We start from the raw sequence: 131,884 nt of genomic DNA, 5'->3' as shown, positions 1-131,884 counted from the left end.
GCCCCGCAGGCGGGGGGCTCTGCGGTGTAAGGTGGCTCTGTCCTCGGGGTGGGCAGAGCCACGGAACTCTTTCTACTTCCATCTCCTGCAAAAAAAAACCAAACAAACAACCAAGAACCTAAAAACCACAAAGCCGTTTTTCCGCCTCGCGCGGAGGACTGCCGGAGCCCGGCGCTGAGCCGTGCCCCCCGGGCAGAGCCAGCGGCCGCCTCCCCCGTGAGGATGCTCGACCGCCGGGGAGGTGCTGGCAGCAGCTGACCTCGCCGAAATCTGGGTGCCCCGCGGCCCCAGGGTGGGACCCCGCCGTTGGAAGGAGCGCGCCCCGAGCCCCGTGCCTTTGCTGCGCTGTTTTTGTTTTTCTTTTGTTGTTGTTTTTTTGGGGGGTTTTGGGGAGGGAGGCAGCCGAAACCTGACTCTCGAGCAGCACGGGCAGTTGTGGTTGCACGCACGTCGGCGTGGGGATTACGAGGAAAAAAGGAGGAGAAAGAAGAAGAAGAAAAAAGCTTGTTTTACTAGTTCAGAGTCTTCTGTAGCCGTATCTATGTGCAAACATGAGCAGCACCCGCGATGCTGCGGGTGCTCGGGGCCAGCCGTGCCCTTCTCTGTACAGCTGGGGGATGTGAGCGGAGACTGGAACGACAAGCGGCTGTAACTGGGTGAACTGGGCGGCCCAAAGGAGGGAACGGCAGCGATGGGGGGGCTGCGCTCCTGCCTGCGCCCCCCGGGGCTCGCCGGCTTCCCAGGTGACGGGACGTCCCTGCGGACGTCAGACAGTTGGAGCGGTGACACGGTTGTGTAAATTTTATTAGAAAAGGCAATAAACTCTACTTTTTTACAGAAATGCCTCCCCCACCTCTGTGTACGTAGCTGGGGAGGGGGGCGCTGGGTGGGATGGGGCTGGAGTTCCCTGGGTGCTGCCAACCTGCTGGGCTTTGTGGTGCTGCTGCTTGCTGGCTCCCCAGCAGAGAACCAGGTCTTGTTCCCTTCATTTGGGGTCTTGTTCCCTTCATTTGGGGTCTTGTTCCCTTCATTTGGGGATCAGCCTCCCTGGCTGGGCTGAAATGGGATTTTGGAGAGGAGAGCATCCTATGGAAAGGGAAAGGCCTGATCCTGCGGGTCTTGCCAGGGCTGTGTGCAGGGTGGGGGCAGGCAGAGCGCTGTGCTCTCCCTCCCCAGCTCTTCCCATGGCTTCTTGCAGCCCCGATGCAATTTTTTAGCCATCCCGAAGCACCCTGTGAGGGTCGGAGCAGGGCTGGGTGCGTGCGGTGATCCTGGATTCGGGCTTTTGGCTGGGGCCAGACGCAGCTCCCTGATGGGTTTTGCACCCCGGGCCAGCAAAGGGACTGCAGCGGTGCCCCTGGGGAGCCCACATCCTGCAGCCTCCCCTGCTGAGGGTGGCGTGAGGCAGGGCAGGGCAGTGCCGGGGCGCTGGGTGCCCTGGAAACGCCGCGCAAACACCAAAACAGCAGCCCACGCAGCCGCCGGGGTGCCCGGCCCCATAGCCCGGGGCTGGGACTCCCCCCCCGCCGCAACCCTTTCGGGCACCCCCGGGGACATCGTGCAGCTTGCACACGCGTGTGCAAACGCGCTCCCCCCTCCGGGTGCGCGCACGGTTGCACACGCGCTGCAGCGAGCTTGGAAAGGGCCGGGGGGGGTGCGCGCGTATGGGGCGATCCCTTAACACACACACACCCCAAAACCGCTTTCTCCAGCTACTCCTTCCCCCCCCCCCGGGGGTGGGCAGAGCCCTCTGCAGCGTGGTGTGACACGGGGACAGCCAATGGCACCGCCAGCGCGGCCGCAAACCCCTCCCTGCGGCTGGCACCGGCCCCCCCGCGCCCCCTCCCTGCGCCCCCCCCCCCAGCTCCTTAGGGCTGCGGTGTCCCCTCTATGGGATGGGGGCTGTGTGTCCCGCACCCCACACCCCCAGTGGGGTCAGGCGTGGCTGTGGCAGCCCGGGCAGCAGAGGGTTAACGCGCCGCCTCAGGGAGTTTCCAAGAAACGGGCGATTTGTTAAAAATGTTTAAAATAACCAGAAGCGGCCGCCCCGGGCCGAGCGGGGCTTTCCCGGCGGGATGGGATGCGGGGTGCATGGCTCCGGGTCCCCCTGCTCCTGAGGATGCTCTAGCCCCAAATGGGGAGCGGGACCCCCGCCTGGGTGTGGGGTGGGATGGGGATGGGGATGGGATGAGGTAGGGAATGGGCCAGAAACTTCCCTAGGAGATAGAGATTGGGGTGGGATGGGATGGGATGGGACGGGATGGGATGGGATGGGATGGGATGGGATGGGATTCTGGCTCAATATGAGGGGGCGCTTCTTTACTGGGAGGGTGCCAGAGCACTACAAGAGGTTGCCCAGCGAGGATGTGCAGTCTCCTTCTCCGGAGATATTCATGACCCCGTCTGGACGCCGCCCGATGATCTCCAGAGGTCCTCATTCTGTGACTCTGTGGGATGTGATGGGGGAAAAGGGGCTCGCAGCCTCGACAGCAGCTGCTCCAGCCACCTCCACCTCCCAGAGGCTGCTGCCTGCCTCGTGAAGTATTTTCCTGCATTTAAACAAAAAAATCTCCCCGTTTCCTCAGGTGCCCCCCCCCGCTTCCAGCAGCACGGCCCCATGCAGGCGGAGGAAGCGGAGCCTTGCCACGGAAAGCCAGCCCGGGGAAGCCCAGCAGTGGGGAAATGAAGCCAAACGAGGGCAGGGGATCCAGCGGGAGCTAAGGGAGGTGCGGAGGGGCCCGAGGGCGACCTGAGTGCCCGAGCAACCCGAGCTTCTTCTGCCTGGCTGTGCCAGAGCCAGCGTGACTGCTCCGCGGGGTTAATGGGCCCTATTAGAGGAGATAAGGAGTCTGCCCAGCAGTAAAACCTTCTGAGGAACGCCAGCTTCCTCATTCCTCACCAGAAAGGGAGATGTGTTTAGAGGAAAACAGCAGCAGAACAAATCAATTGGTGACAAACAGGGCCGGGCAAGCACCTCGAGGGACCCGCAGGGCTTCGGTGTGGGCTGGGAGCAAACGCTTCCACCCCGGGGAGCGCAGTGTAATGAATGAGCGACGCGAGTGCCAGGGATTAGCCGGGATTTAGGGGCCTGGGGGACCTGGCCAATTTGGTTTAATTGATCATTAGAAGCAGCATTAATCCCCAGGAAAATCAGTGTGGGAAAGCCGGGCACCGGGGAGGACTTTGCTGGGGCTCGCAGGCAGGCAGAAGGCAGCTCCTGCCCTGGTTCCCCCCGCCACCCCCACAAACATTTTGCTGACACAGCTGGCGGCCTGGTGCCACCCCCTCCGCCGCCACCCAAAATCAGGAGACACCCCCGGCTCCCTGCCCGTGAGGAGCTGAAATCTGATTGCAGCTCCGGGGCTCGCCGGCACCCGGTTATTCATTCTCCCGGAGGGAGACCTTTGGACCATGCAAAGCACGGGGAGAGTCCGGGCTGGCATCCTGCCCTCCGGCAGCCCGCTTGGGGCTTTTTGGGATGGCAGGACGCGAGCCAAGGGTTCTGCCCCAGGAGGATCCACGCTGCGGTGCCTTCTGCTTGTGCCGTGGTCCCTAGTGTCCTCCAGCAGCTAGCTGAGACCTCGCCATGCGTGTCCCCGGAGCATCTCCACATCTATCCCCACGCTGACCCCACACCGGTGCCGCCGGAGCAGCGTGGAGGAGCGGCCGGCGCGCCGGCTCCCAGCTTCCTCCCAATTAAACTGATTTCTCGGACGGCTCCAGCCATGCAGCAGCTTTGTAGCTGCCACCGCCGGGGTCTCCCTGCCCTCCCCGTCCACCTGCTCGCTTGTGTAATGCGTGGCCCCCAGCCCCGCCGCGGGGACATGGCCCGGCAGGGGACCGTCCCGCCCGGCCGGCCGAGAACAAGGCAGCGCCGTGCTGGGCTGCGAGCAGCGGGCGCCTCTGAAGCTGCCGCCTCGGGGCCGGCCGGTGCCAGCCCGCTGTGCCCAGGAGCCGTGGCGGCGAGCGAAGTGGCACATCAAAGCCCTCTGAGCTCAGCTCCCTGCGGCCCCCAGCCAGGCGCACGGAGAGGATTTGGCCGGGGAGGGCGGCGGGTCTGGGGACGGGGCTCGGGGGCCGTGCCAGCATCCTCCTGCTCCAAGCGTCCTGGCTGCAGGCTGGGTGCCCCCCTCGCACCTCCGAGCCGTGTGGCATCGGCAGGTGACAGGGCGAGGCTCGCTGATGCAGGGGCACGAGGAGCAGCACCCCAGGGCACGGGAGCTGTGCTCTGCTACGCCCTGGATGCACAGGCAGCGTGGCTGCACGGACCCGTGCTAACAGGAGGAGGTGCCGAGATCCCAGAGCAGCAAAACCCCCTCCTCAGCACCCCCAGGCAGTCCCGTGCCAAAGGCTTCAGAGGTGCGAGAGATGTGAAGCAAGGGTGCAGATCAGGCAGCGTTTGGGGGTTTTGGAGCGGCAGCGCTGGGCACGGGCTAGAAAGTTGTCTCTGATGCTGCTATCGCAGGATGGAGGAAGGAGGGGTCAGGACGCACGAACAGCCTGGATGGCAAAACACCAAGCCACCAGCTCTGGGAGATGAGGTAATTATTGTTATTGTTGTTCGTGCAGTCACAATAACAGCCGCTGCTTGTTGCAACTGCATCGCGGCTGGCATCGCCACCAGCAAGCAGCGCCAGCGCCGCGGAGCCGTGTCGGTGACACCTTGCTTCTGTGTCCCCAGCACCCTCCTGATGGTGGTCTCCTCCGGGGAAGTGTCCCGAGATGCGTGCCCAGCCCTTCATCCTATCTGGATATTTGGCTGGGAGGCGTTTGGGATGAGGGGAAAGTGATGCTGGGGCAGCAGAGGCTGGGTGAAGCACCAGCCGTGCTCAGCTGCCCACCCCCGGGCTCTCAGTCGGACCCCGAGGCCCTGGGGGTGTCCTTAGACCCCAGCCCCTGCTGTCGGGCAGCTCCACGGGGTGGCACGGCGCATCTCCCCGAGCCTGGCAGCCCACGCGGCCCCACAGCCGTGCCCTCAGCGTCTCCACAGCTTCCCCTCCCCACGCCGTGCCACCTCCCCGCACAGGGGCTTTCCAGCCCAAACCACGTCCAAGGGGAAGCAGCTCCCAGGCACATCCAAAACCAGAACGCTTTCTTCCTGCTTCTGCCTTTTCATTTATTTATTTATTTATTTATTTATGTACTTGTTCATTTGTTTATTTATTTAAAGAAGCCATCAGCCTGGAGAGCTGAAGTCCACACGTCTGGCTCAGGTGGCCTCGTGGCACCCGACAAAGCGCCGCCACGCCGCTGCTGCGCAAAGCCACGCCGGAACGACATTTGTTTTTGTTTTTGCTTTAAGCTAGGGCTGGTCTCGTCGGGTCTTGCAGATAACGCTCCCCACGTGCCATGCGCCCTGTCCTGGAGGAGGAGCGTTTCTGGAAGCTGCCGCTCGCCTCGCCAGGAGGGGCTGGTGCCTCCCCCCTGCCGCAAAGCCCCAGCTGCGCACCGAGCCCTGGCTGCAGCCGCTCCCAGCCCCGCCGGAGCTGCCGCTTGCCCCGCTACCATCTTTGGGTGTTTTTGGAGCCAGATGATGACTCAGGCAGCCGTTCCTGGGCAGTGTTTACACAGCCGTGACGGGAGCAGGGCTGGAAGCCGTGCCATGCCCATCCTGGCCGGTTGTGCCCGGCTCCTGCGCTCGTGCCGGTGACAGCTCCAAAGTGGGTCATTTGGGACCGCTTCACCCCCTCCCGGCAGGATCTGCCCGGCAACTTTGCTTCCTTACCCAATGCCCGTGCTATGCAGGCCCTCACCCTGTGCTGTGCCCGTAGCAGGGCTACGTCCCCGTCATGCTGCAGGCATCCGCGGCCCCTGCTGGAGCTCATGCCATCGGGGTTTCTCGGAAACTTCTTGGCCAGCACAGTCAGCAGAAAAAGCATCCCAGTCCCACGGGGAGCCAAGGGCAGCGTGACCCACCTGGGGCTCTTCGCAGCCACAGGCATAGATAGATTTGGAGGTTTGGGGTGAAAGCAGCTGGGATGGAGCCCCTGGGAGTGAAAATCCTCCAAGCAGGCTTTCCACCTCTTTCTTTGCTTCCTGTGCGATGGGAAGCCTGGCCCTCGTGATCCCCATCCCGCATCCAGCCCTGCTGCGACAGCAGAACCGAAGCCCTTCCCTGCCCTGCCCACAGAGCCTCATAGCCACTGCCCAAAATAGCTGGAAAAGCCCTAAAATAACCCACCTCTGCCCACTCACTCCACTCCATGCCCCGAGGAAGGCGGAGGAGTGCGTGTAAAGCCCGGGGGAGCACCGGCCCCGAAATACACTCCTGTGGGTGCTGCTGCCATGGCTCCCAAACCGCAGGGTGCAGCAGCCGCCGGTGGGTGCCGGGGGGCCCCTTGCCACGCTCTGTGTGGCCGCACAACCCTCCGTCTGCTGACGCACGGCCTCCCTGTGGCGTGCTCGGGCTGTTTGTGTGCCCGCTGCCCCGGCTACCAGCCGCTGAGTCACCGCGCATCCTCCCCGCGTGGGAAGCACCCGGCCTCGTCTTTGCCACAGGCGCCCCACGCCTTTCGGGGTGGGGGGAGATGTCGGCGTGGGGCAGGCAGGGGGACAGCCTGGGGACCAGGGCTGCCTGGCAGTGCGGGGAGCATCCGAGGGTGTTGGGGAGCAGGGATGCTGGGGTGGGGGCTGCTGATGGCGTGCGCACGAGGGTGGCTGCGGGTTTGCTCCATCAGCTGCCACCTCACTCCTGCGCCACCCCGTGCCCCACGCGGGGGTCCCGCCAGCCCCGTCACTTCCCGGAGCGCAGCCTTTTGGGGAAGTGAGCGTGGATGCCGGCGAGATGAGGCAGAGCTTGGGCAACGGGGGTGGGGGGGGCAGAGCCCGTCCCTTCGTCACTTCGCGCCTCCAGCCTTACGCCAGCCCTGCTGCGGGGAAGGTAGGAGGGGTGAGGTGCCCGGCAGCGTGCCCACCCTGCTCCCCAAACCCCAGCAGGGGCAGAGCAGGAGCTGCGGTGCCAGCCCGAGCCCAGGGCCTCTCCATCCCCGGGGTGATTTGGGGGTGCAAAATGAAGCCAGAGCCCCAGCCCCGCGGCCGTGAGCCACCCCGAGGTGCCGCCAGCACGCCCAGGGGACCAGCCCAGGGGACCCCGCTCCCCTGGGGTGGGATGTGGGGACAGCCCCCCCTGCACCGGGGCAGGGGGGTGAGCGGGTTGGGCACCAGCAGACTTCCTGCAGGCGTCACCATCACCGCCAGCCCTTCCTCTCCCCCAGACGGACGGACGGACGGACGGATGGACGTGGGACAGGCAGCATCCCCCACGCAAGCAGGTGCCGGTGCTGTGACAGCTCCCCGGCACCCCCAGCCCCACCGCCCAGCCCTGCCCCACGGCCCCCCAGCGCGGTGCAGGCTCCAGCATCTGGAAGGGATCAGCGGGGAAAGGGGAGGGCTATAAATAGCAGCCAGTTCCCAAATCAGAGATTAAAAACAACAACAACAAATCAAGACCAGAGCACGAAGTGCTGGTGCTGCTGCCCGCCGTGTTTATATATATATAGTTTTTTCTTTTTTTTTTCCCAGTTCCTCGCTTGTTTTCCATCTTCCCTCCTCGCTGTGATGTTCCGGGGCTGTCCTCTCGCCCACTGGGCAGGCTCCCAGGGACGCATTTCTTGGAAGGTTGCAACCTCCTCCATAGCCTGAAAACAAAGTGCGGGCAGGAACATCCCTGGACCCTTTTTCTGCTGGTTTAAGCCCAAGCATGGAGCCACGGAGCCAGGCTGAGGGATGGGGAGGTGGCTCCACATCCCACTGAGGTCACGGAGGGGAGGTGGAAACACGGGCGAGAGGAGAAACAACCCTGTGGCCCCGGAGCCGGTTCGGCGGTGTTTATCCTTGTTTTATTGCCCTTTGAAGCCGTTTCAGTGGAAGGGCTGAGGTTTGGCAACACCACGATACAGCCTGGGCCAGGCCGGCGTGACACACGCCGCCTTCGTTGGAGAAATAACCTCGTAAATCTGCTTAATGCGGGCACTGAATCATTCCCGCTCCTCTCCCATTGAGCTGAGCCTTCCCTGCTTTAAAAAAAATAAAAACAAGGATGGTAAAAACAAGGAGCAGGGAGGATCCCTGGAGAAACAGCCTGGCTGGGGGCAGGGTCCCTCCCCGTGGCAGGAGGTGGCACTGGGGGACCATCGAGGTCCCTTCCAACCCAAACCATCCCGTGGCTCTAACGCCTGGCCCTGGAGGCACCGAGCAGCGTGGGACTCGTGCTGCCCCGTGGTTTCTGGTTCAACATCACGTCTCCAAGAGCGGCCAGCAGCGGGGTGGCACATCCCTCTCCGTCCTGGTGGCCCCCAGGGACTCCCCCCGTCGATGCCCTTCTGCAGGGCTGCGAAGTGCCCCCAGCTCCACGGGCAGCGCAAGTCCTCCGGAGAACGATCTCACCCAGCATGGACCATGGGCCTTCAGGGCTTTCTTCAAGGCTTCAGGACCACACGGCCGCCCCAGTTTTCCTTTTAGAGGCAGCGACGCAGAAACTGCGAGTTTCCTGCGTTCCCAAGCGGGGTGGGGAAAAAAAAAAAAAAAGAAAAAAGAAAACAAAACAACAAAACTTGGAAACTTTTCTAAATATACACTACGAACGTCCGCAAAGGAAGCGTCGCTAGAAAATACGTGACTTAAAAGGACAAAAAGGAAAAAAAAAACCATGACGTCCTCGGGATTACGCACGGTGCCTGCGTGGTGCATCTCAGCCCCTCTACGTGCCCGGCTCGCAGCATCCCGAGGCTCTCGCAGCCGAGGCAAGGAAAGCCCGGGCTGAGCCCTGGCTCTGCTGACACAGCACGAAGCGGGGAGAGCTGCGCTGGGCTGAGTTCAAGGTCGAGGGCTGTAAATTCCTGGTTATTTTTAGCTGCGGGATAGCAGCTGGCGGAAAACAAGAGGAAGAACAGCTGGGATGCAGGGAGGGAGAGGGGGGTGCGAGGAAGGTGGCTGGTTTGTCGCCTGAGATGAGGGTGAGACCTTCGGGGATGGAGGGGAGAGATGCTGGGGGCGGTGGCCGGGGGCTCCCACCTACCGTGCAGACGCAGGTGTGAGGGCACCGTGGTGGGGCAGGAGGACCAGGGAGCATCCTCGGTCAGCATCCCACGGCAGCGGTGTCCCCTGCGCCCAGCCAAGGCTGGCTGCGGAGCTGGGAGGCACCCGGGCTGCCCAGAGCACGACCGTGCCACGGGACGTGTCCCCGAGCACCACGGCCCCGTCACGGGCTGGGGACACGGGTGTCCCTCCCCGCCTAGCGGTGCCAGCCCTGGCAGCAGGATGGAGGCACGTGAGCAGCTCCTCCGTGCCCTGGCTGCCTCCAGCACGAAAAATGCAGCGCGAGACCCCGTGTCGGGAGCCAGCCACCGCCGGCGGCGCACAAAGAGCCCCTTCACCGGCCAAGGAATGAGAAAACTGGGACGAAAACTGGGACGGGGGACAGCCGGGGTGCCGCAGACAGAAAGGCCTTTGTGCGACGGCCACCACCCAGCAGCATCGCCACGGCCCCCACGGCCACGCCACCTCAGCTCCCCCTCCGCGATGAGGTCTGCAGCTGCCGCGGCACCCTTGGGGGTGAGGCTGCGGGGTGCTGGGGTGCCTGGCACCCGCTGAGAGCTGGGATGCTGGAGGAGAAAACCTCCAGAGGCTCGCCCTCACCACCGCGGGAAGGCGTTGCCTGACCTTCCCTGAAGAAGACTGGAAACCACGTTGGCATCTGCGAGGTCTCCGCTAGTGAGACGCTCCCAAAGGGCCTCGTGGCACCCCCAAAGGGTTTGGAAGCTGCTCCATGCCCCGAGGGCACTGCAGGGTGGACGTGCTCTCCTGCCAGCAGCCAGCGCTGTTGTTGCAAACCCCTTGTTTTCGATTTTATGTAAGCAGGGAACCCAACCCTGCTCCGGGACATGGTGAAATTGCAGCCGTACGGAAACAATTAGAAAGGGGAGGGATAAGGAAGAAGCTCGGCTTTATTGGCACACAGAAGAAAACAGAGCCCGTCAGCCAGCCCAGATCCGTCTGTGCTGGGAGAAAGTAGCCCATGAGTGCGAGAAGGACGCGGGGATGGGACTCACACCCAGGGGGGCTGGGGCTGAGGGCTTTGCTTGGGGCAGGTCCTGCTGCACTGGCAAGAGAAGGCTCTCGAGGAGATGCTGCCTCACTGAGGACGCCTCTCTCGCCAAGCTGGGGACCTTAAGAAAGGCCAAGGCAATGGCACGCCAACCCCAAAAGACCTGCTGGAATCTCCTCCACCGAGCACACCTATGGGTCCCCGCTCTGTCCCATCATCTGCCCTGGGGAGCGTGTCCTCTCCGTGGGATGGAGGACAGGGCCAGCGCCTTGTGCCTGGGGTCATCACCCCTCCAGCAGCTCTGGGTACCAGCAAACACCCCTCCAGGCACGGTCCTGGCTCGGGACCAGCCTCGCAGCTCAGCCTGGCACCCAGCAGAGCAGCCTCGCCAAGCTGCAGGGCTCGTTGACAGGGGAAGCTCGCCACCAAAACTGCTGGAGAAAGGCACCCCGTGGGCATGGCGCGCTCTGAAGGCAAAGTGATTTTATCCCCTGTCCCCGTGGTGAGTCAGCTTTTACAACACCGCATCAGGAGAGCTTCACCCTCTCCTTTTAGGACAGGGGGGACGCAGGAGACAGCTGGGAGCTTTGCAGCAGGGTGCTGGCCGTGCTGCTCAGCCGGGGAAAGTCTGATGCAAGCACGCAGGGAACTTGCTCCGCTGGCAACTTCCACCACGTCTTTCATCAGCAGCCCTCTGGGGCGGGAGTCCCACGGAGTAAATACCTGGGATGTGCTGGGGAACAGCTAATCCTGGGTTTGCCCTGCCCGGCAGGGGAGGAGGAGCAGGGCAGGTGAGATGGGGCTTGGGGCGCTGGCTGCTTCCCTGCGCGCCTGCTTGGGCTGAAACCCCTGCCAGATTAAAAAAAAAGCCAGCTCTTGAGGCCAGGAAACTGCAGGGCTTGGAAAAATCCAACGCCAGGGTGGCCAGAGCCCACTCGAAGCTCCAGCACGAAGCATCGCCTCCTGCCCCAAGGTGTGCTCGTGCCAGACCCAGCTCACATCCCCATGGCCAGCACCATGCTGGAGACGCAGCCCGACACCTCCTACACCCACTGCTGCCGACCCTGTGCCCAGGTCTTCAACAGCTCTGGCCTGGCTGCTTGCTCCAGAGTGCCCTAAAATACCCCAAAACATCCCCCTGGGGTCAGCAGACCGGCCCGTGGGCCTCATGGGGTGACCAGACCGACCTCCCGGCCCAACCACCCCTTTGGCTTATCCAGGTGGCTGTTTCCATTCCCTGTCCCCTCCCCTGTCCTTGGGTTTAGGGTCGGAAATGATGGACGCTTTCCTTAGTTCCAAATCTGAACATTGTTTTCTTCTGCGCCTCTTTTGGTTTTGTTTCCTTTTTTGTGGAAAATTCCCAGCGCTCGCCTGTCTTGGGGGCCAGGCAGGGAAGTGAAAGCAAACACTGCGCTCAGCTGAGCCCGGGGAGGCTGGAGGAGCTGGAAATTCGAAGCACAGGCTGACCCCGAGCGCTTTCCACATCCTACAGCCAACCCCTGGCTGAGCCTTTTGCAGCAGCCAGGTGTCTTTGTACCATCTCCCAGTTCCTCCTTCCCAGCTCGCTGTTTCCTACGAGCTGCAGGAGTCCTGGCCCGTACTAGAGTGACCTGACCCGGCACAACTGGGTGCCCCAGGGAACCCCTTTGTCCTTTGAAACACCCAACACCCTGGGCCCCCTCAGTGCGATGGGGAGAGCATCCCGCAAGAAAGTCCAGGAGGAGCTGGGGTGGGCACAGCTGGTGGCACGAAGCCACGGGTTGGGTTGTTTGGGGCGTCAGGGCACCCTGTCCCCCACGGTGTCCCCCACACCGGCCCCTCTGTGGCCAGCCAGAAGTGACCTCCTGCTTTCGCTCTGGCTGCCCGAGGGGCTCGTGCTCTTGCCCCCAAGGTCTGGAGAGGAATCACTCCCACCCCGGCTCGTGAGGGGGCACGGGGACGTTTGGTGCTCCCCACCCTTGGGGGCCATCTTCCGCGTGCCCTCTCCGGGCTCCCCGCAGCCCCGTTACTGCTGTTGCGGAGGCAGCGGGCTGGGGCCATGCCCAGGAGCTCGGGCTGGCTGCTCCCCAGATAATTATAGCTCGGCTGTTTATATACCCCGTCCCGCGGCCGCAGGAAGGAAGGCTGCAGGGCTACGTAACCGGGCTCCCCACCCCTTTCCCACTTCCCCCTCCCACCCGCACCCCCGCGTGTGAACCCGGCACTTGTGACGCCGCGGCACAGCCCGGTGCTTCCGAGCCCCGTTTCCCCTTTCTCGTAGGGCCGCCCATGGCACCGTGCACCGGGATGTCTCCAGGCTGTCCCGGTCGCAGTGGGGCACGGGCAGGTGCAGCCCCACCAGGCTCCTGCATCCCCCAAGCTGGGAGCTCCTCAGCTCATTTGGGGACGCCAAACCTTGTCCCGGTCCCCGCGGCTCAGCCTCGTGGGTGCTCCCAGGGCTGCAGGCGCTGTGCTGGTTCTCCACAATGATGCCAGTCCTTGGCGAGCCCAAACAGGAGGGCTCGAGGCCACGCTCAGCCCACCAGCACCCCAGGGGCTGTGTCCCACCACCACCACAGGGTGCTGCAGGCTGCCCACAGCATCTCCATGCAGGTCCCTCCACCCTCCATCCCCAAATATAGGATCAGCTCGGCCATCCCAGATTGTTTTGAGCAGGACCAAGTGGAGCACGGTGCTCCTGCACAGCCTGCTTGGCTGCAGGAACGGGAACGGGAGCGGGGATGGGAACGGGAACGGGGATGGGGACGGGGACGGGGATGAGGACGGGGACGGGGACAGGAACAGAACGGGCTGTGCCTGCACCACACCACAAGCCAGCTGTGACCAAGCCAGCGCTTTCTGTGTTTGTTTGGGCTGTTAGATAACTTCGAAAGCAGAAGCTGGAAGGGCTGGCGGCTGAACAGTTTGTTCTTTCTGACTTCTGCGTGCCGGTTTCTTCAAACCACAACGCCTCAGCGATGAGATGCTGAAGCCGCAGCCCAGCTGTGCCCGCTCAGGGAGCCACAGGGTGCAGAGCCCCTCCGTGTCCCCCGTGTCCTGCGGAACCTGCCCTTGCTCCGTGCCCAGCCCCTCGCTGCCCGGGCACTGCACCTTTTTGGCACCGCGGTGAGGGGCTCTCGCCCCTTCTGGCCACACTCCCAGCCCCAGGGCAAGCTTGTGCAGGCTCCGTGCCCTCTCCACCTGGTGTCCACCGATGTTGGAAAGCACCCTCCAGCTCCAGGGCTGGCACAAGACCTGCTCTTGGTGCTCAGGGCACCACCATGGTCCAGCAACACACCGTCCCCATGGGGGCAAAGCAAGGAAGCCCCACGGCTTGCTTGAGCGCTGGAGGGAGGGGTGAAAACTCTTCCCAGCAGGGCTTTAAAGCTCCCAGCAAGCGCAGGAAGACAAGGGCTCGCCGTCACCGAGGCCAGGGCATCCTGGGGAGCTGCGCAACCTCAACGGCTCGCCACCAAGAGTGCTGGGGAAGAGGCAGGATCAGAGGCAGGAGGAAAGCTACAGGCTCGTGCGCTTTCCTGTGGTGTCGGGGCAGGCTTGTTTTTGAGCTGCCGAAGAGGAAGCTCAAGCTCAGGCTCCAGCTCTGCTTTTGCACCCTCCCATGCCAGGAGCGTGCCCTCCGTCCCCGCTGCTGGCCCAGCCTCTGGCGATGCTCTCTGCTCGCTCCTGGCTTCCACCTCGGGAGCCCCAGGCAGGGAGACGAGAGGAGCGGACCCAATGTGGAATTGGCAAAAGCCAGGGGTGAAAACCCAGCCCATCGGACTTAAAAGCAGGGAGATCTCCCCGGGGAGGTTCTTCAGCCTCCAGTCCCCTCTTGCTCCCAGCCGTGAGGTCCAAAGGACGCGGCCATCCTTGCGCAGGGGACAAGGAGCACAGCCCAGGCTGTTTATTCACCACTTTGCTCCTCGCAGGGAGGAGCGAGGCGATGGCACGCCGGGCGAGATAAGGCATGGCTGCTGCAGCTGCGCTCGCCGGGAGCCTCGTCCTCCGCTCCGGGCCCACAGGTGCATTTGAGGTCAGGCAGAGGAGAGGCTGCCAACTGCAGCACAGCCCGGACTCGCCGCTCTCTGCAGCAGGGAGGGCACGCCGAAGCTCCCAGCCACCTCCAGCAGGCTGCTGGTGGCCCAGAAGTCCACCTTTGCACGGCAGCAGGGGGTCGGGACGTGCCAGGGGGGCCACCCTCTGTCAATGGGAGCACTGGGACGCTGGGATGGGCGTCCTCGTCCCCGCGCTGCCCCGGATGGGTGCGCAGCGGGACGCGCGGCTCCGGCACAGCACGGGACCACGGTTCTCACGAGTGCAGCCAGCCGCATGAGCAGGCAGCTGGGAACTCGGTGGCCGGGGCTGGCTCCCTGCAAGCAACGTTATTTATAACTCTCAGTTCCTCTCTTCTTTCTGCCGGGTGGCAACTGGTTCTGCTGTTGGCCGAGCAATATATATTATATATATATATATATTTTTTACCTCCACTATTTCTAGGCTATTTTTGGCCTCCTTGCTGCGGGTGCTTTCAAAGGGCTGGAGCAGGTAGCTTGCTTCGTGTGCCCAGAGGAAGAGGAGGGATGTATGGGGAAGGCTTCCCAGACCGGGTGGGGGAAGCACGCACCTGTAGCATCAGCTGCATGCCAAGGAGCTGGGGCGCAGGAGGGGCAGCCTTTTCCTGAGGGTGCCACGATGGCCACGTCCTCCCAAGCATGCCAGCAGCACCAGACCCTGTGCATGCTGCAAGAGCACATCTGCACCCTCATCATGAGGAAGTGCAGTGTGGGGAGGAGGAGAGAGAAGCAGCCCAGGGGTACTGTGGCTGTGACCCCTAAAAAAGCCACCTCGTCCCAACGGGCCTGAGTCAGAGCTCCGTAACGGGGCAGGGAGGCCGGGCCCTGAGCCACACAGAAAGCCTTGAGAAGCTCAGAAAGAGCCAGAAGCTGCTGCAGGACAGACGCCCACCTCGGATCTCGGCCAGCTCAAACCTTCCAGGCTGTTCTGCCGAGCTGGAGCCCTGTCCCTGGAGCTCTGCAAGGACTTGGCTTGCACAAGCACGAACCTTTTCCCTTCCCGGGGTCACGAGACCCAAACAGCCCCGACCAGGAGCTGTTTTTCTTTTACTTGTTTTTTTTTTTTTTTTTTTTTTTTTTTTTTTTTTTTTGCTTTATCAGGATCTTGCTGAGACAGGCGGTGTTCCCAGCGAGCGGGTCATGTTTGCGCAGCGGTTTGTAAACGCAAACCCTTATGTAAGAGCGCGGGGTGGCCGCGGGGGCTCGGCCGCGCGCATGTGCAGGGCGCCTCGCCTGCGCCGCTGCCGCTGCTGCCACCGGCTCCCCGGCTCTCGAGGTGCACGGCGTGCGCACGAGGTGTCCCCTGCGGCAGCCTCTGCTCGGGGTGTGAAGGGCTGCACGCCCGCCGCACGCTCCCCCGGGCGCTTCCAGCAGCAGCGCTCCCCCTCCGCCGCCCGGCCCCGCTGCCAAGAACGCCTGTGCTTGCTCCAGTAACCCAGCTCCTGAAGGTCGCTGGCTCGAGGCCGGGCTCGCGTCCCGGCTGCCTGTTTTTATTATTGATTGTCCTTATCGTCGCTCGGCGAGTACACCCTGTCCCCTGCACGCCTGCTGCCTCTCCTGCTGCTTTTTGCCCGGGCTCTGTCTCTCCCCGCTGGGCAACCTGCGAGGACCGCGCTGCCTGCCCCGGGTGGTGCCAGCGGTCAGCGCGGTGTCACCAGTGTCACCGCTGGGAGAAACCTGTGAATCAGCACTTGCTGATCCAGTGGGAAAACCTGCCTTTGGGGGACCATCAGGCTTTTTTTCTCCTCCATCCTCCTGCCTCCTCTCTGGGAGAAGGGCTTCTCCAGCCTCGGCAGACACCCCTGCCACAAGCCAGGTCTGGCTGTCCATGCCATCCCCCTGCCACCGTGTGTGGCACACCACCAGTGCCACCAAACCGTGCCCGCTCCCTGCCCGTCGTGCCCACGCCTGATGCTGTCAGGGCATCTCCAGAGCGGTCCCACCGCCTGCGAGCAGGGGATGATGCAAGGATGTCCACAGCACCTGATGGCAGGGGAGGGCACAGGGACGACAGGGTGGCAATGTCCCTCTGCCAGGCAGGGGCAAGCCCAGGAAGCAGCAAAAGAGAGGAAGAAAGAGAGGAAAGGGAGAAACAGAAACAGAAAGAGAAACAGAAACAGAAAGGGAAACAGAAAGAACTGAAAAAGAAGGAGAGAGAGAGCAAGAGGGAGAGCAGATGGAAGGGAGGGAGGGAGAAAAGGAGGAAGGTAGGGAGGAGGATGGAGGAAAGATGGGAGGGAGGCTGGAAGGTTGTCACTCCCTGCACCACATCCGCAGCAAGCCACGTGCTGATGGAGCCCACCAGCAAACCCAGCGGCTGGACACCGAGCTCTGAAACGCCTTCCCAAGGGAACGGCCAGGATCTCTGCCACTCAGGTCCCCTTAAACCAAGCTGGAAAACGCATTGCAGGAACATCCCAAAAGCGGTGTGGGGGACATGGGGGGGAGAACCCCATGCTACGCCGGGGCTGGCTGTCATCGGGAGCATGGGGCACCCCAGCCGTCCCCGTGTGCGTCCTGGTGCCAGCTGCTTTCCCCACACTGCTGAGCACCTCATGCCAGGGCTCAGCAGCTGCCGACTTACAAATGCTGCCCCAGATAATCCCATTTCCTTGCTGCCCAGCAGCTGTGGGTGCCCCGCTTGCCCCTGACTCTCTGCAGGGGCCAGCAGGCTTCCCAAACGTCCCGTGCGCTCCTCCTTGACGAGCCCAGCCAGCCTCCCTGCAGCAGAGCCTCGCTGTTAGGAGCACGTTTGGGCTGCACGGCAGACGACGTGACCTGCAGCTCCAGGACGTGAGCCGGTCAAATTAAATTGGGTTTTAGCACGCTAATTGCCATGTAGCAGCCAGCACGTGATGCAGCACACCCTTTTCATCCCGCAAACCCGCTGCTCTTTGAGAGGTTTCCAACGTGCCAGAAGACACAGCAGAAGGAGAAGGCAGAGCTGACCCAGGCAGCACCCGGCACCCCTGGGGCACAGCAACAAAGCAAATCCTTGGGGGACACATCCTTGGAAAGGGGAAGCGAAGGACACCAGGGCCCCAACGGGATGCTTGGGTCACCTTGGGCACGGTGGCATCCCAACCCAGCCCTCTGGGGGTGCCACCGTGCCCAAGGCAATGCAGCCACCCCTTGCCTTGCCCCGTGCGTGGGGCCGCATGGCAGGGCTTATAGGGCCAGACAGGGACACCAGTAAACAGGTCTGCACCTTGCTGGGGACAATCCCCAGCGGGGTGAGATGCACTTTCTGGAGAAGAGTGGAAAATTCCTCTCGCTGTGCCGGGCACTCCCTCAGCCCAGCACATCAGCTGTTGTCTCGCAGGACTTGGCATGCCCCGCAGTGTTTATCAACACCGTTGCGCAAGGGCCGTGGCACACAGCTTGGCAGGGCCGCGTGGGCCGCTTGGGCAACCGGCTCTGCCGAAAGCCAGAGCACTTGGGAAAGAGTCCTGCAGCCTGCACGGGCGGCGAGACACGCCTGGCAGTCCGGCACGGTGTCGTCAACATGACGGCCATCGGCAGCGGATGGCTGTCAGCATTGTCTGCACTCAGGCACTGGCCCCTGGGGTTCGCTCCATCTCATGTGACTCTTCCAGCACGCCCTCAGCACGTCCACAAGCACGAGGTGGTGCCATTCTCTTTGGCTCTGGGGCCCACAGAGCAGACACCAGCTCCAGAACCCATCCATCCCCAAGCCACATCGGTGTCCAGAGGGCTCCGTATGCCTCCAAACACCTCTCCGTGGGGCTGGTTTCATCTGGCAGGGCTGTGAAGGATCTCAGTGTGTTGGTGCCCCCTTACCCAAGGTGTGTGGCTCCCTTCTCACCGAGGGAAACCCCTCTGAGGGGCTGGGGGCACCAGGAGGAGCATGGACACCACAGCGGCACATCTGGATGAGGGCTGCTGCGTGGGTGCAGCTGAGCACCAGCACTTTTTCACTTCAGGTGTGCAGAGCTGGCACGGTCCCCTGGGGCAGAGGAGGAGGATGGTGGCTGGGGGGCAGAGGGGACATGAGGCTGAGATAGGGGGGCAGCAAGCGGGCAGCCCCAGGACACAGTGGCAGTGGCAGGCAGGGCGGTGGGAGCTGGAGGTGTTGGCCAGGAGGCTGCTGAGAAGGAGCAGCACCACGAGCAGCGTTCCGCACTGCCAGAGACACCCTGGAGCCCAGGAAATTCCTCAGCTGTTTCTCAAATCCCAAGGTGCGCCCCAAAGCCCGGCTGGAGCCAGAAAGGGCTGGCAGGTTCGTGGGGGGTGGGTGCCAACCCCCACGGGGCAAGGAAGCAAAGCGTGGTCCCTCTGCAGCCCCTCCAAGGGGCCGGCAGCTCCTCCAGGCACTAAAGGCACAGGGACCGAGGAGGGGGCTGCCCGGAGAGGGGTCACATCAGGAGGAAGGGCAGCAGCCCCCTAAATTCAGCACCACGCAGACCCTTCCCCAAGCCTCCGGGCAGCTGGAGCCGCGGCGGAGAAGCAGGCTTCGTGCAAAGCCAGCCAAGAAGTTAGTCGGAGCAGAGGCATGCGTAAACATTTGGTTTCACCGAGGGCTCCGGGCGAACACAGTGTACCCTGGCTCCACGCAGCGGGAACAGCTGTGGCCCTGCGGGGCCCGGAGGCACCAAACCACAGTGGCAGAGCGACCTCCTGCGGCACGGCCACGGCCGGGGGCACCCCAAAACATCCTCGGTCCCTGGGAGCACCCCAAAACATCCTCGGTCCCCGGGGACAGGGCGCGACGCCGGTGCCAGGCGGATCCGCGCCCCTGCGGAGCCCCAGCCAAACTCTGGCGAAGGGGGCTGGCAGCTGGGGTGCCTCTGCCCGAGAGCTGTTAGCAGCGGTTAAGCAAACGATGCGGCAAACAACCCAAAAATTGCCTCGCCTCGCTTGTGGCCGGCTGCAGTTTGGATTTCCAAGAACGGAAGCAGCCCGGGGCATGCTGCCGCGCCGGCGAGCACAGCCCCTCCTGGGGGAGAGGGAGCTGAAATCCAGTCCTTGCTCCCTCAGGTGGGGAATCTGGCAAAATAAAAATAAAAATTAAAAAAAAAAAAAAAGCCTCTCGCTGCACCTCCAGATGCTCCAGAGCACAGCACCAGCCGAGCCCTGGGCTTCCCTCTCTGCACCAACAGCGGGACCACCGCCAGCTGGGGATGCACAACCCCACAGAGACACCAAAACGCGACAGCCACAGCCCAAAACCACTCCCAGCATGGCCACAGAGCATGAGGTGCTGACAGGAAAACTCCTCCAGCTTGGGCGAACTGTGGGGCTCGTGCCCATGCTGCCAGCAAAGGGGGTTCCCAGACCATTCCAGGGACTGCATGGACCAAGGGATGTCCCCGAGGTTTACCCGTGCTCCTTGCCCAATCACTCCTAGCAGCACTAGAGGCACAACATCATCACCAAACACAGCCCTGGGTGGCAGCGCTTGGGAGGGGAGCCCCAGCGATGGCACAGTCTGTGCCAGGGGCACCCCAGAGCTCACAGAGCTGGTGGAGAAGCCAAGCGCCCTGCCTGGACTGGAGATTTTAGACCTCAGGCCAGTCCCAGTCTTCCCCAGCAGCTGTTCAATGGAGAGATTTGAGCTTGGGCACAAGGAACAGGTCCATAGTGTTTCCAGAGGCTTTGTCCCCATGGTGGGTGCAGGCAAAATAATTCAGCTTCCCTCCACGCTGCCAGCCCGACCAGGCAGGGGCTCACAGCAAGGTCTCGCCCCAAAACGTTGGGGCCCTGAGGCTGCTGGAAGGAGCCACGTCTTCACCCTGCCTTCCCAAGGGAAGCCGGGGCCGTTTGGAGGCAGCGGGTGCTCCCATCGCACGGAACAACAAATGCCCAAACGCAGGAGGAGGCAGAAGAGAAGAAATGAAACAACCCACCCCAAAACCCAGGGGTGGAGGGGACAGGGGCTGGTGGGGGGCACCCCACAGCCCCCAGCTGTCTCCGCTGAAGCTAAGGACAGCCTGCACTGCAGGTCAGCTGCGGGACGGTGACTTTGGACAGGTACCCGCGTGCTCTCCAGCTGGTATTTTGGAAAGCTTTCCCGGGTTCCTGCACCCGTTTCTCAGCAGGCCCTCCCCCCTGACACCAGGCAGAAGTTCCTGCGAAGCCTGCTCAGCTTGGGTGCGAGGTTCCTGGAGCAATTTCGGAGAATTTCTCTCAAACCCCTGCGTGCTGCACCGTGGTTATTCAACAGCCACACAGCACAGCAGGCGGGCTGGCTCCTGGCAAGCTCTCAAGAAGACAGATAATGGAAACGCAGAGCACAGCATCGCTCAGCGGTGGATCTGATTAATGGCAGGCTCAGAGGAACCTCAAACTTGGTGGGTTGGGTTTTTGTATTATTATTACTATTTGGTTTTGTTTTCTGGGAAATAAAGTGTCTGAGGTGTTGTGTTTCAGGCTGAGCATTTAAATGTCCCTCCTCTCTTCCCCCACCCCAGCAACGTTCTGCGCAAACCAGTTTTCTCCTGAAGCTTTACATATATGTTTTGAATGACTCATTTTCCCAAGGAAAGAATCATACTCCCAGGATTATTTTTTTTTTCTTATTTTAATTTCCTGCAAGCCTTTTCTTTTTCTGCACTGGAGAAAAGACCCGGAGCGGCTCGGTGAGCTCGGTGAAGGTCACCAGAACACAGCACCATCCATCAGCACACGCCTCCCTGCTCCCCACCAGCCTCGAGCTCTGCTGCTGAGCTTACTGCATGGTTTCTTGGCCAATTAGTGTTACAACATATATACATGCAACAAGCAGAACCACGCCAGCTTTCCACATGTTCTTGCCAATCGCTCTTGTCTTTTTAAGCCTTTGTTAATACTGAAATGTCTGGTGATAATGACAGGCCTAAGTCCCAGGGATGCAAGACCCTGAATCATGCTTTTCTTCTCCCTAGCTGGGGGACAGCTTTGGATGTGTGAGCTTCACTGCTTATTTCCAACCTCCTTGCTCTCGGCTGCTTGTTTTTTAATCAGCTTGGAATTAACTGGCTTATGGGGTGTTGCTTGCTTGTTGGGTTGATTATGGCCATTGAAAAGCAGTCTTAATTTTGATCGTAGGCGTCCTGGTACTTTATTTCTACAGCACCTTCTATCTCATCTTTCCATTTTTCATGGAAATGAAGTTCCTCTGGGATACCATGAATTATGGTAGCTGTTCTTTTGGCTTTGCTCCCAGAAAGCTCGTCCTAGTGAGAAGCAGCACTAGCTGCGATCTGGGGCAGCACTGGCACACAGCGTGATTAGCGGGGATGCGGGGCACCGGTGCCAAGTGACCGGGTATGAATTTCAAAGCTGTTCTTGAAGATGACGAAGATGAAGGGAGACACTTTGCACAGCAAACAACACGAAAGCTGGGCTGCCTAAGGAAGAGCAGCAGAGGGAGCGGAGACCTTAGGCAGAAGAGATTTTGCTCATACCCCTCTCTGCCAACATTTGGCTAGGACTTGAGGGGGAACGGCAAATTTGCCAGAAAAATGACAAGAGCAGCACTGGGAAGGTGATTAGGAGGGGCATTCTCTCCGTCTCCTTCCTGGGGATGGATGCACGTCAGTGCTCTCGCTCTGGCAGAAGCCTGTGGGGCTGACCCAGGCTCCCCCAAGCTCCGAAGTTGCTTTCTCATTGCTAGCTCCACATCAGCAGCACGAAGGTGCCAGATTTCACGGGCCAAGTGTTAACAAGTCCTGGCTTACTGTTTCTTCTAAGCAGGTGACTTTGGGGCTTTGCTAAACCACGATTACACAGAGACGCAGACACGAGGAAACCTTTCTAATCCACCCCTGTCGTAATCTGAGGGCGTGTAGGTGCTTAGATATTGCAGGGGAAAGTGCAAAGACTACATGAGGACCTAGATAAGGCCACCTGTGCGGGTGTTTCAGCAATGTCAGGGCACACGGAGTGGTTCCCTGCTGCTGCGCTGCCGGAGGCACACATGGGGACACGGAGCGCGGCGGGGGACCCGTGCCAGCGCGCGGTCAGGGCAGACCTGCCAGGGGAAAAAACATAAAGAGATTGGGTTATTAAAATCACCGGGGGACAAAAAAATGTCCCATCTCCATGCGGGACAAAGAGACTCCCCCGCCTTTTACAGGGAAAGCAATCTCTTTGATAACAGCTGTATATATATATTAAAAAAAAAAAAAACTCTATCGAGATGACTTGGCTTTGGTGCTAGGCTTGTTTTCACAGGGCAGAGGTTGCTCCGGCATCCTCACGGGGCGTGCACGCCCCGAGTGACTCCCACAAACAGCCTGGCTTCGCAGGCACAAAAAACCTTCAAAACAGACAAAAAGCCGGGATTTTGGGTCAGCATTTTTGTCCGGGGGGCGGCGGGGGTCTCCAAAACCCTTTCGTCTCAACTTATTTACTCCTTCCCCGCACCACCAGCTCCCGCAGCGCCCTCCCTGGAGGCGATGACCCCGAGGGAGCCCTCAGAGCGCTGCCTCTTTCCCCGGGACCGCCCCGCTCCCCGGCGGCCATTTTGCCGCGGCGCTGCGAGCCCGGCGCCCTACGCCGGCTGCGCACCCTACGCCGTTACCACGGCAACCGCGCCCTCCTCCGGGCGGCGGCGCCGTTGCTTACGTCGCTTCCCCGCCCGCCCCCAGCCGCACTATGCGCACTAGGGGCACTAGGGGCACTAGGAGCACTAGGAGCACTAGGGGCACTAGGAGCACTAGGGGCACTAGGAGCACTAGGGGCACTAGGGGCACTAGGGGCGCTGGGAGCGGCCATGGCGCTGTCTCGCGCCGAGCGCTGCCTGGCGCTGCTGCTGCGGCTGCTGTCCCGAGCCTGCCTGGCGCTGCTGGGGCTGGCCGCCCCCTCGCCGCCCCGCGCCGTGCCCCCCCCGCGCCGCTCGCTGCTGCTGCTGCCAGCCCGGCAGCTGGCCAAGAGGCTCCGGCAGAGGGAGGTGGGCACCCCGGGGTGCTGGGTTCGGGGATTTTTTATTTTTTTTATTTTTTTTGGGGGGGTGTAGGGTGAGTTTTGGGGCAGCCCCGTCGCTCAGCGCCTTCCTCCCCCTTCCCCAAGGTGACGTGCGTGGAGGTGGTGGAAGCCTACATCGAGAGGATCAAGGAGGTGAACCCGCTGATCAACGCCGTCGTCAAGGACAGGTAGCGCGGGGGCTACCTTATCCCCTTTATCTCATCCCTTATCCCTTATCCCTTATCCCCAGCACCTGAGCTGCCTCTCCCCTGGGTGCCGTGCAGGTTCGAGGAGGCTCTGCAGGAAGCCCGGCAGGTGGACAAGCTGCTGGCAGAAGGCCCCGGTGATGACTACCTGGAGGAGAAGTTCCCCTTCCTGGGGGTGCCCATCACCGTCAAGGAGGCCTTCTCGTTGCACGGTGGGTTCCCCCCTTCCCCTGCCTCTTGCACGCAGTGCCTTGGGTGTTGGGTGGCTGCTGCAGGGAGCTCAGGGGGAAGCAGTGTCCTGCTCCCCATCTGCCTCCCCTTTGCCCTTTGCTGACCCTTCCCTTGCAGGGATGCCCAACACCTCTGGCCTGGTGAACCGCCGCGATGTCATCGCCACCTGCGATGCCACCGTGGTGTCACGGCTGAAGCAAGCCGGCGCCATCCCGCTGGGGGTGACCAACTGCAGCGAGCTGTGCATGTGGTACGAGTCCAGCAACAGGGTCTACGGACGGACCAACAACCCCTACGACCTGCAGAGGATTGTGGGGGGCAGCTCAGGTGAGCACGCTGCTCCTGGGGGGGAAGGGGTCAAAATGCACAAAGGAAATTGCTCCCGCTGAACGCTGCTTTCACTCGCTGCTGGGTTCCTGCAGAGCTTGCAGGCATTGTCCGGGGCGGTACAGGAGGTGATTTGTAGGCCCAGCGTCTTCACACCTCCTAGGTGTTACACTTGGCACTGCTTCATCTTGTTATGGGTACGAAGAACAATGCAGATGTGGCATTTAAGCAAGCAAAAATCCGCTTGGCCTGTTTTCCCAGACATTGCAAAAGTGGCTCCCACTTTGCGTGCACACAAAGGGAAGTGCCTACCGCGGGATGCTTCTGCTTGTTCTGTACTATCGACCACCGTTTTTGCTTTATTTTCTCCTGTGCAGGCGGGGAGGGTGGCGTCCTCGCAGCCGCCTGCTCGGTGATAGGTGTGGGCTCCGACATCGGCGGCAGCATCCGGATGCCGGCTTTCTTCAACGGTGTCTTTGGCCATAAACCCACCACAGGTGAAGCTCTGCAGGTGAAATGCACGGAGGAGGAGGGCGGTGGGAGGGAGCTCCGCTGGTTGCCTCCAGTGGGTTTTGCCACCGTGGGGCTGCCGCGCAGCGACAAGCAGATTCTTGCACGGGGCAAGCCCACGGCGTGAGCGCCGCAATGAGAAACCATCTGATGGCAGGACGTCAAGTGCATGGGAGGCAGGAGGTGTCTTGTGACAGGTATTGCATCCCCAGCGTGGGATGTTTTCCCAGCACCGGTATATGCTGCTTGGGTGTTTCCCTGACAGCAAGAACACAGGGTGCTTTCAGGTGGCGTCAGGGGTGGTTTTCAGCCTGGAAGGGTGCTTGGCTGTGCCAGCCGGCTGCTTTTGCCCCTTGTGCACATTGCCCCGGGGCTGCAAACGCTCTGAGGAACACCACTGGAAATTCCTGGAGCACCGGTGCAATCCCCACGGTACCTCTGCAAATGCCTGGAGCAGGAACACAATCTCCAGGGCACCGTCACAAATTCCTGGAGCAGAAATGCGGTGCCCAGGGCACTGCTGCGGGTTCCCAGGGCAGCAATGCAAACCCGTGACCTGCAACCCCTGAGCTGCAGTGGGAGACCGTGGTGCTGCAGGGCTCGTCCCATCTTGCACTGGTGGTGCTGGGGACGTGGCTCGTGGCGTGTGACACCTCTCCTTGCTTGCAGGAGTGGTCCCCAACGACGGGCAGTTCCCCATCGCACAGGGGGCACGCACCAGCTTCCTCTGCACCGGGCCCATGTGTCGCTACGCCGAGGACCTGGAGCCGATGCTGCGGGTCATGGCTGGCCCCGGAGTCCACAAGTAGGTTGCTCTTGGTGCTTCCCTGGTGGAGCTGGCCTTTTCTGTGTTCCGCCTGCTTTTTCCTGCCGCTGCAGAACTGGTTTTCCATCCCTACTGCCACCGGGTTGCTGCTCTCGCACCCGAGCAGCGTTTAGTATGCACGCACCAGCACGGTGCAGGCAGGGCAGGTCCTGCTGCTTGCTGCAGCCCCTGCAGGCTCATGGTGCTTCCTGTGACCACGCGCTCCATTACTGCTTTCATTTCTGCTTTGGCCCTCGCAGTGCAAAGCTGCAGTCCTGACCTCAGCCTCAGGCAGGATCTGTCCCTACAGGGTGCACCTCGAGGGACAGAGTGCACCTCGAGGGACAAAGTTTCTTCCGACTGCTAGAGCAGCAATAAACATGCAAAGCTAGCAGAGCACGGGGACAGTGGGATGAGCAAGCGGATGGGGAATGGGCAGTTTCGGGGTGTCTGTGTGTCTTGAGGGACCTTCCTCCCCCCACTGGCCAAGAGCAGGGTGTCCTGAGGATGTTTCCAAGCCTGTGAGCAGCTCCGGAGCAGGGAGGGAGCCAGGCACGGATTTGCGAGCAGCCTCGTTCCCTTTGCAGGCTGAAGCTGAACGAAAAGGTGTCTCTGGAGAAAATCAGGTTTCTCTGCATGGATCATGACGGCGGGTCCGTTTTTGTGTCGCCTGTGGACAAGGAGATCCTGCAGGCCCAGAAGAAGGTAGGAGGGAAGGGGGAGAAGATACTTCTCTTGTTCCTCTTTACAGCGGAAACGGTGGAAATGTGAGTGGCTGCAGGCAGCCTTGCGCTGGTGTTTGACTGTCCCGGGGTATCCAGGGCTTTTGGTGTTTTGGGTTTACGGCAGTATATTGTGTCCTGGCGGAATCAAACCCTTCCCCCTGTCCCCACCAGGTGGTGGAGTACCTCGAACGCGATCTGGGGGTGCAGGTGCAGCGCGTGTCCGTCCACAAGATGAAGTACTCCTTCCAGATCTGGTCGGCTATGATGTCTTCCAAGGACAGCGATGGGCAGGTGGGTGAGATGGCACAGGCAAAGGCATGCGTTCTGTGGGAGGAGAGGAGGATCAGCCCTCTGGGGCCAACTGTGGAGAGTTACAGAGCTCTCAGACCTGCCCAGAAGTTTTCTGTGCTCCTTTGCATGAACAGGAATGGGAATCGCGTGCCTCGTGGCGTGCTGTTGCTGCAGTAGGGGTGTGTGTGTGTGTGTGTGTGCTTGCAGGATGCGCAGCTCTTCACGGACCTGCTCGGGGATCACGGGAAGCCGGTGTGGCCGCTGTGGGAGCTGATGAAGTGGCTGGTGGGGATGTCTTCTCACACCCTCCCGGCCATCGGTAAGCGCAAGCCCCGTGCTGTGCGGAGGTGCTGCTGGCTTGGCAGCAGGTAACGGGGGGGATAATGGGGAGCCCTCGTTAGCAGTGCTAGCATCGCCTCCTGATGAGTGCTGAGGTTGCTCTGCTCAACCCTTGGAGCAGTGGGCGTGCTGAAAGACGTTCCCCCACCAAATCTGGGGAGCGTCTCCTCCACCTCTACGCGGTGGACAGCGCTGCGTGTGGCTTCACAACGTGCCTCCGAGCCTGCGGTAACCCACGGTCCTGTTGGCCCCGCTGTAACGCCGTGCTCCTCTTTGTGTCCTTGCCCTGCAGCCCTGGGGCTGACGGAGAAGCTGGTGAAGCTCAACCGTGGCGCTAACGCCAAGCTGGTGAGCATGGGGAAGAGCCTGCAGGCTGAGATGGAGACCTTGCTGGGGCCAGACGGAGTGCTCCTCTACCCTTCCCACCCCACCGTAGCTCCCCGGCACCACTCCCCGCTCTGCATGCCCTTCAACTTCGCCTACACAGGTGAGCAGCCGCAGCTCCCCCGCTGGGACCTCCAGCGCTAACAGCAGGCTTACCAGAGGGTTCAGAACACCACATCATCGCTTGGCCTTCGTGCAGCCTGCCCCAGAGGGCTGTGCTCGAGGTGGTACAGCTGGCAGCGTGCTTCAGCAGCCGCCCCAGAGCTGCTGCACGTCTTGGGGTGCAGCTTGGAGCTCCCCACGTGGCTTGCCTGCATCTTGAGCTCCTTGTTACCAGCTCCACGGTGCGATGCTGCCTGGCTTCGGAGCAGTGTAGGGATGGTGCCTGGAGCAGATCTTGGCACCTCACAGCAAGGGTGGCATCGCTTGTGGGTCATCCCTGTGATGCTGGCAGCCTCTGGCCGGTGCTGTCCCTTTGTGCTCTGCCTGGTGGTCACCTAGCTTGGCAGACCTGATCCGTGCGAGATAATCGGCCTCTGAGTCAGCTGGGGGAGAGCTCTGATGTGATCTTCTCTCTTCCAGCCATCTTCAACGTCCTGGGCTTGCCCGTCACGCAGTGCCCGCTGGGCTTGAGCAGCGAGGGCTTGCCGCTGGGCATCCAGCTGGTGGCTGCATCCTACAACGACCACCTGACGCTGGCGGTGGCCCGCTACCTGGAGGAGGCCTTTGGAGGATGGGTGCTGCCTGGCAAAGCTTAGCCCGGCCTCCAGGAGGCAGGGACAGAGGTGGCCACGCTGGGAAAGGCGGCGGCAGGCGCTGATGTCCTGCCACTGCCTTCTGCCTCCGTGCTTGGAGCATCCTGCCCGCGTCCAGCCCGTGTCCTCCTGGGTGTGGGGGTGCCCGTCCCTCCGTAGCGCCTGCTGCTTTGAAGACGCTGCGTGAAGGCGAGGGAGAGGAGGCTGGATAGGGCACGGGTGCTGCAGAACTGTCTTCATTCTCCTTGGCCTCTCCCTACCCATGGCTTGGGCCGCTCGTGGGCTCCCCAGAGGCGTCCTGGTCCCCGCAGCCTCCGTGATGTGCTGCAGGGCGTCCCCCCCCAGAGCCGACAAGCAACACTGGAGGTGATGCTGGAGGTGATGCTGGCGGTGGCTGCGCACAGAAGGGACGAGCGTTTGCTCTCGTGAGCCTTTGACAGCACTGAAGAGCTTTTTGGCTGCAGCTCTCTGCGTGCTGGGATGGCTGACGCGTCTCCTGCCCGCAGCTTCTTGGCATCACCCAGCCTGATCGGCGTCCCGTGCTCCTGCCCTCCGAGGTGCCCGCTGCCTTGCCGTCCCCCATGAGTGACACGGGCAGAAATTTGGGCCGGGGGGGGCTATGGGGCAATAAGTGCGACGTGTTCTCAGTGAGGATAACATTAAAGAGTTTGTCTGCCCGGTGCCTGCGTGTCCTTGTCCCTGCAGCCCTGCTGGTGTGGTGTCGGTGACAGCCTCGTCCCCAAGGAGCCCACCTCAGGCTGCAGCTGCTGCTTGCTTTGCAGGGGTTGCACAGTGTGGTCCTCGGGCAGAGCATCAGCCTGGTGCTCGTCCTCCTGCTCCCCGGGGTCCTGCTGTTTGGAGGGTGTCCTGTGGGTGCCAACCAGCAGCATCTGCACTGGGTGATGCCCGAAGGCTTAAAACCCAGGGAGGCGCCGATTTGGGGAACAGCTTGCAGAGGGCACTGCTGAGCCAGCTGAGAGCCTGGTGGGGCCTGCAGCAAGGTAACCGAGTCAAGGAGGAAGGAAGAGAGAAGAAACCTGACCCAGGGGTAAAAAAAAACACCCACGAACCACCAAAGCAACATCACGTGTTGTGCCCTGGAACGTCTCTGTCGGCTTCCAAGTGCAGCTGGGTCGGGCACGGAGGACGCAACCGGTGGCTTGTCCCCTGCGAGCAGGTGGCCAAAACGGTGGGCAAACGTCTGGAGATCCTTCCAGTGGGAGCTCAGAGCATCTCAAAGGCTAACGGGGGGTTTTGGAGCCGGACTAGACCTGGGCTTGGACTCCAAAGCTGTTTGCTGCCAGGCATTCCCACCACAGCAGGGCGCAAATGGGCAGCTGCACGGCTGAAGGTAGGGAGAACCCGTATGGCGATGGGGGAAGCTGGGGGAAGAGGGCTGCGGGGAGCTACCTCCACGTGGGACGGCTGAAAAAAACAGGAGCAAGCGCTGCTGGGCATAAATGCTGCTCTGCTGGGTGGGTTTTGGAGCTTTCTGATGGCTGGGGGCGCCTTGTTTTGCCCAGCCAGGGTGCAGGCATGCATGGCATCCTCCTCGTCCCGTCCCCGGGGTCACAGCACCGGTGCCACCGGTCGTGCCGGTCTGAGTGCTGTCCCAAACACACCCAGATCCTGGCAGCGCCAGTGCTTGCCTTCTGTGGGCTTCCCCCGAGTGCCCGGGCGTGCTGCGTGAGCAGACCAAGGCAGCTGCAGCAGGAGGTGGCCGCAGCACGGTGGGGCAAGAGGTGGCAAGCTGTCCCCGTGCACCCCCTGGCCGCCACAGCCCCCAGCATGGGGGGACAGTGGGGACAGTGCAGGGTCCCCAGCAGGCTGCAGAGGTGGCACCCTGTGCCACGATGCATGCAGCCTCTGTGGGCGAGGTGTGCTTGCAGCAGCTTTGTGGGGGGAAAAAAACAACTCCTGTTTTTTATAATCCCAGGTCCTGGCTGCCCGGCGTGGCCACGGGTGGCCAAAGTGCTCGAGCACACGGCGGGATGCGGCACGGCGATGTAGAGCAGATGGCCGAGGGATGAGCCCGGCGCTGAGCCTGCTGCTGTCCCTGGCTGGCTGCACCCTGCTCCAGGGTGAGTCCTGCACCGAGCAGTGGCACCACAAAGTGGCCTCAGGGCTGGGAAAAACCACGGGGACAGCTCTTTGAGCAACAAAACACACCCGCGGGGAGGTTGGGTGCAGGGGGCGCTCGGTCAAAGCGGGGGGACCCCCGCGACGTGGCCAAGGAGGACGGGATATGCTGGGATATGCAAAGCAGGGTGCAGAGCCTCACGCCCCCCCCGCTCCCTCCAGGCGTGCCGTTCCCACCCCAGGACGTGAGGCTGGAGGCCCAAAACTTCCACGTGCAGCTGCGGTGGGAGCAGGACCCGCGCACCCCTGGCGAGGCCGCGTACCAGGTGGAGTGGAAGCGGCGGTAGGTGGTCTGCACGGGCTCGGCACCCCAGCAGTTAGAAACAGTTCCTTGGCTTGGGGTTGTTTGCTGGTCGTTATTTCCCCGTGCTCAAACAATGAGTTTTGTATTTCAATCCCTGCCCCTTGCCTCCTGTCCTTTCGCTGGGCAGCACCAAGAGGCTCCCAGCTCCACCAGCGTCGCTCCACCGGGTGCCTGCCCGCGTTGGTAAGGTCTCCTTGCCCCAAAGACCTTATCTCCTTGCTCCTTTTGAGGCTGAGCCTTCCCAGGTCGTCTTTTCGGACCTCTGCTGGGCTCGCTCCTGCGTGTCAGCCCCCTGCCTCGACCTGCTGGTGATGCCCTTAGCGCAGCCCGCGCCTGGATCTCGCTCTCCAGCCCCTCTCGCTTGGACGTTTGCTGGCCAGGGGAGGGTTTTTCCTTCTGGCACCTTCTCCCTGCATTTTCTCCGTGGGCAGAACCTCCAAGTGGACCAGGGCAGATGCCTCCTGGGGGAACCACACGGGCTCGTCCTGGGTGTGCCAGCTGTATTTCGGCGAGATCTACGATATCTACTGGGCGAGAGTGAGAGCTGCCGAGGGCGGCCAGCTGTCCCCGTGGGTTTATTCCAACGAGCTGCAGCCATACAGAGACAGTAAGGACCAGGGAGCCCCTTCAACCACATCCCTGCTCCTCCTGGGGGGGCTGACGGGCAGAGAGGTCCTTGGAGAGGTGGGAAAAGTGCCCGGGCAGAGGAACGGGGAGGGGGGAGCAAGGAGAAGGGCTCGGTGTAGAGAGAGGGGATGGAGGAGGAGACGCAGTTGAGATGAAGACCCTCGGTGGGACACCCCAGGCCATCAGGAATGTGGGTTTTTGGAGAAGGCTTTGAGATGGGGAAGCAAAAGGGGATGGGATGTCCCTTCACATCTAAAAGCATCCCTTGTTCATCCCAGCCGGGGGTGCAGGAGGCGCTGGCTGGGGGCAGTTTTGTCGCAGCAGGCTGGTGAGGGCAGGAGGATCAGAACAGCACAATTTCTAGAGAGACGTTTCTAGAGAAACGAGATGTTTTGAAGGCTTGTTCTGCTTCCTCCTTATTATTTTTTTTTCTCTCCCTACAGCCATTGTGGGCCCCCCCACGTTGTCCTGGCTGTTCCAGGGCCACAGCCTCAGCGTCAACGTCAGCGTGCCGCTCACTCCGTTCCGGAGCAAGAAGGGCTCCTACAAACCGGTCAACAAAGTGCTGCTCAAGCTGTGGTACTGGCTGCACCTCTACGACGGGGAGGTGCTCACCCAGCAAGTGCGTGGCAGGGGGGGGACACGGGGTGGGGACAAGGGCAAGAAGGACACGGGGCATGCAGAAGCTTCCCTGGTGCAACGGGGATGCTCTGGAGCCCGCACCCCATTGCGCAGGGGTGGTGGCAGATACGAGGGGGCTGATGGTTTGCACGCCCCCCCAAAATCAGGGCTCGCAGCCTGATGCTGGAAGGGGACCCCCTTTCCTCTTCTGGCTCGCAGGCGTACTGAAAAACTAACAATTTGGGGATGGGAACACGGGGAGGGGGGGGTCTGTTGCACAGGCAACGACGCTCGGTGCCTCGGCCACGCGTCCCCTCTGCTTGCAGGTGCCCTGCAGGCGGAGCGGGAGGGGAGCACCCTGCACCTTCAGGCACCTGAAGCAGAGCACGCAGTACTGCGTCCGCACGGTGGCCGTGGGCACGACCCCCGAACACAGCCGGGAGGCTGAGCAATGCCTGGTGACCCCGGCAGCTCCTGCAGGTGAGAGCCTGCGTCGAGGGCACGCGGGTCGCACACCCTGGGCTGATCTGCTCGGGGCCGGACCCGTTTTGGGGGGATGCTGCCTGGCGTGGGAGCTCCCTCCACCCCTCAACCCGTGGGGACCGTCCCAGCAGGCTTCCCCTGGGTCCTCCTCGCCGCGCTGAACGCCACCTTCCTGCTGCTGAGCGTGGCCGGGCTCTGCCTGCTCCACCTGTACGTCTTCCCCAAGCCCTCGGAGATGCGCCTCCCGAAAACGCTGGTGAGTGAGGGCCACGGGGATCCCAGCACCTCCTTCCCTCCACCCCTCCGGGCGTCCCAGTGCTCCCAAGCCTTGCTGCATGGGAGGAGATGCTGGCGGGTCACGCTGCAGCGGGGTCCTGAGCAGGCTGGGAGCAGGAGCCCTCCGGCCCTTGGGGTCCCTGGGGGTGGGTGCCCGGCTGCACCAGCTCGAAGAGGGGAAGAGAAGAGCCAGGGTGCTGTCCTCAGGATGTCTTTGCAATTTCTGCAATTTTCTGCAAATTTCTGAAAATTTTCTGCAGCCCCAGAATTTTTTCTGGGGCTGCAGTGCTGCTGGGCTCACCCGGGTATTCTCAGCCAGCAGAATGGAGCCATAAATCTCCATTTCCTACAGGAAAAGCCCTATGGAAACACTCACCAGGACAGCCCATCTCCCTAGATCCTATTTCCCCTCTTTAATCCCATTTCCCAGGACTGTGGGTGGCACCTCCGGGCACACAAGTGACCTGCCAGGCTACGAAGCCCCCCGTACCTCGTGCAGAGGCGGTGGCCAGCTGCTCCCCCTGGATTTCAGCAGCTGGCTTCTGCTCGGGGGTCGGGATTTTGGCAAGCCGGGACTGACTTCTTTTGCTGCTTGCTTGCCCCCAGGCCCCTCTGGACAGGAACAGCGGGGTGCCCACCCTCGTGCCGCGGGAGGACGCGCTCGCCCTGCTGCTGCCGGCCGGCGAGGAGCCGCCAGCGCCTGGAGCCCCACCGCAGCCCAGGGCGAGGCGTCCCCAGGAGCCGAGTGGTTACTGCCCCAATGGGTTTGGGATGTCCCGTCCCGAGGGCTGGGACACGTCCTGCACCCACAGCCAGCCCGGGCAGGCGCTGGGCACCTGGGCATCGCTGAGGCTGGAGGAGGAGGAGGAAGAGGAGGAGGAAGAGGAGGAGGAGTGTGATGGGGATGCTGCGATGCCTTCCACTGACAGCAGCACGAGAGATGGGGACTATGGGACATCCGAGACGTGGCTCCCCCCATGCCTCCAGCTTTATTCCAAGTGCCCGTGGCCAGCTCCAGCAGTGGCTGTCAGCCTTCGTCCCTCCCTGCAAACCATCAGCTTCAGCCCCGGGGAGCCGCAGGAGAGCGGGGCAGGGTGCTGGGTGCCGCTCAGCTCCGTCAAGCTGCCGGCCAGCAAAGAGGAGGACGAGGAGCAGCTCCCCTGTGCTGCCCACCCCCCGAGGACCGAGCTGCAGCCGGGGGACAGTGGCACGCAGCAGGGTGACACGGGGCGGGCAGCACCAGGCTGCCCCTGCCCGGTGCTCCTCAGCACGTCCCACATGGGCACACTCCATGGACAGGCGGCAGCAACGTCCTCAGAGCATCCCTCCGTGGTTTTGGGGGCTTCTGGGGCAAAATGTGAGGAATAGGTGCCCCAGCTGAGCCCCCCCACACCTTTATTTATCCACCTACAGAAGTGTGTGTGCACTGCTGCCTCTCTCTGTATCCACACGCACAAACGTCTCTTTCATTAGAGGAGATTAATTTTATTATTATTTTTTTTAATCTTGTCTGGATAGACTGTTATTTCTAAATAACACTAATTTATGATGGGAGCTCGCTTATTGCCTCTGTGCCACAGGACGAGTGCTGCCCGGCCTGGGGAAGCTGCTGGGAAATTTGGGCTTCCCTGGGGGAAATTACAGCACGCCAAAAAGGCCGGTTCCTCAGCAGGATGGATTTATTATCCCTCCTCTCCAGGCTCCTGGACCCGTGATGCTCAGTCTGGATTTGGGAAAGGTCCCAGCGGTGGCACAAGGGGCTGCCCCTCTCTGGGGTTGCCCCCAGAGGGGTGTCCTGGGGTTTTCGTCTGTCCCTGGGGCAGGTGTGTTGGGTGGTGCCTCGCCAGGGCTCATCTCGGGCTCAGCTGGAACAAGAGAGTCTGATTTTCCTTCACTGGTTTCACTTTCTTTTTTCACTACCACAAAAAAAAAAAAATTGGGGGGGTGGGAGAAGCACCTGCTGTCACGCCGGGCCATGTGAAATGGCCTTTTTCATTTTCAGGTGTTTAGAAAGCAAACCCAAAAGCCAAGTCAGAAGAATTTCCCCCATCTTCACATCAGGCAGACTTCAGAGGGGGTTGAGGTTTTGAGGCAAACGCGGGAGGCAAAAGCGGCGTAATCTGTAAATCCTCGGCAAAACGTTCCACGCTGACCTTCCCTCCCACGCAGCACCCTCTTTTTTTCCTTTCTTTCTTTTTTTTTTTTTTTTTTAACAAAATCTTTCTTTGGAGCTTTTTGATGCCTTTGATCTGCCCAAGCTCCCCGTACCCAAGCCCCAGGGCTGCTTTTGCTGCCCTGCAGCTCCACGGTGCTCATCTCCTCGGGGAGCTCCGCAGATGCACAACCTGCTTCTGCTTGGAAACCTCCAGGAGTGGAGACCCTGCCCTGCTTGCAGCTGCCCAGCATCAAAAAAATCCAGCCCAAAAACCCAGGTCACATCCGCGCGCCGGTGACCCGGAGGTGGCACTCGGCGCCGAGCACCGTGCCAGCCGGGCTCCTCTGCTGGGAGGTGCTGGGACCACGCTGGGCTGGCGGGTGCTGGGCTCGCTCTGGGATGCAGCGGGTGCTTTTCGAGCAGCCTGCCAGCTCTCAGGGCGCGGAAGACAGGCGGCCCTTTTCCGAGCCCGCGGGTGACTCAGGCGAGGCGCTCGCCGCAGCAGCAGCCACCCAAGCCCAGGGGGTTGGAGCAGCAGCGGAGTCTCTCTGCGAAACAGAAACGGCGAGAGTGGAAAAAGGCAGAGCGCCGGTGACATTTCGCTCTGGCATTTCAGCAGCACGAGTTTCTGATTGTTTGGGGGGGGGGGGGGGGGGTAGATCGCACCGCCTGGCGGGCGCGGGGCTGCGCAGAGCCACCGTGAGAAAGCGCGGGGCCGCGCGCCCACGTGCACCGCTGGAGACCTGGTGCCACCGCGCACGGCTTGGTCTGCCCGCCCAGAGCCTCTGCTCCGTCTCTGCAGGCGTTAAAGTGTTTCGTGGGATGGGGCCGTGCAGGGGCAGCCCCCCACCCGAGCGGCATCGCGTCCCCTCCATCCTCGCTGCGGGCACCAGCTGAGCCTGGCTCCTGCCCCACGCTGCAGCCCAGAACCCGGAGAGGTGGGGATGGGTCCTGAGACACCCAGGGCGCCCCTCAGCATCGTGCCTGCGGGTATTTGCCGCTGAAGTCTCCGAAATTCTCTGACTCACCCCCTCTTCAGGCCTGCTCCCCGTGCCGTTGGTGTTGTGAGCGCCTGCTGGTGCCAGATCAAAGCGGCGAGGGGGGTGCAGCCGGGAACGGCTCTTTATGAGAAGCAGCCCATCAGGGACCATCAAGAGGGTATTTCTCATTACTAATTCTCGGAGAGCTGAGCTGCCAGCCACCGAAATATTGGAGAGGGGAATTTTTCAGTGCGGGGGCTCGCGGGGCTTTTGCAGCTGCCGCATGGGAAATCCGGCACTTAACTAACCCGAGGGAGACGGCAGCTCCTGAAATGACAGAGAAAAACTCAGCTCTAGCATTTTGCCAGCAGCCAGAGCCCTGCTTGGCGTTGGACGAGGCAGGAGGCAGAGATGCAAGGGGCTGAGGCTGGAGACAATGTGGTGTGGGCTGCCCGAGGTGGGTTTTGGGGCACTCCTCGTCCCGGCCCGTGCAGCTTCTCCATGGGCAGCTCCGCGGCAGGACCCGAGGGAGGGTGCCCAAACCACGCTGGGGCCAAGCCCTGGGCTGGGAGGTGGCCCCAGGGGTGGCTTCGCTGCAGAGCATTTCCCAGCGCGTGCCCTGGGCTGGGAGTGCCCTCGTCTGGGGACGCGTGGCAAGTGTCTGCAGGGTGCTGGGCTGGTGTCCTGGGCGTGCTGTCACCCCTCCGCCTCTGCTCCCCACGGCTCCCCGTGCCCCCCATCCTCAGGGGCAGGCTGAGGAGTGCTCCAAGCAGCCAGCTTGGTGCCTTGGTGCCTTCTCACCCCGCTCCAGAGACCCGTGAAACTCTCCCTGGCTGCTCACGGGAAGGGCACCACCAGGACCGCGCTGTCCCAGCGGAGGCGGCCGGTCTGAGGCCACCCAAGGGACCTCTGCCAGCTGGATTTCTCTGAGCTGAGCCTCCCAGGCGAAGCGGTTTAAAGGGAAGCCATCCCAGCTGGCTGATGCTGTGGTAGCTGTTTTCCCAGGAAAACCCCTTTTCGTGACCCTGCCGCTGGAGTGCTGGCTGCCGGTCCTCCATCCGCCGGTTTTCCAGAGAAAAAAGGTGGGTGTTGGAGCCAAAAAACATCCGGGCCCCAGCACTGGCCATGCCTCGCGTGATGTTCAACCAGAATCCCTTTGGCTTGCAGGGATCTAACAGCCGGGACGTGTGGATCTGTGTGCTTTGTCCAGGCGCTGGCCCCGTGTTCCCTTCTCCCAACCCGCCACGGGCACGGGGTCACCTCTCCGCCTTCCCTCCCTCTCCCTTCCCCAGCACAGCCCCGGCACGCAGCAGAGCCCCTGGAAACCCAGCCGTGCGTCCATCAGGTGTCCTCACAGAGGAGGGACACGGCTGTGGAGGGCGCAGTGACAGTCCCCTCCTGTCACCGGGACGGGTGGCCGAGGCAGGAGAAGCACCGACGCACCTGATGCACGCGTCCAGCTTGCAGGGCACTGGGGGAGGCTGGGGGCCATAAAAAAGGACCTCTGCCTGCCCCAAAACTCACAGGCTCCTGGCGACCTGCTCAAGGCTTGCAGCAGGAGGTGAGACGACCTCCAGAGGTCCCTTCCAACCTCTGCCAAAAAGCCTCCCAGGGTCGGGCCACCACCTCGCTGCCTGGCACTGCTGGGAAGGGAGCGGGCGCGCGGCTCCTCTTTGCCCCTCGGCTGACTCACGGGGACTTCCAGAGCTTTAGCAACTCCCCCACGTGCCCGAGGCCAGGAAAATACCTCCACAGCCTAGTGCTGGGGCTGGCTGAGCTCCTGGCACCCTGCCCCTGGGGTTGTGCAAGGACACAGGGGCTGGGGGCCATCCCCGTCGCCACCTCCCCACTGAACCCAGACGTTTGTGCTGACGGCTGGGCTGCTGCGGGGTCACAGGCAGAGGGAGCTGAAGGGGATGCCCTTGTCCAGGCAGAGCAGGGCCCCAAAAAAGAGGGGTGAGTGCCTGGCAGGTCCTGGGACCCTCTGGGACCTGCCAAGGGGACAGGGACACCAAGGGGTTGGCCTTGGGGTGGGGGTGATCATGGCGCTGACAGGGGGCGAGCGAGGCGTATTAAAATAGAGTTTATTGCTGTTCTTAGTTACAAAATAGAAAAAAAAAAAAAATAACACCCAACAAACAACCCGAAACCCATCAGTTACAAAAGCAGTCCCCAAACCCGGTGCTGTGGGAGCAGGCTGGCGAGGACACACCTTTTAGTGCAAAGAGGGAGGTGGCAGTGAGAGCTGGCGGGTGGCTCTGCCGGGGGGGGGTCCCCGCGGGGCCCTGGCGCTCACTGTACAGTATTTTTTTGGTGGCCACGGGGGGCTCGAGGGGGCTGGTGGAATCGGCAGGCGTGGGCAGGAGCCCTTGGAGGAGGTGGAGGTGTGGGGTGGGGAGGCTAGGGGGCTTTGGCACCGGGTGGGAAGGCAGAGAAACGGAGCCGGGCTGGCACCAAAGCTGCCCGGGTGTCCCCCTGGGTGCTTTGCCCGTGCCTCTCCCAGACCAGGTGGGAGCAGGGAAGGGGCCTCAGGGTCTCGTATCTGGCAGGGGCCAGGTGGGAGCTCACAGCCGGCACCTCCTGGCCCCTGCAGGGTGCCCCCGATGGGCTGCAGGTCTGCGAGGAGCCCCCCGCAGCCAAACGGCAGGGGAAGAGCTTTTCGGGGTCTCCAGCTGGAGCCCGGGTGCCTCGTGGGACGGGCGGTGGGGGGACCTTCGGGAAGGTCTCGTCTCCACCACGGCAGTCCGGCGCTTGGCTTTTCCCGTGCCGTGTCACGAGAGCAGGGCGTTGGGTTTGTGTTTTTGTTTTTTGGGGGGAGGGCAAGGAGGGGAGGCACGGTGACACGGTCGCCACTGCGGCCACGCAGCCACCGGTCCGTAGGTGGTGGCACGCACGGGAGGGGGTGCAAAGCAAGGGGCTGTTTCCACAGCTCGGGGTCTCGGGGTGCCAAACCCCCCCTCCAGCCCCTCTCTCGGCCAGGCTGTGGTGGGAGGCGGAGGGCCCGGCGGGCCTGCAGCGGGGCTAGGTCATCTTCCTGGCCACGCTGGCGTAGGTGTGGATGATCTCCTCGTCCGCCGGGCACGTGTGGCTGAACTCATCGCAGGCGTAGGCGTTGTTGAGGTAGCGCCAGACGCCCGTCATGTCGGCCGGGATCTCGAAGTCGCGGTACTTTTTGGCCGCGATCTGGAGAGAAAAAGGAGGAGGAGGAAGAGGAGGAGGAAGAGGAGGAGGAGGAGGAGGCTGAGACCCTGCTCGCGGGGTGCCCCCCAGCCCGGCCCTGGCTGCCCTTACCTTGATGATGTGCAGCTTGGGCAGGAGGTTGCAGTCGGCCAGCGTCAGGTGGTCCCCGTCCAGGAATTTCCTCTTGGAGACGGCGATGTCCTCCACGCTGTCCTGGTCGATCTCCTCGGGCAGCGGGTTGTTGAGGTACTGATCCAGCCGGTGGAACTCCCGCAGCAGCGCCTTCTCCAGGTCTGGGAGGGCAGGGGGGGGTGGACACGCGCTGCCTTCAGCCAGACACCCTCTCCACACCACCTCCCTCACCCTCAGCAGGCTTTGCCCTCCCCGTCCGCCCCCTCCCCGTTTTTCTTACTGCTGTTTGCTTCCTTGCGCGGGTTCTTGATGTAAGCCGAGAACTTGGCGAAGATGTCGCTGCCCACGTCGAAGGACTCCTTGTACTTGGGGCTCAGGTGCGGGTACCTTCAGAGAGAGCAGCCATCAGTCACCGCTGCCGGCTGCAAAAGCCCCAAAAATCCACAGGGAAACCTGCACCGCCTGCCCACCCCCTCCCTAGCTCCATCCCCAGCCCCGCTGCCTTTCCTCCCATTGTTTTCTGTCACCGTCCCCCCCGCCCCGGCCGCTCTCCTGCCTCGGTTTCCCCACCCGCCCGGCCCGAGGCGGGTCTGTAATTACGTGGGGGGGCCCAGGGTCTGCTCCAGGAACTCCTCGATCTTGATGAAGTCAGTTTTCAGCTCCCTGTTGAACAGCAGGAAGGGTGGGTTGGTGCCCGGCGCTAAATCCTTCAGCTCTTCGGGTTTCCTGGAGCAGAGAAAATAAAAGGGCCAAGCTGGGGAGGGCACCCAGGGCCGGGTGCAGCCCCATTAGTATTCTAGACCGGGTTTGGGGGAGGCTCTGAGGTGCCCCCCAACTTTTGGCTCTGCCCTCGGACCTGGGTGCCGAGGATGCCCGCACATGGTTGCGCGGGGCTGGAGCGCGGGGCGCTGCACGGCGGTGGCACCTCACCTGGTCATGTCCACCGTGGTGACGTTGAACTTCACCCCCTTGAGCCACAGCACCATGAAGAGGCGCTGGCAGAAGGGGCAGTTCCCGATGTTCTCTCCATCCAGACCAGCCTGCGGGGAGAGCAGGGAGCACCCTCAGGATGGCCGGGGGTCGGACCCTTCCCGGAGATCCAAGATAAAGCCGGGAGGAGGAGGAAGAGGAGGAGGAAGAGGAGGAGGAGGAGGAGGAGGGAGGATTGATAGTGGATGGGACAGGAAGGGAGGGTCAGCTTGGCCGGGAGGCCAGGCCGGAGAGGGGAAATGTTCTCATGTTTGCCAGGAAAAGCGCAGCTTGTTTTCGTCTGCTGCCTCCTGCGCTCTGCACGCTTCCAGAGGCCGAGCACGGCTCCCCCAGCAGGAGGCACAACCATCGTCCACGTCCCTGGGGCTGGGGGAGCACCACCGGGGGGCTTCCAGCCCCATCCCTGCCCACGCCGACGTGGATGTAAGCAGGGAGGAAGAGGATGCTTCAGGAGCTGAAGACGCAGGGACCCCTCTGCCTGGTTCCCCTGGGCTGGAGGCGATGCTCTGCCTTTCCACCACGCCACCACCTTCCAGTCTTTCCAGAACGAAACTAAGCTGTAACCAGTTTCCTATCCCCAGCTGTCACGAAGGGATGCCCCTAAGAAGAGCGGGATTGGTTTCTCAGGCGCTGTTTCTCGTGGGAATCTCTGCTTCCTTCTTCCCGTGGGTGCTCCCGAGCAGTGGAAGCTCAGGAGCCACCTGTCAGCCCCTAGAGGACTGCTTGGGAATGGGTAAAATTTGGGTCTAGGTGTCCTGAGAGGGGCTGGAGGGTTAGGAGACAGCTTTCCAGGGCTGCCCTGCTCTTGTGCCGTTGAGCATCTCCACTCCCTTCCCGACTCCATCCCAAGCCAACACCGATGTCGGCCCTTGGGGCGCCTCCAGCACCGGCGGCTCGGTGCGGCCACCCTGAAAGGAAAACGGGGACGGCCTCTGCAGGAAAAAACAGAAAGCAAACCTAAGCCAGAGCCCGTCCTCGGATGCTCAGAGACAAATCTTTGTCAAGAGGAAGCTCCCCTGGTGCTCGTGGGCAGCAGGGAGCGCGGGGGAAGGTTTGGGGAGGCCACGTGCCCTCCCTCCGCAGCGAAAGCCGAGCAGCAAGGAGGGGAAGTCATCGCTCTCCGCTTCCTTCTCCAGCAACAGCCTCTTCCTCTGCTCAGCGCAGGCTTCAGCAGCCCCCGGCCCCACCCTGGCTGACTCTGCTCCCCGTTTCCCCATCCAGAGGATGCAGGAACCCATCAGGATGAGGGATGAAGCCCTGCAGGTGACGGCTGAACTCTTCCCGATGATGGATGAGCCCCTCCAGATGCCAGAGAAACCCCTCCAGATGATGGAGAAACCCCTCCAGATGATGGAGAAACCCTTCCAGATGACGGATAAAGCTCTCCAGATGACGAATAAATGAATAAACCCCTCCAGATGATGAATAAACCCCCTCCAAGACGATGGGCAAGGCCAGCCCGGGAGGCGCAGCCTCTCAGCCCCAACCCCGAGGCCCCACGGTTGCACGAGGCATCGAAACCCCAACGTTGCTCAGAAGTTCCTGTGGTTTTGCTCTTGGTGAAGCAGCGCGAGGAGGAAGGAGCGCCCCGACCTGCATCACCTCAACGTCCCCCAGGCCTGCCCAAAATTCCTCCCCCCAAAATAAAGCTCAGGAGCACCTTGGGGTGAGCTACAGGCAGGCGCCGTTTCCTGAGGGCTCCGGGGGTGATGCGCAGCATCGGGTTGCTGACAGACACCCGAGAAGGGTTTTTTGGTGCTAAATTAAGATTTAGGGGAAGTCCTACAGCCGCTGCTTTGTTTTCTGTTTCCCTTCCCTCCAAAAACCCCCCTCAAACGTGGTGCCGCCATCGCAGCCGCCTCACTAGGCGCCATCCTCCTCTCCCCACCCATCCTGGGGTGAAAAGCGGTGCGGGAGGGGGAATTGGAGACCTACTGAAGGTCTCAAATCCTAAATTGAAGGGTTTTCTCCCAGCAAATACCCCGCACGGGGCTCAGCCCAAGCTCGGCGCCCAGCAAGCAGCGCCTTGGCAAGGGGACGGGGCAAAGCCCCGGGTGACGCTTCCCGGCACTGATTTCCAAGGAGGGGAGCGGAGACCGCGCGGCTGCAGCTGTTTGGAGCGGGAGTGTTTCGAAACGTTCCCGAGGAAAGCGCTTGAAAAATTGCTCAATGGAAGGGAAAAAAAAAAAAGAGAGAGAGAGAGAGAGAGAGGGAGGGAGAAAGAGCAAAACCCATTTCCAGTGAATAATCCTCGGGGCTGACCTAAGAAGCCGCCCCATCCCGCCCACGCGTGGGCACCCGCTCCGTTTCCCAACGCCAGCTCCTAGCAGCCGCTCGAGGAGCTGCCCTGCTGCGTTCCCACCCTCCTGGTGCTTTTCCCACCTGTGGCTCGTCTTATTGGGGTCCCCGAGCAGGCTCGCCCCTCTCCCTGGCTGCCTTTGTGGCTCTCAGGGCTGCAGGGCCACCGCTGGACCGCAGCATCCCCCGGGGCCGCCTGCTCCCCGCGCCACCCCGCCGGCTCTCCCGAAGCGCAACGAGGGCCAGCGGCACCTCCTGCCCCCCACCCACAGCACCCGTTGGCCTCGCCGAGCCCACCTTGACAAAGAGCTCGATCTCGGGCTCCTTCGAGGGCCGGCTCTCCATCCCGACGGCGTGGTGAGCTGCTGGGGAGGGGAGGCTGAGCCGCTCAGCGCTGCGCTGAGTTTCGCCCGTCCTCTGCGGCGCGCAGCTGCAGCACCTCGCGCCGGGCTGGGGCCGGGGCTGGGGCTCGCCCTTTCCTTCCCTTTTTGAAGCGGGGAGGAGCGATGGGGTGCAGGCGAGGAGGGGGAAGCTGCGGGGCCTCCCAGCTGTGACTCAGCACGGGTCTATCTGGATGCGCTGTCGGGTCCCCAGCCGGGCTATCGCACCCGCCCAGGCGCCTCCAAGCAGCCCGCTGGCCGCTGCCGGCAGCTCCCCGATGGGAGACGGGGTTTGGTGGGGTTTTGTTTTGGTTGGGTTTTGTGTTTTTTGGTTGTTTTTTTTTTGTGTTTTTTGTTTTTTGTTTTTTTTTTTTATTGCACAGGAAGTGTCTGCATCTACCCCTTCGCCACCCTCCCAGCCCCTTTCCCTGTTGCTCCCCTCTGCCCTCTGAGCATCTCGCGCCGCTGCCCCGCGGGACCCCACGGGTTCGGGATGCGGGCAGGGTGCCCACCCCGCTGCGAGGACAAGGAGAGGCTCTGGGGGAGCCCGGAGGGCGAGCGGCACAGCCTGGCTGCTTGCCACCGCCTCCTCGCAGCCAGCCCCTGGCAGGAAGGCATTGCAAAACGCCCGAGGAGGGAAAGCGAAAAGGGGACGGAGCGCATCGGGGCGCGGTGATGGGAAGGAGGGGAAGGGGGGGGGGTTGTCTGGCGTCCAGGGCCCCGTTCCTGGAATTTGGGCTGTTTCACAGGAAAGATGACTGCCCTGCTTTCCTCCCCAGGATGGGAGGGAAGCGCTCGCTGTCGGATGGGGCTGGCGGCTGGCCCGGAGCAGGCAGGCTTCCCGGCACCCCCGGGCTCCCCTCCTCTCCCAGCCTGGGCGAGCCCCGGCTTGTGCAGCGGTACCACAGCGTCAGTGCCGAGCGTCGAGTTAAAAAGTCGTATTTTTTCTTCATTTTGGTCACTTTGCGTAAAATGATTGGCGGTTTGTTTGTGTTTTTGTTTTTTTTTTTTTTTTAATTACTTTTTTTTTTAGTTTTATTTTTTATTGCACCCCGATTGCTTGAACCAGCCCTGCTCCAGCTCGGGTAGGCTCAGACCTCGCTGCAATTCATCTGAGGCTGGCGAACGAGGCGAGGGCTCTGCTGCCACAGGGCTCGGTGCCCATGGGTACGGGCAGACACGGGAGGCAGCGCCGCCAGCCCTTCCCTTCCTCCCCCGGCGCTGAATGACCGGACGCGTGCCGAGATGGAGATTAGGGCACACGTGCATCCGGGTGGTCGCCCGCATCCCCCCCCCTGGGGACAGGTTTGGGACCCGGCTGAGCCCCCTCGATCTGCTCAGCTGCCGAGCACCTGCTCGGCCCTACAGAGCCTTCAAAACCCCGTCCCCCTCCTCCCGGTCCCCATGCAGCCACAGCTGTCCGAAGCGGCCCCAATGTCCCTCCGCGGGGCACAGAAGGAGCCATTGTCACCGCCGTGCCAGCCCCCGCCCCGGCGCCAGCTGCCGCGGGGACCAGTGGGCAGCGGCGCAGCGGGGCGGTGGCACCATGGTGGCCACGGTCGTGGTGGCTCTGGTCCTCCTCTGCTTGCCCGCAGGGACGGAGGCCAGCCCGGAGCTCGGCGGTGAGTGGCACACGGGGGACCACGAGGGCTGGGGCACAAGCGAGGTTTGGGGGTGAGTGGGAGTTGTGGGGTGCACGGTTTTGGGGCACGCCAAGGGCAAGATCCCCTGGGAGATGTGCTGGGAACGGCCCCGCGCCCACCCAGCCTGCCCCAGCACCCTGAAAGGTGCCCCAGAGCGCGGCGGGGAGGATGTGATTTCATCTGGGCAGAGCCAACTGCACGACCGCAGCGACGGGGACTGAGTCAGCGGCAGGCGAGGATAATCACTCGCAAAATCTGACGGCAGCCTCCTCGCTGCTATTTTTTTTTTGCCCCCCAAAACAGCGCCTGAGCAATCGTGTGGCAGCGCTGGGTGGAGGCAGCGCAGTGCCTCCGTCACCGGGGCTTTGAAGCACAAAGCCCGGCCACATCCCCACTGTCCCCCTTGGCCAGGGGTGGCTCCGTGGACCTGCGGCCACAGGGGAGGTGAAAGGGGCTCTTTGTGCCAAGCCCGGCCCTGGTTTGCAGACAGACGGGCAGAGGGACAAGTGCAGGGCTGGGAGCTGAGGCTCGCAGCTGTTTGTGTGGGTTTGGGGGCTGCCAGGCTGCTGGCTGCGCCCTGTGAACCCAGCATCTTGTGTCCTGAATCCCTCAGCATCCTGCATCCTCCCTGGCATGTGGCGTCCCGCCCCGTCCCCACTTCCAAACCTCCAAATAACAGAGGGAAAAGAACAGGGTAAGAGGTTTGGGACACTGAGTAGGAAGGATTAAGACAGAGAAAAACCCCGTGCTGGGAATCTGGGGAGAGAAGGACTCCGAAAGGATGAGGGCAAGGAAAGGCCCTCTGTTAGTGATCATCTCCTCCTGGTGGTCACCTCTGGGTGCTCGTTTCTGGGCATCACCTCTGGGTGGTCACCTCTGGTGATCGCTTCTGGTGATCATCTCCAGGTGATCATCTCCAGGTGATCAGCTCTTGGTGGTCACCTCTTGGTGGTCACCTCTTGGTGGTCACCTCTTGGTGGCCACCCCTGCTCACCGTCTCTGGGTGACCATCTCCGGGTGACCTCCTCGCTCCCCACACCCAGGGTACCTACGCAAGGTGCTGAGGAACCACACCACCCACACGTGTGACGGGGAGCAGCTCCTCATCCTCTGCCCTCGCAAGACCACCATCAGCATCCTGGGCGCCTTCTATGGGCGCCGCGTGCCCAGCCCCAACCTCTGCCCCAGCCCGGGCGATGCGTCCCAGGAGAACACCGAGTGCACGTCCCCCACGGCCCACCTGGTAAGGGCAGCGTCCCGCTGCTGGTGGCAGCGCGGGGAACCCTTGGGGACCTTTTCCTGGGGGCATTTTGGGGAGATCGGGGCGGGGGGGTGGCACCTCCCGCGCTGGATCCCGGTGAGAGCAGCCTGGGGGGAGGCTCTGCTGCAGCGCAGCCAGCAGCAAAAGCTGATGGATGTCCCCAGGATGTCCTCGGGATGTCCCCAGGATGTCCCCTTCCTCCGGACCAGAGGGGACCCCAGCGGGACAGGGTGCTGCGTGCAGCCTCGTCCCCACCTCGTGGCCGTGAGCGCGCATTGCATGGGGCCACCAAAGCCACCCACGAGGCCGAGTGACCGTGGCGGGGGTGCCAGCAGCCACGGGACACCTCCCGTGGGGTGAGGGCTTGGCCCCGAGCCCAGCGACAGCGCCGAGGTGAGATCAGCCTTGGGGGCTCCCTGCTGCTGCTGCTCACCTCTGCCCCGCTGTGCCCTGCAGAAGCTGCTGGCCGAGTGTCAGGACCAGCAGTGGTGCCAGTTCTCGGTGCACAGCCAAGTCTTTGGGCCAGACCCGTGCCCCGGGACACACAAGTACCTCATCGCGTCCTACAAGTGCCGGCCAGGTGGGCAAGCGCCACGGGGGCACCTCTGGAACCCTGTGGCTGGGTAGGAGGAGGGGGGTTTGGGGTGACTGGGGCTGTGTCGGGACACCCTGCGGCGTCACCCCACCCCCAGACAACCATCGGGTGAAGACGGTGTGCGAGAACAATGTGCTGAGGCTGCAGTGCCGGCCGAAATCCGTCCTGGCCATTTACTCCGCGCATTACGGACGATTCCTGCGGGGAAAGCCTGAGTGTGACGCCCCAAACGCCGGGGGACCCCATATCGGTACGGGGTGGGGGACACAATTCAAGCCCAAATTACATCTGGGAAGAGCGCAGGAGCACCGTGCTGATGGCCAGAGGTCCCCACCGTGTGTCTCTGCAGAGTGCCTGGCTCCGGATGCCTTGAGGAGGGTCTCCAAGAAGTGTCACCGCAAGGGGAACTGCACCGTGGCCGCCGACTGGGCCACCTTCGGGGACCCGTGCCTGCCGGGCACGAAGAAGCAGCTGCGGGTCTCCTACACCTGCGGTGAGAGCAGGACCAGGAGCTGGCCATGGGGACGAGCGGGGTGGTGATGCTCAGAGCGGTGTGTGTGTGTGTGTGTGTGTGTGTCTTGTTGCAGTGCCCAAGCAGCTGCTGGAGGAGGCAGGTCCCGACACCTCGGATCCCTTCGTGCTCTCGGACTACATGCACGGTAATTCGGGTTGGGGGGGTAGGGGGAGAGACCAGCTCACGCTCCCCCATGGGTGAAGGACCCCACAGGTCCCCGTCTCCAAGCAGAGAGGCTGGGGAGATGCTTTCGGATGGGGGGAGGAGGAGGTCTCAGAGAGGAGCACCCCGAGGGCAGAGAGGAGGAGGCCGGGGGCTGGCCCCTCACATCCCCCTTGTTCACTGCAGGTGGCTGGTACAAAGGGCCCAGGTTCTCCAGGCTCCGGGAAGACAGGATGATTTTTACTAGCTCCCTGACAGCTTTTGCCCAGCTTTGGGGTACGTGGCCCCCACGTGCCAGGGTTGGGGGGGTGCGGGGGGTGAGAGGGGGGTCTCCAGGCCCAGGTACCCCTCGTGCCGCGGCGGGGGTTTGCAGCGCGGTGCCTCTCTTTGCTCTTCTCTCCCTCCAGACGTCCCTGAAAAAGTCGGCCTCTATTTCCTCTGCGGGGTGTCGGCGGGGCTGGCGCTGCTGCTCTGCATCATCAGCCCCAAAGCAGCCTTCCTGCGGGAGGCCAGGGAGGCTCTGCAGGGCCCCGGCAGCGGCTCGGAGCCCAGCCGCAGCAAGCTGAGGGACGAGCAGGACGAGGACCTGCCCGACGACAGCTCCTCCGACTCCTCCTTCCGCCGCCTCACCCGCACCTACCGCGCCACCGACAGCATCTTCGGCCCCGAGCTGACGGCGGCCATGGAGGGGGCGGCCGAGCAGCAGGGCTGCGGCGGGGAGGAGATCTGGATGCCCAAGGAGTCCAGCCCCTACGCCATCCAGAAGATCAAATCGGCCACCAAGTGAGGAGGAGCGAGGGGCCGCCGCCGTTTGGAGAAGCCGCCGCTCCTCGGCTTCCTCTCACGCCTCCCTTCGTGCTTCGCGTGCCAGCGGGCGAGCTGTGCTTTCCAGGGAATGAATGGGCTTGCTCTTTCCAGGGAATAAAAGCCAAAGCTCGTGGTTCAGGGAATGAAGCTGCCAGCCCTGGCTCCTGCCAGCCCCATCCCCAAGGGACTCCAGCCCACAGGCTGGTTCCCACATCCCCCAAAGGGACTGCACGGGGATCCAGGCGTGGTGGTGCCTCCGAGCACCTGCGTTGTGTCACCACCGACTTCCAGCCCCCTTTAGCCACAGTTGTCCCTCCCCTGCAATTAACGGTGAAAAGAGAGGAGAAATTAAATGCCGAAACTCAGCCCTGCCTCTGCGCTGCTCAGCTCCCTGCCTCCCGCCGCTGCTTCTGGCGCTGGGCCACGAGGAGCAACGAGTCGGGTCTGGGATAAGGAAAGCTTTAACCTGGGAAGGGGGAAAAGCCATCCGTGTAGCTCCCACAAACGCTTCCCTGCCCTCACTCCTTCTCTCAAGACTTGTCTCTTCCCGGGAAGCCATCCCGGAGCAAACTTCCTGCATTGCACCTCACAGGGGATCTTTGTCCCCCTATCCTTCCCCCATCCCTCGCTCTCAGCGCACCCACGAGCCTCCCGACGGCGGCGGCACCGCGGGGACTGGAAGAGCCGGCTGTGCCACGCCGAGCCCGGGCAGACACCGACCCGTCCCGGCACGGGCAGCTCGCCCCCGCGCCGCCGCGGGCGCACCGTCAGGGGGATTTTTGGCCGGGGATCACACCCCCTCCGGGGCCGCTGCTCCGCCAAGTTTCCAGCAGCGGCGGGACGCGTCCCAGATTCCCAGGCGGTGGGTGTGGGGCTGCCCTGGAGGGTTTCCGAAGGATAAACAGAGTGATGTGGGGTTTCCGAGGGATAAACTGGGAGCTGGGACTTCCACATGATAAACCAGGATCTGGGATTTCCTCTTGATAAACTAGGATCTGGAGTTTCCGAGGGATAAACTGGGATCTGAGATTTCCATGTGATAAACCAGGATCTGGGGTTTCTGAAGGATAAACTGGGATCTGGGATTTCCACACGATAAACTGGGAGCTGGGATTTCCAAGGGTTAAACTGGGATCTATGATTTCCACACGATAAACTAGGATCTGGGGTTTCTGAAGGATAAACAGGGATCTGGGATTTCCACATGATAAATTAGGAGCAGGGATTTTCCAATGATAAATTAGGATCTGAGGTTTCTGAACAACAAACAGGGATCTGGGATTTCCAAAGGATAAACTGGGATCTGGGGTTTCCGAGGGATAAACTGGGATCTGAGATTTCCATGTGATAAACCAGGATCTGGGGTTTCTGAAGGATAAACTGGGATCTGGGATTTCCAAGTGATAAATTGGGATCTTGGATTTCCAAAGGATAAACTGGGATCTGGGATTTCCACATGATAAATTAGGAACAGGGATTTTCCAATGATAAATTAGGGTCTAGGATTTCTGAAGGATAAACTGGGATCTGGGATTTCCAAGTGATAAATTGGGATCTTGGATTTCCAAAGGATAAACTGGGATCTAGGATTTCCACAAGATAAACCGGGATTTGGTTTTTCTGAAGCATAAACCGGGATCTGGGATTTCCACATGAAAACTGGGATCTGGTGTTTCTGAAGGACAAATTGGGATCTGGGATTTCCACATGATAAATTGGGATCTGGGATTTCCAAAGGATAAACTGGTACTCAGGATTTCCACAGGATAAACTGGGAATTTGGGGCTTCTGAAGGACAAACTGGGATCTGGGATTTCCCCACAATAAACTGGGATCCGGGATTTCCACATGATAAACTGGGATCGGGAGGCTCAGCAGGGAAGCTGTGCTCCCGTAGCCTGCGGCAGGGCTCAGGGGGCGACAGCGAGAAAGCCGGCTGCTGTTCAGCCGACAAAAACACGCCGTAACGACCCCAAAAGAGCACAGAGGGCGGCGCCGCCATAACACCTCGCGGCCGCCATGACACCGCCCCCGGCCGCCATGACACCGCCCCCCCGGCCGCCATGACACCGCCCCCGGCCGCCATGACACCGCCCCCCGCGGCCCGCCATTGGGCGGCGCGGCCGAATTTTAAACTTCTGCCCCCTCCCCCTAGCAACCGCATCCCGGCCGGCGCTCCCATTGGCCGCCGCCCCGCGCACGCCGCCCGCTGATTGGTCGAGAGGCTCGGCCAGTGCCGGCCGCCGCCGCCGCGCTGCTACTTTCAAAAGAGCCGGGGCCGGCGGCGGCGGCGGCGGCTGCGCAGGTGAGGGGGGGACGGGGCCCTATAGGGCCATATGGGGCCCCCCAGCCCCACGGGAACCCCCATTTCCTCACGGGGACACCCTCTGGGGTCCCCCCTACCCGTGCCAGGGGGTCTCTGGGCCCTGCGGTCCCTTCCCATGTGGGTAGAGGGGGTGTTGGGGGGGGGTTATGGGGCGGCTGGGGCCTTGGTTCCCTTCCCTGGGGGGGGTGTTGGGGTTTGGGGTCCCCCCAGATGTGTGTTCCCCCTGTGTGTGGGGTCGCTGAGCCATGCATCCCTTTCCCTGGGTGGTGGTGGGGTTTGGGGCACGTCCGTACATGTGCCTGCCCCTCCCCATATATAGGGGATATGGGGTCACCGAGCCCTGTGTCCCCTTCCCTAGGGGGGGTGTTGGGATTTGGGGTCACCCCAGACGTGTGCCCTCCCCATACATGGGGGCTATGGGGTCGTTGAGCCCTGCATCCTCTTCCCTGGGTGTATGTGTTGAGATTTTGGGTCACCTCATACATGTGCCCCCCCCGCCGCTATAATTGGGGTCTGTGGGGTCACTGAGCCCTGCATCCTCTTCCCTGAGGGGGTGTGCTGGGCTCTGGGGCACGTCCATACATATACCCCCCCATACATGGGACTGTGGGGTCACCGAGCCCTTTGTCTCCTTCCCTGTGGGGTGCGTTGGGATTTGGGGTCCCCCCAGACGTGTGCCCCCCTTCCAATACTTGGGGTCTGTGAGGCCATTGAGCTCTGCATCCTCTTTGCTGGGGGGCGTGCATTGGGATTTTCAGCCCCCCCATACACATGTCCTCCCCGTACATAGGGGCTATGGGATTACTGAGCCCTGCATCCCCTTCCCGGAGGGGGGGATACATTGGGATTTGGGCCTCCCCACATTCTTGGGGTCTATGGGTTCACCCTCAGCAGGGGGGTGCATTGGGATTTGGGTTCCCTAACATACTCTTAACCCCCTGTTTTGCTCGCAGAGGCCGAGAAAGAGGATGCCGGTGGCACGCAACACCAAGACGCTGAGCACGAAGCAGCCCCGAGCAGGCAAGGGGGCCCCCATCACCGAGAATGTTGCCCCCGAGAAGGTGAGGCCGGGCTGGGAGGATGGGGGGGGAGACCCCTCACAATGGGGTGCCCCCTGCGTCCCCTCACCCTACTGTGTTGCAGGAGGAGAGCTGCCAGGCCAAGCGGTCCCCGTCCTCGCCCCAGGGGGGGCCCAAGAAGCGCTCGGCGTTCGGGGACCTCACCAACGTGAGTGCTGCTTTGTGGGGTTATTCTGCCCTCCTGAGAGCACCCCGAGGCTCACCTCCCCCCTTTTTTTTTTTCCCCCCTGCCTTCCTCGCTCTCCCACCCCAAAAGCAGGCTCACAAGAACCAGGCGGTGGCGGGGAAGAAGGATGGGGTGAAATCCGCCTCCCGCAAGGCGCCCAGGGCCCCCGCTGCCAAGAACAACGAAGCCAACCTGAAAAAGTGAGTACCCAGGTGAGATGGGGCTGGGGTGGGAGGCTGCTGCAGCCATGGCGGGGGGATTCCTTGGGGTGACGGGGGCAGGCAGTGGCTGGATGGGGTTTCTCAGCCAGATGTGCCCCCTACTTATGTCCTTGTCCCCACCAGGTCCCTGAGAAAAACGCCCCCGACAGAAGAATCTGAGGAGTCTGAGAAAGATCCCATGCCTGAGGAGCCTGTGCAGGTACCGAGCTGCTGGGGGGGTTAAACCCCATCCCTCCTCCTCCAAACACCTCCAGTGGGGGCTGTGGGGCAGGTGGGGAGGAGCTGCCACCCCGCAGAGCTCTGCCAGCCCCCCCCAGCCTCCCCCTCACCGCAGCCTCCTCCACCCCACAGGCCCCCGTGTTGGAGGACATCGACAAGGAGCAGCTGGGCGACCCCTATGCCAACGCCCAATACGCCAAGGACATCTTTGACTACATGCGGGAGAGGGAGGTGGGTGAGGCCCGTGTGGGGTGCTCGGGGGGGCTTTTTTTTTTTTTTAGTTTTTGGGGTGTTGGGGGTGTCGGTGAGTCGCTGACGCCTGCTGCTTTGGCAGGAGAAGTTCCTGCTCCCTGACTACATGGAGAAGCAGGTGGACATCAGCAGGGACATGCGTGCCATCCTGGTGGACTGGATGGTGGAGGTGCAGGTAAGGTGGGCGCGGGGAGGGGGCTCGGGGCTCTGCGGGGCAGCTCCCACCCCACCGAGTGTACGGGACCCACGAGCAGCCCCAGGGTGCTTCGGGATTTGGGGGAGGAGAGGACTTGGCTTGTTCCTAACCCCTCCTGCAACTTTCCCAATCCCCTGTCTTTGCAGGAGAACTTCGAGCTGAACCACGAGACGCTGTACCTGGCGGTGAAGCTGGTGGACCACTACCTGGTGGAGGTGGTGAGCATGAAGGACAAGCTGCAGCTCATCGGCTCCACCGCCGTCCTCATCGCCTCCAAATTCGAGGTGACTCCCGGGCTGGGTGCGGTGTTGAGGTGAAGGGGGTTGTTTGGGAGAATTTTGGGACCCCGAGGAACTGATTGAAGGTGGCGCGTCCACCCTGGTGCTCCTCCTCCCTATCCCAGGGGCTGCAGATCTGCTTTTTTTTTCCCCGCTGTGCAGAAGCAACGGGGACACCGGGGTTCATCCCAAGTGGACGTTGGGGTGGTCCCAGTAGGAAAAGTGCCCCTAGAGGGCCTGCAAACCCTGTGGGGGACCTCTGTGGGGTCAGGGTGGGGGCGCTGAGCGGTTCCCCCCTTTACAGGAGCAGTGCCCGCCGTGCGTGGACGACTTCCTCTACATCTGCGACGATGCCTACAAGCGGGAGGAGCTGGTTGCCATGGAGAAGAGCATCCTCCGCACCCTCAACTTCGACATCAACATCCCCATCCCCTACCGCTTCCTGCGGCGCTTCGCCAAGGTGGGGGCACCTCTCCCCTCCTACCACCCCCCCCCCGGGGGGCCACCAGCAGCACTTGGAGGGGGTGAGGGGTGGCAAAATCCCGCAGTAGGGTTCTAAGAGTGTGGGGTTGGCATCCCGGGCCCCAAAAAAATAAAAGGGGGAAGGGAGGGGGGTCTGGGGTGGTGCCACAGAAAAAAAATACGATATTTCTGGCCGCAGTGTGCCCGTGTCAACATGGAGACGCTGACGCTGGCGCGCTTCCTCTGCGAGATGACCCTGCAGGAGTACGACTACGCCCGGGAGCGCCCCTCCAAGCTGGCCGCCAGCTGCCTGCTGCTGGCCCTCACCATGAAGAACCTGGGTGGCTGGGTGAGCCCCGGGGAGGGTGAGGAGGGGGGGGGATGCTGCCCTTCGAGGAGCCCCCCCCCCCAGCTCACCCCGCGTCGTTTTGGCAGACCCCCACGTTGGAGTACTACAGCGGGTACCGCGCGCAGGACCTGCACCCCCTGGTGAAGAGGCTGAACTTCCTGCTCACCTACCAGCCCTGCGACAAGCTGAAGGCCGTGCGCACCAAATACTCGCACAGGTGAGCCTCCCCCCACCCCCCTTTGAGCTGGGGGGGGCTCTGCCGAGCTTTAAAGCCCTGCTTTTCCTTCCAGGCTCTTCTTTGAGGTGGCCAAAATGCCCCCCCTGGACATGCTGAAGTTGGAGGAGAAGCTGAAGAGCTAACCCTGCCCTCTGTACATAGCCTGTAAATAGTTGGGTGTCCTGCTCTGGGAGCACGGTGTACATAGGAAAAAAAAAAAATAATAAGATAACGGGGTTGTTTTTACTTGAAGGGGGAGGTGGGGGGGAAAAAAGAAGCGATGTAGAAATGTCAATAAAATATTGTGTATTTCTTATAAAACGGTGTGTGTGGCTCCTGGGGGCGCGGCGGGGGCTGCTGGAAGGGTCCCGCTCCCCCCCCCCCCCTCCTTCCCTGAAGCAATGACACCACGCCAGCAGCAGCAATAAATATCTCTTCTCCAAATATTTACACAGCTTAAATACCCACTGGGGGAAAGGGAATTTTTTTTTCTGGGGAGGCTGGGGGGGGAAATCTTTGCAGCCCAGCTCCCTGGCTCCTGTAGTGACCCCGCCACCCCGGTTGCTGGCAGGGACCAAATCTCTGCTCCGGTGCCTCCAGCCCCGAGGGCTCGGCGAGAAGCAGCGGCTCCAGGGGCGCTGGGGGACGAACAGACAAAGCAAGGCAAGCGGGGGGGCTCCACACACACACACACAGGAGGCAGCGGGGTCCCAGGCGGCCCCCCCGGTGCTGCCGCCAGCCTAGGGCGGGTTGCTGAGCTCCTTGATGGCCTGCAGGATCCTCTTCATGTGGCCGACTTTGGTGATGCCCAGGTCCTGGGGGGGGGGGGGGGGGGGGAAAAGGGAGCTGAGGGGCTCGAGGGATGCTCCCCGGAGCTGTGTGGGGGGAGAGGAGCGGTACCTTCAGGTCTCTCCTCTCCAGCAGGATCAGCTCGGAGCCCTGGATGTCGTGCCGGATGAAAATGTCTCTGTACTCCCCCAAACCCAGCGCTTCCAGCCACGCAGCCACCTCCTCAGCGCCCCACTTGTCCGCTGGTGGGGAGGAAACGCAGAGAGGTAGAACGGGGGGCAGGCAGCACCCCCCCGCCCCCATCCCCAGGTTGGAGGGGGTTTGGCACACCCAAACATCTCCCCTTCGCCAAACCCCCCCAGGGGCTGAGCCTCGCCACAGAGCAGGGTGGCTCTGCAGGGCTACCAGGAGAAAAATCGCCCCCAAAGGGTGCGTTGGTGATGAAGGTACAGAAGGGATGCGCCCCAACCCCTTGTGGGGCTGCTGGGGGGGGTCAGCAGGTAGCCACGGCCCCTCCTCACCCGGCAGCGCGCTGTTGGCCTTCTGCTTCTGCGCCTTGTCCTTCCTGGGCTTGGGGATGTTGAGGCGAAGCTTGAAGCTGCCCTTGTTGGCGCTGCCGCCGCTCTCCTGCAAGAGCTGGGGCTGAGCGCGCTCCTGCAGCCCCCCCGTTATCGCCCACCGCCCCCCCAGCCCCAATTTCTCAAACCTCCTCCGCAGGGTGGGCGATGGGCACCAGCCAGTGCACGTCCAGCAGCCGCTGCAGCTCCTGGCCCAGCGCGCTCAGGGGGCCCTGCAGCGCCTCCTCCTCCTGGGGCGAGTCCAGCTGCGGGGGACAGGGACCGTCCCCAGCCCCGCTGCCACCAGCCGGGGGGCTCGGGGGGGTCCCCGGCCCCTCACTCACCGCCTTCCCTTCCAGGAACGCCCTGGTCTCGGCGTAGAGCGCCTTGATGCTCAGCACCACCTCCACGGCCGCGTTCCTGCTGAGAAACTGGGGCGGAGAGAGGGGCAGCGCGGAGAGAAGGTTACAGGGGTGGTGGGCATCGAGTTGGGGGGCGTGACAACCCCCCCAGACCCCTCCTGCTCACCTCAGCGGCGCCGGCAGCCTTGTTGGAGAGTGCCTCGCTCAGCGCCAGGGCGCTGGTGTTGACGGCGTGGGCCAGCTCCTGCTCCACCGCCTTGTGCGCCTTGGCCGCCTCGTGGATCCTGCGGGGAGGGGTCGGGATGGAGCAGGGCTGCCCCCCCCCCAAAACCACCACCACCACCACCACCCCCTCGGCCCCCAGGCTGACCTGGCGATGAGGCTCTCGGCCGCCCGCGAGAGCTGCTGCAGGAGGCTGCTCTCCTCCTCCGTCAGGTACTCCATGGACTGCTGCGAGCTGAGCCGCGGCCGCGCCGCCGCGCGGTAGCTCTCCCCCTTCTGCTTGTCCTCCCAGGACTTGAGGGTGCTCTCAAACGCCTGAAAGTGGGGGCCAGGAGGTTGCCACCATCCCCACGGAGCCACGGAGCCCCCCCCATCAGTATCCCAGCACGTGAGGCTCACCCGGTCCCTGGTCAGCATCTGGGCTCGGTTCTTGTGCTGGATTTTGATGACGCCGGGGGGCTGGATCCAGGCTTCCCCATCCACCTGCACGGGGACGCCCTCGTCCCCTCGGATGGTGATCTTCACCATGCGGCACTGCGGGGGCGCACGGTGGGGGCTGGCACGGCGGCAGCGCCGGGCTCGGCGCCCCCAAAAAACCATCATCACCCCTCCAACAGCCCCCCCCCCCGGCCCTACCTGGGCGATGCGGTGGTGCTGCAGGTTGATGACCCGCGACACGGCCATCTGGATGCTGCCAAAAACAGCCACCACCTCCAGCTTCTTGTCATCGAACGAGGGGGCTCCGAAGTTCTGCGGGGGGGTGGCGCGACCAGGTTGGGCTCAGCTTTCCCCCCCCCCCAGGGCTGACGGAAAGGCACGGCGCACCCCCCCCCCCCCTTCCCCTCGCCTCGCACTCACGTTGTCCTCCTTGGTGCCTCCCCAAAAATTGATGCCCCCGGCGTAGCTGGGGATGTTGAGCACGGCGATGCCCTGCAGGCTGGGCAGCGAGATGGGCACCCCGTCGCACTGCAAAAGAGGGTTGAGCCTATGGGGAGGGGGGCACCACGACACCCCCCGTGCCCTCCCCACACCCCCACGCCACCCCTGGCCCCCCTACCTCCAGCTGCACCCGCTGCTCCAAGTTCTTGTAGGTGCGCTGCAGCAGCTCCTTGGTGCCCAGCACCCCGTACCACATCATGTTCTTGGTGCGGCTGCTGCGGGGCGCAGCGGGGGGGCTGAGCGGGGCCGCCAGGCTCCCCCTGCTGCCAACAGCCCCCCCCTTGACCCACCACCAGCCCCTCCTGGCATCCCCGTGGCCCCTTCCAGCATCCTGGTGCTCCCCCTCTGGCATCCCAGCGGTGCCCTCCAGCATCCCAGTATCCCAGTGGTCCCTCCCAGTGGTTTTTTCCCCGGGGGGTGGGGGGGGGGGTCGCAGCCAACCTGCACTTCTTGGGGTGCTCGTCCCGCTTGTTGTTGAACTCCAGGGAGATCTTGGCATCCAGCCCGATGCCGAAGTAGTTGTTCATGACGCATTTCTCCGAGAAGTGGCTGAAAGCAGCAGGCACAGCGGGGCTGGCACCGGGACCCGGGGCACAAAACCCGTGGGGAGTCGGCGGGGAGGGGGCCGGCGGGACCCCCCCCCAGACTCACAGCACGCTGGGCTCCTCGGGGAACTGCAGGCTGCCGAAGGTGTCCGGGCGCTCCAGGAGGATGGACGAGGTGGCGGAGGTCACCGTCTCCCGCCGGGAGCCTGGCCGTGGGGGGGTTGCTGCTGAATGAGCCCATCCCACGGCTCTCCCCGTTGCCCCCCCCAAAAAAAAAAGGCGTGTTGTGTGCCACACAATGCCTTACAGAGCCTCTCCTCCTTGTTGAGCTCCTCCGAGCTGTCCTTCTTGCTGGGGACTGCGCTGGCACGGTAGGCTTGGGTCTGCTTGTTCTGCTCGTCCACAGCTGGGTGCAAACACGGAGCCTGGCAGCGAGCCCAGGGCACCCGCCCCACATCCCAAAAGCTGCTCCCCCATCCCACTGCGTTTGGGACCTTCCCCAGCACCGGAGAAACGACCCGGAGAAGGATTGATGCTCCTCCGGGACCCCGCAGTGCTGCTGCCAGGCTGAGGATGCGGTCGGGGAAACTGAGGCACGGACCCCTCGCCGCCCCCGCGCCGCCCCCTCACCTTTCTCCGCCTGCTCGATGATTTGCCGCAGGGCTTTCTTCAGGCTGTTGGCCCGCAGCATCAGCTGCTCCTTGGATTTGAAGATGCGGGGCACGGGGCTGGGGTTGAAGCCGCTTTTCTCCAGCTCCTTGGCGTCGGCCGGGCCGGCCTGCGGCATCCCCTCGGGGACCACGGCGGCCTGAGCCTCCTCGCTCAGCTCCCGCACCAGCGAGTCCAGCTTCTCGTTCAGCATGGCGCACTGCGGGGCGCCCACAGGCTCACCCCAAATGCTCGGGCACCCCAAATGCCCCCGGGGCACCGTACGCTGGTTGGGGCACCCCAAGTGTCCGTGCACCCCGAGAGCTCGGGCACCCCAAGTGTCCGTGCACCCCCGTGGCACGCACGTCTCCGCCAGGTCCCCAGCCCTCCTGGGGCTGTACCCCCGGACACGCACCCCAAATTCCCCAAATTCCCCCTTCCCTCACCTTCCTCGCCATCAGCTCGGCCTCCTGCTTGTTCTCGGTCGCTCTCTTGTACGCCCGGCCGACCTCGGCCACGAAATCATTGACGGTGCCGCAGAGGAACCTGCCCAGGGAAGCAGCATTGGGGGGGCAACGGGACCGGCCAGGGCAGGCCTGGTCCTCAGGGGGTACTCAGCAGCGCTGGGGGGCTCGGCTCCCCCGGCCCCGTCACCCCCGTCACCCCCAGCTCCCCCTTACTTGGCCGAGGAGATCACCACCGAGTGCTTGTCCGACTCCAGGATCTTGGCCAGGTGGAAGGCGACGGAGTCAGCGTAGTGGGAGATCTGGGCCTGGCAGGGGACAGCGCGGGCTGGGACACCTGGGGGGGTGTCCCCGAGCCAGGACATGGCCTCGTCTGACCACCGTGCCCCCCCCTTTTGGCACCGGGACGAGGACACGTTGCCAGGCTGAGCCCCGCCACGCTCACCTCGTGCCACTGCCTCATTCCCCACATCCTCCCAAGAGCCCCCCGTCCCCAAAGGTGCCCACCTGGATGTTGGAGTCCCCGTCCTCCTCCTCCTTCAGGGCCGCTGGGGACTGCTTGGGGGCCTCGTAGGTCATCACGCTCCACCTGCCGAGCAGAGAGACCGCGGATGCCTGCGTCACCCCGGGGCGAAACCCCATCCCGGGGGGGCGAGCCGAGACCTCCCCCATCCCGCACCCCGTCCCTCACCGGTCCAGCATCTTGGTGGTGGCCCTCTCCAGCTTCTCCAGGATCTGCAGCAGCTGGGTGTCGTCGTCGCAGAGGCTGCCCCAGCCCAGCACCCGCGCCAGGTCGTTGCCGGTGCCCAGGGGCAGGACGCCCAGCTGGCACTGCGGGACGGGGACGGGGACGGGGGGCTCAGCCCCTGCGCCCACCCCGAGCACCCTTGGGTGCTGCGGGTGGCGGTCCCCCTGGGGGAAATGAGGACGGGAGCGGTGGTGGTGGGAGGGTGGGAGGGTGAGAGGGTGGGGGGGGGCTCACTTGCTTGTGCAGCCCCAGGGCGTCGATTTCGGAGAGCACCCAGCCCACGCTGCCGTCGCCGCCGCACACCAGGATGCGGAAGGTGGAGAACTTCTGGAAGAGGCGCAGCCTGCGGGGAGCAGGAGGGCAGGAGGAGGAGGAGGGAGGGCGCTGGGGGGGGGGGTCCCGCCGGGCTCCCCGCGGTGCCACCCCCGCGCCGGCGCTCACCCCAGGTGCGGGCCCCCGTTCATGAGGTCGAAGACCTGGGCCGGGTTGAGGAACTGCTTGAACTTGCGCAGGAATTTGACGCCCTGGTTGTCGCCGCTCTTGGAGTTGACGAAGGCCAGGAGAGGGCTGGAGCAGGTGGAGGGGCAGGTGGCCTTCCAGAAACCTGCAGGGAGCCCGCGGGAGTGAGTCCCGGCCCCGGCCCCAAGGAAGGAGGCACTTCTGGAGCCCCCGACCCCGTGCCTGGCCTGGAGGGTGGCTGGGGGTGGCAGGGGATGGAGGGGAAGAGATGGGGATGGGGGCAAGGATGTGGGAGGGGTAAGGAAGGAAAAGTGGAAGGGGAGGGGGTGGAGATGGGGAAGGGCATGGAGGTGGGAGGAAAACGGGATGGGATGGGGATGGAGAGGGGATGGAGATGGGGAAAGGAATGGGGTGGGAGACGGATGGGGAAGGGATGGAGATAGAAACGGGGATGGAGATGGGGAACGGGAAGGAATGAGGTTGTGGATGGGAATGGAGACACTGAAGGGGAAGAGGATGTGACAGGGACAGGGACAGGGACAGGCAAGGCTGTGCCAGGCCAGCACAAAGGGCAGAGCCGAGCCTGGTTCCCTCCCCATCGCTGCCCCCGCGGGCACCCAGCGAGCCACGGAGCCGGCTCCTGTGCCCAGCCCGCCCCTCCGCGGGGGGCAGCAGGGGTGGCACGCGGGGGGCTGCTTTTGGGGGACCACGGGGGGATCCCCATTCCGCCCCGGTGGCACCCGGAGCCCCCCAGGGACCCGCCGCCCCCGGAGGCTGCAGGATCTCGCCCAGCTCTGCCAACCTGGCGGGCGGGTGGGTGCAGATGACGCAGCCGCCTGGGGAGGCTTGGCAGGCGGCGGAGTGCTTTTAGAGGAATGAGACAGGGAATGAAATGTGCCCGAGGCGAGAGGATCGATAAAAGCTGGCCCGCAGCCGGCTCGGGGACACCTCGGCCACCCCGGTCCCCGGGCTGGATGGAGGGAACGGGCACGGCTCTGGAGAGGGAGGAGAAGCCGCGTGATGGTTGCCCTGACAGCATCCCGATGAGTAACGAGCAGCAGATGAGCCACCGGCTGAGCGGAGCGGTGGAAATCATTAAAGAACAAGAGAAGAAATATCCGGAGGAGAGGAACAGATTTCGCTCGGCGGAGGCCAGCTGGGCCCCTCCGGAGAAGGGTGCGGGGAGCGGGGAGGGAACGTCTGCGGGTGACGTTCACTCTGGAACCTACTGATGCCCCCTCAGCGCGCCGGGAGGCGGCGGGCGCGGTGCCACCACACAGAGCCCCCGCAGCCCCGTCCCCTGCCCCGCTCACCATCCGAATCGATGCTGTTCAGGGCGGTCGGCGGGATGATGGACACCTTGTACTGGCCCAGGGGGCACCTCTTGCCGAAGAGCTCCTTGCAGGCGCTGTGGACCTGGGGGGCACGGGGACGCTCGTGCGAGCCGGGGGACGCGGCGCCAACGCCGCCAGCCTCAGCTGAGCCCCAGGGGAAGGTTTTTTTTGGGGGGGAGGGACACGGATCCTTACGATGGCTTTGCACCAGAGGCACCGCCAGTCCTGCAGCCTCCGGACGCTGCCGCAGGCGCGGTCGCAGACGGCGCAGCGCGCGCTGACCGGCAGGTTGCCCTCCAGCCACTGGTGGGGCATGGCCACCTGCGGAGAGGGTGCGGGTGTCACCCGCGTGCCACCACGGCGCAGGGGTGGCCCCCCACCTCGGGACAGCCGGCGTCACCTCCCGGCACCCTCACCACCCAGGGAAGGTGGCCGTGCCGCCAGGGCCCCCCCGCGGGCTCACCCCGTCCTCGTCCTCGATGATTTCCGTGCCAATGGAGGCCAGCGTGGTCCACTTGCAGTTGTTGGTGGCCCGGACGGCGCAGCGCTTGTGGGCCTTGAACTTGCACACTTGGGAGGAAGAGGAGGAAGAGTGAGGACGGTCCCCAGCCCCACGGCCGCGGCCATCGCCCCACATCAACCCCCCCCCCCGGGTGCTGACCTTCGCAGGAGAGGCCGTGGGAGGTGACCCCCGAGAGGGCTTCACGGCAGACGTTGCAGAAGGTGGGCCTGGCGTGGGAGCAGGCGTACCAGTTGTGCATGCCCGAGAAGTGCTCCATGTTGAACTGCGTGGCCTGCGGGGCACAGCCGGCTCCGTCAGCACCCTCAGGACCCCCCCCTTTGAGCCCCCGGCCTGCCCCCGAGGGACCCCAGCCTCAGGGCTCTCCACCCCACGTGCCCACGGCTGTCCCACCTCGTGGATCTCCCACTTCTGGACGGATTTCAGGGCACCGATCCAGTCCTCCATCTCCTTGCGGTTCTCGGCGCACAGGATGAGCTTCCGGAAAGGCGTGATCACCTGCAGCGAGCCACGGACCCCACACACCCCACCACACCTTGTAGGGCCACCCCACAGCGAGCCAGCCCCTAGGAACCCCCCCCCCAGCACACAGCACATCGGTGCCACCTCCAGCACCAGCAGCGCGGGGAGGGGGGCCCCGCGGAGAGCCCCCGGCCCTCACCGTGAAGCTGTTGTTGATGTTCTTGGTGCTGCTCTCGGCCACGCTGGCGTCGGACAGGTCCACCTCGTCGAAAATCAGGGACTGCAGGGGCAAAGCGCCGCTCGCTGCTGAGCTTGCAGGCTCCAGCCCCCCCGGGGGGAGCTCGGCGGGGGGCTCGGGAGGCCCCCCCACCGCCTACCTTAGCATCCTTGGCGTAATAAAGCGTCCTGCCCCGCAGCTTGAAGTACCTCCTCTTCCACCTCTGGAAGGAGCTCGTCTGTTTCAGCAGCAGCCCCTCCTTCACGCTCTTCTGCAGGGACCGCAGGGACATCAGCACCCAGGGCCCCCCTTAGGGCTGCAGGGTGGCCACCGTGGCGATGCCCACGGGGATGGGGGGGGCATGAGGATGAGCTGGGGGAGCTGGGGGGGCTCCCGATGGCGAGGAGCAGGAGCTCCCGGTGCCAAGGAGCCAGGGGACACCGGGTGGGTGCCAGCGGCTCGGTGCTGGCGCAGCGGGGTCGGCAGCCAGCGCCGCAGCCCGGCTCTGCCTGGCTGGGGGCCAGGCGGGCGGCACGATCCAAACAGGCAGGTGCCAGCGCCGCAGCCTGGAGGCCCCCTGGCCCCCTCCCTGGGCACCAAAAATTCTGGCGACGCAAGGGTTGTGCAGGACGCAAGCAAGCAAGCGCTTTCTCCCCAAAAAAAACTCCCCGCTCGGAGCAAGAAGCGCCAAGAGGAGGAGGAGGAGGAGGAGGTGGAGAGGGGGGGCTGGGACCCACCAACCTGCATCTCGCGGGCATCGTCCCCGCTCGGGCCCATGGGGCAGGCACCGGCCTCGTTCCCCCCAGAGGCAGCGGGGTCGGGGTGTGAGCCGCAGGCTGCGGTCGGCTGCAAGCCGTTATCGGGCTCTGCAGCGTGCTGGGGCTCTTCCGGGCTCGGCTGCAGCCGCGTGCCCCCCAGGATGGGTCCTGCTGCAAGGGCAGGAGCTTGGTCCCCCCCCAAACCCCGTGCTGCGGGGACCTTTGCAAGGTCGTGGCCCCAACGCTGGCACGCAGGAACACGAGGTGGGGGTGGAGGGGCTGCAGGATTGCCGGGGGGTCGGGGCCGCAGCGCGTGCACAACGGAAAGTGTGAGCGAGGCGAGGGCAGCGCGGCTGAGAAACCTCACAAACATCCGGCCGGTGCCACCGGGGCTATCTCCGCCGCCCAGGCGCTGCGCCCTCCCCGCCCGTGCCACCAGGCAGGGCCCGGTCCCCTCGCCACGGCCCCGCTTTGGGGTTTTGGTGGCACCGCGCGGGGCTCTGGGGTGACGGCCGTGCCGGGTGGCCGGCGGGCACGTGGGCTTGGGAGACCCCATGGGGGGCCCCAAAGCACGCAGGGGCCTCAGGGTATGCAGGGATCTCGGGGCGTGCAGGGGGACCCCAAAGCGTGCATGGGGATCCCGAAGCGCACAAGGGGACCCTGAGTGATGAAGGAGACCTCGCAGCCTGGGAGAGGACCCCGAAGCACAGCGGGGGACCCCAAAGTGTGCCGGGGACAGCTGAGCACGCAGCGGGGACCCCAAAGCACGCAGCAGGGACCTCAGAGCATGAAGGAGGACCCCAAGGCCTGCAGGAGACCCCAAGGCATACAGGGGATCCCCAAACCATACAGGGGACCCCAAAGCGCACAGGGGACCTAAGAGCACTCAAGGGGTCCCCAACGCGTGCAGTGGACCCCAAAAAGTACAGGGGACCTCAGAGCACGCAGGCTGGGCTGGCCCCACGGGTCCTTCCTCACCGCCCTCTTCCAGCGGCCGGGATCCCACCCTCCCCATCGCCCGACACCAGCACCCGACCCCCACGGGCACGGCTGGGTCCCTCCCGGGCACACTCGGGTCCTGCAGGACGCCTCCGGCCAGGAACGGGACCGCTCGCTGTCGGGGTGCCCCACTGGGGGATGCTGCACACAGGGGGACCCCCACGGCCCCACCGAGCACCTGCGGCGCACCCCAGCAGCAGGAATTTGGGGCTGCGGGAACGCAACCCCCAAAACCACGGGGGTGCTCACCCCACAGGGACGCTCCCACCCCATGGTCCCCACCGATGCCCGCAGCCCCCTTTCAGCTCCGGCGCTTGGAACCAGCAGTCCCCGGCCACAGCGAGGAGGAGGAGGAAGAGGAGGAAGAGGAGGAAGAGGGGGCGGCAGCGAGGCCCCCCACCCGTCCTGGGGCCATTCAGCCCGGCAGGGGCACCTGCGCCTGGCAGCTGTCATTGTCACCGAGCACAATGGCCTCGCCGCCTCCGCACCGGGGCCGGCACAAAGCGCCCCGCGGGGCGCCCCGGCAATTACAGCCCGCAGAACGGTGAGCGGGAGGTGTGGGGGTACGGGGGGGGCGTGACGGATGGAGAGGGACGGGGGCGCTCGGGGGTGGGGGGCAGGATGGCTTTTGGGGCGCACGCTGAGAGAGGAGGACGCAGCGGAGGTGGGGACGGGGTGCGCGCCCTGCCCTGTCCCTGCACTGTGATATGGGGGGGGTTGGGGAGGGGGGCATGCTCGCCCCCCCAGACAGTGGGGTGGGGGCCCCAAAACTCAGCAGGTGGCTGCAGACCCCAATTGCCAGCAGCATCCAGGAGTAGAGCTGAGGACGCCCCAAAAATAGGTCCCCCCTCTTCGTGACCGAGCCGGACATCTCTCGGGAACCCTACCACCAGGCTCCCCCTCCTTCATTAACCTCCTGCTTAATTAAGCACCAGCCCCGTGTCTGCGGGGTGCTGCCCCCCCCCCCATACGGGTGCAGAGAGGCCGCCTCGGCCGGCACACGTGCATCCCGCCCGCTGTCTGCCCCCAGCATCGCCTCCTGCACAGCTCATCGCCGCGCCGGGCAGGATGTGGCCGAGAGGACAGGCGCAGACACCCGGCCTGGGGGACGCGGGGACATTGCCCGGCCCCTCTGGCTTTGGGGTGAGCCCCCCCCTGGCACCCCCAGGCACGGCACAGCGAGGGGCCGGCGGTCCCCGAATGGCACCGAGGGCTCCGAGCCCCCCCCCCCAAAGCCTGAACCCACGGGTTTGGGCATCCCAAATGTCCCCGCGCCCACGGCAGCGCCCCGTATTTTTGTAGGGCCCTCCCCACACGCACGCGCCGCCAACCCCGAGCAAACGGCTGGGAGGGGAAGGAATAAAAAAAAATACAAAAATATATATATAAAAAAAAGCAAAACCACGAAGGCTGGGGGGTTGTGGCGAGGAAGGGGCAGCGGCTGGGGGGGGGGTCCCCGCGCCCCTCACCTTGCTGCGCATCTGCCCGGAGGTGGACACCTTGCGGATCAGTTTGTGGGTGCTGCCCTCCTGCTCGCCCTCGCTGTCCGACGACTCCTCGCCGCCCGCCTCGGGGGACACGGGGGACAGCTTGTCCGAGTCCAGGGACGACACCGATTCCCGCGCCTGCCGCAGGAACAGGTCCCCGGCCACCACCTTCTCGGCCATCTTCTCTCGCCCCGGGGGGGTTTCAGCCCTGCCGGGACAAGGAGAACCCAGAAATTGGGGGCGCGGAGCCTCCCCCCCCCCCACCCCGCCGCGCACACGCCGTGAGCTTTGCCTTTTATTTTTCTTGCTGTCCCAACTCTTTCTCGCCCTACCTGGCTCCCCCACCGCCCCCCCGCTTACCATGGGCCACGGCCACCCCCTGCCCGCCCCGCAGCCCGCGCTGCCCCCACCCATGGGTGCCCTGCCCCAGGGTGCTGCTGGGGAACAGGGGGGGGGCTCTGGGAAGGGATGGGAGCATCCCCAGGGCGCTGTAGGGTGGGACAGGGCGGGGGGCCCCGCATGCAGGGGGTGGGGGGGGCGCCTACCTGGCAGCGCTGCGGGCCGAGGGGAGCGCAGCAGGGCCGGGGAGGGGAGGGGGGCACCCATTTGGGAGCCCCCCCACCTTTCCCCAACCCCCAGCACCGGCGCTGCCTTCTCCCCATGCAGCAACAAGCGTGGGTTGCTCATTTTTTTATTGGGGGGGGGGGGGGGGGGGGCTGGGGGCGAGCAACCCGGCGGCACCGCATTGCCGTCTCCCCCCCCACACACCCCATGCACAACCCCCCCACGCCACCACCACCCCTTCCCCGAGCGTGTGGCCGCGCATCCCGCCCCCTCCACACCCCCCCAAAAAAAAAAAACCAAAATAATTAAAAATACCCCTGGGCACGCACCTTTGCAGCCCCGCGCCGCCGCCGCCGCTGCCGGTGCAAGGTCGCTGCGCGCCCCCCCCCCCAGCCCCTTGCGCCCCCCCCCACCCCCTCCCGCCCCCCCCCCCCGGCCTCTGCAAAGCAGCCCCGGCCCTGCCCCTGCGCCGCAAGCCCCAGCCTGCTCCGGCTGCTGCTGCTGCTGCTGCGGCACGGGCGGCCCACGCACGGCCCCGAGCACGCGTGCACGGGGCCGGGTGGTGGTGGTGGAGGTGGTGGTGATGTGTGGGGGGGGGGGGGCGGCGAGAAGGGGGGGGGGGGAGAGGCGAGCACACGCGCCGCCGCCGTGCACATGCGTGTGCGCGCCGCCCACGTGCGCGCGGGAGCCCCCGCGCGTGTCCGCGGGCGCGCAACCCACGCGTGCGCGGGCACGCCGGGCGCTCCCCCGGCACAGGTGAGCGCACGCACCGCCCCCCTCCCCTCTTTCCCCCTCCCTCCCCACCCACCCACCCAGCCCCTTTTTTTTTTTTTTTTTTTTTTTTTGCATCCGCCCACGCGTGCACGGGCGTGCACGGGCACGGGGCGAGCGCGCGCGGCGGCGCCGAGGGCGCGGGCGCGTGCACGCGCGGGGCTGTGCCCACGGACGCGCCGCGCGGCGTGGTGGTGGGGGGGGTGCGCAAGGAAAGGGGCTTGGCGTGGGGAGCTGCGGGTGGCGAGGTCCCCGCGGTGGGGACGGACGGACAGACAGACGGACAGGCAGCAAACCCCCCCCCCACGCCTCCCGGGTCCCCGTGACACGCGTGTGCCCCCTCCCCGTGGGAATGCTCGCCGCCACGCGTGTGCGCGCACCCACGCGGGTCCCCCCGTGCGCATCCACGCGTCTCCGCGCTCCCACGCGTGTACACGGACCCACGCCGGGGGCTCCCCCGCGCACCCCCACGCGTGCACACCCCCTCCCCGTGTCCCCCCCCCCCACGCCCCCACCCGCGGGTGCCACCCAGCGGCCGGCCCTGCCCTCACAGCGCAGATCCCAGCCCCCTGTGGCTGTGCTGGTGGCACCGGGACCCCCCCCCCCCGTCGTGGGGACATTTGGGGACAGCAAGTGACAAAGCAGGCGGACACGGCCGGGCCAGTTGTGCAGCTGCTGCTGCTCCTTTAGTGTGTGAAAGGCACGAGGTCACCGTGTGTGTGTGTCCCCCCCGGTGCCCCCCCCTTCCCTGGAGGGCACCCACTCTTTGGTCCTAGCGGTGGCCCCGTGCTCGGGTCCCCAAAATGTCCTTGTCATCGTCTTCCCACCCCCCAAAAAAAAACAAAAACAAAATACAAAAAAAAAGGCACCTGCTGCTGCCAGACCCCTGTGCAAAATCAGCGTGGAGGCAGCCGTCTGTCCGGCCGGCAGGGACAGAGGGACGGACGGCGGCGGGGCGGGGGGGGCTAAGTGCTACTTTGGGGACACTGCAGCACCGACGGATTTGGGGACAGGCGCCCCGGTTTGGCCTTGGGGTGGTTTTGTCCCCCCCTCCCCGGCGCGGGGAGCCGAGGGCTGGGTGCCCCCGGTGCCACCCCCGGTGTCCCCACGGGCCACGGGGACGCGGCGGCGGGGAGCGGGGTCAAGGACGGAGGGAGCGGGGCCATTGTTCCCGACACAATGGGGAGGAAGAGGAGGCTGGGGGCCTGCACATTCCTCTGCCTCTGGACAGACGGACAGGGACACGGACAGACGGATGGGGCGTTGGGGAGGGGGGGGGAGGGCGTGCGGAGGGTTTAACCCTTTAGGCACCGCGGCATCCATTGGGTTCTAAGGCACGTGGTGGCACGGGCAGAGAGGGGCGACACCCGCGGGCACCCCCCTGCTTCGATAGACCTGCAAAATAAATTAAAAAAAAAAAAAGAAAAAAGAAAAAGAAAAAAAAAACACAAAAGGCAGCCTGGGAGGGCCGGGCTAGTGCCCCGTGGGTGCCTGGCCAAGGCTCTCGCGCAGGCAGCGCAGCTGCTCCTGGCCCAGCTTGATCTTCTCCTCCAGCTCGCGCTGCTCGGCCGTGAGCGCCGACTTCATCTTGACGAAGTGCCGGTAGTCCTGCAGCTGCTCGGGGGGCAGGTAGCGCGCCACCATGGCGCCCACCGCCTCCTCGCGCCGCCCCACGTGCTCCCGCAGCTCCTTGGCGTCCTCCAGCTGCGCCGCCAGCAGCCGCTGCTTCTCCCGCAGGGCCAGCTGCGAGCAGACAGGGGTTTGCCGAGCCCCGCCGTGCGCCCGTCTCCCCCTCCCCAAAATTTTTTCTCCCCCCCTCCGGCTGCCCACCTCGTCCTCGGCGGCGGCGTGGGGCCCCAGCCCGCTCAGCGCGTTCTCCACCCGAGCCAGGCGGCCGGAGAGGGACAGCAGCAGGTTGACCACCTTGTCCAGGTCGCCCACGAAGAGCCGGTACTTGTCGAACTCGCCCGGCGTGCAGAGGGCCTGCAGCTGGGCGGCCACCTCCTCGCCCAGCGCCCCGTTGGCGCTGATGTCCTCCTGCAGCCCCCGCTGCGCCTCCCGCAGCACCGCCAGCTTGCGGCTCAGGCTCTCCACCAGCTGCAGCTGCGGGAGGGACGGGGGAGATGCTTTTGGGGGGGGGGACCTGGGGTGCAGTCGCAGCCACCACCCTGGCACGGATGAGCAGCGCAGCCGCCGTCCCCGCGCAGACAGCCCGCGCTCTCCGCTTGGCACCCCCATCCCCTTCTTCTTACCTTCTTCTCCACCAGCTCGCGATCCACCTCCTCCTCCTCCTCCTCCTCCGAGCTCCCCTCCGCCACCTCCGGCAGCTCCTTCCTCTTGCCGAGCAGCTCGGCTTTGCCGTAATACGCCGCGTAGGAGGGGGGGCTGCCGGTGGCCCCGGGGGGCGGCGAGATGGGCTCGAAGCCCTGCCTGCGGGGAGCAAGGTGCTGGGGACACCACGGTCCCCACGCGATGACCCTCCCCGGGGGGAAGGGGACACGGTGCCACGGTGCCAGCCCTACCTGTCCTGCGGCTCCGGGTGCCAATCCTGCTGGACCCGCTCCCTCCACGCCTGCCGGTCCCCCGCCGCCAGCAGCTCGCCCATGACGGTGGCGGTGGTGACCGGGGGGGCCACCAAGATGCCGGCCAAGGAGCGGTCCCTGCCCACCACGTCCCACAGCAGCTCCTCCGAATTCATGCGGCGGGGCTGGGGGCGCCCCCCCCGGGTGCTCGGCCCCTCGGGGCTGCGGGGACAGGGCCCCCCCTGGGTGGCCACGGGGCTGGGGACGCGCAGGGGGCACTCGCTGGACCAGCCCCGCTCCCGGCTGCGGGCGAGCCTTTGGGGGGGCTCCTCCTGCTCCCAGGGGTCCTTCGCCATCGGGTGCTCTTCCCTGCTCCTGTGAACACCCGCAGCATTGGGTGGGGGGTGTCACCTCCACGGGACACGCAGGGAGGGGACAGAAAGAGCTTGGGGACCCCCTTTCCTCCCAGAGACCCGCCGCGTCCCACCCCAGCCAAGCGACAGAGGTGCCAGCCCCCAAAGGAGACGAGACCAAAGCCACCCAAGCCACCCGAGGTCACCAACCTGCAAACCTCGGCCTCTGGCTCCGGGGTCCCGCGGGGGCGGCCGGGGGGCTCGGCGGCGAGGCTGCGGGAGCGCTGCCGCACGGCTTCGGCGATGCTGCGGGACGGCGCCGTGGCCGCGCTGGGTCCTGACCCCTCCTTGGGGTGCTGCGACGCCCGGCGCAAGCGGTACTGCTCCCAGTTGGGGGGGGGCGGGCGGGGAGGCGGGGGCCCCTTTTTTTTGGGCAAACCCGGCGGCTCCGCTTTGGCCCGCAGGAGGTCCCTGCGGCCCCGGGGGCTGGCGGGCTCCAGGTTGAGGTGGCTCTCGGAGAAGGCTCGGCCCCGCAGCGGGCGGTGCAGGGGCTCCGGGGGGAGCTCGGGGGAGCGAGGCGGCCGCTCGGCGTCCCACGAGAGGTCGTGCGTGGACGCGGTGCGGTAGCAGGGCGGCCACTCGGGCTCGGCGCTCTCGAAGCACGGGCGGAAGGGGCCGAGCCTCGGGAAGCCCGGCTTGTAGTGGGAGAGCTCGCTGGGGAGAAAAGGGGGCACCCGGCCCCCCCCGGGAAGTCACCCCCCGATCGCGCCCACCCCTCAGCACCCAGCCCGCTTTGCAGGGCGGCAGACAGGGACGCTTGGCACGTCCCCACAACCACAGCAGCCCACCCTCCCTCCCTCCTGCTGCTACGGGGCAGGGGTCCCCATGGGCAGCACGCACCCCCCGGCCCCAATGCGGGCTCACCCCATGGGCTGGCTGGCCTTCCTGCTGATCGCCGGCGGCTCCCACTCCTCCGGAGCGAATTCCTGCGTGGGGATGCAGAGGCAGCGTGAAGGCAGGATCCAGGCCCCCTGGCCCGGGGCGCGAGTGAGCCGTGACCCCCGAGCGCTCCCCCGAAATCCCAAAAGCGCGGCTCGCTCACCGGCACGAAGGCTTTTCGGGGCGCCCAGCTGTCGCTCTCCTCCCGCGGGGGCCGCGGGGCCGGGCAGCAGCAGTCGGGGCAGCGCGCCCAGGGGTGGCAGCGGTAGGCATGGCCGCGGGGCAGCAGCGCCGGGCACATTTCTCCAGCGCAGTAGTGGCAAGGTTCGTGCAAGCCGGGGCCGCCGTAGGGATAGGTGCAGCCCCGCAAGTATTCCAGCTCGCCGTGCCTCGGTAGCACCTTGTAGTAGGGCGGCTGCTCCCGGCAGCACTCGCCGTAGGGTCCCGAGACGCGGCGAGCGTCGCGGTGCTCGGCAGCTTGGAAAGCGTCGGGCTCGGGCGGTTTTTGGGGCTTGCCGTGCCGGGTGGGCGCAGGGCGGCTGCTTTCCTCGAAGAAACGGCGCCGGTCGGCGAAGGGCAGGAGGACGGCTTCCTCGCCGCCCTTGTGCTCGCGGGGACTGGGCGAGCGCTGCGGCTGCAGCTTGCGTTCCGGGGACCAGCGCCAGCGGCCTCGGCTCGGCGCCACCCGCTCGGCTTCGGGGACCGGCAGCGATTCCCCCGAGCAGCTCCTGCCGTCCTCGCTGGGCGCGGGGCTCGGCGAGCCCTCGGCCGGCTCCTCCGCCTCCTCCACCGGCTCCTCGCCCCGGGCTTGGGCGCCGGGGCCCCGGCTCTTCTGCAGCTGCGCCTTGCGCCGCTGGATCTCGTTGCGCAGGTTGGTGGCGAAGCGCTCGCTGCGGCGCCGAAAGTGAGACGAGCGATTCGGGGGGCCCCCGGCGCGCCGGCCCCCCGCCCGGCTCTCCTCCGCCAGCCCCTCCGTGCTGGGCGCCGGGCTCAGCCCGCCCTGCCCGCGGTGCTCGGCGTGCAGCGGGGACGTGGTCCAGCGGTGCCCCTCGGGCGCGGGGGACGCCGGGGACGCTCGCCCGCTGCCGGCGCTCACTTGGAGAGCCCGGAGCTGGGAGGCCAGGAGCTGCTCGGGCGCGCTGTGCCGGTGGCCTTGGAGGGGGGACAGCAGCGCGGTGTCACCCGCCACCTCCATCCCCGCGTCCGCTCCCCGCTGCATCGCGTTTTCCGGGTAGGGCCGGTCCCCGCCGTCCCCCAGGCAGCGGTCGGGGTGGGAGCTCAGCATGTAATACTGGTCGGCAGAGAGGTGCTCCTTGGGGGGGCACGCCGCCGGCATCCTCCCGCTCGTCGCCTCAGCGTCCTTGTCCCGCTGGCACAGGAAGGTGTCGGAGATCCACCTCCCCTGGGCGTGCAAGGAGGAGGTGGGCACCGATGCGCGGCGCCGATCCACCCCGCTGCCGGCCGGGGATGCCCGCAGGCTGTCCCTGCGCACGGGGGGCTGGGGGGGCACGGGGTGGCGCGCGGGGTGGCGAAGCTCCGTCCCCTCGGCGCCCGTCTGCAGGTAGCGCCCCTCGGGGGGCTTGCAGGACCCCTCAGGGCCGGCGTTTTCCTCGGGGCGGAGGGAGAGGGCGCAGTCGGAGGTGTTGGAGCTGGCGGAGAAGGAGCTGTAGGCCGAGTCCCGCTTGCTGTGGTGCTCGACGGGCGAGGGGGTGCCTTCGTAGTACGCCTGCCCAGGCTGATCCAGGCTTTCCATGCTCCCGATGGAGCTGCTGCGGTCCGTGCTGCAGTGCCGGGACAGCGGGTTCCACTGCAGGGACAGCTCGCTGCTGGCAGCGCCACGGTGCCATCAGTGTCCCCGAGGGGGAGCGAGCACCCCCCGACACCCCCCCCCCCCCCTCGGGTTCAGGGCAGCTGAAGGGCTGCCCGGGGGACATAGGGACGCGGGGAATGCGTGGCACCGGGACTCGTCACCTCCTGGCTGGCTCCAGCGGAGCCACCACCCCTTCCTGCCGGCAGCGAGCAGGGCAGCGGCGAACCCGTGGGCGGCTCGGGGCGGACAGGGGACCCCCCTCACCCCCTAACCCCCAACCACCACCACCCCCCAGCCCTGATTTTCTCACCTGACATCACAGCCCGAGGGCCAGGAGAGGCTGAAGGTGTCGGGGGGGCAGTGCATGGCCGGGGCGTCGGGGCGGATTTCGGCGAGCTTGGCCACGTGCCAGGAATGGGGCCGGAGAACGGGCACGCTCCTCCTTGCCAAGAGCAACAGCGGGAGAGGACAAGAATGGGGAGGAAGCTGGGCCGAGGAACCGGGGCTGAAGTCACTTCCTACGGGGCTTCCTGGCCCCCCCACCCCAGGCCAGAGCCCGCCCGAGGGGGACAGCAATGAAGTCGGGAGGGGTCGGGGGGGGGGGCTGCAGGGGGTCCCGGGTGCAGCATATGGGGTCCCCGTCCCAGGGCACGGCCACCGCCTACTCCCCAGGGGCCCAGCTCAAGTTCAGCCCCCCAGGAGCTTCAGCCACTGGACCCTTCGAAGGGACCCTGGGGACACCTCTGTGCCCCCCTCCCCATGCCCCCAGCCCCTCACAGTGACACTGCGCAGAGCCATGGGGCGATGCCACCCCCGGGTGCCCCCAAAATGCCACCCGCCGCCCCCAGCATCCCTGGGGCAGGCAGAGCGCGCCCACTCCCCGCTGCTCCCCGGGGCTTGGCGTGAGAGCCGAGGCGCTGGGGAGGGGGGCACGAGGGTCCTTTCCCCCCCAGCACCCCCAAACTCACCATGGATGAGGCTGCGCCCGGGCAGCGGCGCGGCCCGGGACCCCCCCTTGCCCCCGGGCGCGGCGGGAGCTGGAGCCCGGCCGCGAGGCAGCCGCCGGAGTGGCTGCAAGGGGGGGGCTCAGGGGGGGCTGGCGCTGCCTCCCCTTCCTTCCCCAGGCGGGCAGGAAGACAGAGCTCGGCAATACCGCCCAGGGAGGGGGGTGGCGAGCCGGCGGCACCGGGATGGGGACCTCCCCACCCCACCGCGGGGACCAGGAGGGATGCCGGGGGGCGTCCCCACACTACCCGTCAGCCATCCCTGGGGCTGCGGGGGGCAGTTTCCGACCCCCCCCCCCTACACACCCGTCTCCCCCCCAGCTCCCCCGGCAGTGCCAACCTGCGGACGATCATCTTGAGGGTGCGATAGGAGCCCTTGATGAGGATGAGGGCTTCCTGGCGGGACCCGTACAGGGGGGTCCCGCTGATGTTCACCAGCTCGTCGCCCGGCTGCAGCCTCCGGGACAGGGCGGCCTTCCCGCCGTCCTCCACCTGGCAGCGAGACGGGCGTCAGGGGGGCAGCACCCCAAAAGTGTCCCCCAACCCCCCCCCCAACCCTTCTCCATACCCCAACGGGGCACCGGGGTGCCTTCACCCCGGGCACCCCGCTGCGGACGCGAGGGATCTGCAGTGTCCGCCCCAGTCACATGAGTTTCTGAGCAAAGAAAGGGCACGGGGAGAGGAGGGGAGAGGAGGGGGGGGGGGAAGAAAAATGTCCCGTCCCAGCAGATTCCCCCGCGGGCGCGGGCAGCACAAGGGCTCTTTGTGCCCGGCACCCATGGGGGCTTCCCTGCCAGCCCCGTAAGGATGCTGCCCCAGCTCCCACCCCGGGGTCTGGGGGCAAAACACCCGGCGCAGGGCTTTGCCCCCCCCAGCTCCGGGAGCTTTCAGCGCGGACCCCAAAGCCACCCGCGGGGTGACACGCCGCCGAGAGGCGCCCACCCTGCCCGTGGGCTCCCCGCCCTGCCCGGCGGAGGAACGAGCTCTGCCCGCAGCACCCGCCTGGGCGGCAGCCAGCCCCACAGCCGGGGGGGCCCCCGCCGCTCCCCGACACCCCCGAGGGCAGGGCTCGGGGCCCCACGGGCGACGCAGCCACCAGGCTGTGGGGTGGGGGTGCCGGCTGTTGGCCGAACCCCGGCGTTCACTCTGGGCCCTAATGGTGGCACCGCAGCCGTACCTGCCCGCAGAGGGTCCGGGACCCTCCGCCAAGCCCACGGCAGGATGGGACCCCAGGCGGAGGCTCGCAGCGGGACCCCCCCTCCCCATCCTTTTTCCGGCATGGGGCCGGGGGCCCCCCTGCGCCGCCAGCACGCACGCACCTCGGCCGGCCGCGGGCGCCCCGGGGGACCCTCGGTGAATGCACAGAGCGCTGGAACAAGCCCCCTTTGTCTGCACAGCACACGAGGCGGCGGCGGCGGGGGCCGGCACCGCAAGGACCCCCCCCCCTCTCTTTATTCCCAGCAGCGGCAGGACGCATCCCCAGGGCCCCCCCCGGCTCCCCAAGCTCGGGGCCGAGCCGGGCGCGGTGGCAGCTCGCAGCCCCGCGGTGACACCCCCGGGGCGCAGGGCAGGGACCGGAGCCACTTTTCCAGCTCCCCCGGCCAGACCACGCTGCCCGCGTCCCGGAGCAGGGCGGGGAGGGCCCCGGGCGCGCGCTCGGTGCGGGGGGGGGGGGGACACGCGACAAAGTTTTGGGGGGGGGACACTGGGGGCTCGCCCCACGGCTCCCACCGGGGAGATGCTGGTGGCGGGGGGGGACATCGCAGCGCCCCGCGCCGTGATGCGAAAGGGACGCGGGGAGAGGGGGGGGACAAGCCCCGTGTGTCCCCCCAACGGGACGCATCGGGGATGGGGAGGGGGAGGTCCCGGAGCGGGTCGGGGCCCCCCCAGTTCCCAACCCGAGGATGAGATGGGGGCGGCACCGCGGGGACACGGGGGTCGCCCCCCTCCCGGCATCGCCATTCCCGGGGCCGGGCCGGGGGAGGGGGGGGGACGGGGGTGGCCGCCCCCCCGCCAGCCCAACGGATGTGCCGGAGGAATTTCCTCCCGCTCCCGGCGCTCCGCCCCGGGACCCCCCCGCCGCCGCCCCCGGCCCCTTCCTTGCTCCAGGGAAAGGGGGGGGGAAGGGACACGACGCGGACCCCCCCCCCCCCCATAAACACACCGCCCCCTCCTCGCTCGCCCCTTACCTTGGAGACGATGAGGGGCTCACCGTGCTCCAGCCCCCCCCGCAGCGTGAAGCCCCAGGGCGCGCCGCCCTGCAGCTGCACATGCACCAACTGCACGGCCCCGGGCCGGCCCTCGGCCCGCTCCATGGCCGCTACCGCCCCATCCCGGCACGGCTCGGCACGGCTCGGCACGGCGGAGGAAATGACACCCCCCCAACCTCCCCCCGGACCCCCCTTCCCACCGCCCGCCCGCCCGCCCGGCCGGGGCGGAGCGCAGCGCAGCGCAGCCCCGCCCGGCTCGGCTCGGCTCGGCTCGGCACGGCTCGGACCCGCCCGCAGCCGCTTGGCTCGGCTCGGCACAGCACAGCACGGCTCGGTCCAGCTCAGCCCTGCCCGGTGGCGCAAGGAGCGCTGGCACGGCTCGGCACAGTTTGGCACAGCTTGCGGGGACGCTTGGCACAGCTCGGGGGTCGGCCCGGCGCGGCTTGGCTTGGCGCGCCGCGAGGGGCGCAGGCTTTTTGGCACGGTTCGGCTCGGCGCGGCGTGGGCTGGCACGGCTCGGCTCGGAGCCCGCGAGGGGCCCACTCGTGGGCCAGCCGTCACCACGCCCGGGAGGGGAGCGGGTGACGCGAGGCCGCCGTCTGGTCCCCACCCTGTCCCTCAGGACGTCCCCCCGCGTCCCCCCGGCAGCCCTGACTCATCGCCTCCTGCCCAAAACAGCGGCGCCGGGAGCTCTGCGCTGTCCCCACGCCACCAGGACGTGGGAGTCCCCACAGCACAGACCCCCCTGCCACCCTCCCAGCTGTCCCCGGTGTCCCTGTGCCACCGCTGGTGGTCCCCATGCAGTGTCCCCCCCGCCCAAACCCAAGATCTCTCCGTCCCGCCACCGGCACGGTGACAGGCACAGCACAGGTGCCACCAGCCTGCGTTGTCCTGCTGGGATCTGGGTCACCGTGTCCGTGTGTGCCACCACCCCTGAACTTGGTGCCACCACCCCCAGGCTCAGTGCCACCACCCCCCAGGCTCGGTGTCCCCCATCCCACGTCCCGGCAGGGGAAACGTGATGGGCACGATGCTCCCTCCCCCCCAGCGTGACCCCCAGCCAGCAGCCGGCCCTGGGAGGCTCCTGCCCCTTTAAACCCTAATTGGGACCATGCCTTTAAAATGCCCCATGGGCCCCCAGCCCTCTCACCCTGCTGGACCAGGCTGGTGAGGAGCAGGTGGGCTGAGCAAGCTGGTCCTCCCCACCCACCCCGCCTCACCCCTCTCCCTTTTGCCCCCTCCCCGGCACTTTTAAACCCCCTCCTTCTTTAGCCAGGCTCCTGTCCAGCTGGCTTTGCCCCCCCTGTTTTGGGGGACTGGGTTTTAGTCCTGATCTTGCACTCCTTTTTGCAGAGCCCCCCCTTTCTTTTTTCTCTTTGTGCCCAGCCGAAGCAGTCGGCATGGGCGCCGCGGTGTGACAGCACCCTGGGACCTCCTTCTGCTGGTGCCCGTGCCCAGCTTTGCCCTTTTTTCTTTCTTTTTTTTTTTTTCTGGGGGGACACACAAAGCATGACCGCAGGCCTCCCTTAATCCTGCTGCCGCCTCACCCCCTGTTGCCCACCATGGCTTCGCTCCGTCCCTTCACCACCACCCTCCTCCTCCTCCTCCTCCTCCTCGCCGTGCCGCTCTCCCAGGCTGCCAGCCAGCCCCCTCCGTTGCCCCTCTTGCAAGCGCTGCGGGCGCAAGCACCGGGCAGCTGGAGCTGGCGGGGGGGTCCTGCGAATGGGCCCCCCCTGCGGTACATGCTGGAGCTGTACCGGCGTGCCGCCAACCGCGAGGGCCGGCCACGGCGCGGCCGCAGCCCAGGCACCAACACCGTCCGCTTGGTGCGGGCAGCTTCCCACGGGGGACAGCCCTGGGCAGGTAAGGTGACATCCCCGGGGAGGTTCTGGGGTGGTTTTGAGCCTGGGGGGCTCTGCTTGGGGTCCTCAGCGTGCCAGCGTCTGGCCATGGGGTCCCCATGGGTTTGGGGGCGCTGCGTTTTGTTGGGGTCCTCGTTGTGTGCTGGGGAGCGCTCAGCTGTGGGGTTGGTGTGGGGCTGAGGGCAATATGGGGTTGGTGTTGGTCTGGGAGGGGCGTTGTGAGATTGGCGTTGGTTTGGGGAAGTTTTGGGCAAGAGCATTGCTTGGAACTCAACCTGTGGGTGCTCCCCATCCTCCTGTCACCACGCCAGGGCGGTGACGCTGGTACCAGGGGTGGGATCCATCCAGGTGGGACCCATCCCCGATGACCTCTTCTGAGGGTCCCGATGTGAACACAGACCCCACCCCGGGTGCGGTGGGGTGGGTGGTGGCAATGCCACGAGCGCAGCCACCCCGTCCAGGCGGTCCCTGATGGCTTCATCCTGCAGGTCGCTGGTACGTGCAGCCCCTCACCTACCGCCTGGGCGGCCAACCCCAAGCCGAGCACCTTCTCCGTGCCACCGTGGTCTACCCGCAGAGCCTGCCGCTGCCCCGTGGCCGGCTCCTGTGCGCCCTGGAGCTGGTGGCCACCGCTGAAGCCCCCCCGGTGCTGCTCAGCCCCACCACCGCCCCACCGCGTCGCGGCTGGACCGAAGCGGACGTCACCCCCTACTTGTCCCCGGGGAACGGCAGCGCCGAGGGGACGCTGACCCTGCGGCACATCTGCGTGCGAGCCGGCCGCGCCGCCGCCCCGCCAGCCCCACCGTCCCCCGCGGACCCCTTCCTCCTCCTCTTCCTCAACGACACTCGCAGCGGGACGCTGCCGGAGCCGCGGCGGAGCCGGCGCGAGGCGGGGATGTTGCTCCACGACCTGCCCGGCTACCTGCGGGAAGCCGGAGGAGAGAAAAATGACTGCTCCCTGCGCTCCTTCCCCGTCAGCTTCGCCCAGCTGGGTTGGGACCACTGGATCATCGCGCCCCACCGCTACAACCCGCGCTACTGCAAGGGCGCCTGCCCGCGGCTCCTCCGCGACGGCTACCACGCGCCCAACCACGCCGTGGTGCAGAACTTGGTCCACCAGCTGGTGGATGCCACCGTCCCCCGGCCCTCCTGCGTCCCCTACCGCTACAGCCCCATCAGCGTCCTGATGATCCAGCACGACGGGGGCATCCTCTACAAGGAGTACGAGAACATGATCGCAGAGTCCTGCACCTGCCGGTAACCCACACGCCCGGAGCTGGATTTTTTTTGGTGGTGTTTTTCTTTTTTTTTTCTTTATTTTCCTTGGGAGGGGTTCGTCTCCGCCCTGGCGCGATGCTTTGCGGGAAAAGTTTTACAAGTTTTATGGAAGAGAGAGAGAAAAAAAAAAAGGAAACACAAAATGTAGGTTTTTAAAGGCGGGAACCTGCCCCACAGCATCCCTCCGTCCCGCAGCCGCTGCCTGTTTTGGGGACTGGAGCACGAAGCTGGTGGAGAGGGGTGTCCCCGTGCTGCCACCCCACGCCGGCAGCACCCACGGGACTCCGTCCTGCGCACCCCAAGCCGTCTTGTCCCAGCTCTGGGAATTTTGGGGGGCTCCCCCCCTTGCAGCCCCCCTGGCTTTGCTCGGGGTGGCTATGGAAACTGGTGGGACACAGACACGGCGGTGCCACCTCTGTTGCGGTCTCCCTTTGCTGTCCCGCGTGGGCTGGGCTCTGCTCCGGGTCTGTCCCTGTCTCTGGAGGTGCCGGTGCCCCCACCCCCCAGGCCCACTCAGCCTGGCTTTCCTCTATTTATTGCTGACTGTAATTAAATAAACTGCTGGATTTTGCTAAAGACCATCTTGGTGCCTTCTTTGCTCCGTGCCTGGTGTGCTGCTGCTCTCTGGGGGGGGTGCTCCAAGCCCCCCTGACCCCCTGATGTGGGTGGTGTGTCCCTTGTCCCCGTGTCTGGGTGGCAGCAGGGGGGTTGGGGGGAAACATCCCTGAGCCTGTGGTCCCTCAAGGGACATCTGGGGCTCCTGGGGGGGTCTCTGGGGGAACATTCCTGATCCTGGGGCACCTCAAGGGACATCTGGGGCTCTTGGGGGAACATCCCTGGTCCTGGGGGGATATCAGTGGCTCCTGGGGGGGGTCTTAAGTGGGACATCCCTGATCCTGGGTGACTCCAGGGGGACATTCCTGATTCTGGGGGACCTCAGGTGACATTTGGGGTCCCGTGGGGACATCCCGGGGGTGGGACGGATCAAGAGGGACCCCGGTTTCTGGGGGCTCCCTGCGGGCGCTACTTCGGGTGCCCGTGTGCCCCTTCTGCCCTCGGGGAGGGGTCAAAGGGACAGCGCCGCCCCCTCCCCGATGTCCCCGCGTGCCCCCCCCGTGTCCCCGCTCTCCCCCCAGCAGAGGGCGCCCCCTCCCCCTCCCGCGATGCCTTCGGAAGGGGAGGGGGGGGCAGGTCCTGCCCGCTCCATAGCGAGCTCCCCTCTGCGACCCCCCCCCGCACCCCCCAATTTTCCCGGAGGCCCTGCAGACACCGCAACCCCCCCGGGACCCCCCCCCCACCCCCAGGAACCCCGAATTGCGCCGGGGCTCGCTGCGGCGCGGAGCCTCGGGGCTCGGCGGCGGCGCTGCCAGGACCCCGGTGCCGCTGCCCTGGGCCCCCCCCCGCGGTGGTTTTTTTTTTTTTTTCCCCGTCCCCCCCCCCCCCCCCCACGGTGCTCCCGGTGTCGCCATGCGGGGCCGCAGCAACTCGGGCGTGCGCCTGGACGGCTACGGCCGGCTGGTGCAGCAAACCATCCTCCGGCACCAGGTGCGCACCGGCTTTAAAGGGTTTTACAATTTGGGGAGGGGGGTTAAAAAAGGGTGAGGGGCTCGCTGCGTGTTACCGAGGGGTTTTTCTGGGTGTGTGACCCCCCCCCAGGACGCAGTGACCGGGTTGCTGCCCGCCAGCGCCGACCACCGCGACGCGTGGGTGCGCGACAATGTGTACAGCGTGCTGGCCGTCTGGGGGCTCGGGCTCGCCTACCGCAAAAACGCCGACCGAGACGAGGATAAGGCCAAGGCGTACGAGCTGGAGCAGGTAGGGACGGGGACAACAACGGGGACAACGAGTTGGGACCCCCCCCTGCGCCGTGCGGGGCTGCGCGCCCCCGGGGTTGGAGCTGGAGCCCGCCCGGAGCAGCCCCCGGGGCGCTGTGGGGACGCACACTGGGATTTTCGGGGATCTTGAGGTCTCTCCAAGCTGTGATTCGGTGATATGGGGCCGTGAGGGTGTGGGGACGCAGCCCCTTGTCCCGTCTAGGGGCTGCCGTGTCCCCCCCCAAACCCCGGCACGGCCCCGCTGCCAGCCGTGGGGTTCTCCTTCTGCCTCCCCCCCGTGGCGTGGGGGCCGGGGGGGGCTCTGGTTACGGGCAGCGGGTGGCCGAGTGCCGCAGAGGTCAGGCACCAGCTGCTCCTGAGTCAGGGCTTTCTCCTCGCCGGCCCCGCGGGCATGACGGGGTTGTTTTCCCTTCGCCCTGCAGAGCGTGGTGAAGCTGATGCGGGGGCTGCTGCAGTGCATGATGAGACAGGTAAGGGGGCTCTTTAGGGCCGTCAGCCCCGGCTGTGCTCCCCTCCACGAGGGCAGGGGTGGCCTCCTGGCAGAAAGGCTTAAAAGAAGCCCTCATGGGGTGCCTGCCCCCCCAGAGAGTGGTCCCAGCGCTGCGGGAGCTCTGTGCTCTCCAAGCTGCTCTCTGCCTCGTGGCGCTGTGGTTCTTCTCCCCAAGAACGTTTTGGGGTGACCCTCTCCTTTCCCTGTGGTGCAAACGTGGCCGTGTTGTCCAGCGGGGTGGCCCAGGAGCCCGGCCCCGTGGGCAGAACGGAGCTGCCCTGGGGACACTTCTCCTCTCCAGGTGGACAAGGTGGAGGCCTTCAAGTACAGCCAGAGCACCCGGGACTGCCTCCACGCCAAGTACAACACCCACACCTGTGCCACCGTGGTGGGGGACCACGAGTGGGGGCACCTGCAGCTGGACGCCACCTCCCTCTACCTGCTGATGCTGGCGCAGATGACGGCCTCAGGTGATGCTGCTGGGGCACCAGCTGGAGCCCTGCGTCTCGGGGGAGCGCAAAAAATGACGTGGAGAGGGCCTGAGGGCTCTGGGGTTTTGGGGGCAGATCTGTGGTGCTGCTTCTGGGTGTCCCCCGGTGCAAGGACACAGCCTGCGGGGTGGATTTGGGTCCCTCGGTGCTTGGAGAGCTGCTGTGTGGGGTGGGAGAGGGGATGGGGACACCACGGGGCAGCTGGCTTCTGCGGCCCCTTCCTGGTGATGCCTGAGGAATAATTTGAATTCTGCCCCCCGTGGTTCAGGCCTCCACATAATTCACAGCCTGGATGAGGTCAACTTCATCCAGAACCTTGTCTTCTACATCGAAGCAGCCTACAAGACGGCGGTGGGTAGCCCGTGGGGACTTTGTATGGGAAGGGGATGGTGCCCGGGGGGGAAAAGGTGGTGAGCAGAACCCCGCAGGAGCCTGCTGGGGGCACTGCCACTGGGTGGGATTCACAGGCTTTTGGGGCACACCACGAACCCGCTGCCTCCCTGCAGGACTTTGGGATATGGGAGCGCGGGGACAAGACCAACCAGGGCATCACCGAGCTGAACGCCAGCTCCGTCGGCATGGCCAAGGTGAGCCGGGGAGAAGGGAGATAGGATTTGGTCCCTCTTGCCAGCGGTGCCCTGCAGAGCCTCGGCAGATGCAGGGGGGTATTTGCATCTCGTCCTTGCTCCAAATTGGGCAGCGGGGCTGGCGCGGGGCGGGAGCTCTTACAGACGGGCAGCATGGTGGAGCGCACGCTGCTCCGGGTGTCGCCCTGCTTGCAGGCTGCCCTGGAGGCTCTGGACGAGCTGGATCTCTTCGGAGCAAAGGGAGGCCCGCAGTCGGTGATACGGGTGCTGTCGGATGAGGTGCAGCACTGCCAGGTGAGGTCCCTGCCCGTGTCCCACCGTCGCGGGGCTCACGGCGATCCGCGGGGTTTGTGGCACAAGTGGCGGCGACTTAATCCCTCTCCTTCCCCTTCGCCCAGTCCATCCTCCACTCCATGCTGCCAAGGGCCTCCACGTCCAAGGAGGTGGACGCCAGCGTGCTCTCCGTCATCTCCTACCCGGCCTTCGCCGTGGAGGACAGCGAGCTGGTGGAAATCACCAAGCAGGAGATCATCACCAAGCTGCAGGTGAGCGGCTCAGCCCTCCTCACCCTGCCTTTCCTTCCCCAAAATGTTCTTGGGGATGGGGTGCCAGGATCTGTCCTCTCCCAATCTCTGTCACCTGTGGTGGGGGCGTGCAAAAAAAAAAAACAGTTCTGTGTGCTGTGGCCCCGGGCTGTGATCATGGGGCACCGGGTGACCGAGGGATTGGGGTTTGGCCAGAGGAGCGAAGGCAGAAGGTGTCTCCCGCTGTGCCTCCTGCTCACCACCTCTCTCCCTCTCCTCCCAGGGGCGCTACGGCTGCTGCCGCTTCCTCCGTGACGGATACAGGACCCCCAAAGAGGTGAGGGTCCCCGTGCCGAGGAGAGGCCGCCCTGGCTTGCGTTTTTGGCACTCTGGCTTTCCCCAGCGCTCGTGAACTTTGCCAGCGTGTTGGCAGCCAGCATGCACACAGCGGGGGCATTTGGGGCTGGGGGCTCGGCGGGGAGGGGCTGGAACCCCACGATTTTGCAGGGAGCCTGTAACCCTTTGCCTTGTGGTCGTGGGATGCTCTGCAGGATCCCAACCGGCCCTACTACGAACCCGCGGAGCTGAAGCTCTTCGAGAACATCGAGTGCGAGTGGCCCCTGTTTTGGACCTACCTGATCATCGATGGGCTTTTCAGCGGAAACATGGAGCAGGTAAAGGGGGGCAGGAGCCGGCGGGGCAGGGAAAGGATTCCCTGGCGAGGGAGCCGTGCCCTTGGCTCATCCCCTCCGCTCTCCCCAGGTGCAGGAGTACCGGGAGGCCCTGGAGGGGGTCCTCATCAAGGGGAAGAACGGGGTGCGCCTGCTGCCGGAGCTCTACAGCGTGCCGCCAGACAAGGTGGGGGCCTGCAAAAAAAACCAACCAAACAAAAAAACAACAAAATGATGACTTATTGGATAAATAAAGTACTTTTTTTTTGCCAAAGTGTATCTTGGCCCCATCCACAAGGGCGCTTTGCTGACCCTGCGGGTGGGTTGGCAGGCTCTGAAACGCGACGGTGATGTTTCCTTCGGCATCCCTTGTTTGGGGGTCCCCTGTTCACCTCCTGGCTTCTCTTGCAGGTGGATGAGGAGTACAGGAACCCCCACACCGTGGACAGGATACCCATGGGCAAGCTGCCGCTCATGTGGGGCCAGTCCCTCTACATCCTGGGCTGCCTGATGGCCGAGGTATGGTCACCGAGGACAAATGCTGCCACCCTGCGCCACCGGCTGCGGGGAAGCTGTCACCTCCATCCCTGCACATCCCACGAAATGTTTGTTCATCCCCTCACGCCTCTTTTTTTTTTTTATTTTTTTTTATTTTTATTTTTCCCCCCCCCCAGGGGTTTCTGGCTCCGGGTGAAATCGATCCCCTCAACCGCCGCTTTGCGACCGTCCCCAAGCCTGACGTGGTGGTGCAAGGTGAGCGGAAGGGACCGGTCCCAAACCCCTGCACGGGGACTCTGCTCGTGTGGCATTTGGGGGGCTGGCTGTGGGGTGGTGGCTCTGGTCGCTGGTGGAGCCAGATCTTGGCTCTGGTAGCGGGCTGTCTTCTGCTGGCCCCTGTGGCACCCCGGTGGCCCTGAGCGTGAGCTCTGAGCCTGCTCTCCTCCCTCTGCAGTGTGCATCCTGGCGGAGACCGAGGGCATCAAAGCTGTGCTGAGGAAGGAAGGCATCGACGTGGAGACCGTGGCCGACGTCTACCCCATCAGGGTGCAGCCTGCTCGCATCCTCAGCCACATCTACGCGCGCCTGGGTGAGCCGCAGGCTTCGGCAGGAGAGGGGGTGCAGAGGGGTCGTTCCCACCCCTCTCACAGATGCTGATGTCCTGCCCGTCTCTTTAGGACGTTGCCATCCTTTCCAGGGCCTGGTAACGCTGCTTCTCTGCCTGAGAAGACTGTTTGGGGAGGTTTTGGAAGGGGTAAAGCTGTGGGGTTACGGTTCCACAGCAGCCCAGGGGACAGGCACAGGCTCTGATCAGTGCCACTGAGGTGGACCTGGTGTGGGCAGGAGCTGGTTTTTTGTTCCCGTAGCCAAATTTTGGTGAGGGAAGCCAGGCAGACCCCAGGGAAGGGTCTCCCCGCTGAGTCAGGACGGCTGTTGCTGGAGGGAAGGCAGGCGGTGAGGGGAGGGAGCGTTGAAATCCGCGCGCTCCTTCCCTGATGCCGCAGCTCCTCGGGCGCAGGGCTTGTTGTGCAGGAGCTGGAGATCCAGCCCGGGGCCAAAGGAGAAACCTGACCTGCCCCAGGCTGCGAGCGCTGGCTAATTTAAGCCACCGAAAGGCCAAGTGTGACATGGGCAAAAGGGGCAGGGGAGCAGCCTGGCAGCTGCTGGGGTGCCTCTGCGTGGGGCTGACGTGCCCGAGGGTGATGTGGCTGCTGTGTCACCCAGCACAAATCGCCCTTTTCCTCCTGGCTGCTAGCACAGGAGCCCATCTCTACTTGCCACAGCATCCCCTTTAGTCAGAGGGCTCGGGGAAGATGCCATAAAACCTCCTTTTCCCCCAGGTCGCAACAAGCAGATGTGCCTGACGGGGCGGCCCTACCGGCACATGGGCGTCCTGGGCACCTCCAAGCTCTACAACATCAGGAAGAACATCTTTACCTTCACCCCCCAGGTGGGTGGCATTGCAGGGGCATCTGCCACACCATATAACTGGTCGGGAAGCTTCCCTGCTGGCCGAGTGCCTCGGTTGCTCTCGGGGGTGGCCGGTGGCAGGGCACGGGTGGCACCAGAGGGACCCGGTGGCCGCGGGGAGGGCGGCTCTCAGCTCCTGCTCGCCCCGCAGTTCATCGACCAGCAGCAGTTCTACCTGGCTCTCGACAACAAGATGATCGTGGAGATGCTGAGGACGGACCTCTCGTACCTCTGCAGCCGCTGGAGAATGACCGGGCGGCCCACCATCACCTTCCCCATCTCGCAAACCATGCTCGGTACGGAGCCTCCAGCCTCCTCGGCCGGGGGGGGGGGTGGTGGATGGGGACAGGCTGGGTAATGGGGACACGGCAGGGCCGGACCAGCCAGGGGCGTCTCGTGGAGAGCTCAAAGGAGTCACGCTGGGTTGGCAGCTGGCCTGGTTGCCAGCAGGGCTACCTGCCAAGCAGCAGCGCCTGGAGCTCGAGGCAGGTTTGCTGGCATGGGAGCATTTCGTCTCCAGGCAGCCAGGCCTGTTTGGGAAGCCTTTCGGGAGCAAGACCAAGAAAATAATTCCCCTGTAAAAGCGTTCTTGGGGCTCTTCCTGCATCTTAACCCTTCATCACGGCTAACTGCCCCTTAAAGGCTTTCCTAAACGGCAAGGAGGGGAAAACAGAAAACCAGAAGGAGCAGAAAGCTGCGCAGTGGCTCAGAGCCAGGGTGGCTTCTCTGGAGCAGCTCTCGCTTCTTCCCCATGAGCCGGCACCGGGAAGTGACTCCACGGTGCCTCCAGGCCTTTTAATTTACCCGAAATCCCCTCAGGTGTTCAGTGGTGTCTCCCTTTGCTGTGGTGCCCCACCAGCAGTACCCCGACACCTCGACAGCTCCCTGACGGCAGCAGGGGGCTGTTTGCATTTGCTGCCGCCCGGTGCTGACGATTTCAGCCCAAGGTGAAATCCCAGGGGCCTGGAGTGCATCCTGGCCTGGCTTTGCTGGTTCGCCAGCCCAGCCAGTCCTGAATTTCTCTTCTTGGGTGGTGCCATTGGTGCCGCGCGCCCCAGAGCAAGGGTCTGGCTGCTGCCGCGGTGCTTTGCATGTCTGAATGCCCACCCGGCCCCGCGTTACCGGGTGCCTGTTGGGGCAGGAGAGCCTGACTGCCTGTCTCTCTTGTCCCCACCAGACGAAACGGGCAGCAGTGTGCACCCGGCGGTGCTGGCGACGCTGCGGAAGCTGCAGGATGGGTATTTCGGGGGCGCAAGGTGAGCGCAGCTGCTCGGGGCGCAGCAGGGAACTGGGGCAGCCCCGGCCTTGGCAAACGGCTCAAGCAGGCTGTGGGATTCGTGCACACCCCATTGTCTGTCCCTGCTGAAGGCCAGGAGGCGAGCCGAGGGCACCGCCTCGCTTTTCCTCTGTGTGACCTCCCCTCCTCTTGCCCAGGATCCAGACGGGTAAGCTGTCGGAGTTCCTGACAACGTCGTGCCGAACGCACCTCAGCTTCATGGACCCTGGGCCGGAGGGTAAGGTCTTTGCCAACGGTTACGAGCTCGGCATTGGCAGCTTTGAGGAGCTAGACCCTGAGGAGTGGCTGCATGGCTTGCAGTTGGCAGAGGATGGTAAGGGGGAACAGGCCAGACGCTGCTGTGGCACGGAAAACGCCCAACTCTCCCGTGAAACCCATAGCTCCCGACCTCCCTGACAGCGCCTGCCACCAAATTCTTCACCCTTTTGGGTTCCCACCGTCGGTTAGCCCCTTCTGGGTGATGCTCGCGGGGTGCTGGGGCTGGGTGAGCGGAGGTGGCTGCCGCAGCCCCTCGCCGCAGGGGTGTCCCGGCCGAATGGGGGCTGAGGATGGGGAATGGGGCTGAAACGAGAAGGGGGGCTGCTCCTGAGCGAGCCACCCCAAAACCTTCGTAGGCTGTTGTGTGGGGAAGAGACGAAGGCTCGGCCACCTGCCTCTGCCCGGGAGATTTGGCTGAAGATCTCGGGTGCGCTCAGCACGAGTGGCGGTGCAGAAGGTGATGGTGCAGTGCCCGAGGTGGTGGGGAAGAGCCACCACGACCCCCAGCAGCCTCTGGGTGGTGTTGTCACAAGGCCTTTGGGTGTCCCCGGACAGGGCAGCTCCAGTCTGAGCCTCGCTGCCGCGGACGGGGTGCCCATAGGGGCCGTGGCCCCGTCGCAGCGCGCAGGACCCCCGTGTCCTGAGAGCGCAGCAGGGCGCAGGTTTTGCTGCTCCCCTTGCAAGCAGCCCTGGGCACCTCCTCCTGCGTGCCCCGGTGTCGGTCAGGTCATCTTCCCGGCCTTCCCATCGATCTGCTCTGCCTCTGCTGCTCCTGGAGCCAACGTCTGCACCGCTGCGACTCTGAGTGCTTGTTTCTCTCGCATGACTGCCGTTCTCTCGCTTCATCCACGCTCCACGGTTGGCCTGCCTGGGGCTGCAGCTTTGCGGGCTGTGGCCGAGCTCCTCTGGGGTGTCTTTTTTTTTTTTTTCCCTTTACCCCAGCAGAAGATGGGGCCTGCCTGGCCAGTGTGTCCACCCTAAAAGACGCTCGGTTTAAAGTTTTTTTTTCTGTGGCTGGATGGACAGGACGATGCTCTCCGATGCGCTGTCTGTCTTGGGGGACTTCTCTAACGGAGCCTCCAGGTGCTGGTTCGGGGCATCCCCGCCAGATGTGGGAAGGAGATATCGTGCTGCCAGCCTCGGATGCCATCCCTAACTCTCCTCCTGGAGCAGAAAAGCTTCTGGACAGCAGCAAGGCTGGAAATTCACCAACAGCTCCGTGTTGCGTGGCATCACCTGGCGTGGGGCAGCTCCCACCTGGGGCATCACCCGCGTTGCTCCGCGGCGCCCTTACCTCCTGGGCAGCAGAGACGTGGTCTCTGAGCCCCTTCTCCGTGCTGTGGGTAGCGAGCAGCTGCCCTGGTGCCTCTGAAGTGGAGCTGCGAGCTGCTGGAGGCAGGGCAAAGAGCCACGCAGGAGGTGGCCGTTTATAAAGGAGAGCCAGCTGCCCTCCTGCAACTCCTCGTTAGAAATAACATGATTTCCAATCACAAATACCAGTCGCAAAACCCTCCCTGTCTTGCTCTCGTGCTGGAGCCCTGCCGGGACGAGGCTTTTGCCGTGCTGGGGCACCCTCAGCGCTCTGTGCTGGGACAGACGGTGCCTCCCCTGGCAGTGCCACCGCCGTCTGTCCGTCTGTCTGTCCGCCCTGCCGGCTGTCGCTTGGTGCAGCCAGCCAAGCTCTGTCCCCGCCGGGGGCACGGCTGGGGAGCTCTGCCCTCGGGGCGCTAGGTGGGCGGCGGGTGGCTGAAGCTTTCTCCTCTTCCTCCCGTTGCAGCGGACACGTTCGACGAGGTGGCGCAGTACCTGGACCACCTGCTGCAGCGCACGGTTCCCCAGGCCAACCTCCCTCCCACCGCCCAGCGCGGGGGGCTGAGCCGCTTCCGCGCCGCCGTGCACACCACCCGCGACCTCATGTCCCTGGCGTCCAAGGCCAAGGATCTTCACGTCCAGAGTGAGTCAGGCTGGCACCCTCTCCTCCTCGTGGTGGGGCTGAGGCGCTTTTGGGAGCGTCCCCATCCATGTGGGATCCGGCACGACCCGGGGGATGCGCTGCAGGGGCGGCTGGTGGAGCAGAAAGTGGGGTGGGAGCTGGCTTGGGGCACTGTGGTGGTGGTTGGAGGTGAGAAATGCCTGCACCAGCCCCGTCTGCCTTTCAGATGTGGGGATGTACGTCCCCAGCAAGATCTTCCAGGCATCCCAGCAGTCGGTCAAGTTGCTGAGCTCGCCCCACCAGCATGAGCAGGAGGGCAAGGTGAGCCCCTTCCCGTCCCAGCTGGGCAGGCAGCACCGCCAGGCTTTTTGCCATAGGACCCTTCTGGGGCCGTGTGGGGACAGCTGGGCCCTTTGCGGCTGGGGATGCTCACGGGTGCTAACCAGGAGCACGGGCTTCTCTTCCCCAGAGCCACGCACTCCATGCAGAGATGAACCTGCCCCGCGATGAGGCTGGCAACGTGGACTGCAAGGCACTGGTGGAGCAGCTGCGCATCTGCCCCACGCTGCAGGAGCAGGCGGACATCCTCTACATGCTCCACATCCTCAAGTACGGCGAGCTGGGAGTCCTGCCCGCTCGCTGAGCAGGCAGAGCCGTGCTCCTGCCTCCACCTGCAGAGCCTGGGCGCTGCCCCAGGGCGAGCTGGGGGCACTCACCCAGCATCTCCTTCGCCTCAGGGGACCCGAGTGGCACACGGGGCTGGAGAGCGAGCCTGGCCCTACTGTTAAGGAGCTCCTCACCGAGCTGTACGTGAGGGTGGGAGCCACGCGCCAGTGGGCTCTGATCCGCTACATCTCCGGCATCCTGAAGAAGAAAGTGGAAGCTCTGGATGAGGTGAGAGCCCCGCTGGCGAGCTCTGGTGGGGCTGAGGGCATCGGGGGGGAGGCGGCTGGGAGGGCAAGAGAGCTGTGGCTACATCTGCCTGGTGCTGAAGCCCCGAGCCCAGAGCTGGTGGTGATGCCTGGGGTGACCTCGCTGTCCCCAGGCCTGCACGGACCTGCTGTCTCACCAGAAGCACCTGACGGTGGGGCTGCCCCCCGAGCCACGCGAGAAGACCATCTCTGCGTGAGTGCAGCACCTCTCCCTCACCTCACCACATGTGCTGGGCTGGGGCTGCCCGCGGGGCTGCATCTCCTCCCAGGAGCAGGGGGGGACGCGGGGCCGTCCCTTACCCCTTGCTGCCGTTCCCTCCCCAGCCCGATCCCCTACGAGGAGCTCGTCCACCTCATCGACGAGGCCAGCGAGAAGAACCTCAGCGTCTCCATCCTCACCCAGGTGAAGGGCTGGGGGCAGGGGGGGACCTCGTGGCTGGGTGTGGGCAGCGGGGAGCAGCCGTGGGGTGACGTGCCTCTCTCCCTGCAGGAGATCATGGTGTACCTGGCCATGTACATGCGCACCCAGCCCGCGCTCTTCGCGGAGATGTTCCGGATCCGCATCGGGCTCATCATCCAGGTGATGGCCACAGAGCTGGCGCACTCCCTGCGCTGCTCGGGTACGTGCGGCGGGGTCAGCGGGACGGGGGATGTGGTGCCGGGGAGGAGAAGTGCCATTAAAAATGGGCAGCGCTCAGTGCCAGGGTGAGACCCTGCCTGACAGTGCCAGGGTTGTGGCTGGGACTGCTCTGGGGTAGCACAATACAGTAAAAACCACACAAAAAGCTACAAAACAGTAGGTAATTTCGTGGAGATGTTTATCCGGGCATGCATTGGGTGGGCGTGGGGAAGAATCCCTGCTGTAGGCGACACCTGGAGTTAATGTTTGTCCTTGGGGGACGAGGTGTAGCCCCCGCTAACAGGCTGGGGCGCAGGCTTGAAATCTCCCAGGAGGGTTGTGCAGAGGGTGCGATGTCCCCACTCTGTTCTCCCCAGCTGGAGAAGCCACTGAGAACCTGATGAACCTCAGCCCGTCTGACATGAAGAGCCTCCTCTTCCACATCCTCTCTGGCAAGGAGTTTGGGGTGGAGAAGAGCGGTGAGTCCCTTGGCAGGGCCGGCTCTTGGAGTGGAGCGTGGCCAGCTCTGGTGTCCCCTGCTGTGGAGAATGTCCCCGTTCTCTTGCCCGTTCAGCGCAGCTTCTGCACCGCAGCGGTCCAGGGGTGGTGCTGAGCAGGTTTCTCAGGATGAAGCCCAAATCCTGTGGCCATCCTCGGCTCAGTTTTTGGTCTGGTCCAGACCAAATCGCAGCAGCTCTGCGCTGTGGTGCTGGCTGGGGTGGAGGGGAAGGCTGCGTGAGCAGACGGCTACGCCCCGAGCTGTGGGACCCACTCTGGCCCTCTCCTCTCCCCCAGTGCGATCGGTGGACTCGTCGGTCACCACCGCCATCTCCATCTGCGAGGTGGGCGCTGTCGGGGCCACCAAGCCCGAGCGTGCCGGCATCGTCAGGCTGAAGAGCGAGATCAAACAGGTGAGGGCGGGCGGCGCAGGCTGCTCCTGTGCAGTTTTGTGGGGACGAGCGGCTCCGGGACAAGCAGGATTGATGGGAGAGTCGATAGAGCCCGCTCCTGGGCTTCAGAGAGAGCTTAGAGCAGTCTCCAGGAGCCCTTTTGGTTCAGTTCTGCCCTGAAGGGGGATGTGGGATAAATCTAACACGGGGGTGACCCCAGCAGTGCAGTACAGGGGGAGCACAGGGGTGCTCGAGAAGGTGCAGGGGTGGGCAGGACCGTGAGGTTCCCCCATGGGGCTGGGGTCCTGGTGGGCCTCTTGCAGCAGCAGCCACTTCATTTCCTTCTTCTCTTTTCAGCAACTGGATAAACGTAGGCAGTCTCTGACCGGGAGTAAGGTGAAGCCACCTTGGTCCTCCTACAGCCTCAGCTTTTATCCCTCATGCTGCATCCTAGGGCAGCTTCCGAGCATGCATGAGTTAATGAGCTTTCCTAAACGAACCCGCTGAGCGAGCTGTTGCAGCAATGAGCTGGCTTCCCCTCTCGGCAGGCTGGGGGTTGCTCCGTTTAGGGCTGGGGGGAGGCGCCCCGGGAAGAGGTCGGTGTGGCTGGGTGGCCCCACAGCATTCAGGCGGCTGAGCCCCTTCGGGACCTGCTCTCTTGAGGCCATCAGGGAGGAAGGTTTCTCAAAGCCACGGGTGCGATGGCGTTGCAGCCAGCTAGGAGCTGTGCTGCGTAGCTGCCACGGCTGAACAGATCCCGAAATACCAACAAAGAAGCGCTGAGCAAGGTGGCACAGTGTCTCTGCTGCCACAACCAGCAGTGGTCCTGCTGGGACAGTGACTGGTGATCACTGGATCCCACCTCTACCCCCATTCTACCTCCTCCTGGGCTCGTGCTGGACTAGCCTGGCTTGTGTCCTGGCAAGGTCCCGTCCTCACAGATCCTGTGGGGCCCAGGTTGCTGCAGCAGGTTTATGGCCGCCCTGCTGCAGCGTGAAGCCTGGCAGCGGGACCGTGCACGTGGCGAGGACAGGTCCCGGGTGGCGACCTGCTGCTGGCCCTCCACTCCTCCTGGGACTAAATCCCTGCCCGTGCCAGCAGCCAACGACAGCCCTGCTCCTACTCCAGTGCGGTCTTCCCCCTCTTATGCTAACGTGAGACTTTCCACAGCTCGCCTCTCAAAACTACCTCTCAGTCTCCAGCTAACCGCAGCCCTTGGGATAACTGAGCTTGGTCTGTGCTGCTGCTGCTCCGCTCGCCGCACCGGCTGCCCAAAGCCCCGGCACAGTTTGATTTCTGCCTCTCCTTTTCTCCTCCAGCCCATCAGTTTGCAGTCCGGGGATGGTGACCTGATGTCCTCTCTGGTAACCTCCGTTTGTTGGCCGTCCTGTTGTGTGGCTGCAGGATGGAGCTGTGCTCCGGCGGGGGCTGCTGCCCTCCGGGCTGCGGGGAGCTGAGGCTGTGGGTCGGGCTTTGCTGGGGACAGGGGGGTGGCATCTCTGCCCTGGGAACCAGGCTGGGTGAGCACAAGCCCTCGGGTGGCAGCGGGCTGCGCTCCTGTGGGCTGTTTAACCCTGCAGAGGTTTCCATGGTCCTTGTTTTGTCTGCCCAGTCCACCGGGCACTCGGAGCTGCTGGGCAAGGGCTCCTTTTCGAGCATGCTGGAAGACCAGAGCGGGAAGGACAGCCGCCATGGCCAGTGGAAGCGGAGACGGCGGCTGGATGGGGCCCTCAACCGTGTCCCCATGGGCTTCTACCAGAAGGTCTGGAAGATCCTGCAGAAGGTGAGCTGGACGTCCAGCTGCATCCTTTCCGCACGCACGGCACAGACCTTTCTAGGGTGAATTTGACACCCAGGGCTGGTTGTGGTGACACATGCATCGTGGACAAGGCCTTCTGCTGGCCCTGGAAAGCCGGGGGAAGAGCTGGAGCTGCCTTGTAGGCATGCAGGACCTCCTTCACCCTGCTCTGACCCTTGCAGAGAGGCGCTGGGTCTGCTGAGGAGCTTTTTGTGCTGGGCAGGGCTGTGAGCTGTGGGAGCCCAGTGCTGGAGCCCCAGCTGAGGCAGCTCCAGGCACTGCTCATCATCAGCATGGTAAAGCAGAGAGCAGAGCCCCGTGCTGGGTGTGGGAGCGCTCCGGGTGATGCCAAACCGATGTTTAAGGAGCGATGGAGTGTTGCAAGGAGTCGGGAGGTGGAGCTGGAGCGTGTGGGCAGCACATTGCTGATGCTCAGCTGGGAACGAGTGAGTGCACAGTGCTGCTGCAGGCTGTAACCATGGTCTCCACATCTTGTTCTGCAGTGCCATGGTCTTTCCGTGGAGGGCTTTGTTCTCCCCTCTTCGACAACCAGAGAGGTAGGAGGTTTATGAGGCAGGGAACAGGGCAAGGGGGTTGGTGTTGAGTACGGAGCTGCCCTGGCGAAGTGCCCAGTGTGGCTCAGGACTTGTGCTGGTGATAACAAGACCCTAGGTGCATTTCCTCCTCCCTCCACGCAGATGACCCCGGGGGAAATAAAGTTTGCCGTGCACGTGGAGGCAGTGCTCAACCGCGTGCCCCAGCCAGAGTACCGCCAGCTGCTGGTGGAGGCCATCCTGGTGCTCACCATGCTGGTGGACATGGAGGTGCACACCATCGGGGGCATCATAGCTGTGGAAAAGATCGTGCACACTGCCAACGACCTCTTCTACGAGGAGCAGGTAGGGGCTGCGGTCAGCCCCCCGGCTACCTAAGGGTCAGTCACCCACGCTGAGGGTCCTGCCTGTCGTCCCCGCTGTGGCACGGCGACGATGCGGTGTCCTCCTCCCGTGTGCGGGGTGCCAGCTGGTGGCTGGCAGCGCGTTCCTAACGCTGCCTTTCCCATTTCCCTCGTCCCAAATCCAGAAAGCCCTGGGCGCTGATGATGACATGCTGGAGAGGGATCCCACGACGGGCATCTGCAGCCTGCTGTACGACAGCGCGCCGAGCGGCCGCTTCGGCACCATGACCTACCTCTCCAAATCGGTGGCCCTCTACGTCTACGAGTTCCTGCCCGGCGACGGCTGCGCCATGCAGTAGATCTCACCGCTCTTGTCCCCGGCCTGCAGGCTCGGCGGGAGGGTTTTTGGGGGACGACGGACCTTCGGGCTGGGTTTGCAGGCAGACAGCCTCGCGCCAGGAGAGCGGCACCAGCAGGGAAGGGCTGAGCTCCTGCCAGCACCTGCCTGCCTTTCGGTACTCTCCTCAGGGCTGGCTGTGTCCGAGGGGGCTTGGAAGGACCCCCCCCTTCTTCCTGCAGCAGTTTGGAGGTTTTTAACCCGTTCTGTGCTGCTTTGTCCTCCAAATCTGCGGGGTGTAGCCTAGCTAGAGCTGGTGCTCTTCCAGCTGCTGATAGGGATAGCGCTGTTGGACTGATGGGGAGCGGGCAGCCCGTGCCCTCCCCTCACCCCTTTCCGCCCCCAAAATGCTGGGGGAAGTGTTTTCCACGTGTGTTCGCTGACCTCCGGGTCTGGTTTGCCTTAAAGCTGCTGGGGGGCCGTGCAAGCAGCCCCCTGCCCCTCAGGGCCTGCCTGGCTGTGAGCCGGCCTGGGGCCCCCCCGTGGGCCTTTTTTAACAAATGTTTTAAAAACAAACTCAAAAAAAAAAAAGAAAGCAAAAACAAACAAACAAACAAAATGCTTGTGCTGTGTGGGAATCCGCAATAAAATGTCTCCAGCACACGTGTGCCGAGTGCGATCCTCATGGGGGGGGTTGGAAATGACTGAATAATTAGGGGGAGGGAAATGATTGAATAATTAGGTGTGGGGGGAGAGAAGCAGCCATGTTCCCGTCCCAGGGCAGGGGACTACAGCTCCCAGCCTGCCTCAGGACGCGGACGGTGGCTCCGTCACCCTGCGCGGGGCCGTGGTGGCGGCGCTGATGGCGGCCGTGCCGCCGGTGGCCTACGTCTACAGCCCCGAGTACACGGCCCGCTGCGATGCCCTCTGCAAGGCGCCCCGCCGGGTCAGCGCCGGGACGGGGCAGGACGGGGGGCTTGGGGCTGCCCGCCAGCCTCGTGCTCATCCTCTCCCTCCTTTTGTTTTTTTATTTTTCTGTTTTTTAACTCCCCTTCCCCCTGGTTTTGCAGGCCAGCATGGTGCACTCGCTGATCGAGGCGTACTCGCTGCTGGAGCACATGATGTGAGTGTCGCCATGCCGCGGCCGTGGGGCACACCGAGCGTGGCCGGGGCCTGCGGGGAGCCACACGGCTCGTGGCGGTGCTGGGCTGCCACCGAGGGGATCTGCGGGGGTCTTGGGGCTCTTGGGGGAGCAGTCGGGGTATGGGGCCTGGGGCAGAGCGGCGAGAAGCCCTCTGCTGTCCTCTGGGCCCTTGGGGTTGGGTGTGGAGGGAGAGGAGAGGCTCCTCCTGCACAGCACCTCAGGATGTCCTCACACCCCTGTTGAGGGACCTCCAGGAGGTTCCCGCAGGACTTTTCCTTTGCTCTGTGTACAAATCTTTGTGTCGGTTTAGCTGGGGGTGTTTTGGTAAGGTGCCGCACAAACCGTTGTGGAGGTGAACTTGAAGGGCGTGGGGATAGAAATGCCCGGCCTGTGGGCGAACCTGCAGCGATCTTCCACTAGCCACAACCTGCACTGCATTGCCTGATTGCAGAGGGCTTCGGCACAGCCTCAGCTTTAATTGTGCAGGTTTCAAAGCACCCAGACCCGGGGACGATGCACACGGGTTGCTGAAGAGAGGCTTGGTCTCTGCTTGGGTTGCAGGCAGGGTGTGTAGGAACCGCTGCTCAGCTCCTGCCCCAGCAGACGGCTGCCCTGCCACAGCCACTGCAACTAGACCTTGCCAGGAGTTGCTCAAAGGGGAATAACAAACCTAACAGGGAAAAAAAAATATCTCAAAGTGATGTGGAGAGGTTAATGCAGGCAGCTCCTGCAGCTGGTCCTCATCGGGGTGGGCACAGCCGGCAGCACCAGGTGTGGGGAGCAGCGTGCTGCGGCTCAGCGGGGCGGCTTTCTCTCTCCAGGTGACAGTGTGGGAGGAGGAGGAGGGATTTTGTGGGTTATTTTTCAACAGCGAGCACCGAACTGTCCGAGAAGGTTCCAGCTGGGTGGTGTTTTTGACTTGCTCCCTCTCCCCTCCCTGCTAGGATAGTCAAGCCAAAGGTGGCTACCATGGAGGAGATGGCGAGCTTCCACACGGACGCTTACCTGCAGCACCTGCAGAAAGTCAGCGAGGAGGGGGATGACGACCATCCGGAGTCCGTGGAGTATGGACTGGGTGAGGACATGAGCTTTCTGGGGGAGGGCACCCAGGTATCAGGTGCCAGGTGCTCTTTGCTGGTGCCTAGGTGAAGCTGAGCTCCAGGGGCTTGCTGTGGCTTTGGTGTGGTGCTGGTCATGCTGATGCTTTCCGTGTTGCCAGCAGAGGGTACTGTCAGCCCCGTGCTGCTGCTCCATCTGGCCCCAGCTGCCAGCTTTTCCTGCTCATTTGGAGATCCTGAGGAGGGCAGCAGGCCCTGGCATGGTGCTCTTGGTGGAGAGCTGAGGAAGGGTTACCCCAGCCTGCTGTGGTGGAGGGCACGCATGAACAGCAGCCTGAAGCTGCAGCCAGGAACCAGGTTTGCACTGTTTGCACACCAGCTTGGCTTACGGCTTCATCAGTGGGCTCCTGCCTGCTGGACTTTAAGAACCTCCAGCCAGCAAGACGGCTGTGGGTACTCCTCTGACTGGGGAACCCGTGGAGTGACCCAGCACTGAGGCAGCGGTGCAAACTCTGGGCAGACCTCATGAGGCTGCCCTGCACCTGCCCTTTGCACCTCTGAAGCCGCTCTGCTTGCACTTAAGACCCTTCTGTGAACGATCCAAGCACAGGGAAGATTTTTTTTTTTTGCTTTTTTTCCTGCTTACACCCCTGAAATCCTCTGTGCGAGTCCAGCCGTGATACCTGCCGAGCGGGTGCTGCGCTTCGGTTCGTTTCTTTCTCTTTTAGCAGAAAGTTAGGGCTGCGCTTGAGGAGCGACAGCTCGGGGCGTGCTTTGCACAGAGGAAACGCCCGACGCTGGCTCTCACCCGCAGGTTACGACTGTCCGGCTACCGAGGGCATCTTTGACTACGCGGCAGCCGTGGGGGGAGCCACCATCACCGCGGCCCAGTGCCTGCTGGACGGCAAGTGCAAGGTAGCGATTAACTGGCCTGGAGGGTGGCATCACGCGAAGAAGTAAGAAAACCATCTCTCTTCCCTTGCGTTTTCTCAACTGGGTGTCTGACCCCAGCCTCCTCGCCCCCTGCTACCCCGGGAGCCCTCGGGGGAGGCTGCCCGGAGGCGGCTGTGCGGGCAGGGGGCCGAGAGGAGGCAGGGGGGAAGGAAGCGGGGCGCAGGGCAGAGGCTGCAGCGTGGCTCTGGGGCTCAAACCCACCGCCAGGGATGGTTTCCTCTCCCCTGGGAGTCAAGCAAGAATTAAGAGTCAAGCACAGCACGTTGTGGTCCACAGAGCAGGGCTGTGGAGAGGCAAGTGGTTGGTGTTGCTTCAAACTCGGGAGAGTGTGGCAAGACATCGTCCACATTGTTTGGTGTGGCTTTCTTGGCTCATTAATAAGAGGAGTGAAACGGCGCAGGCCCAAGCTCTGGTTTTTGTTTTGCTCTGCTGGCCCTGAGCTGTGGTGTCAGCAGCAGCCCTCCAGAACAGCAGGAGAGGAAGCGTCAATGTTGTCCCCAAATCCTGGGATTTTTGTAGTGCTAGAACAACTTATTTCTGTGGCTTCCTTGTTTCCCGAGGATAAATGCGTTATGTTAACTTCAATCTCCCATCTTCCAAAACATCACATCAGCAAATGCAGACGAGGGGAGTCCCAGAAGCTTGCGTAACCCGCATCCCTAACCCTAACTCCTTCTGCACAAGTGCACAGGTTTCCTTTCTTGCAGCAGCGTGGTGTTTTTTTTATTTTTTTTTTTATTTTTTTTTCTGACAGAGGAGCTCCTGTAGTTGTAACAGTGGCATGCACACTCACGCGATGGCAAGGGCTGCCCGTGGCCCTGCTGACCAGGTTCAGCTGCTGCTTCCTGGGACAGGAAGGGGTTTGGCTTGGCTGAGCTGAGTGCTCTGGCTCTTTGTGACATGGACGATTTCCTAAAATTCCTCTGCCTTCTTTTACTTTGACGGCTTAGTTCAGAAAACACCTGTAACAGCAAAGAAGTTTTTGCCTTGCTGCTGCCGCTGGGCTGAGCGGTTAGTTTTCTGCTGGCTTGTTAAAACCCTTCTGGAGCCTGTATGAAATTGGTGCCCTCGTGGCACTTTGTGGTGTCACCAAGGGTTGGGTTCCCCTTTGTGCAGTTGCATCCTGCCAGCTGCTAGCTTTGCTACTTGCTTCTCACTGCTTGGTGAGAGTGAATGGTGCTGAAGGGCAGCTCTGCAGAGCTGCAGGCACCAGGACGTTCACCAGGAATGATTCCAGGTTTCTTCCCCTTGCCCCTGCTTAACAGAGGCTGTTCTGAAACTAAAAATATTTTGGGGTGGTGGAGGGGAAGGGATTTGGCTGGGTTGTTTCAGGCTCCCAGTCACAGCCTTAAACAACTCCATGCCCCACCTGGAGCTTGCTGTCTTTGTGCTCGCTCTCAGGGCATGGCATTTGTTGGAAAGGGAGAACTCCTCAGAGTTCCTTGTGAGCTCTGAACCTGTGAAGTTTGATTCTTTGCATTGCTTCAAGTTTCTGGCTCCAGTTGCCGTGGGCTTCTCCCTTTTTCCTGGTGTTCCAGCTGTGGTTGGCTGGGTGACCCTCTGGAGGGACGTCATTTCCTCTTTTTATTTCGGTGTTGGCACTGCATTTGCTCCTCAGGCTGCAGGGTTTGGTTCCTCCTGCTCCCTCTCAGAAGGAACCAGCAGCCTTTCCTGCACGAGAGATGGAAAGGGAGAGAGCTCACCTGGCAGGTGGGCACTGGAGCTGTGCCATTATGCCTCTCTGCTGCTGGAGGACGAAGATTTTCACCTGTGGTCTTTCTCATTCAAGCCCCAGAGCCGGTCCTGGTGTGCATGCATGCAGAATAGGTGTCCTTTTGTCAAAACACCGGCTTCTGGTGGCTCTGAGGCCACCGAGCAGGGAGTGGAGCAGTGCTGCTTCCTAAGGGGCACACCTGAGGTCGTGGAGCCATTTGAGCCCGGGGAAGAGGGATCTGGGCCCACACAAGGCTTGGTGGCAGCTTGCAAAGCTGCAGGGAGCTGACATCTTTTTGCTGTGTCCCCAAGCCAGGTAAATGGACCAGTCAAGTGGTGACCGGGGACTTGACTTTGAAGCAAGTCAATCCGGGACAAGTGTCCCCACCACACCTCTGTCCTCTGTTTGGCTGCTGGCTTCTTGCTGCAGAGGAAGAGGAGGGTACAGTTGACAGCAGTTTTAATCTCAGTGGCCCTGAATTTCTATAAAACATCTTTCTTTGCTAATATTTTATTTGCTAACATCTTATTTGCACAAGAGCGAAACGGGCAGAGCTCCTGCCAAGGGCCCCGCGGGTCAGAGCCTCCCCTCAGCAGGGCCTGCTGCTGGCAAGCCCAGGTGTGAGAAGGGATCAGCGTGAGCCATCGTGAGCTGTGCTCCCTGTGCTCCCCAGCCGTGCTTTGGGCTGCTCCTGACCCACCTCTTGATCGCTGCTGGCCCTTGGCCGGGCTCCTCTTCCTAGAGGTGAAGGTGGAGGCTTGCAAAGTGCAGGTGGCAAAGCCGAGCTCGGTGGCAATTGCAGTGGTGCTGTTCAACCTCACGGCTGTTTTTTTCACAGAGATGAAGCCTCAGGCTTTTGTTACCTGAACGACGCTGTCTTGGGGATCCTGCGGCTGCGCCAGAAATTTGACCGAGTCCTTTATATTGACTTGGATTTGCATCACGGGGATGGTAAGGCCCTGCAGACTTGAGGGAAGGGATGGGGCAGTGAGGCTTCCCCTGCTGTAGCAGCCGTGGCTGTGTCCCCTTCCAGTGTGAATTCCCTTGATCCAGTTCTCCCTTGTCCTGCTCTGTGGGTTTGCCCCGTGCTGCTCATTATTTTGGTGTTATTCGAGCGTGTTGCCCTCCTGTGAGGCTCTGGGCAGCACTCTCGTGCCTAAAGCAATGAGCTGCATGAAGGGCCAGCTCCCGCTGCACTTATCCCCTCTGCCAGGGGCTCTCTGGCGAGGACTTCCCCGGGTTTGCGTGCCTGGCCCCGCAGAGCTCACGGTGCTTGATTCTCTGATGTCACCAGAGCAAAGCAGAAGCAGTCAGCAGTGCACGATGCCTTTAAAAGGACTGACTTTATAAAGCTCAAGTCAGAGAGGGCCTTGCTGAGAGTGCGCCCTGCTTCAGGGCCGTTATTGCAACACCACTTAGCATTTCCTGCTCTCCCAACGTGGGGTGTTTCGCTTTGCTCCGTTCCACCCCTGCCCCACCATTTGGTTTCTGTTAAGTTTCCCTTAACTACTCTTTCCCTGCACACCCCCGCTATTTTAATCCATATTTAAGGGAAAGAAGCGGCGTGTGGGATTGCAGAAGTGCTGGGGAAAAAGCAAGAGAGCCCAGTAGCTCTGGTTCTCATCAGAGCCACGCTCCAGCCAAAGCATCCTTGCTAGGCTCCCTCCCCAACCTGGCAGGGCACCGACCCGTTCAGTTTTGATGAGCATGAGACCAGACAAATTCATTTCAGTTGTGAACACTGCTGCGTTTGAATTTGTATCCCTGTTGCTGAAGGATGGATTTGCCAAGCCACGTCTGGGTTTCTGGGTCATTCATTTCTCCTCTGCTCACTGGCCCACGTTTATCGGGTGTGCGTTCAGACTCTGTTGCTTACGCAAATGAAAATGCTTGAAAGTTTTTTTTTCTTTTCCCTCTTCTGACAGGGGTTGAAGATGCCTTTAGCTTCACCTCAAAAGTTATGACCGTTTCTCTGCACAAGTTTTCGCCAGGATTTTTCCCAGGCAAGTTGATCTGGCGAGGTTTGTACTGATTTGGCTCGCGCATCGTTGACGAGGTCCCTGCAAAGGCACAGCCCGTCCTCACCAGCAGAAGTGTCTCTCTAAATGTTCCCCCCTTCTGACCCAGAAGAAGGAAAGAGGGGGAAACTATGCATTTGACACATCTCCCCCTTTCTGTTTGTGGCAGAGCCACTGCTGGGCTGCCCTTGAAAGCTTAATTGCAGGGTAGGGCAGACAGCTAGAAGCAGGCCCATCAAAACCTTCCCGTGTTCGTGGAGGTAAGGGAGCTTCCCCGTGGATACGCCTGGTGTTTTGCCATCACCTGAGACATGCCACACATTTCTCTTGCTGCTGAGCCTCTTCTCCCCTTTGTTAACCCCTGGGTGTTTCTGATTTTCAGGCACAGGCGATGTGACGGATGTCGGCCTGGGGAAAGGTCGCTATTACAGCGTGAACGTGCCTATTCAGGATGGCATTCAGGATGAGAAGTATTACCAGATCTGTGAAACGTGAGTCCTCTTGCTCTGATACGGTTTGCTTGGATGGGATTTTGGAGAACAGACTGCACAGATTTTGCTTATTTACTATTTTTAATTGCTGTTCTTCCTTGGATAAGGCTCGCCCCTTCCCCTGTTGCTGTTTTTGATTACAACAAACACAGATCTTAAGAGGTCTCAGAGGTTTTGTTCAAATCTTTGAGCAAGCTGAATAAACAAAGGTGTGAGTGCGAGGGTCTCTTGGCCACCGGTCAGCCTGGTGTGTTTAAGGCGAAGATGAGAAGGGAGAAGTACTTTTTAGCTGTGGAGCTAGGGCTACATGCTTCTTCTTCAAATAAATGCTCTGAACCCTGGCCATCCATCAGATATGTGCTTGGGGCTACACTAGGAGTATTTTCAAAGCTCCTTTTGTCCTTCTCTCTCTTGATTTGTGACAAACCCCACGAGCTGTTAGCCACGTCGAAAGTGGACTGCCGGGCTTGTTCACTTTTAGGCGAGGTGAGCCTGAGTGCAGGGCTGCAGGACACGGTCTCACATCTGGCTCTCAGCTGTAACAGCTGAGGGCTGAAACCACTCAGGGCTTGGAGCCCCTTCGGGTGGTCACGCTGTGTGCCTCCTGCTGCTTGTGGCTGCTTGTGCCTCGTCTTGCTGGGGGCTATGCTTCCAAAAAGCAGCACAGCTTTAGGAGCAGAAAGAGGGGTTAGGAGCCCAGTCAGGATCAGCCCATCACACATGTAACGAGTTGAAGGACATCAAAAGCTGCCGTAGGTTCCAAGCTACGTATAAATACAAGATCTGCCAAGAGATTTTGAGGTTTCGTGAGCAAAGAGGAAGAGTCCTGGCCTGGCCAGCAGGTAGGGTGGCTGACCATGCCTCCTGGAGCCGCATCTCCTCCTGACAGGGGTTTCTGCAGACTGCCCAGAGCATTTCCTTGTGTTCTGCCTCCCCTGCTGGCAGGAGGAGCCGTGCTCCTTGTGCTCAGCTTGCTGACGTGCTGCCAGCACAGGCATTCCCAGAGCAATTCCCAGGGAGACACTGTTAATAATTTGTCAATAACTACCGCGTGGAAGTGGGGGGCCAAAATCTGATTTTACTTTTTTTTTTTCTTCTGGAAAATCTGACAGGTCTTTAAAATTTTGGAGACAAAGACAGCTAGGAATGAAAAGTTTCAGAGCTGCAGTGAGGTTGGCAGCACCAGAGCTGGATGCTGAGTTTCTGTGATGTACAAGAGTTGTAGCTCACGTAGGGATGTGTCCAAGGCACATTTCCACCCAGAGTAACCTTCTGTAAACCTGGCTGCTCATGTAGTGTTTCCATCAAAAGAGGAAATGATGAAGGGTCTGTCTAATCATAAGAGTAGCTGATTTGCTTGATCGCCTTCCAAAACTGCCCGACGTAATGAATCAAACTGGTTCTGACAAGATGTGGGTGACTTTACCTGGAGATTAAATGCTAACCTTTTGAAGATTAAAAAAAGCACAACGTGTGAGAAACACGACAAATGCAGCAAAGGAAAGTAAGGAATAATCTAGAGGAATTCAGTGACATTAGCTTTGCTCCAAAGACAAAGAAAAATCTGAATTACATTAAATGGTTGTGGCAGTTTGCATAATAAAGCCACTCTTAATTATAGCTGAAAGAGGTAATTAATCAGCTAGTTTCAGCTATTAATCAGCCCACGCATGTGGTCTCAGCAGGGTCGAGTTTTCCCCAGAGGCGCCCGTGTTTCAGCAGTGAGGGCAGCCCTCAGCTCTCCGTGCTTGCAGAGCTGATGGCTTCAGCCCTGCAGGCACCTTGGTGGGGTTTCAAGTGGCTGGTGAAGTTTCTGGGGTGAGTGCTGGGTAAGGGCGAGCTCTTTGTCCCAGGGATGCATCTCCCTGGACATCAAACCATCCAGGAGATGCTTAGGAAGGCCCCTGGGGCTGGATTCCTGCCCTGTCCTCAGGGCAGCTGATGTCAGACGCCTGCTTTGATGCCCACCCCCCCAATTTCTCCCCGCAGCGTGCTGAAGGAGGTGTACGCCGCCTTCAACCCGGAGGCGGTGGTGCTGCAGCTGGGAGCTGACACCATCGCCGGGGACCCCATGTGCTCCTTCAACATGACCCCCGAGGGAGTGGGCAAGTGCCTGAAGTACGTCCTGCAGTGGCAGCTGGCGACCCTCGTGCTGGGAGGAGGTGAGTGGAAATCCCGAAGGAGTGTCCCAGCACCACAGCGTGCGGAAGCGTTCGGGGTGGAAACTGGAGGAAGAGAGGAGAAATGGTATTTGGCAAAAAAAAAAAAAAACGAGGGGAAGGAAGCTTTGGAAAATACAGTCTTCCTCTCTTGTCAAAGTGTTTTTCTCTCCTTATTTCGGTCTGCTGGGAAATTCTTTCAGAGTCTCTGGCAGGGTTGCCTTCAGCCAGGGTTTTTCCTTGTGAGGTTGTGCACAGTCACGATGGATGTGACTACTCCCATACTGCCTGTGAAACGTCATTTACTTGTAAAGCAGTCACTCGTTGTATTAATTAGCTTCGTGTTTGTCCTCTCAAGCATGACAGTGCTGAAGAGCTCACCAGCAAACGGCTGGACATGTGGATCATGCTTTATGGGCCCAAGGCTGGCATTTAAAAGCAATAGTTCCTTGTCTCTGCTGCTGCCCTTGCACTTCTGTCCCTGTTACCCATGAAAACCCCTCTGTGCTGTCAAGAGACAGATGGGCTTGTGCTGGGTCTGCAGAGGTGGCTGGAGGAGCTTCCGTGGCTTGTTCCTGCTAGTAAAATCTGCTCTTTCCCTTCTCCCCCATCTTTCCCCTTCCAAAATCGTAATTCTTGCTGGAGACAGGAGGCTACAACCTTGCCAACACGGCCCGCTGCTGGACATACTTGACTGGGGTTATCCTTGGGAGAACGCTGTCCTCGGAGATCCCTGATCACGAGGTAAGGTTTGCCAAACCCTCCCTGCTCCTTGCCCAGGAGCAGAGTCACTCCACCTAATGCGAGCAGCACCCTGGCTGCTCAGTGCTGTTTTGTTGAGAGAGGCTCCTGCAACAATAATGCACTGTCCGAGCAGCACAGTGGGTGCTTGTTCCCCAAACCTAGGGCTGTCCACAGCTTTTTGGAAGGGAGCTGAGAAGCCAGTAAAGTCAACCCTCAGGTAATTACACAGGGGGTGGGGAGGTGGAGTCACCTGCGGGCTCAAAGAGTCCTTCAGGATGTGCCAGGAAGGAGCCAGAGCTTTCTCAAGGCTCTACGTTTTAGTCTGCAGTGACTGCGGAGGAGAACTACATTCTGATTTGTCTGAGGATCTCACAGACCAGTATGCACGAGGAACTAAAGCGTATGAGTGGGTTTAAGCTGAAAATATGTCATCATGGACATTGGTGCTTGCAGATACGAGACGCTTTTTGGGAGTCGTCCTGCTTAGATGCGATCCTTTAACCAGAAACAGGTTTTAAAACTGAGGAATGAGTTGCGTGCGGGATGTCACAAGGTGCACAATGGGCTCCTGTGTGCTCTGGCTGCTCCTTCTCAAAGGAATATTTATCCTCTTCTGGGACAGCCGACGCTTGGGCTGCAGAGCTGAGCTGGCTGCGACTTCTGGCGCCACTGCTGGCCAGCCAAGTTGGGCTCCCCTTGCAGCGTAATGGTGCTTGTGATTTTTCGTTTCCGGAGACGAGATGAGCTGCTCAGGAATCACCCTCCTTGAGGAACACTCTCCTGGAGAGCAGCCCAGTCTGCCTCGTGGAGCTGTGCTGCAGCACCTGAAGAGGAACGAGCTGGAGCCAGGGAAAACGTGGGCTGCCTGGAGTGAAGCAGTCACCTGGTGTCACTGGTGCCACCGGGAGGAGAATGTGTGTGATCAAACCAAGTCCCTGCCATGCACAAGTGCATCTCGACTCTGCATCTCAGAGAAGATTTACTAAGAATCCTATCTGGGTGGTGATGTTAGCCCCAAGGCTGCTGGTGGGGATCAGGAGCGTAACTGCAGCACTTACTGGGTGCCAGGTGAAGTGGCTCAGCACGGCCAGAAAGGTCCTGGGAGAACAGAGCTGGGTGGAGCTGAGACAGGAGCAATTTAGAAATCCTCTCTGATCTGCTTTGGGTTCAGAAAGAATACGCGGAGACGCAGGAGCATGATAGGTTGTCTGATTGTTCAGAGCCTGTGGCCACGTCCTCCATCAAAGGTAGTAAAGTAATTTTGGTAATAAGAAACAGCTTCGGTACGTGAATTGAACAGTTCTGGATCTAAAACCGGACAGAAGATGGTGGCATTCATCTCATTAAGTGTGGGGCAGCAGCCTGCCTTCGGGGAACCTGCATTTCTCTCCTGTGGCATGGAGAAAGTGGCCATCGACCAAACAGAAGCAGTGAAGTGTTCAAACAGCACCAGGTGAAGGACCTCCAGGCACGGCCCTTAGGTTGGTGTACGCCTCCATTCAGCCAGCAACGGCCCAATGAGCATGACTTTTCCCCAAAACCATGGTGGGAACTTGTAGGCTACAGAGCCTGCAGGGGGCTGGGACTGGCTTGCAGCTGGAGGTGAAATTTTGGGCTGTCGTGTTCCCCCTGGATGTGCCCCCTGCAGCCACGCAGCTCGCACTGGAGCAAGGCACAAGCCGCCTGCCCTGCCTGTGTGTGCCCGTGGGTGCTTCGCAGCCAGGAAGGCCGGGTGTGATGCTTGTGCCTCTCCCAGAAGGGTGTGAGCCCCTGTCCTCTGGCAGGAGATCAAGAGCTCCATTCCTAGCCTCGTCAGTGGCTCCAGCTGCTATTTTTCATTGAAGCTTGTAATCCTGTTTTGAAATGCATTAAGCAGTTTGTGTCCACAAATACCCTTAAGCCCAGATACACGGGCTGATGCTTGCAGTTTTTTTCAGAGGATTTCCCTTATTGGTTTTAAATTTTTTTCTTGCATCTTCCCATCAGTGCTGGTCTGTGTTTGGAGCTCTTGAACCAGAACCAAGATCAACAACTTCCGAAACCGGCTGTCTTGACAAGAACATTGAAGGATCGCTTTTGTTTTCCTTCAGCTGATGCAGTTATCTGTCCCCTCCCTCCTCCTCCATCGCATTATTTCATGATGTGCTGCAGAAGGAGCATCTGAACGCCTGCTGGCCGAGGCAGATGGAGCATGTTGGCTTTGGACAGCTTTACTGGTCCATGGTGCTCGTGCGTGGTCGTGCTCCATCTTCTTGGGCGTGCTCAGGGAGACAGTTGAGGGATTATAAAGTCTTGTTAGCTTCATGTAGCTCCCCCAGAAAGCTCACATTAACAGAGTTAAATGTGCTCCCTGGAAGGAGAGGATAAGTTTTGCCTTGTTACAGACAGGTGCCCCTGGGAGCCCTCCTCCAGCCTCAGCCATCCCGGGACCCCTCTGGTGACTCTCCTCTCTTCTTCCTGCAGTTCTTCACGGAGTACGGTCCTGACTACGTGCTGGAGATCACGCCCAGCTGCAGGCCAGACCGCAATGAGCCACAGAGAATTCAAGAAATTCTCAACTTGATCAAAGGTGAGTCGTCCAGCTCAAGCTGACCCTCCTGCTTCGGGCTTAGGGGTCCTTTTAGGGAGGACTTTGGGCTCGCTGGAGTCTTCCTTGCTGACTGGAAAGGTAAACCCCATTTATTCGATTGCCCTTCATATACATGTCATGTCTAATAAAAACATCACTGGATGCTCCCCATGGGAAGGCAGGCTCAGGAGGTGCCTCTGTGAACATACAGTAAATGAGTCCTTAAATTTCCATCTCTATCAGAAGCATGGCTGCTGCTTTTCTGCTGCCTTTTCCTGGTGTCCTTCCCAGCTTTTTGGGCTCAGTGGTTTCGGGGCTTCCTAAGCTCTCGGCACTGTTGCTGGTTGCACGTTACGGATCCAGCGAGGAGCCTGTCCTCCATCCATTCCTCCATTCGTTTCCCAGCTTTATTCAGACTTTGGGTGCCAGCACACAGCGTAACAGCAAGTGTCGTGGTTGGCACGTGGAAAAAGCACTTTCTTTTGCATAAAACTTGGCGTTGGGGATTTTCACTGAGCGCTGACTTGTTGTAGGATGAGAAGCAGCCAGTAACCGGCTCCTAGGCGCCTTCCCAGTGCCGATCTGTGGTTTCACAGACCTGTGTCACTGCCACCATTTCTTTTCCAAGACGAAGCTCCTCAGCCTGCTCCATCTCTGCAAGCAGCACATCTTCACCTGGGGGTGCCCACCAGCAGTTTGATAAACCCTCAGAGCTTGCTGCAGTTGCCAAGGGTGAAATGAGAGAGATGTCTTTTAGGTGAAAGCTTCCTTTAGGTGAAAAAATAAGAGATTTTCACAGCAGGAGTTACCCGGCAATGCAAAAACATCCATGGCACGCTCAGCCCTGCAGCAAGTTTTTTCTCCGAGGCAGTGCTCAGAGTGGAGTTCCCATCCTTTGATCCCAGGGCAGCTCTGTTGCTCCAAGCAGATGGAAGCAGCTCGCAAATGAGCAGTGTCTTGTCTTGGTTTACGGGCTCCTGAGGCAATCACAGCTTAACTAGGACCCCTCTCTCTTGCTGTCAGACCTCGTCAGGGTGTCACAGCAGCAGGAAGGCATCAGCTGACGGACGCAAGGGGTACAACTTGTCTGCAACCAACATTTTGGGGGAATTCATGCCCTCCTGACCCCCTGTCAGTGTCAGACAGGGAGAGCCGTGGCTGCGTGGCACGCCCTGGCACCCCTTCTGCATTCTCCCCCCCAAAAAAACCCACCCAGGGCAGGCAGTGCTGATCAGATGAGCCCCAAGAACAGAAAATAAAGCAGTGCCATGCAGCGAGTGGGATCGGAGACAGTCGGGCTCACCCTTCTGTGCATCTTTCTCTGCAGGGAATCTGAAGCACGTGGTGTAGGAAGGCGCGGGTTTCCCCCAGAGCATTTCCCCACGGGAGGGGACACGTTTACGGGAGCGGCTGCCGGCGTTAGCGGCTGCAGAGGGGATTTGGAAGAAACTACTGTTGGTTCGTTGGTGGATTCGTTTCTCTTTTTCAAGGAAAAAAAAAAAAGAAAAGCCTGCTGCGTACCAGGGCTCGCCGTGGGCAGGAGCATGAGCCCTCTGGCCCCAGGTTTCCCGTGCCAGCAGCGCCTTCCTTGCTCCTTTCTCTTCCCTTTTTTAACATGACAGAGTTTATTCTCACTACTGGTTCTAATGTTTTTTAAAAGAGGGGCCACTGCAAGCTGTGTTTTTAACTGGTGGGCATTTTTTTCCCCTAAATAAAGTATTTGAAATACTCCAGCCCTTTTCCTTTTGTCCTGTGTCCACCCTACCGTGCCAGCACCCAAAACCCGTGGGGGGGGGGGGGATCACCTGGCCCAGGAAGTTTTTATTTGTGCAGATTCTTTTTATTTTATTTTTAAGCAACATCCGCTTGTTGTGGGAAAGCAGATTTCCTGTTTGCTTTAATTAGCTTGTGCTGGAATAAATAGCACAGATGAAGGGGTCCTAGGCGGCCGGGCTTTTGTTTCAGTCTCTTGTTTTTCCCAGCTACAAAGAGCAGGAACTGCGGCAGGGATGGGGGGCTGGATGCTGACGCCCCCTTGGAGCTGGCCCTGTTGGCAAATCTCTGTGAGATTTGCTCCTTTTCATAGAAAAAAAAATGGGTCGAGGCAGGAGCTGTTGTCGCCTGGCTCCCCCTCGCTGGCTGCAGGGATGGAAAAAAAAAATCAGGAAAAAGGATCTGAGCGGGGTCCCAGCTTTTATGGGGGAGGATGCTTGGGGGGGTCTAAGCGTAGATGGGGGGGACATAGGGGGGTCCCAGCCGGGATGGGGAGGGGATGTGGGGGATCCCAGCCTGGATGAGGGGGTCATAGAGGGTCTCAGCTATTTTGGGGAGGGCATGGGGCGGGGTGGGGGGATTCAAGCATGGATGGGGAAGGGACATGGGGGGGTTCCAGCCTGGATGGGGGGGACATAGGGGGATCCCAGCCTAGACAGGGGGGCACATGGGGGGCTCCAAGTGTGGATGGGGGGGCACAGGGGGAGGTCTCAGCCTGGATAGGGGGCACATGGGGGGGACAAGGGGGGCTCCCAGCCTGGATGGGGGGCACATGAGGGGCTCCCAGTCTGGATGGGGGTGGATATGGGGAGGTCTCAGCCTGGATGGGGGACACATGAGGGGCTCCCAGCCTGATTGGGGGAAACATGGGGGGGTCTCAGCCTGCATGGGGGGGACATGAGGGGATTCCAGCTTGGATGGGGGGGAGATGGGGGGCTCCCAGCCTGGATGGGGGACACATGGGGGGCTCCAAGAGTGGATGGGGGGGCACATGGGGGGCGTCCCAGCCTGGATGGGGGGCACATGGGGGGCTCCTAGCCTGGATGGGGGGGTACATAGGGGGGTCCCAGCCTGGATGGGGTCACCCAGAGACCCCCCCTTGAGGTGGGCCTCGGGCGCTGCTCGGGGTCCTCCCGGCCGCCAGGGGGCGCCCGTCAGCGAGGCGGCCGCGCCCCCCTCCCCCCCTCCCTCATCCTCCCCCCGCCGCCTTCCCCGCCCCTTTCCCGCCCGAGCGCAGCCATGGTGAGTCCGCGGCGCCGCCGCTCCCCGCCGCCATCCGCCGCCATCCGCGGCCCGGGGCCGCCCCCGCCGCCACGGGAGACCCCGGGAGGGAGGGCGGGAGCCTGGGGAACGCTCGGGAGGGGGAATGGCGGCGGCGGGAGGCGGGATGAGGCGGCCCCGGGGGTGCGGGATGAGGAGGCCCCGAGCTGAGGCGGCCCCGGCGCGTCCCGCCCGCAGGCCCGCGGCCCCAAGAAGCACCTGAAGCGTGTGGCGGCGCCCAAGCACTGGATGCTGGACAAGCTGACCGGCGTCTTCGTGAGTAATGGGCCGGGGAGGGGTCGGGGGAGGCCGGGGGGAGGTTTCCCTGTCCCTGGGAGGGAGGTGGGGGTTGTGAGGGGGGCCTCAGGTTGCTCAGGATGGGAATTGAGGAGGTGTTTCTGCTCGGAAGGAGCATTCAGGTATTGGGACGGGCTGCTCAGGGAGGTGGGGGGGTCACCGTCCTCGGGGGTGTGCGAGAAGAGGGTGGGCACGCTTGGGGACACGGCTCGGTGGTGGTAGCGGTGGTTGGGCTGGGGATGTTGGAGGGTTTTTCCATCCCTGATGGGTTTGGGGTGGGTTTGTGGTGAGGGGAGCGCCCTATGAGGCTGTATGTGCCAGGAAAACCTCCTGCAGCTGCCCTAGGGTGTCGCTGTGAGAGTTATTGGGGTCCTGGGGCTCCCCTCTTGGGGCTCCCCTGCCCAAGACTCGTCTCCTGCAGGCGCCCCGTCCGTCGACGGGCCCTCACAAGCTGCGGGAGTGCCTCCCGCTCATCATCTTCCTGAGGAACAGGCTGAAGTACGCCCTGACCGGCGATGAGGTGAAGAAGATTTGCATGCAGAGGTTCATCAAGATCGACGGCAAAGTTCGCACGGACATCACCTACCCTGCGGGCTTCATGGGTGAGCAGGGAGGGTCGGGGCAGGCGCCTCAGGCCATGGTGGGGGGAATGTCCTGTGGGGCCAGCAGGATTTGGGGGCACGGTGCTTTTTTGGTGATAATGAGTGTCATTCAGCCGTCTTCAGGTCTATTAAGAGGTGAGCTTTGTGCTGATTGTTAGATAAAGTAGCCACTAACAGCTGCTGGTTTTCTCCTTCTCTCTCTGAAATCAGATGTCATTAGCATTGAGAAGACGGGCGAGCACTTCCGCTTGGTGTACGACACCAAGGGCCGGTTTGCCGTTCACCGCATCACAGCTGAAGAGGCCAAGGTGAGGGGCTAAAGCTTGGCGCCCGCGCGGGCCCAGCCGGGTGTTCCTGGGGGCACTGCTTCCTCCCTGGCATCTCCTGAACAGGAGCTGGCGGCTCTGAGCGCCGAGTCCTTGCCACCCCTGAGAGGATCGGGGCCTTCTGGGTTGGGGCACGAAGCCTTTGAGGGGGGAAAACCTGCTGGTGTGCCGCGAGGGCAGCTCCCAGACGGGTCTGCAGGTGCGTGCTCTGCTGCTTGCTGTGCTCGCTGTCAGCATGGGCGACGTTACCTTCACCGGGAGCTTCGCTTGTGGTGTAGGGGCAGAGCACAGGGGGCTCGGGGCTGCCTGAAGATGAGGTTAAAGGCAGCCAGAAAGCTCTGGAGGAGAGATATGGGTCTGGGAGAAGGCAGCCTCTGCTGTGTGGCCACAGGCTGCAGGGCAAAATGAGGCAAAATGCCTGGCTGTAAGATTTTGTAGGGAAACGCAGCGTTTGTAGGGAGGCTGAAGGCTGGGGTGCCTCGTCTGAGCAGCGCTGGGTTTTGTTTGCAGTACAAGCTGTGCAAGGTGAGGAAGATCTTCGTGGGCACCAAAGGAATCCCTCACCTGGTGACCCACGATGCCCGCACCATCCGCTATCCGGACCCCCTCATCAAGGTGAACGACACGATCCAGATTGACCTGGAGACTGGCAAGATCACGGATTTCATCAAGTTTGACACAGGTGGGTCTCGAATTCCCTGCAAAAACACTGGGCTCTTGGAGAGCAAAGAGCACTGTGAGGGTGAAACACAACCATCAGGGATCTTTGACCTGAAGCAGGTGCTCAAGGCTGGCTCCGTGTTGTGCAGGGAATGTGTTGGGGAATATTTTGGGACCGCAGAGCTGTTGGGCTCCTCGAGCTGTGCCGGGGTTCCTGGGGGATGATGGTGTGGGATGTCGTGAGGTGCCTGGCTGCTCTGCGGGCTGCCCCGTGGGCTGTGCGGCTCTGTCCCTGCCCTCCTCCTCCCGGCAGAAGGGCTTCAGCTCAGCACCCGGCACGAGCTCTTGTCACAGCCGCCTCCCCCCCGCCCTAGGTAACCTGTGCATGGTGACTGGTGGCGCCAACTTGGGCCGTATCGGGGTGATCACCAACCGGGAGAGGCACCCCGGCTCGTTCGACGTGGTTCACGTGAAGGACGCCAACGGCAACAGCTTTGCCACCAGGCTCTCGAACATTTTTGTGATTGGCAAGGTAAGCGAGCACGGGCTGGAGGTGGGTGGGCCCTCTTCTGTTTTTGGGGGGCTGTGGGCTGAAGCCGGGAGTCGTGGGCACACGGAGCAAAGCTCCAGCTCTGCTCCCGTGGTTCTGACAGCTTCGGGCTGACCGCTTTGGGATGGGAAAGCGCAAATAAACTCGGAAGGGGTGGCTGGGGATGTTTTCAGGAGGGAGCCCCATGAGATGTGGAAGAAAGAGGCCTGACCGTACGCCACGGCTTCCTCGGGGTCTCCTGCTGGGTGAATTCCATCCCCGCGGGGGCTGGCTCGTGCTGCGGTCTGTGCTTCTCGGTGTGACGTGACTTCTGCTTCGCTGCAGGGCAACAAGCCGTGGATCTCCCTGCCCCGTGGAAAGGGCATCCGGCTGACCATCGCCGAGGAGAGAGACAAGAGACTGGCGGCCAAGCAGAGCAGCGGGTAACCTGCTGCTTGGCCAGCTGCGGTCCTTCCCGGATGTCCAATTAAACGTTTAATTACCAAGCTGGCTGCTGCTGGTGTGGCCCCGACCACGGCTGGGGGACGAGAGCGTGCGCTCAGCCGGGATGGGGATGTCGTGAGGCTGGGCAGCGCTGGCTGCAGGAGCATCCTCGTGGCTGCAGGGCCAGAGCACAGCGGTGTGTGGGGGGACCAGGACAGCCTCGAGCCCCTCCTGTTGCCTCTGGGCTCTTCCACCTTCCCCACGTGCAGCCCTTCCGGGCTCAAAAGCTCCTGTTTTGGGCTTACAGTCCAGGGGCTGCCTCTTTATCGGCCGTAGCTGAGCTCCTGGGTTCTGCCAGCTCGCTTCCCCTCTCCTGGATGACTTGATGAGCTGGGAACTCCCCCTTTGAAGGTTTTTGTCAGACAACCATTCCTCCTCGATTCCTCCAACTGATATATTCAGCCCCAGTTCTCCCTGAACTGATAGCAGGTTCCCTCCCGTGGCTCCTGTGCTCGTTTCTTCCCTTTTTTTTTCCAGATTCAGCCCTGAGGGAGTGGGAAAAAGTAGGTGAGGGTGAGAGGTTCCTGCCTGACCCCTCAAGCCCCCTCTACACACTGCTTACACCCCCGTGTCCCTGCATCCCTCTGGTGGGTTGGGGCAGTGGGAAAACACTCGATCCTGGGGGCGTTCAGTGCTGCGTGCTACAAAATTTGCAGCGGGGCTCTCCTTTTGGAGATTTCTGTGTATTTTTGCATCACCTCAGGGCCCTGCCCCTGTCCTTCTGTGCCTCCCCCAGGGCTCTGCCCTGCCTCACCTGCCCTGCGGGGGGGTGGGTGCTCAGCATGGCGTGGACCCTGCTCTCCCTGCACCCCCCAACGCTGGGGGCATGAGAAATGGAGGTGGAAAAAACACCGAGTGGTGGTCCCACAGCCCGGAGTGGTGAAGGTTTCTCTTGAACTCCTAACTCTGCTTTCACCTCTGCCCGGTTGGCAGCAGGTTACACGTGGTTATTGGTGTAGCTCTGATTTCCCGCGAGGGGTTTAGCGGGGGGAAAATGTGCCAGGAAAATCTGGTGTGCTGGGAGAAACTGGTGCACCTTTTGGGGGAATTGAGCTCTTGGGGGGCCACAATGCCTTAAGACATCGCAGCTCTTCACATGTGGAGCTTCTGCCCGGGCAGCAGGGCTGGAGGAGGAGACGTGGCTTCACATACAGATGTTTAACAGCCTAAAGATGTTAAATAACGGTCTGTAAGACAGATCTCTAAGGCACACGACGTTATATCCAGCCTGGGCTGCTTTTGCAGCTGCAGAGCTCCTGGGCACCCCGAGCCTGCTGCACCCCACAGCCCCCGGCCTTGTGGTGCGTGCCGTGCCCGGTGTCCTGGTGCCCCGTGCCGAGCCCAGCCGCGTGTCGGGGCCTGAGTGACGGCGACAGGAGGCGGTGGCACCCGGTGCCGATCCCGGTCCCAGCCCTGCTGCAGGCCGCGCTGCGCCCCAGGTCTGCCATGCTCGCCCTTCCCCTCCTCGTCCTCCTGGCCTCCACCGGGACAGGCCCAGCGGCCGGCCTGGCTGTCATAGGCAAGTCCTGGGGCTGGGGGCGGTGGCGGTGGTGGTGGTGCTGGGCAGGGTGGTGCAGGCTCCCCCCTCCACCATGGAGCTTCTCCTGGCTGCTTTTCCCACCCCAAAGCCCCTGCTGCGTGCTCGCAGCCTCGATAACAACTTTCAAAATGTTTTGGGGAGCAAATGGGTGGTTGGGAGGGGGCTGCCCTGGCTCCAGTTGCGACTCCCTGGGGCTCCTTTGCTTCCAAGCCCCCCCCATAGAGCAGGGCCAGGAGCAGGCGGCTCTCTCAGCCGTACCCGCGCGTGGAAACTCCTCAGGCAGAAGCCGGCTGCGAAGCGAAGCGGTGCAGGCATTCAGGGAGATGAAGGCAGTGCCTCCCCAGCCTCCTGCTTCTCCGTGGTGCTGCTTAAAGCCCCACCACGAGCCCCCCCCCCAAAATAATCCCGTCCCCAGCACCGCCGCTTGCGCAGGAGCCGAGCCAGGGCGGCTCTCCCTGCCCAGCTGCCTGCTGGATGCCGGTGCATCCCGCTAGCCCCGCGCTGCGTTCCTCCCTTCCAGCCCGCACGCTCTTCCCGTGCTACTCTGCCGACCTCAAGCCGGTGTCCGAGGTCCTGGTCTCGGCCAGGGGCTGCACTGTGCTCTTCAGCGTCGAGCCGAGGGCAGCCGGCACCACGGCGTCCTGGGAGTACGAGTCCGGCGCGCGCAAGGAGCTCATCGCCACGTTCGTTCCCAACAAGTCGGCCGAGATCTCCCGCGCCTACGTGGGCCACGCCAGGCTCAGCGAGATGGACTTCTCGCTGCAGCTGGTGCTGCGCTGGTGGGACGGGGGGTTCTACCGCTTCCGCTCCGAGTCGGAGGCCACGGGCTGGTTGGAGCTGCGCGTGGTCGGTGAGTGCCAAACCCTGCGCCGCAGCCGGGGAGCTGGAGCTGCTGCCCGGGTGCTGGCACCCTCGAGGCGGGGGTGTCAGTGCCGACGGGTGCTCCATCTGCGCAGAGCCGCTCTCCGAGCCAGAAATCCTGGGCAACTCGTTTGTGGAGGTGGGAGGCGACACCAAGCTGTACTGCAACGTGCTGGAGGGGCAGGTGGACTTGTACCGGTGGAAGAAGAACGGAGAGCTGCTGATGGAGAGCAACGGCCTCCAGTTCATCCACAACAACACGCTGGAGATCCACCGAGCCCTGATGAATGACACCGGCTATTACACATGCATAGTCAGCAACGCGGTCAGCCACAACGAAACCTCCTTCCTGCTGCGCGTCCACAGTAAGTGGGGTTTTCTTCCCCGGGCACGGGAATGGAAAGCTGGGGAATGGCCCCAAAATGTTCGCTCTGGTGCCGTTCCCGGAGGTCTTGTGGCTTCCCAGCACAGTCTGAGACGAGGAGAGGGAACAGCAGAGCTCCACTGAGGACTTGTGTCCTCATGTCCTTGTGCCACACTACCTGTTAGCAGGAGTTTTTTTTTCTCTGTGGGGGCAAAATTCTGGGATTTGCTTCTTTTTCAGGCAACAACAAGGCATTTTTACCCATCATCCTGGTGTTCATTAGCATTGGCTTGCTGGCAGGTGAGTGCTGGGACCAGCTTCCCCTGGCATTTTTGGCTCTGCTGCACCACCGATGGGCTCTGTGGCAGGCACCGCGCGCTGCCTCGCCCCCTCCTGCCCCAGCCTCAGGGGCAGAGTTTGCTCTGAGCAGGCTTCCCACACCCAGAGCAGGATGCAGATCCTCTTGCTGTCCCTGCCCGGGTCAGTCCCACGGATGCTTCTGGACCCCTCATATCCCTACTGGGGTGGGAGCAGTTTTGCCCCCCAGTGCAGCCCACTGGGGTTTTCTGCCTGCAGAAGGCAAGCGCGCGGCCTTGCCCCGTGGCCTTGCTTCTCTTCCTTGTTTGGAGCGCTTTTTCCAAGCTAATCCATCTCCAGGATGACAGCAGTTTGACTGCGCAGATTGCTGGCTACAAATCGGGAGGGGAAAAAAAAAAAAAAAAAGCAGGGATGCACCCAAGTTGGGGCCCAAGGAGAGAGTCTGGTGGCTTAAAATAGGAAGCTCTGTGCGAGTGGTGAAAAAGCCTCCAGGCTTGAGGCTCCTTGCCACGCGTTGAGCATCTTCATCCCTGGGGTGTTTAACAGAGGCAATGTTTGTCCTCAGGGATCTTCGTCTGGTGCAGGTTGAGGAGCAGCCGAGACGATAGCTCCAGGTAAGAAGCCTTCATCCCCGTGTGCTGTGCTTGGGTGTTGAGGGATGCTGGAGCTTTTCTGGGCTGGCCTGGAGTCATTCCTGGTGTCTTCTGCTGCAGAAGCAGCCCAAAAATCAGAGCAGAGCAGGGTCTCTCCCAGAGGAGGAACACTCAGCGTCCCCAAAGCGCCTCTGCGGCTCAGACGCTCGCTTCCAGTAAAGTTTTCCAGATTGGTTCATCAATCTGGCAGCCTCTGGGGTGGAGCAGACGGGGATGGCGCGCAGACCTGAAACGTGCTCCTTAGTGTTTACAGAGTTGTTGTTTGTTTGTTTTAAATTCCCCAAAGTGCTCGAGAGGCTGCTGGGAAACGTGTGGTTTTGCAGCCTCCCCGAGGCTTGCTCGCTCTCAGGTGACCCGTGCAAGCAGCAGGGTGTTAACAGAAGGAGGGCGAGGACCGGGATACGGTGCCCCAAGGACGGGAAACCCCATCCCGAGTCAAAAATAACAGCTCTGAGCTGTCTGGCAGCCCCAGCTGGCTGAGCCCGTCCCCAGCAGCTCCGCAGGTTGGGCAGTTTGGGGGCCCCGTGCTCGCTCCTCTGCGCTGGTGGCTTGGGGACCTCTCCCTGCTGGAAGCTTCAAGGAGAGAGATGGGGGGCTTCAGGCTGTGCGTTCTTCGCTGTTCTGTTCCTGCAGGTGGTTTTTTTATCTTCTGTTTGTGATTTTCAGGTAGTTTCTGACAATTTAGCACTGGAAAAGCCAGAGGTTGCATTGTCCTCAGCATTATCCCTATGGAGATACCGCTTGGGAGAGTGGAAGCTCATCCAGGAGAGGGTGAAATCATGCCCCACGGTGGGAGTGATTGCTATGCTTGCAAGCGTTCAGGGAAGCCAAATGTTACAGAAAAAAATACATTTTTGAACTGTTACAGAAAAAAATATATTTTTGAACTGTTTTGAGTGTCTACAAATCATTTGAGGAAACTAGTTTTTCATGTCTCTTGCTACAAATAAAAGCACACACGTTCCCCCTCTTACAGTGGCGTGGTCTCTGGCTATGGGAAATAAACCCCGTGCAGTTCCCAAAACCCACAGCAGGGACGGGATGCGGGCAGGAGGGGGAGCCAGAGGATCAGGAGAGGAACGGGGGATGATGACAAAAATGTGTCTGGCTGGCCAGGGCTGCCCTGCGCTCAGAGCAAAGAATTTCTTCCTTGTACCTCATCTAACCCTAACCTCTTTTAGTCTTAAGTCATTCCCCCTGTGTCCTATCCAGCCAGAAAGATCTTGGTTCCTTACCTAGTTTAGTTCTGCCGCCTCTGACGGTGCTTTTCCCACCGCTGGTGCCCTTGTTGGCCTGCAGAGCCCCCCCAGACCCCTTGAAAGGGGACGCGTGCTGCCCCTGTCCTCTCTCGGACCACGTAACCTCACCGGGAGGGTGCTGCGGGCACCTCCGAGCACCACGGCTTGGTGCGTCCCAGGCGGGGGCTAAGGCAAGCAGAAAAGCTTTTCTGCTCTTCTCTCAAGTGGCACGAGGCTGAGCCCTTGTCAGCGCCTGGGTCCTGGCCCCACGAGCTCCTGCCCTGGCCTGGAGGAGGCATCTTGGCAAGCTGTGCTCCGGCCTGGCTGGGACAGGGGCTTTCCTTGCCCCGGGGATGCGCTTTCCCTTGGGACGGGATTTGTTGCAACCCAGGGCACTGCTCAGCTTTAGTTTGGTCTGTAAAGCAGTCTGCCCTGGCCCGCACCCCCTCGAGAAACCTGGTCCAGAGCTGGCCAAGGCAGGATCTGGCCCCAGAGCTGGGGCCCAGATAGCACTGAGCTATCCTGTGCTTGAGGAGACACAGCGGGGACACCAGCAGAGGATCCAAATGGAATCCTTCTATTGCTGCGGCTCTAGCAAAGCAAAGAAAAAGGTGAGTGTAGGATTTCTTTTTTTATTATTTATTTAATTTTTTCATGTTTGAATATTTCTCATCTGATACCAGGGGGGACAGCAAAGGACCTTCAGCTGAACCCAAAAGTCTACAGCCCACAAAGGATGGAAACCACTGACAGCTGTGGTGTGACCACAAGGTCAGTTAAGAGCCTGTGCAAGGGAAATCAGCACAGGCTAGGTCATAGATGCTTTTAAGTCTATATAAAAAAATCCCACCACTAAGGTGATAGAGCTGTCGAGACTGATGGCACCACGGTTCTAGGCAGAAAGACACCTTAAAAAGGGACATGCCAAGGAAACAGCAAGGAAGCAGTGCAGGAAGGAAACACCCTCAGAAGCTCTGCTGGAAGCCAAATACACAAGCCTTTCATACAAAAACCCCATCGACCTGGTCAGTGTTACTCTCATGCCATCCTCTGTGGCAATCAGTAGCAGCAATGCATTGCAATTGAGACAGCTGGACCAGACCCCTCAAAAGAGTCTAGGGACATTGGGAAAATATGACGGGGTTGCTGTGCTCACTCCCAAACATCGGCCAAGGGCTGGACCCAGCACAGACGTTCATGGAGCTCCTGCTCCCTGCTCGTGCTCCTGTGCAAGTGGTGCTGGTCCCTGGGTGGCCCGTGAGGGGGGATACCTGCAGGATGGCCGTGCCAGCTGGAGAGCTGCATCCCGTGGGCATCCCACCACCGGGGATGCAAGGGATGCATTTTGCTGAGAGCCAGAGGAGGTGCGTGAGGAAGTGGTGGTGGGGCAGGGTGGGCTGCGAGTGCTGTGCTGCAAGGGGAGGGAATCTGCCACTGATCTGCTGACCCCTCTGCAGGGCGAAACCTGGGCTTCGTCCTGGAAATCCCACAGGATGCAGTCACTGGCACCGTGGGGCAGTCCGTGCTCCTGCCCGTCTCCTACAGATTCAACAGCACCCCTCACTTTCCGATGTCTATTAAGTGGACATTTGGTCACCCCTCACAAAAAATCAGCGCTTGTGCTGTGCAGAAGTGCTGCCTGGATGATGGGGGAGCTCCCAAGAACTGCTCCACGAAATATTTCCCCAATCCTGTACATTAGGGCCATGTTGAGCTCTTCCCCGAGAACGCATCCCTGCTGCTGCAGGGCCTGCGGCTCAGTGACAGCGGGGTGTACACCGTCAGATTCCTACAGCACCAAATACAAATCAGGCACATCACCCTGACCGTGCTTGAGCAACCTGTCACCCCAGACCGTTCCAGCAAAGGTAAGTGTCTTTTGTGCTGCCCTGGCAGCATTCCTGCCCCTCCTGATGGGGACAGCATGGGACCCCTGCGGAGGTGTCCTGGGGAGGTGGCAGCCTCCCGATGCCACATCTCCTCTCTCCTACCGCAGGCACTTCTCAAACAGCAGGAAGAATAGCCACACGCATCCCTTGCTACATCCTCGGAGGCTGCTACTGCTTCATCCTGCTGCTCCTGCAGCTGCTCTTCCACCTGTGCTGGCTGCGAGGCAGCCGTGGGGAAGCCTGCGGCTGCTGCTGGGGAGAAGGGAGCCAGCGTGCGGGAGCAGCCAGGGCCGGGGCAGAATGAAGTGCCCACAGTGCCCGGGCACAAGGAAGGCGCTCAGCTGCTGCCTCGGGGCTGCTTTTCCCTCTGGCACCTGCCCCTCTGCTGGGCAAACCGGGCTCCCGGCCCCTGCCTGTGCCCAGTGCACAACCACTCCCCACGCTCACCTACCCCTGCTGTGAAATTCCTGCTCCCAATTCAAACACCAAATAAACACCTTTCCTCTGGCATCCCTGTCTCCAGAGTGCCTGGCATGGGGCTGCAGCACCACCTGAAGCAGTTCCAGCAGCAAAGCGAGAGCCGGGAGAGATTCCCAAAGCTTCTGGCCGGCCACAGGTTGCAGTGGCACCTCGCAGTGGGGCTGGAGACTCCAAAGGCTGCTTTTGTGGGGCAGGGGCTGGGCGGCTGCTGACACTAAAGGGTGACAGCTGCAGGAGGGCCCTGCAGGCGATTGAGCTGCATCCCCTGGAAAATCCCCCCAAAAATGGGGATGCGATGGACGCATTTTCTGGCAGCTCCCTGCTGTGAGCGTGGAAGGGGTGCTGGGGCCGAAGCAGCGCCCGTATCACAGAATCACAGAATCACAGAATTTCTAGGTTGGAAGAGACCTCAAGATCATTGAGTCCAACCTCTGACCTGACGCTAGCAGCCCCCACTAAACCATATCCCTAAGCTCTACATCTAAACGTCTTTTGAAGACTTCCAGGGATGGTGACTCCACCACTTCCCTGGGCAGCCTGTTCCAATGCCTCACAACCCTTTCAGTGAAGAAGTTCTTCCTAACATCCACCCTAAAACTCCCCTGGCTCAACTTAAGCCCATTCCCCCTCGTCCTGTCACCAGGCACGTGGGAGAACAGACCAACCCCCACCTCGCTACAGCCTCCCTTGAGGTACCTGTAGAGAGCGATAAGGTCGCCCCTGAGCCTCCTCTTCTCCAGGCTGAACAAGCCCAGCTCCCTCAGCCGCTCCTCGTAGGACTTGTTCTCCAGGCCCCTCACCAGCTTCGTCGCCCTTCTCTGCACCCGCTCAAGCACCTCGATGACCTTCTTGTAGCGAGGGGCCCAAAACTGAACACAGTACTCGAGGTGCGGCCTCACCAGAGCCGAGTACAGGGGGACGATCACCTCCCTAGCCCTGCTGGTCACACTGTTCCTGATACAAGCCAGGATGCCGTTGGCCTTCTTGGCCACCTGAGCACACTGCTGGCTCATATTCAGCTGACTATCCACCATCACTCCCAGGTCCTTCTCTGCCTGGCAGCTCTCCAAACACTCCTCTCCCAGCCTGTAGCTCTGCTTGGGGTTATTGCGCCCCAGGTGCAGGACCCGGCACTCGGCCTTGTTGAACTTCATGCAGTTGACCTCAGCCCATCGGTGCAGCCTATCCAGATCCTCCTGCAGAGCTTTCCTACCCTCAAGCAGATCGACACACGCACCTAACTTGGTGTCATCTGCAAACTTACTGAGGGTGCACTCGATGCCCTCGTCCAGATCATCAATGAAGATATTAAAGAGGACCGGCCCCAGCACCGAGCCCTGGGGGACGCCACTAGTGACTGGCCTCCAACTGGACTTGGCTCCATTCACCACGACTCTTTGGGCCCGGCTATCCAGCCAGTTTCTAACCCAACGAAGCGTGCGCCAGTCCAAGCCAAGAGCAGCCAGTTTCTTGAGGAGAATGCTGTGGGAGACGGTGTCAAAAGCCTTGCTGAAGTCAAGGTAGACCACATCCACAGCCTTTCCCTCGTCCACCCAGCGCGTCACTTTGTCATAGAAGGAGATCAGGTTCGTCAAGCAGGACCTGCCTTTCATAAACCCATGCTGACTGGGCCTGATCGCCTGCTTGCCCTGCAAGTGCTGCGTGATGACTCTCAGGAGGATCTGCTCCATGAGCTTCCCTGGCACTGAGGTCAAACTGACAGGCCTGTAGTTTCCCGGGTCTGCCCTCCGGCCCTTCTTGTAGATGGGCGTCACGTTTGCTAGCCGCCAGTCAACTGGGACCTCCCCCGATAGCCAGGACTGTGGATAAATGACAGTAAGTGGCTTGGCCAGCTCCTCTGCCAGTTCTCTCAGTACCCTTGGGTGGATCCCATCCGGCCCCATCGACTTGTGCACATCCAAGCGCCGTACCAAGTCACCAACCATTTCCTCATGGATAGTGAGGGCCACATCCTGCTCCCCATCCCCTTCCACCAGCTCAGGGTACTGGGTATCCAGAGAACAACCGGTATTGCCGCTAAAGACTGAGGCAAAGAAGGCATTGAGCACCTCCGCCTTTTCCTCATCTCTTGTAACTAAGTTTCCCCCCGCATCCAGTAAAGGATGGAGATTCTCCTTATTCCCCCTTTTTGTGTTGATGTATTTATAAAAACATTTTTTGTTATCTTTAACGGCAGTAGCCAGATTGAACTCCAGATGAGCTTTGACCTTTCTAATTTTGTCCCTGCACAGCCTCGCAACATCCTTATAGTCCTTCCTAGTGGCCTGCCCTTTTTTCCAAAGATTATAAACCCTCTTTTTTCTCCTAAGATCAAGCCACAATTCTCTGTTGAGCCAGGCTGGTCTTCTTCCCTGCCAGGTCATCTTTGGGCACGTGGGGACAGACCGTTCCTGCGCCATTAAGATTTCCCTCTTGAACAGCGCCCAGCCTTCCTGGACCCCTCTGCCCTTCAGAACCGCCTCCCAAGGGACTCCACCAAGCAGTGTCCTGAGCAGCTCAAAGTCAGCCCTCCGAAAGTCCAATACAGCAGTTTTACTGGTCCACTTCCTGGCCTCGCCAAGAATAGTGGGGGCACAGGGGACACCCCACAGCCCCCTCTGTCCCCGCAGCCCCAAAGCGTGCAGGTGGCACAGGAAGGAGCCGGGGCTCGCCCGCCCGCCCGCAGCGAACCCCACGGCGCCGAGGGGCTGAGCGAGAGCCTCCGACTTCCTCCTGGCCCAGGCGAGCGCAGCAGCCGCAGGCGATGTGTCCCGGCCGGCGCTGCTGGGGCCTCGGCTCCCTCCTGCTGCTGCTGCTGCTGCTCGGTGAGCTGGGGATGGGGCCACTGCGGCTGGAGAAGCCAGCGGGGAGGAGGCTGGGGCCAAGGGGCTGGGGGTGCAGGTGGTGCGGAGCCCACCCTGGGGCGGCTGCGTCCAGTGGGGTCCCCAAAATCAAGGGCACTGCGCTGAGGTCTGGGCGTGAGGCTCCTGTCAGGGGGCGGTGTGCTGTGCTGCGTCTGGCTGGGATGTTAGCTTTCCCTGCAGCAGCCCACACAGTGCTGGGCTCTGCACTTGCAGCTGGAACAGCAGTGGGATCAGCCCAGTGTTGTGTCTGCTGCTGAGCAGAGCTGGCACGGCACCAGGGCTCTCTCTCACCCTCCTGGGGGTGGGCAAAGAAGTGAAAAAGGAACATCCCCAGGGCAGCTGCCCTAAACCAACCAAAGGGATATTCCGTACCAACCTGATGGCACACTCAGCAATATCGGGTGGCAAAAAGAGGCAGAGGGGAGGCTGGGCTCTTGTTGCGAAAATGTTGGTCCTTCTGAACACCGGCTATGTGCGCTGAGGCTCTGCTGCAAGGACGTGGTCAAGCACCGCTCACTTGTGGGAAGTAGAGAGTAATTTCTTTCCTCTGCACTTCCACATCGACTTTACGAGTTTTGTTTGGCTTTGTTTTTTCCCTTTCCCCCTCCCTTTTCCCCTTTCCTTTTTTTCCCTTTAGCTGAATTGTTTAATTAATGATAATCTTTCCTTCATAATTATTTTTCCCTTTAATTAAATGATTCTTATCTCAACCTGTGAGTTGTTCTTTCCGTTACTTCTTCCCCTCCTCTTCAAAGGAGGTGGAGTGAGAGAGAGCTTGTGGTGTTCAGCTGCCTAGCACGGTAAAACCAGCACACGGGGCAGGGTGGGCTGAGCGCTGTGCTTCAAGGGGGGAGAATCTGCCGCTGCCCTGCTGAGCTGCTGAGCTGCCTCTTCCCCTCTGCAGGGCGAAACCTGGGCTTCCTTGTGGAAATCCCGCAGGATGCAGTCACTGGCACCGTGGGGCAGTCCGTGCTCCTGCCCGTCTCCTACAGATGCAACAGCACCTCTTGCTTCCCGGTGGCAATTCAGTGGCTGTTTGGTCACACCTCACAAGCAATCTACAACTGCTCAGTGCAGAACTGCTCCCTGGATGATGGGGGGGCTCCCAAGAACTGCTTCACAAAATGTATCACCAATCCTACATATTCGGGCAATTTTGTGTTCTTCCCCGAGAACGCATCCCTGCTGCTGCAGGACCTGCGGCTCAGTGACAGCGGGGTGTACACCGTCAGCTTCTTCCAGAAAAGACAAAGCAGGCACATCACCCTGACCGTGCTCCAGCAGCCTGTCCCCACAGAACCTTCCAGCAACAGTAAGTGTCCCTCGTGCTGCCCTGGCAGCATTCCTGCCCCTCCTGATGGGGACAGCACGGGACCCCTGCGGAGGTGTCCTGGGGAGGTGGCAGCCTCCCGATGCCACATCTCCTCTCTCCTACCGCAGGCGCTTCTGAGGGAGCAGGAAGAATAGCCACACGCATCCCTTGCTACATCCTCGGAGGCTGCTACTGCTTCATCCTGCTGCTCCTGCAGCTGCTCTTCCACCTGTGCTGGCTGCGGGGCAGCCGTGGGGAAGCCTGCGGCTGCTGCTGGGGAGAAGGGAGCCAGCGTGCGGGAGCAGCCAGGGCCGGGGCAGAATGAAGTGCCCACAGTGCCCGGGCACAAGGAAGGCGCTCAGCTGCTGCCTCGGGGCTGCTTTTCCCTCTGGCACCTGCCCCTCTGCTGGGCAAACCGGGCTCCAGGTCCCTGCCTGTCCCCAGTGCACAACCACTCCCCACGCTCACATACCCCTGCTGTGAAATTCCTGCTCCCGCGGGCAAATAAACACCTTTCCTCTGGCATCCCTGTCTCCAGAGTGCCTGGCATGGGGCTGCAGCACCACCTGAAGCAGTTCCAGCAGCAAAGCGAGAGCTGGGAGAGATTCCCAAAGCTTCTGGCCAGCCCCAGGAGACTCCAAAGGCTGCTTTTGTGGGGCAGGGGCTGGGCGGCTGCTGAGGCTGAAGGGTGACAGCTTCAGGAACATCCTCCAATCGATTGAGCTGCATCCCCTGGAAAATCCCCCCCAAAATGGGGATGCGATGGACGCATTTTCTGGCAGCTCCCTGCTGTGAGCGTGGAAGGTGCTGGGGCAGAAGCAGCGCCCGCAGTGGGGGCACAGGGGACACCCCACAGCCCCCTCTGTCCCCGCAGCCCCAAAGCGTGCAGGTGGCACAGGAAGGAGCCGGGGCTCGCCCGCCCGCCCGCAGCGAACCCCACGGCGCCGAGGGGCTGAGCGAGAGCCTCCGACTTCCTCCTGGCCCAGGCGAGCGCAGCAGCCGCAGGCGATGTGTCCCGGCCGGCGCTGCTGGGGCCTCGGCTCCCTCCTGCTGCTGCTGCTGCTGCTCGGTGAGCTGGGGATGGGGCCACTGCGGCTGGAGAAGCCAGCGGGGAGGAGGCTGGGGACAAGGGGCTGGGGGTGCAGGTGGTGCGGAGCCCACCCTGGGGCGGCTGTGTCCAGTGGGGTCCCCAAAATCAAGGGCACTGCGCTGAGGTCTGGTGTCTGGACGTGAGGGTTCTGTCAGGGGGCGGTGGGGCAGGGTGGGCTGAGCGCTGTGCTCCAAGGGGGGAGAATCTGCCCTACTGAAAGTGAAGCAGTAGAAGATAATTGCACAGGAAATGTGACTATCAGTCCTCAGCCATACGTGGTCACTGCTGTACTGGTTGTCATCTCAGCAGACCTCATGTTGTTCTTGACCCCTGCTGAAGGATTTGGAAACACCATCCCCGGAGAGCATGGCAGGACAAGGGAGGACTGCTGACATCTGCTCCTCCACAGCGGTGAGTGGAGCCCGCCCCCAGCAGAAAAACCTCTTGATCTCCCTGGTGCCTGCTAGAGCACAAAATAACCTGCAGCAAAATGAAGACCGAGGTCTGAATTTGGACACCCAGAAAACACAACCACCCCTTTACGAGCCTTGTGTGTCCCAGAGCAGCTTCTTCTCGGAGAAGACACCTTTGGAGAGCCCGGTCCCTGAAACATCATCTGCAAAGAAGACCTGCAAGGCAGGGGGGATTAAATCCTCCCTGTGGGACCAGGGCCTCGGGGGGGCACCAGGGAGCCCTTGCAGGAGGTGATGTCCTGCTGCACCCATGCTCAGCTAAGGCACAGGGAGCAAAGTGCCCCTTCTGCTTCCACGGGTTTTCTCAGCTAAAATAAAGTTTTGCAAGAGTTCCCAGACTTTTGCCTTATTCTCCTGCTCTTTGGTAGCATTTGTTATAAGTTGCCCCCTTAGTTAATTTTCAGAGAGCATTGCATTAATAATAGAAAGGAATTTACTGAGTAAGCAACAGCAAGCAAAACAGTGCTGGGCGGCCGGGGAGTCTCGGCTCTGCCAAGGGCGCGCACCTCACCCCCGCCAGGGTCCCTTTTTGTATCTTGGTAATTCCGGGATTACGCAGCACATCCTTGGATATTCTGCGACTGCGCACACTGTTGCTAGGGGGTCGTCTCTGTCCCTCCGGTGCTTGTGAAGATGAAGGCCGTAGTCTTCCTCAGCGTTGTGGTTCAACTTCTCGTTTTATTTGGTCATGTTGGCCCAGCGTGAGATAGGAAGGCAGGATGTTGGTACACTAGTTTAGCAGCTTATCAGGAGATGGTTACATGAGCTTTGCAGCAGTGTCTTTGAACAAAAGAGGCAACTGAGATGCAGAAGGAGAGAAGGGGAGGGGGTTCTCTTTTTTGTTATATTAAGCAAAAGAATTTTCATAGTGTCTAGCCAAGTATTATACAGCTCCTTACTTCAGAAGGGAGCTCTCACAACTCCCGCTCCTCAAACAGAACTCCTTGTTTTTATAATACAAAAGACAATGAACAAACATTTATTGTGTATTACAGCATTAAGGCACGTTGTGCTTTCTTCTTGGCAACTCACTTGCTTTTGAACTAAAATTCTCTTTCTGCCGTCCTTGGTCTCAGGCAGGTGAGTTTGCCCTGCTGGACCAGTGCCATGCAGAAGGGGCTGCAGGACTTGGGGTGCCAGAGGAACTGCAGTGCCCAGTTCTGGAGGTTTTGGGAAGCGTTTGGTCCATGCATCTCGAGAGAAAGGCCAGTGTCTGCTGGTGCTGCATTGGCACTGATTTGGCCCAGTTTTGTGCTCGCGAGGCCTGCTGAGACCTGCCCTCCAGGGTGGGCCATATGCAGAGGGGATCCCTGCATTTGTGGCGTGATGAGGTTGAAACTCCACACTTTTTGGGGGGCTACACGTGTAGGCCAGGGGAGGGGAAAGCAGGCCCCATGTGTGCCTCACACAGCAGCACAGTGCAGGCAGACCTCACAGAGAAGCTGACAAAGTATGGGCTTGGTAGGTGAATTTATCAGTCTGGTGGGGCTGGAAACTGGCTAAAGAGCCAGGCCCAGACATTCAAAACCCAACAGGACATGGTGGTGAGAAAGCAGCTCCTCGGAACGCAGTGCCACTCCTCCCTGCAGGAACAGCAGCGGCTTCGCGGCACGCCGGGGCGGGAGTGGCTGCTGGCAGCAGAAAACCTCCCAGGAAAGAGGAGAAGAGGCAGCAGGAACGGAGAGGAGCCATCAGCAGGGAAACGGTGAGCCTGGCGCCAGCCCACCCTCGGCACTGCCCTCCTGAGCATCAGCAATCCAGCCCCCTGCAAGCAACTACCTGACTTGCAATCATCATTACTTTCAAAACACAGGATTTTTTGAGCCTTTTCTCCTTGGCAGATGCAGCTGCACCGTCCCATAGAGCTGCTGGGGACCAGCTGGATGCTCCTGGCAGGTAAAGTAGGGGATGGTGCCACCCAGTAGGCTTGGGGCTGGGTTCATACCTGCTGCAAACCAGCAGAGGTTTCAGCAGAGCTTTGCAACTATGTGTGGGTAGCGCTGGTCCATGTGGATTAGGCTTTTTAAATGGGACAAATTGCTTGTCCTGCAAGGACGGGCATCTTTGCTCCACTGTCCAAAGGCAGAGGAGGTAGAAGCAACTCAGAAGCATGGAACCAAGAATAAACATCCTCTGCGGGTAGGTTTATCTGAGACCAGGACATGTAACAACACAGAATTTATTGCAGTTATGGAAATAATCTCACTGTGGTCTTTATCAAAGCACCGGCCGGCTTGAAGCACAAATGTACAAAGCTTTTCAGGGTGAACAGCTGAAATGGAAACCAAACCTGTTCAGGTATATGCACTGTTTGCCAGATGCCATGGTGTCAGGGAGTGCTGAGCGTCTACAGGAGGAGCTTTGCATATTGCAGCCATACAGAGATGCTTCTAATTAAATATTTTCTCTTATTGTGTGCTGATAATAGCGTGTAAAGAGTGCTCTTCTAGAGCATGGGAATTTTCAATTATAAGCTTGTTTCTTCTCCTCGCACACCTCTCACAGTTTGGGGGGCACAAAAATAAAAACCGATGGCTGTTCCTAGAGGTCACGAGCCTGAGAAGTGCAGAGCCGTCAGCAGGGCTTGGTTTGTTGGCATTCTTACGCCTGACGCCTGTCCTTGCGCTGCAAAAGCACCGGGAGAGATTACCGGCCGGGGACAGTTCCCAGGGGCTTTGCAGACAGCAGGCGGCAGTGTGAGGCACGCCAGCAGCTGCGAGAAGGGAGGATGCTGAGCCTGCGCTGCCGGCTGGGGCTCCTGCTGCTGGCCCTGCTCCGAGCATCTCGCCCGGATACTCAGGGGCAGCCTGGCAGCCCCGAGGGGAGAGGAGCTCGGGCAGAAATCCCAGCGTCTCCATCAGGAGAGGCACAGGACAGGAGCTCTTGTGGTGCTGGGATTGCACCGGCCATTTCGCAGCTGGTTAGTGAGCCTACCAGGGGTGGCGCCCCGCTAGACCTTCTCTTCACAAACAGAGAAGGACTGGTGGGAGATGTGGTGGTCGGGAGCTGTCTTGGGCAGAGTGACCACGAAATGGTGGAGTTCTCTATTCTTGGCTATTCGGGCTATAAAATGGAGCATGATCTGACTCTACTGGTGTCTGTCATGCTTTCGGCCGTGCTTCCTGCAACAATGAAGTATCCTTTATTGTCAGCACTGGATGCATGGGGGATCCTTCCACTTAACGTGCATGTTCGAAGTAACAAACAATCTCATATTTATACAGCAAAACAATGAATATTCAATTAACGCCTATACATATTCATTACTGAAACCCGCCTACTCTCACTTCGTATGCTAATTAGCTTATCAGTCCTTGCGCTTACACAAAGCCTCCCAAGAATTGTGGGCAGGGATCTTCGGGACGTGGGCAGTGGTATTTGGGAGTTAGACTGTAGGTCTTCCTCATGATGTACTTTTCATCTTTTACTAAAGAATGCCAAGTTGGCTGAATCAGTTGTTTTCCAAGTCCCAGGAATGCAGACTTTGCTCAAGTTAGCTCAAGTTTCAGCATAACTGAAGATTGACATATAACAAGATGTTGAATATTTTGTTCTCATTACATTTTCAACTACAAGATTTATTCTGTCCTAAAGTGAGTTTATACAACATCAATGCTGATTGTGCCTCGGGGAAAACAGACTTCAGAAAAGAAAGAAAAAAGCAAAACAAACAAACAAACAAACAAAAAAACCCTACTGTGAACAACTGCTGAAAACAGCAGCTGAGAAGAGGAAGGAGGAACACAGACAGAAACAGCCCCGCAGCCCCCAATGTCAGTGCAGCAGGAGGGCAGGAGGGGCTCCAGGCACACAGCAGCAGATCCCCTGCAGCCTGAGGAGAGGCCCCTGGTGGAGCAGGCTGTCCCCCTGCAGCCCATGGGTCCCACATGGAGCAGATCTCCACGCTGCAGCCCGTGGAGAGGAGCCCACGCAGGACCAGGGCATCTGGGGGAGCTGCTGCCCACGGGGTACCCACGTTGGAGCAGTTTGCTTCTGATGGGTGCACCCTGTGCTATGGACCCGTGTGTGCGAAGCACATCTGGGATCAGGTTGGGCAGGACACGTTTTATGGGAGAAACTCCACGCTGGAGCAGGAGGAGGAAGTGGCTTCGTCCGCAGATAAATATTTTTTTCACTATATTTCCCATCCCTGCATTTCAGACGAGGGGGAGGAAGATTCAGTGTGCTGAATCCGAGCTGGTGCTAGGACAGCTGTGCTGGGGCTCCGCGGAACCGCAAGGTGGGGTTAATTGGGTAATGGCTGGGAGGGTGGAGCAAGGCTGCAGGGAAGGCACAGCCCTCTGCTGCTGCTGCTACTTTAGGAGAACAACGGGACCGAGGTGAGTACAGGGTTAGGAACGCAAAAAGGGGTTGGGGACAGGGAGGTGGGGACTGGGATAAAGCCAGGGGGACGGAGCCATGGGGACAGAGGGCCCCCCCTGCTTTCCCCTAGGGCTTCAGCTGCTCTCCCCCACAGGGTACCGGGATCTGCTCCCCCAGCTCAGCTTCCCCTCCTATCCAGCTCCTTAAATACCAAATAAACACTTACTGCCTGTAAGCGCTCTGTGGAGTTCAGAGCTCATAAACGTCCCGTCTGTCTCCACTCGGCCCATTCCTGTGTTTTTCCACGGCTCCAACATCTTGCAAGGCTTTACGCTTAACTCAGAGGTTAACGTAAAAGCTAATTCGCCGGACAACCATTGCTGGGTTTTCCCTACCTCCAGCGCCATGGGTGGGGCTGTGAGAAGCCTCCTCCCCCCAGCTATGTTCATCATTGAGCTTAGGGCTGAAATTTTGCATTAAATGTTTCCGACACATTTTTTCTTTTTCCTCATTTTCGCTTTTGTTTTGACCACAACCTGCAGGATGAAAAGGAACTTGCTTGCCAGTTTGCGTTAGCTGCGAAGAGCCATGCTCCTCTACAGTTGTGCTGCTACTTTTAGAAGACAAGGCAAGATTTTTCCTTCTGTTTAATTACCGGTGAGTAGCATTTTTTTTCTGCTTTTCACCAGTTTTGGTAGTCCTTTTTGCTTTGTGAGACAGGGATAGCTGATCTACACCTCTCTTACAACAGGGATTCGTATTTGCTAACTGGATGTTTGACCTGAAGCTGTGGGATGATTTGCATCTTTTTTCGTATCAGGAGAGTCCAATAGATCGTTTCAGATAATTTATCTTGCAGTGAGGTTTTTATATTTGATCTGTCAACAAGAAGAAATATCTGACTGCTGTGTATGTGCCCTCCCCACCCCCCCCCCCAAAATAACTGTGGTACTGAGTGCGAGAGCTGAATTTTCACATTCCTGCTATTTCTTTCCATCATGAGGCCTTTTTCTTCCTTATCTGAGCCCTTGACGAGGGCTGATAATGACCGACCAGGTCTGCTCCTTGCCCATGTGTACTTGCCCTGCACAGCTTCTGCAAAGTGGTAACACAAGGGCACACAGCAGTGAGGGGCCCACGAGCAATGCTGGGCAAAGCTGGCTGCAGACAATCCTGCTTCTGTCAGCCCACACACAGGTTTTTTTTGATTGTTTTTAGACCCGAAGCTGCATGCAAGCCACCCAAGCTGGGGGAAAGCAGTTCCTTTTTCTAAAGGCTGTGCTGGCTCCCCAGCCTGCAAAGAAAGACCCTGGGCTGCTGTTGCTCCTCTGGCACAAATAGTGTTCCTATTTGTTGGGGTGGCTGCTGGTAGTGTAGCCCTGCTCCCTGTAAGGAGCTCTCTTCAACAGCTGACATGCAGCTCATCCCTGCAAGAGGCTTGATAGGCGCTGCTGATTCATCTCCCAGGGCTGATAGGCTGGGAGCACTTGCCTTTGTGAATCACTAGCAGGCTAGTGTGCTTCTGCTTCATTTTTTCCTCACGAGTGTTTTGTAGAAATGAAAGACAAGGCACAGGAGAGATGCAAGTCATAGTCTTAAGTCCATCTGTCTTCATGAGCCTGTCCTCCCTTACCTGTGTTATAGCTAAACTCCTTGAAACACCTGCCCTCATCAAAAGTCTGTGTTTGCAACTGCCTGTCATGCCACAAATATCTGTGGGAGTTGTTTGTCTCACTGAGATGCAATGGCCTGTGTGATTGCCGTTACACAAAACCACCTGCCTGCCTTATGCAGTCATTTCCTTCCAAGGGCTCTTCTCCGTTTCCCCCAGGTTTCTGAGGAATGAGATCTTATCTGTTGGAGGATGGATTCATTTTTTAAAAAAGTAGCAGCAAAGCACACGAGAGCTGCATTGCATGCCCTTCTTCCAAATTTTCCTTACTCTCCGTCACCTGGGGATCCTCAGTGTGTCTCCATGAGCACAGGGAGAGCTGGGAGGGACTCCAGCCCCCAGCAGGAAATTAGGGCGTTTCCATGCTGGTTGGGATGTGCCTGGAAAAAGGAAATTCTCCATCTATAAATGGTGCCAGCTTTCTGCACAGCCACTGTTCTTACATCCTTAAAATAGTTGCATACACCATAAACCAAAATATCTTTCCCATTTTCCTGTCAAAAACCACAACACGTTATTGCCCAAACTTTGGAGGATACCAGAGAAAAACAGCCAAAAAGTGGCTGATTGTGGCACCAGCATGGGGAAGAAGCAGGAGGAGTTAGGAATCCGTGTTTTGTCAGGAGATGATGACCTGGTGGCCATTCCACAGACATGGTGGGACAGCTCACAGGGCTGGGCTGTGGCCGAGGACTGGTGTGTCCTGCTGAGGACAGGCAGGCCAGCAAGGCGAGGTGGAGGAGTTGCTCTTCATGTGAGAGAGCA

The 131,884-nt window shown here is 62.0% G+C and overlaps 11 protein-coding genes across 16 annotated transcripts in view; 8 read left to right on the top strand and 3 right to left on the bottom strand.

Moving 5' to 3' along the window:
* Positions 1–841, top strand: part of TSC22D3 (TSC22 domain family member 3) — an 8,847-nt gene extending 8,006 nt beyond the window's left edge. For both annotated transcript variants that reach the window (XM_084294124.1, XM_084294125.1), the window contains exon 3: positions 1–841. This exon is cut by the window's left edge and continues 216 nt beyond it. In XM_084294124.1, coding sequence (XP_084150250.1) covers positions 1–30 — 30 coding nt within the window. In that variant the 3' untranslated portion in view covers positions 31–841.
* A 21,895-nt stretch (positions 842–22,736) lies between these two features.
* Positions 22,737–28,200, top strand: FAAH2 (fatty acid amide hydrolase 2). The gene is made up of 11 exons (XM_084294097.1): positions 22,737–22,990; positions 23,110–23,192; positions 23,289–23,422; positions 23,559–23,768; positions 24,146–24,265; positions 24,948–25,083; positions 25,671–25,788; positions 25,980–26,099; positions 26,307–26,418; positions 26,731–26,925; positions 27,405–28,200. Exons 1-11 carry the CDS (start codon positions 22,814–22,816, stop codon positions 27,578–27,580), a joined length of 1,581 nt encoding a protein of 526 aa, XP_084150223.1. The 5' UTR covers positions 22,737–22,813; the 3' UTR covers positions 27,581–28,200.
* Positions 28,201–37,226: 9,026 nt separating this feature from the next.
* On the bottom strand, positions 37,227–42,285 carry LOC311213846 (chloride intracellular channel protein 2-like). Its single transcript, XM_084294123.1, has 6 exons — positions 42,060–42,285; positions 39,405–39,514; positions 39,075–39,200; positions 38,755–38,861; positions 38,454–38,635; positions 37,227–38,345 (listed from the first exon to the last, which is right to left on the bottom strand). Exons 1-6 carry the CDS (start codon positions 42,105–42,107, stop codon positions 38,184–38,186), a joined length of 735 nt encoding a protein of 244 aa, XP_084150249.1. The 5' UTR covers positions 42,108–42,285; the 3' UTR covers positions 37,227–38,183.
* A 1,393-nt stretch (positions 42,286–43,678) lies between these two features.
* On the top strand, positions 43,679–47,104 carry LOC311213834 (protein eva-1 homolog C-like; the record flags this gene model as incomplete). Its single annotated transcript, XM_084294107.1, has 8 exons — positions 43,679–43,764; positions 44,829–45,028; positions 45,503–45,626; positions 45,739–45,891; positions 45,991–46,134; positions 46,229–46,300; positions 46,504–46,593; positions 46,725–47,104. The coding sequence occupies exons 1-8, from the start codon at positions 43,689–43,691 to the stop codon at positions 47,102–47,104; spliced, it is 1,239 nt and encodes a 412-aa protein (XP_084150233.1). The 5' UTR covers positions 43,679–43,688.
* Positions 47,105–49,377: 2,273 nt separating this feature from the next.
* Positions 49,378–53,067, top strand: CCNB3 (cyclin B3). The gene is made up of 12 exons (XM_084294112.1): positions 49,378–49,429; positions 50,404–50,511; positions 50,594–50,677; positions 50,789–50,895; positions 51,040–51,115; positions 51,268–51,366; positions 51,470–51,562; positions 51,730–51,867; positions 52,166–52,321; positions 52,523–52,672; positions 52,759–52,889; positions 52,963–53,067. Exons 2-12 carry the CDS (start codon positions 50,419–50,421, stop codon positions 53,030–53,032), a joined length of 1,197 nt encoding a protein of 398 aa, XP_084150238.1. The 5' UTR covers positions 49,378–49,429; positions 50,404–50,418; the 3' UTR covers positions 53,033–53,067.
* Positions 53,068–53,629: 562 nt separating this feature from the next.
* On the bottom strand, positions 53,630–64,579 carry DGKK (diacylglycerol kinase kappa; the record flags this gene model as incomplete). The annotated part of the gene is made up of 29 exons (XM_084294074.1): positions 53,630–53,704; positions 53,790–53,920; positions 54,200–54,305; positions 54,385–54,501; positions 54,580–54,666; positions 54,764–54,881; positions 54,968–55,134; positions 55,219–55,353; positions 55,456–55,569; positions 55,678–55,785; positions 55,877–55,973; positions 56,200–56,307; positions 56,410–56,509; positions 56,611–56,709; positions 56,934–57,171; positions 57,398–57,497; positions 57,632–57,723; positions 57,923–58,004; positions 58,107–58,246; positions 58,398–58,506; positions 58,605–58,767; positions 59,936–60,038; positions 60,152–60,277; positions 60,420–60,526; positions 60,618–60,750; positions 60,870–60,974; positions 61,138–61,218; positions 61,316–61,426; positions 64,382–64,579. 29 exons carry the CDS (start codon positions 64,577–64,579, stop codon positions 53,630–53,632), a joined length of 3,450 nt encoding a protein of 1,149 aa, XP_084150200.1.
* Positions 64,580–67,067: 2,488 nt separating this feature from the next.
* On the bottom strand, positions 67,068–74,677 carry SHROOM4 (shroom family member 4; the record flags this gene model as incomplete). Of its 2 annotated transcripts, none has more annotated exons than XM_084294067.1 (10): positions 67,068–67,477; positions 67,565–67,837; positions 67,987–68,164; positions 68,257–68,631; positions 68,820–69,323; positions 69,534–69,595; positions 69,712–71,374; positions 71,669–71,800; positions 72,703–72,854; positions 74,552–74,677. In XM_084294067.1, 10 exons carry the CDS (start codon positions 74,675–74,677, stop codon positions 67,208–67,210), a joined length of 3,735 nt encoding a protein of 1,244 aa, XP_084150193.1. In that variant the 3' UTR covers positions 67,068–67,207. The 2 variants fall into 2 exon arrangements, with proteins under 2 accessions (XP_084150193.1, XP_084150194.1); XM_084294068.1 differs by having other exon boundaries at positions 69,712–71,371.
* Positions 74,678–76,134: 1,457 nt separating this feature from the next.
* BMP15 (bone morphogenetic protein 15) lies at positions 76,135–77,695 on the top strand (the record flags this gene model as incomplete). The annotated part of the gene is made up of 2 exons (XM_084294115.1): positions 76,135–76,435; positions 76,923–77,695. 2 exons carry the CDS (start codon positions 76,135–76,137, stop codon positions 77,693–77,695), a joined length of 1,074 nt encoding a protein of 357 aa, XP_084150241.1.
* A 1,464-nt stretch (positions 77,696–79,159) lies between these two features.
* LOC311213819 (histone deacetylase 8) lies at positions 79,160–107,824 on the top strand. Of its 4 annotated transcripts, XM_084294073.1 has the most exons (42): positions 79,160–79,257; positions 79,369–79,527; positions 79,970–80,017; positions 80,339–80,507; positions 80,797–80,879; positions 81,035–81,115; positions 81,311–81,409; positions 81,514–81,660; positions 81,923–81,976; positions 82,191–82,313; positions 82,402–82,497; positions 82,722–82,829; positions 82,985–83,063; positions 83,263–83,397; positions 84,149–84,258; positions 84,430–84,574; positions 85,456–85,534; positions 85,713–85,792; positions 87,611–87,787; positions 87,993–88,087; positions 88,236–88,375; positions 88,504–88,660; positions 88,812–88,891; positions 89,023–89,101; positions 89,189–89,318; positions 89,695–89,796; positions 90,113–90,228; positions 90,565–90,603; positions 91,527–91,571; positions 91,820–91,990; positions 92,509–92,562; positions 92,704–92,904; positions 94,311–94,363; positions 95,329–95,459; positions 96,257–96,398; positions 98,949–99,061; positions 100,036–100,113; positions 100,511–100,619; positions 102,609–102,781; positions 103,428–103,522; positions 105,986–106,091; positions 107,419–107,824. In XM_084294073.1, exons 1-42 carry the CDS (start codon positions 79,180–79,182, stop codon positions 107,439–107,441), a joined length of 4,482 nt encoding a protein of 1,493 aa, XP_084150199.1. In that variant the 5' UTR covers positions 79,160–79,179; the 3' UTR covers positions 107,442–107,824. The 4 variants fall into 4 exon arrangements, with proteins under 4 accessions (XP_084150199.1, XP_084150196.1, XP_084150197.1 ...); XM_084294070.1 differs by lacking the exons at positions 94,311–94,363; positions 95,329–95,459; positions 96,257–96,398; ... (5 more) ...; positions 105,986–106,091; positions 107,419–107,824 and adding an exon at positions 93,089–93,859; XM_084294071.1 differs by lacking the exons at positions 90,565–90,603; positions 94,311–94,363; positions 95,329–95,459; ... (6 more) ...; positions 105,986–106,091; positions 107,419–107,824 and adding an exon at positions 93,089–93,859.
* A 1,239-nt stretch (positions 107,825–109,063) lies between these two features.
* Positions 109,064–112,044, top strand: RPS4X (ribosomal protein S4 X-linked). The gene is made up of 7 exons (XM_084294120.1): positions 109,064–109,106; positions 109,323–109,400; positions 109,843–110,023; positions 110,234–110,331; positions 110,860–111,031; positions 111,384–111,541; positions 111,884–112,044. The coding sequence occupies exons 1-7, from the start codon at positions 109,104–109,106 to the stop codon at positions 111,983–111,985; spliced, it is 792 nt and encodes a 263-aa protein (XP_084150246.1). The 5' UTR covers positions 109,064–109,103; the 3' UTR covers positions 111,986–112,044.
* Positions 112,045–113,434: 1,390 nt separating this feature from the next.
* LOC311213845 (hepatic and glial cell adhesion molecule-like) lies at positions 113,435–116,738 on the top strand. The gene is made up of 6 exons (XM_084294122.1): positions 113,435–113,561; positions 114,103–114,432; positions 114,539–114,808; positions 115,048–115,107; positions 115,691–115,739; positions 116,445–116,738. The coding sequence occupies exons 1-6, from the start codon at positions 113,489–113,491 to the stop codon at positions 116,446–116,448; spliced, it is 786 nt and encodes a 261-aa protein (XP_084150248.1). The 5' UTR covers positions 113,435–113,488; the 3' UTR covers positions 116,449–116,738.
* The last annotated feature ends 15,146 nt before the right edge of the window (positions 116,739–131,884 follow it).

The sequence above is a fragment of the Netta rufina genome, assembly GCF_964035555.1.
Source record: "Netta rufina genome assembly, chromosome: 12".
In the NCBI taxonomy this organism is placed as follows: domain Eukaryota; kingdom Metazoa; phylum Chordata; class Aves; order Anseriformes; family Anatidae; genus Netta; species Netta rufina.
Note: the sequence above shows the minus strand (reverse complement) of the source record. Positions and strands in the feature narration are given on the sequence as shown.

Bases quoted from the DNA above. Each gene is read 5' to 3' on its own strand.
- FAAH2 (XM_084294097.1), top strand. From the start codon at position 22,814: ATGGCGCTGTCTCGCGCCGAGCGCTGCCTGGCGCTGCTGCTGCGGCTG. The intron at 25,789-25,979 runs GTAGGAGGGAAG...TGTCCCCACCAG, and splicing joins TCCTGCAGGCCCAGAAGAAG to GTGGTGGAGTACCTCGAACG. The intron at 26,419-26,730 runs GTAAGCGCAAGC...CTTGCCCTGCAG, and splicing joins TCACACCCTCCCGGCCATCG to CCCTGGGGCTGACGGAGAAG.
- LOC311213846 (XM_084294123.1), bottom strand. From the start codon at position 42,107: ATGGAGAGCCGGCCCTCGAAGGAGCCCGAGATCGAGCTCTTTGTCAAG. The intron at 39,201-39,404 runs GTGAGGTGCCAC...TCTCTGCTCCAG, and splicing joins ACCACGGTGGACATGACCAG to GAAACCCGAAGAGCTGAAGG. The intron at 38,346-38,453 runs GTAAGGGCAGCC...TTTTCTCTCCAG, and splicing joins CCAAGCTGCACATCATCAAG to ATCGCGGCCAAAAAGTACCG.
- CCNB3 (XM_084294112.1), top strand. From the start codon at position 50,419: ATGCCGGTGGCACGCAACACCAAGACGCTGAGCACGAAGCAGCCCCGA. The intron at 51,563-51,729 runs GTAAGGTGGGCG...CTGTCTTTGCAG, and splicing joins ACTGGATGGTGGAGGTGCAG to GAGAACTTCGAGCTGAACCA. The intron at 52,673-52,758 runs GTGAGCCCCGGG...TCGTTTTGGCAG, and splicing joins TGAAGAACCTGGGTGGCTGG to ACCCCCACGTTGGAGTACTA.
- LOC311213819 (XM_084294073.1), top strand. From the start codon at position 79,180: ATGCGGGGCCGCAGCAACTCGGGCGTGCGCCTGGACGGCTACGGCCGG. The intron at 89,102-89,188 runs GTGAAGGGCTGG...CTCTCCCTGCAG, and splicing joins GCGTCTCCATCCTCACCCAG to GAGATCATGGTGTACCTGGC. The intron at 92,563-92,703 runs GTAGGAGGTTTA...CCCTCCACGCAG, and splicing joins CCTCTTCGACAACCAGAGAG to ATGACCCCGGGGGAAATAAA.
- RPS4X (XM_084294120.1), top strand. The intron at 109,401-109,842 runs GTGAGTAATGGG...CGTCTCCTGCAG, and splicing joins ACAAGCTGACCGGCGTCTTC to GCGCCCCGTCCGTCGACGGG. The intron at 111,032-111,383 runs GTGGGTCTCGAA...CCCCCGCCCTAG, and splicing joins TTTCATCAAGTTTGACACAG to GTAACCTGTGCATGGTGACT.
- LOC311213845 (XM_084294122.1), top strand. From the start codon at position 113,489: ATGCTCGCCCTTCCCCTCCTCGTCCTCCTGGCCTCCACCGGGACAGGC. The intron at 114,809-115,047 runs GTAAGTGGGGTT...CTTCTTTTTCAG, and splicing joins CTTCCTGCTGCGCGTCCACA to GCAACAACAAGGCATTTTTA. The intron at 115,108-115,690 runs GTGAGTGCTGGG...GTTTGTCCTCAG, and splicing joins TAGCATTGGCTTGCTGGCAG to GGATCTTCGTCTGGTGCAGG.